This window comes from Apodemus sylvaticus, chromosome 11, assembly GCF_947179515.1.
Source record: "Apodemus sylvaticus chromosome 11, mApoSyl1.1, whole genome shotgun sequence".
Taxonomy (NCBI): Eukaryota; Metazoa; Chordata; class Mammalia; order Rodentia; family Muridae; genus Apodemus; species Apodemus sylvaticus.
The window spans coordinates 2,925,694-3,069,872 of NC_067482.1; the positions used below are offsets into that span (position 1 = coordinate 2,925,694).

The 144,179-nt window shown below is 40.8% G+C and overlaps 1 protein-coding gene across 1 annotated transcript; it reads left to right on the forward strand.

Annotated features, from left to right (window-relative positions):
• The first annotated feature begins 24,101 nt into the window (after positions 1-24,101).
• Positions 24,102-108,637, forward strand: Hfm1 (helicase for meiosis 1). The gene is made up of 39 exons (XM_052199249.1): positions 24,102-24,453; positions 27,119-27,216; positions 29,379-29,491; positions 30,375-30,678; positions 36,771-36,958; positions 37,241-37,288; positions 48,703-48,773; positions 49,159-49,291; positions 50,089-50,240; positions 51,038-51,115; positions 51,326-51,481; positions 53,798-53,998; positions 54,080-54,168; positions 57,262-57,305; positions 57,507-57,608; positions 58,195-58,340; positions 60,179-60,273; positions 60,936-61,069; positions 63,993-64,040; positions 66,351-66,431; positions 69,261-69,352; positions 71,220-71,326; positions 71,410-71,457; positions 74,188-74,285; positions 74,366-74,497; positions 78,246-78,331; positions 78,886-78,969; positions 79,097-79,254; positions 80,763-80,866; positions 81,266-81,412; positions 90,700-90,780; positions 91,346-91,461; positions 94,070-94,149; positions 95,539-95,642; positions 101,159-101,398; positions 103,529-103,619; positions 107,347-107,458; positions 107,543-107,694; positions 108,550-108,637. Exons 2-39 carry the CDS (start codon positions 27,146-27,148, stop codon positions 108,617-108,619), a joined length of 4,356 nt encoding a protein of 1,451 aa, XP_052055209.1. The 5' UTR covers positions 24,102-24,453; positions 27,119-27,145; the 3' UTR covers positions 108,620-108,637.
• Positions 108,638-144,179: the final 35,542 nt, after the last annotated feature.

Here is a 144,179-nt window from a genome sequence, read left to right on the forward strand (position 1 = left end):
CCAATAGTACAGTCTAGTACAGAAAACACATCAGTCATTAGTTATAGGATGACATGTATGGTGGAACCTGTGAAAGGGGAGGCTCAGAGTGGGGTGGACAAAAAAAAGTCAGTGTATATATGGTATGTGTGTGAGCGTGTGTGTGTGTGTGTGTGTGTGTGTGTGTGTGTGTGTGTGTATGATATGTGTGTGTGTGATGGCTCAGAGTCGGGTGGACAAAAAAAAGTCAGTGTGTATATGGTGTGTGTGTGTGTGTGTGTGTGTGTGTGTGGTATGTGTGTGTATGATGGCTCAGAGTGGGGTGGACAAAAAAAGTCAGTGTATAAAAGGGTGTGTGTGTATGTGTATGTGTGTGAGCATGTGTGTGTTCAGTGTGTGTGTGTGTATGGTATGTGTGTGATGTGTGTACAGTGTGTGTGTGGTATGTGTGTGTGTATGTGGTATGATGTGTGGTGTGTGTGTATGTGTGTATATGTGTATGTTGTATGTGTGTATGTGTGTGTGTATGTATGTATTGTGTATGTGTGTGGGTGTGTAGGTGTATGTGTGTGGTGTATGTGTATGTATGTGTGTGGTCTGTGTGTTTTAAACATGCACGTACGTATGTGTGTATGTTTAAAAATAAACTTAGAGAACCTTAGAGAAGGTTTTTGAACTGAATTCTTCAAAAAAGGTTGAGAGGAGATAAAGGAAGGGCTGTAGTGAAAGAAGCAGAATAGTATGCACAGAATAACACACTCACTGTAGTGGAGTGACACTCACTGGGAACTAGCAACACTCACTCACTGCGGCTGAGTGACACCGTGGCTGTTATCATGGCTGAATTGTAAATGTGACAGTAAGTGTGGGGTATGTTAGAAGAAGTCCCAGGAGCTTGCACAGGGGATTTACAGGCCTCAAAACATTTATAGAGTTTATCCAGATAAGGCTAGTAGCCAAATAGTGTGAATTAATCACAAAAGAGCGCAGACTGTGACAAACCAGAGAAAAAACCTGCAGTCCAAACAGGCAACTGCCCATCTTTCCAGCCCATTCTGCCGCTGGGAAGACAGGCTCCCAATCTGCCAGATTCTTTTATGTTGCTTTCCAAGAAAAGTCTAAAACTGCAGATTTTCATTGGAGAGCTTCCCCAATTATTAAAGAATCATGGGACCAGACAGAAAACATCTGCTTGCAACATCTGAGTCAAGTCATGAGGACCCTATATGGGGATAGAGACACCAGGCCTTCTAAACACACCCAGTAGGCCATCACTGGACATTTGAATGTGGTATTGAAATCTTAGACTTTTGTTCTGCAAAGATTACAGCATGCAGGTAGAGGATAGGTGGGAGAGAAATCAGAAAACGGTTACTTAGCCGGGCGGTGGTGGTGCACGCCTTTAATCCCAGCACTTGGGAGGCAGAGGCAGGCGGATTTCTGAGTTCAAGGCCAGCCTGGTTTACAGAGTGAGTTCCAGGACAGCCAGGGCTACACCGAGAAACCCTATCTTGGAAAACAAACAAACAAACAAACAAAAAAATTAAATAAAAAAAGAAAGAAAGAATATAAGGACAGAGAAAAAGGAGGGAGGTGATTGGAGAAGGGATGGAGAGAAGAAGGTTTATGGGACATATGGGGAGGGAGGATCCGGGAAAGGGGAAATCATTTGGAAAGTAAACAAAGAATATAGAAAATAAAAATATTAAAAAAAAGAAAATGTCAGTTTGGAAAAAAAAAAAAGAAAGAAAGGAAAAAAAAAAAAACAGTTACTTGCTACAAGCTTGTGGTAGGAAACCAAACGTAGCAGTGAGGGAAGAGATTGTGGCAAGGTGGGGTGGTGGTGGTAAGGAGACTGCAGAAACAAGGTCAGCAAAACTGTAGTGTGTGTGTGGGGAGGGTTTCACAGGAATATCCCACTATGCTGGTACCAATTTCTTTATTAGTCAGGGTTCTCTAGAGTCACAGAACTTATATATTAAGGGAATTTGTTGCTGACTTACAGTCTGTAGTCGAACTCCCCAACAATGATCAGCAGCAGCTGTAAATGAAAGTCCAAGGATCTAGCAGTTTCTCAGTCCCATAAGGCAAGCAGACGAAGGAGAGCGAACCTTCTTTCTTCCAATGTCCTTATGCAGGTCTCCAGCAGAAGGTGTGGCCCAGCATGCCTGGATCTCATAAACATTAAACTCTTTTTTTTTTCCTGGTTTTCAAGGCCCTCCAAAATCTAACACTGACTGTTTCTATGAATTGGGTTTCTTCAAACTTTCCTGACTATGGACTGATCTCCCACACTCTTCATAGGCTAGTCTCATGAAAGCCTGGTTTTGTCTTTATGACCTAATTTTTGGTCTATTCCCTGTGATGGTTTGTGTGTACTTGGTTAGGGAGTGGTACTATTGGAAGCTGTAGCCCTGGAGTGGGTGTGCCACTGTGGGTATGAGATTTAAGACCCTCATCCTCACTGCTTGGTAGTCAGTATTCTGCTAGCAGCCTTCAGATAAAGATGTAGATCTCTCAGCTCCTCCTGCACCATGCCTGCCTGGATGCTGCCATAACCCTACTTTGATAATAATGGACTGAACCTCTGAACCTGTAAGCCAGCTCCAATTAAATGTCCTTGTAAGAGTTGCCTTGGTCATGGTGTCTGTTCATGGCAGTAAAACCCTAACTGAGATACTCCCCTTGTATTCAAAGTCTGCCTCTTCCTCCTGGAAATTCTCTATTCATTTTTCCCTCACTGCTCCTGCTATTTCATAAGGCAGTCTGAATGAGCTGCAAGAAAGGTCTGTGTCATGTCAAAAATGCCTGCCCTGTGTGGGGGCTGGCCAAGCTCCTTCTTCCTGGGCACCCTGTATCTATTTAGTAGATGGAATTCCATGAGCCCAACTTAATGTCATCGCCATAGCTGGATGGACCAGATGTGTTTGGGCTAAGTCACCTAAGAGGTGGTTTGTCATGATCCTGACCCCATTGTGGCCTGTCCTTGTTTAGGAAAGAATAAAACACTGGGAAAATGGTTTATTATGACAAACACAACATTCTTGATTCTCTGTGCAGAATCAAGAATGACTATACAAGGATCCCTGAATCCAGGTGTTCTGCATGGCCTGAGAAACAGCTCCCTTTGCCACTCCTGATTCCTACTTTTTGGTGGTTTTTTTTTTTTTTTTCAAGTCATGGTTTCTCTGTATAGCTCTGGGTGTCCTGGAACTCACTCTATAGACCAGGCTGGCCTTGAACTCAGAAATCCCCCTGCCTCTGCCTCCCAAGTTCTGGGATTAAAGGCATGAGCCACCACTGCCTATATATATATATAATATTGTTTTTTGGATTTAGTTTTTTCGAGACAGGGTTTCTCTATGTAGCTCTGGATGTCCTGGAACTCACTGTGTAGACCAGGCTGGCCTCGAACTCAGAAATCCGCCTGCCTCTGCCTCCCAGAGTGCTGGGACTAAAGGCGTGCGCCACCACTGCTCGGCTCCAGCTACATATTTTTTGTTATTAATCTCTATCATTGCAGTAAGTTGGTGCATGTTTTTTATTTAAGTCAAGAAGGCTTTCCCCCCTCAGAAATATTTCAAATGGAAAGCACATGCAAGATCAGTCGGCTACCTTTCAAGAGACTCCACAAGATGGATTATCTTGGTGGATTTATCGTAGCCTATGCTCCGGTTCTCAGCCTATAGATTTAGAAACTGGGTTTTATCAACATAATACAGATTTATTTCTCATTGCTGTTACACATTAATCAACTCACAACGACTTAGAAAAAGCCAGTATATCTATATATTAGTAGCTGTCCTAAAGAGTAAAATACTTTATAGAACATCATATGCCACAAAGATTAGAGTGAGAAAGAGGGTCTGTGTATCATAACATCTATGGAGGGGGGTGGGTAGAATTAATTCCAGGAACTGCACATAGGCTTCAGCTGATATTATTGCTTGGGAAGAATGATGATCTTTCTTCGGTTCAGTATTTGGCAATGGATCTTCTCTGATGGAGAGTTATCCATTCCAGGGAAAAGACTCTTTCATCTGTGTCCAAGGCTTTCTCTCTTCTGGATGATGACAATAATAAATTGTACCTAAGAAGCTCACTCAATAGTTGGGTCTGGAGGATTGGGGTAGAAGAAGGAATTAAAGATGCCCCTCCCAGTTACCTGATTTGAATAGATGGGTGCATAACAGCCATTTTATTTATGTAGAGATAAGCTTGTGGGTTCAGTTTTGGAAGTAGAGTGATGTGGGAATGACTTCCAGGTTGAGCTACACTGTAGGGAGTCATGGACGCAGACCTGTTACTCAGGTGTGGGAACTGTGCCAGACACATAAATTTGGGATTCGTCAGCATATATATGACTGAAATCATGGGAGATGATATAGGAGTCCATGATCTTACCCTCAGGGAAAGACCCAAAGAACAAAGAGTAGACAGCCTTGGCAGGATTCTGATCTCACCAAAGTTTAGCTGTTGGTACAAAATGAAAAGCAGACACAGAGACTAAGAGAGAGTACACAACAAATCTGCTTACATGGAAACCAAGGCCCAAGACAGTTTACACAAAGCAGTGTTTATAAGTTCTGATACCAAATGACACTGGCATTTCCAAGAGTGAAATGTCTTGGATGTTGCAGACCAGACCCTGCTGCCCCTGAACTCACTACCCTCCTGGGAAGAACTTCAAGGAGACTTGGCAAAGTCCCCTGAACCATGATGTGTCTGCCCTCTATGATAGAGGTCTCTTCATTTATTCGCTACATTAGTGAGATGAGAAACTTAGCAGGACTAGCAACAAAATAACAATAGAAAGAGATGTTGCTCATCTGTGCCCTGGTAAGAAGTAGCATCAGGGGTGATAGGGGCTGGTAGGGGGGTGGGGGTGAAATGAGGAATGATAGGGGCTGGTAGGGGGTGGGGGTGAAATGAGGGGTGATAGGGGCTGGTAGGGGGGTGGGGGGTGAAATGAAGGATGATAGGGGCTGGTAGGGGGGGTGGGGGTGAAATGAGGGATGATAGGGGCTGGTAGGGGGGGTGGGGGTGAAATGAGGGGTGATAGGGGCTGGTAGGGGGGTGGGGGTGAAATGAGGGATGATAGGGGCTGGAAGGGGGGTGGGGGTTAAATGAGGGGTGATAGGGGCTGGTAGGGGGGTGGAGGTGAAATGAGGGATGATAGGGGCTGGTAGGGGGGTGGGGGGTGAAATGAGGGGTGATAGGGGCTGGTAGGAGTGGTGGGGGTGAAATGAGAGTGAGCTGAGGAGCCCAAGAAAGAGAAGCACGTGTGTGTGTGTGTGTGTGTGTGCGTGTGCGTGTGCGTGTGTGTGTGTGTGTGTGTGTGTGTGTGTGTGTGTGTGAGAGAGAGAGGGGGGGAGACAGACAGACAGACAGCCGGAGGCAGGCAGACAGACAGACAGACACACTGACAGGAACTCAAGAGTCATATAATGTTACTAAAACCTAGTGGAGGAACCAAATCATGGTATTGCAGAACAGTTTTTTTGAGGGGTGGACATTAGTATGGGAGGGTCTTGGCATGTAGCCTAGGCTGGCCTGGAGCTTACTATATAGATCAGGCTACCCTGGAACTTATAAACCCTTCCTGTGATTGCCTCCTTAGTCCTAGGTTTACAGGTATGCACCACCATGACTGACTCAAAAACTCTTTAGATATTATTGTCAAATAATATTATTTATGTTTATTTTATGTGTATCTGTGTAGCATGTGTGTTTTGTATTGTGTGTGTTGTGTGTTTATTCAGGTGTCATTTGAGTGAACATATGAGAGTGTGCTTATAGAAGCTGGCGGTGTCTTCCTGAATCATTCTGCACCCTGAACTTTGAGATAAGGTCTCTCACTGAACCCAGAACTCAGCAGCTGGCTAGACTGGCCTGCTAACAGACCCCAGAGACCCTCCTGTTCCTGACCTATTCCGATGCCTGGCTTTTGACACAGGTCTGAGAGATCGAACTTAGGTTGTAAAGTGTGGGTTACAGGCACTTTTGCAAATGAAACCCCCTCCATCCCATCAAAATATTCTGTACAAAGTTACCTTTTTAATTTAGCCACAGGAACTCTGCTTTAGTGTGTAAAATAGAATTTGGTCTTTAAAACAATGGATCATTAATCACTCTAAAAGTTAAGTGTATCAACGCTAGACTGTTTCCTGAACTATTTGATGTCCTAGGAGAATGACTTAAAACAGTGACAGCAGAGAGACGTGGAGACTCGAGTAACCGCATCTTGACTGTCGTGGTTAAGCTAAGGTCAAAGGTTAAAACTGGGCAATACTCAGCATGCACTGAAGATGACATTTGACAGCTTCTGTCTATAGCATGGAACAACAATTAAGGACCTCTTGCCCCCCTCAGCACACGCTCCTCTCCCACTTCCGTCCAGATCCAGCTTTCCGGGCTTAAGCTAGAAAGCAAGAAAATTAAAGCCTGCTACTCCACAGCATCTGCTCTAGGAATAAATTAACTTGGAAATTTCCCAGAGATGGGAAATTCAGTGAGGACCAGGTGAGGAGAAAAAGCCACGTGGTAACAGCAGTGTAGTCAGCCTTTGTCCTCTGGGAGTAGAGGGGACTGTGAGGGGACAACTTCTCCTTAGGTAGTGCTCACAGTACCCACACATTCAGCACAGCCTTTGTCCTCTGGGAGTAGAGGGGACTGTAGAGAGGACAAATTCTCCTTAGGTAGTACTCACAATACCCACACATTCAGCACAGCCTTTGTCCTCTGGGAGTAGAGGGGACTTTGAGAGGACAAAGTCTTCTTAGGTAGTACTCACAATATCCACACATTCAGCACAGCCTAAAATAGCTCTGTAGATGTTACATAGCCTCAGTTTCTCTGTCTCTCTCCTGTAGGAGAGGTTCTCACTGCATAGCTCTGGCTGGTCTGTTTTCTGCCCCCAAGGGCTGGAATTAAAGACACACGCCTGGCGTCATGTAGTCTTTCATTGTCCTAATTATGAAATTTACCATGATTACGCAGAGCTGACATTTTTATTTCTTGTGTTTGGGCAGCATGTTTTGAGTAGCATGTGGAGACCAGAGGACGACTTGTGGGCGTTGCTCTTCTCCTTCTGCCACATGAGTCTGGGAATAGAAACAAGGTTGTCATGAAGCTGAAGAAATAGTCTATCAATTAAGCTTTTGATGCTCTTCCAGAGGATCTAAGTCCAGCTCCCAGCACCCATATCAAGCATCTCAAAACTGCCTGCAACTACAACTCCAGAGGACCAATAGCCTCTCGGTAGTCACTGCAGTCATAAACACACACACACACACACACACACACACACACACACACACAGAGAGAGAGAGAGAGAGAGAGAGAGAGAGAGATGTAAATAAAAGTAAAATTGAATTTTTGAAGATTTATTTATGTATATGAGTACATTGTAGCTGTACAGATAAATGTGAGCTATCATGTGGTTTCTGGGGATTGAATTTGGGATCTTTGCTCGTTCTGGTCAACCCTGCTCACTCCGGTTAACCTTGCTCACTCAGTCTCTGCTTGCTCTGGCCCAAAGATTTATTTATTATTGTTATATGTAAGTACACTGTAGCTGTCTTTAAACACACCAGAAGGTGTCAGATCTTATTATGGATGGTTGTGAGCTACCATGTGGTTGCTGGGATTTGAACTCAGGACCTTCAGGAGAGCAGTCAGTGCTCTTACCCACTGAGCCATCTCACTGGCCCAGTAAAATGGAATTTTAAAACCTGAGTCATCAGTCTTGGTGGCAAGCCCCCATACCTGCTGAGCCAGCTCACCAGCCCATCACGCAAAGTTTTCAATATGCTTGGTCTGTGGCCATACTACCCAGAGGGCCCAGTCTTGCTTAACACGCTTTCCTTTTTTGTTTTGTTTTGTTTCATTTGTTGTTGTAATGGAATCGTAGATTGCACCGATGAGCTTCATACACAAACCTTGAGGGATCTTTAGAGAGTTTGATTCTGGTTTCTGAAAAGGCAAGAACTGAGGTTTAGAAGGTTTAGAAGACAGCCCCCACCACTTCTAAACCTGAATAAGTATAATCTGGAAACTGACACAGTATTAATATTAGAAATCTGGTTGGTACTGCATGCTGTCCAGCTCTACTTTGTTTGCATGATGATTATGAAAACAAATAAAATAATTTAATGATCAATATTCTATGATTAGACATTTTAAAATTTAGGAGTAAATAAGCCTTAAAATTATACAGTCATGTAAATGCTGACAATTATTAAAATCAAAATTTTTACAATAAAGTTTGGCTTTTAGTAAAGATAAAAGCAGTAAGAGAGTGAACAATAGAAGACATTTAATTAACTCTGTCAAATATTTTATTTTTATTAATTACTTATAAAATTAATTCATCAGACTCCAACTGCACTAATCTAGTTGATAATGACAAGAAATGTGTAATTATCTTACCCTCTACTTTAAATTCACTAATTAAATGGATATTAATTAATAACACTAAGGTTTGATTAACACTTCTTGGGGCTAGAGAAATGGCTCAGTGGTTAGGAGTGTGCATTGTTCTTCAAGGTGATCCATGCTGGGGTCTCGTAAGCTACCCATACGTAAATCCAGCTCCTGGAGATCTGATGCCCTCTTCTGGTCTTTGTGGGCATCAGTGCTCAGATGCACACACCTACACACAGATACACCCACATAAACACACCTAAAAAATAACTCTTTTAAAAATAATTGTAGTTAAAGCTATCTGTAACCTTGTATTTTTTCCACCTGTCCATCAGTTCCCAGAAATAACAACTCTAAGACTTATTATATATGAATAAATGCTTAGACCAATAGCTTTATCTCTGTTCCCTGGCTAGCTCACATCTTCATTATTTGTTTATTTTATTCTAAGTCATGTCACATGGCTGGTTATCTGGTCCTCAGTTTCACACGACCATCTTCATCACTGTCTGGGGAAAATCTCCTGCACCTGACTATCTCTCCCAAATCCTTCTCTTTACCAGATGTCCCACCTTCTAATTTTGCCTCAGCTCATTGGACAATCAGCCCTTTAGAATGAATGATAGGTGATGCTTCCATTCACTAACACAAGATTATCTCCTCAAATAATAACATTTCTTGGGGTCAGGAAGATGGCTCATTCAGTGACTTGCTTGTTATATTGCATGAGGACCCAAGTCTGATTTCCAGATGAGGCTAACCAGGACCAGGAAAGTATAGACAGGAAGGTCCTAAAGGCTCTTTGGCCAGCCTGTCTAACAGAACCAGGAACTCTAGGTTCAGCGAGAGACCCTGTCTCAAAATATAGACAAGAGCAACTGAAGAAGACACACTGTGTTGGCTCTTGTGTTCACAGAACAATACATATACAAAATAATATTTCTTTGACAATAGTGTACTTTATACAGTGACAAAAATATTTATGCTTAGATAACTTTTTTAATGTTTATAGTTTATTATGACCTTCTAAAAGGCAGATATTGAAGAACAAAAATCTAAAGTACTTTGTATCTATGACAGAAAAGAATATGAACTCCCACAGCACATAAAACATAGTTTTGTTTTGTTTTTTTATCTTGTCTTATTTGGTAACGCACTATCCAGAGGACAAAAGATCCTAGAGGCAAACCATTACAGATGGCTTCACAATTCAGTCCAAGGTGCTGGTACCTAGGAAAGGCTGTGCTTTGGAATACAATAAACTTCTGGGGATTTTGAGATTCAATCAACCCATCCAAAATAATTAGAATGTTTTTCTTTCCTAGTCAGGACTGTATTTTTATGAAAGAAAACAAGTAAAAATTATACCATTTCTGGTATTTTGATTTAAAAACTAAAGCCAGGCCAGGCAGTGGTGACACATGCCTTTAATCCCAGCACTTGGGAGGCAGACAGGCAGATTTCTGAGTTTGAGGCCAGCCTGGTCTACAGAGTGAGTTCCAGGACAACTAGGGCTATACAGAGAAACACTGTCTCAAAAAAACTAATAAACAAACAACCAAACAAACAAATAAAACTAAAGCCAGGCCATGAACTGGTCAGACTGGTTCACTGTGATTTCTCACATGTTTCATAAAACCACATAAATCAAGCTAACTAAACCAAACACCACACATGCAGCATTACCGATATCAGCTACCATATCCCAATCGCATTGTAAGCTGGCCCACAATGCAGTTCTGTAAAAAGCCCTGGGTGAATGCATTAGAGCCTTTATGGTTCTGATCATGGAGAAGCATGGAGGGAAATGTCCAGAGTGCCCTGGAGTCTGACTCGCTGTAGGGCCTTGATTGTCACCTAAAGAATTGAAGTTTTGAGACGGGATGATACGATCAAAGAAGTGTTTGCCTGTGCCACACAGAAGGCACTAGGCTGCACACAGCTTCTGTGGGACCACATTGCTAAACCTTCCAAAGAAGAGAAGGACCCTTCATATGAAATGCTCAAAAGAATTTGCAAGGCCTAGAGCGTAAGTCTCAAATCATACAGAAGAGCTTTAGTTCCTCGTGTCAGGTAAGTGGTCAAGGGGAGTAGACTTGGAAGAGACCGGGTCACAAATAGACGCACAGATGTAGCTCCCAGGAGCTGACAGTAAAGAAGTCTGAGGTGGCATTGGAAAAAAAAAAAAATAGAAAGGGACATCCACCCAGCTTGCCAGCCAGGAAAGGAAGGCGAAGAATGAATAGGGTATGGTGTAGGAATGTAAGAATGTCCCCTGGGTCACTGTATTTGCATTTCCTGTGTCTGCCCCTTGTCTGTAGCTGATCAAGTAGAAATCTCTTACCTAAACTGAGTCTGTGGGTCTCACTTCTCCAGAGTAGCTAGAAGTTGGGCTTGTTTGCTATCGACCCACCAGGGCAGAGCCAGAAGGGTTCAGTGGGCTGTGACTATGACAGGACTTCCAGAGACAGCTTCAGTGAGACAGGTTCCAGGGGTGTGGTATATGAGGGCTCCAAGGGGCACGGGTGGAAAGGGCTGATTGGCCATAACACAGTATCTAATTATCATGTGGTCCGAAGCCAGAGCAGGACTTGGGTGCTGAGTCACGCAGCAATTGCAGAGAACTCTGCACAGGGGCGTTCTTCATATAAGGTCAGGCACCTGTGCTCAGAGACACTCTCCAAGTAAGGTTAGGCAGAGATAGGGAAACCCTTCCTGGAAAGAAAGCCTTCCATTTTGTGCCGAGCTCAAAGAGCTATCTAGACATGGTGGACTCAGAACCTTAATTTCAGGGTTCTCTGTGGCAGGATTTTTCTTATCCAAATTACATTAGTGCAGAGAAGGTCTGTGATTGGACAGGGAAACGGGGGCGGAGCTAAAGGTTGTAGAGAGAGGGAGTGTCCCAGAGGGGAACCAAAGAACCATGGCCAAGGATGTGAACCCGCAAGGCAATTACCAGCCACAAGTAGCTAAGTTTTCACAAGGTTAGAAACGTTGGGAATAAAGCTTTTATAACTATCGATTGGCTCTAAAATTATTGTATTGACATCTTGTAAATTGTGATATTATTTATACTAAATCTGATTGGTTAATTAAGCCTTAAGAGTCTTGATTCTACCGGGTAATTAGGTGTTGGAGTGGCAAATCGTGGAGTGAGTGGGGTAGTGTGTGGAAATGAGAGGTACCTCCCCCCCCGCCCCCTCCTTCTTCTTTTCCCCCTCCCCCCCACCTGAGAGATGGCTCAGTAGGGGCAAGAGAGTTTGCGGATTGATTTTTTAGTATTTCCTGCAACACTTCTTCAACATGAGCCAGTCACGTGTCTAGAAATTTTGGAATTTGAATGAGACATCTAGGAGCTTGGACTCTTCCCATGAACGTAGGTGCTGCTAATGTAGAGACTATGTAACACCAGCTGCAGGGGATAAATGCTTTTTTTCTGGCCTTGTTGGATATCTTCACTCATATACATATCCCCATTCAGAGAGATACACATACACATCTAATTAAAAATAATATACATTTTAATGTACAGATAATAGAAAGTAGACAGAAAGTGAGTTCTGTACTATCCTAAGTATAGCTCATGAAGACCCTGCCACCAATAAACAAACAGAACCAACAGGGTGAGTGTTAAGACCATTGCTCAATAGTAGAGTCTTGGTGGTATGTACAAGGCCCTGGTTTACATCTCTTGCAACACACACACACACACACACACACACACACACACACACACGAACATGAACTCTACATAGTAGACTACATATTAGAGTTTCTTTGATCAAACTAAATGTTAAAGCATGTAAATTGCTTTATAAGTTTTAACATAACAGATTTTAAATTTTGATTCACACATACCGACTGTAAAATATACTTTCAAGTAACCAAGATTTATTAATTGACTGTTGGTCAAATAACTGCTAAACACTGGTTACTCTGAGCTGGGGACAGAAATATAAGCACTTAATGAAGAGTCTAAACCCACTGGGGAATAGACGTGAGGTGGTTTTACTTTCCTTTCTCCCTTGCTTTCTCAGAAGCATCTACAACAGGGGCATAGGTTTCTAGTATCAAACAGTCAGCCTAGCCATCTTAACCCAGTCTCATCCTTTTCAGTTTTAAAGCCTCAGTTTGCTCACGAACAATGTTGGAAGCCCAGCGGCCTTGTCACCACCACTGTCTGCTTTTTACTTCCATTCTCCTTGAGCTTTCTGGGCTTGAGGACGGGGTAAGGGGAGAAATTATTCTTTCCCACTGGTGAAAATTCTGCGCATGACTGTTCCTCTCAGAAATGGTTCTTGGGCACCTGTGCCTGCCCTGTTGCAGGTTTCTAATGACTGGTGTCTGTGGGAACCCTGTGGGGTCCTTTAAAGGAATGTCTTCCTCTAGACCCTCATGGGAGTAATAATATACTTCCTCTTACTGCTGGCATGTCTTCAACCAGCAGAATACTCATCTAGCAGGTATGCAGGGGTGCAGGGGTACAGGTATGCAGGGGTGCAGGGATCCCCATGGCATCTCTCTTGTTCCTCTGTGCTCTCAGATTTCATCCATGGGAAACATGTATTCTTGCAATGCCTGTGTGAACAGCCTTCTCTCTGCCCCACCCATTGACTAAGAGAGACAGACTGGGCCAATGAGATCACTGCCTAGGAAAGCATCCACCTGAAGAATGAGGTTCTTGTGTTATGAGCACCTTAAACTCTCTAAGCTCTTTCTTGGTACTCGATGTATTCACCATGAGAATTTCTGGATCCCAGCACAGGGAGGCAGGCTAAGGTGGAGTCTGGAAGATTGTCTGAGTTGAGAACTCAGAGTATAAGCTAAACTTAACTTAAAAGAGTTTCAGAGAGAAATGACATGGTTGGGGGCAAGAAAGAGAGTGGGAGAAAGAGAGAGGGGAGGGATCCAGAGGTGTGTAAAGAGCCCTTTCAAGCGTCCAGCTAAATACTGGTAAACGGTTATGGAAGGAAAGATGCACATTTGTCAGGGCTGACTGAGAGACCTGGCTCAGTGACTACCGTGGAAGAGAGATAGAGGATGACTCCCAACTTCGGCCTCAGGCCTCCATGTGCATAGGCACACACATGCTCCCACACATATGCTCACATGAATAACACACTCATGGAAATGGAAAAAGAACATAACAGCTTTCTTATGTTCACATCACACTTAGAAACAATTTCTTTAGAGACAAACCTTTACATAGTGAAGCCTGTTTTCATTTTTAACACATAACACTTCCAATATTTGATAATCATGCAATTAATAATACATCCCTCACAAGGTATGTTACTGTGCTAGGCTCTAGCTGCCTAACCCCGATTCTCCATTAGATTGTTTGAGGTGGGTACTGCTGCTTCTGTTTCATGGGTGTGGAAACTGAAGTACTGAATGTCTTTTAGGAGCAATGAGCTCTAACACAGGCGCCAACACAGGCCTAGGGAATGCCAACACCCACACCCTTAGTCACACCCTATGCTTCTCCCCAACACTCTTCTTCTAATCACAAACGCAGTGATATTTAAAACAAATCATTGTTCGTTAAGCATAATGACTCCAAATCTATAGGCGTTTTGAAGGGTAACTTTGTCACAGTGGTGCTTTTTGTGAACAGTAAGAACTTTAATCTCAGAGGGAGTTTATTAACACGAGCATTAACATTAAGCATCTACCATGTGAAAATTTTGGAAAACATCATTTAAGACTGTAAGCTCTCCAAAATAGCATCTGGTCAACTTAAATTTCTTTTGTGATTAACCAAAGTCTATGAACTTTTTCGTGTTAAAGATTATAGATTTCAAAAGATCCATTGTACCCCTTAGGTCAAAAGTAAAGTATAATAAGAGATATACTTGCTTCTCATCCACTGCCAAGTAACAAAAAATGGTCTGAAGACTTATAAAAATTATTTTAAACCATGGATGAATCAGAGAAACACACTGAGAGATCCCTAAGTCCATGAGCTTGACAGAAGGGTGCATACACCCAGCAGCAAGTATGAAATGTTCCTGTGAACCCCGCAGCCGCTGAGCTGAGACCCCGGGACCTAAAGCAGTGCATGAAAGTCGGAATCATCCAGAGAGCGCAGAGTAACCGCCCGCCTCCTCAGGTGCGAGCTTAAAACATTAAAGACGAGGCAGTGCTTTAGCAAGGACTCTGCGGCTATGACGAGAGTAGACTTTGCTCCAGGACTCTGGTTTAGCACACAGAGGCAGCTAGCTCCCTGAAGCGGTTTCAGTGTATCCCACCCCTCTGTTCTGGGAACACTATGATTAAAGGGCTGCAGAATCACAGAGAACTCAGGCTTTGCTGATTCCCCCTCCAATATCTCTCAGAGTTGTGCGAGATGCATTTTAGAATAAAAAAAGACTTGTTGAGGTCACAAATTTTAAAAGGTAATGAGCTTGAAAAAAAGATTAGATATGAACAACTATCACTTCATCACTTCATGACTTTTGACTAAGATCAAGTGTAGAAGCTATAACTACATTGTTTGACATTAGCTATATTTCAGATGTACAATTGTCTGTTTTTATTATGATTCTCTTACACAAAAGTTATATTTTTTTCTGTTCATATAAATTGTAGAAGAAATGGCCAACTGAGCATTCATTCTTCTCTGGGCTTGAGACTATACTGTGCACAGCTTTGAGGACTCTGTTCTACCGATCAGATTTAGGAGGCTTTCGCTCCCCTGTGCATGACATGGTGCAGAGCCTGTGCATGGTTCTGTTCAAGCCTGGGCCACCCATATTGTTACATGGTTACTGTTTGCTTGCTTATCTTTTCTGAGAAGACATTGTTGCACACAGGGTCACTTAGCATCTAGCTGGTGGAAAACAGTCACATCTGCATGTCTGAGTCAGACATAGTTCCTCTGCTGTCATTAGATTTTACTGGCAAGAGCTCAGACACAATGGCGCTCCTTGGCTCCTTCACTCAATTGCATGTGGAGTTAGACATCCTATCCTAGCATGGTGATAAGTCATAACTTCATTTGTATTGAAGATAAGAAAATGGATTTTAGTGAATATTTGGCAATATTTACCTAGAGAGAAATAGGGGATAAACAGAACTGTTAAGATTATTTTACAGCCAGGCAGTGGTGGCACATGCCTGTAATCCCAGCACTCTGGGAGGCAGAGGCAGGTGGATTTCTGAGTTCGAGGCCCTCCTGGTCTACAGAGTGAGTTCCAGGACAGCCAGGGCTATACAGAGAAACCCTGTCTAGGAAAAAAAATCCCCAAAAGATTATTTTACATATATTATTAAAACAATATATGGCCACTGGGGGTATAGTATAGTTCCATAGTAGCAAACTTGCTCAAAGTCCTGGGTTCACACAGCAAGCTGGATCCCCAGGATGGTCACACACACACACACACACACACACACACACACACACACACACGACAAGACACACTGAGGTGAAGTTTATACTGGAGGTGCATACATCATTTGCCATAAAATAGTCTCAAAATTTGAAAATTACAATCTGAAACTAGTAATGTATTTTACAAATTTAGGAGACTTTTATTATGAATTCCTATTTATCTTTAAATAGCCAGGATTTATAAATATATATCCTTAATTTCCTGTCTTATCCTTTTCTAGATCATATCACTAAGATAAGTAGGTAAACATTTTGAATTTTGCAAGAGCTGTAGATAATATAAAGAAAATAAAGTTCAGTGTGGTGACACACACCTGGAATTCCAGAGTCTGGGAAGCTAAGGCCAGAGGACTGCCACGAATCTGAGCCAGGCTGGGCCACACAGTGAGTTCCAATTCAGCCTTGGCCTCATAGTGGGCTTGAGGCAGCCTGGGACACCCAGGAAGGTCCTGTATCAAAAAATTAAAAGAAAGAGAAACTATAGAGGTATTCACTGACTACTAAGGAAGTACTAGGTCGCAAAGCAGACCCCAAGGGCAGGGCTGCCTGCAATGTCGTAAGATGATGGCCCAGGCCCACCAGAGTGGATATTTACCATTGTTACCTGGCTAAAGGATTTTTAAAAATATTTATTTTATTTTATGAGAGTTTTGCTTACATATACATCTGTGTACCATCTGCATGAAATGCCTGCAGAGCCCAGAAGAGGGCACTGGATTCCCTGGGACTGCTGTTATAGCCAGGTGTGAACTGGTGGGAAAGCAAGCACCCTATATGACAGTCGTGGGTGGGACTTTGAGCTGATGCAGGCTGTTCGGGTTAATTGGGAGATAGGCAGACGTACTCTGCGTGAGGTACTTGACCTTGGGGCTGGCAAGGGAAGCAGTGACTTTCCTGACAAACAGAAATCCACATCACTAGCTTTGGGGAATGCTGCTTAGGTCTGTTTGGGGGCTGGATAGATGGCTCAGTTTAAGTGCCTTAGCTGCTATTATATTAACCCTGCAGAGGATGCAGGCTTGACTCCCAGCACCCATATGGCAGTTCACAACCTGCTATAACCTCATCCAGCTGTTACCTGAGAGGAAACTGATACATTTAGAATATGGCGACAATGGTTCAGACACCAAAGACTTCTTGTGAGAACAGTCTTAGTTAGGATTACTAGGGCTGAGTTAAACACCATGGTAAAAAGCAACCTGGGGAGGGGGGATGGTCTTTCAGCTTACACTTCCACATTGTCGTTCATCACTGAAGGGGGTCAGAGTGGGAACTCAGACAGGGCAGAACCTGGAGGTAGGAACTGAGGCAGAGTCCATGGAGGGTGCTGCCTACTGGCTTGTTCCCCAGGGTTTGCTCAGCCTGCTTACTTACTTACTTTTTTTTTTAAATTTTATTATTATATATCTATTTTTAATTTTATTTATTTATTTATTTATTTATTTATTTTTGGTTTTTGGATTTGGGTCTTTTGCGACAGGGTTTCTCTGTGTAGCCCTGGCTGTCCTGGAACTCACGCTGTAGACCAGGCTGGCCTCGAACTTAGAAATCCACCTACCTCTGCTTCCCAGAGTGCTGGGATTACAGGTGTGCCACCACCTCCCTGCTGTATATTTTTATTACATATTTGCTTTATTTACATTTCAAATGGTATCCCCTTTCCTCATTACCCCTCTGAAAACCCCCTATCCCTTCTTCCCCCCACTTACCACCTCGTCCTCCCTCCCCCCTCCCCCCCCCCTCCCCCCCCCCCCCGACTTTCCTGACCTGGCATTCCCCATTCCCCTACATTGAGGCATCGAGCCTTCATAGGAACAATGATCTCTTCTTTCATTGATGTCTGAAATGACCATCCTCTGCTACATATGCAGCTGGATTCATGGGTCTCTCCATGTGTACTCTTTGGTTGGTGGTTTAGCCCCTGGGAGCTCTGGGGGTACTGGTTGGTACATATTATTGTTCCACCTATGGAGCTACAAACCTCTTCAGCTGCTTGGGTCCTTTCTCTAGCTGCTCCACTGGGGATCCTATGCTCAATCTATTGGTTGGCTGTGAGCCATGTGTGTTGTGATCCACCTTCCAAGAAGGATCAAAGAATCCACACTTTGGTCTTCCTTCTTGAGCTTCATATGGCTTGTGAGTTGTATCTTGGGTATTCTGAGCTTTTGGGCTAACATCCACTTATCAGTGAGTACATACCGTGTGTGTTCTTTTGTGATTGGGTTACCTCACTCAGGATGATATTTTCTAGCTCCATCCATTTGCCTAAGAATTTCATAAATTCATTATTTTTAATAGCTGAATACTATTACCATTGTGTAAATATACCATATTTTCTGTATCCATTCCTCTGTTGAGGGACATCTGGGTTCTTTCCAGCTTCTGGCTATTATAAATAATCAGCCTGCTTTCATACAGAACCAAGGAGCACAGCTCAGAGATGGCTCCTCCCACAATGGACTTGGCCCTCCCACATCAATCAGTAATTAAGAAAACGCCTTACAGGCTTGCCTACAGTCCAGTCTTACGAAGGCATCCTCTTAATTGAGGCTCCCTCTGTAGCTTGTGTTAAGTTGACATAAAACTAATCAGCAAAAACATCTCCAAAAAAGAACAAAACCTAACTGAGAACTCAATATCCAGGGAAAAATACTTTGGAGGCTGAGACAGGATTACAGTGAATTTAAGGAGAGCTACAGAGAGACTCTCTCAAAAAACAAAAGCAAAACCATGTAGTAATAATAGTTCAAAAAGAAGGTAAAATAAGGTGAAGGGTCTTTCAGATGAAAGGAAAATTCTCCCCATCCTACCCACGGTACACAAATTGCAAAGGAAACTTCAAGTTGAAGAATATCCGCTCAAAACTTTACTGTGGGGAAGAGATGAGGAACGGGAGAAATGCTAACTATATGGAAAAATTTAGAAAACTAAGTTATCTGTTAGTTCCTCTAAAACATACACAATTTTTGACAAGCAAAAGTGAGAATATTATATAAAGAGTTTTTAAAAATATATATTTAAAAAGGGGATGGTGGTGTGTGCCTTTAGTCAAAGCACTTGAGAGGCAAAGGGGGGTGGATCCCTATGAGTTAGAGCCCAGCCTGGTCTACATAGCTAGCTCCAGGACAGGCCAGCCAAGGCTACATAGTGAGACCTTGCCTAGGGCTGTGGAGATGACTTAGTAATCAAAGTGCTTGCTCTACCAACGTGAGACTATAATCTTCAGATCCCACGTAGTAAACGCTGGTGCCTCGCCTATTATTCAAGCCTTGGAAGTCAGAGACAGGAAATCCCCAAGTCAGGTGGTTAGTGAGCTAGTCATTTCTGTGGAAGGATGATCAAGGACGAATTCAGAGTCAACCTTGGACCTTCACATGCACTGCCCTCAAGTGCACATGCACCCATACACACATGCATACTACACACACTTGACAATGAAAACATAGGTGGAGAATACAACGGCTATGAAGAATGGTGGAGATGGAGGTAAAGGGACCTAAATGACTCAAGTTACTACATCAACACTCAACAAACTGTATAAATTTTAAGAATGCATATCAAAATATCTAAAGCAACTAATAAAATAATCATTAAAAAGCTAATATATAAATTAAAACCCAAAATTCAAGACTTTTTAATCTGAAAGAAACCTAGAAACAAACATTTTAGATGGCATATAGAAATTAACAAAGCAGTAGACATAAGTATAACCATACTGATTATTACATTAAGTATAAATTGACTAAATACTCCAACAAAGGAATGAAGATGCTCATAAGAGGTTAAGAATCTAAACTAACCATCTGCTGACTATAAGAAGTATACTTTAATTGCAAAGATGTACTTTGGATTGGGTATAAGATAAATATATAGACACATTAATAGAGTTAGGTCCCCAGACTGAACCACAAATAGCCTATTTATTTCCAACAAAGTTTCTCCAGAAATTCTACAGGGAAAGGAAATAAACATTTCTAGAAAGGTGGGCTATCTGTATGAAAACAACAATGAAGACAATCTACTTCACACAGTGCATAAAATTAACTCGCACTTGTGAAAGACCTAAAGATAAACTTGAACATATAAACCATCCAGATAATAATGGAGGAAATGTCTTTGCCAACTTGTGCCTGGCAAAAACCACAAATCACAAAGGTAAACGACCATGAACTGAACTTTCCCCAAATAGAATATTTTCTGTTTTAAAAAGGAAAAGAAGAAGCCACAGTGTAGGTGAAAATATTCTGTCATAGTCCTGTATCAAAGGACCGACTTACTGAGAAAACCCAACAAGGTCACAGCTCAGCAGATGCTCAGAGGGTATGTTGGATAAATGATCTTTAATTTCATTAATTATCTGAGACAGGAAAAGATGCCATTACAACCATTAGAAGGGCTGAGAGGAGAAATTCTGACACTAAGAAATGTTATTAGTTTGTCTCAGTTACTGTTCCATTGCTGTAAAGAGACAGACACCATGACCAAGGCAACTCTTACAAAAAACAAAACAAAACCAACCAAACAAACAAAAAAGCAAAAAAAAAAAAAAAAAAAAAAAAAAAAAAAAAAAAAAAAAACCCAACATGTATTTGGGGGTATGCTCATTGCTTCAGAGGGTTAGTCCATTATCATTCCATCAGGAAGCATGGCAGCATGTGGGCAGAAAGGCATGATGTTGGAGCATTAGCTGAGAGCTTTACACCTTGATCCACAGGTGGGTGGGGGTGGGGGAGACCCTGTGTAACCACAGGCTTTTCCACCCCTGCCCCAGTTCCTGAAATAATGACTCTGAGACTTAATTATATGTGAATAAATGCCTAGACCATAAACTTGGGCTTGTTCCCTGACTAATTCCTAACTTAACCAGTTTATTCTATTCTGGGGGGGGGGGCATGTGGCTGGTTATCTCTTCTCAGTTTCATGCCTCTGTCTCCTCAGACTTCCGGCAAGTCTCTCTTCACAAGACTGACTCTGCCTCAGAATATTTCTCACTCTCTCTACTGGAACTCCCACCTCCCACTTCCTGAGTCATCTCATTGGCCAATCAGTTTTTCATTGACAGGTGATACTTCCATACACAAGAGATTCTCTCTGCGACCCTGGACCCAGAGTGAGCTTTTGAAACCTCAAGGCTCACCCCCTTACTCGCCCTCTCCACCACCACCTCATCCAAGGAGGACATGGTTCCCAATCCTTCCCAGTTTGTCAACTAGGGACCAAGAATGTAAATACATGAACCCATGAGGGCCATTCTCATTCACACCACCCCACAGTTGAAAATTAACTGGAACATTTACACTTTCAACAGGCGTATGAAATTATAAGGCCATTTTGGAAAACAATGTAGAAGTTCCTTTAAAAGTGAAGCAAACACTACTGTAAACGATTTATTCTCTGTCCAATCATTCATTCTATTCCAATAGACACACGAGGTAAATGAAAAGATACGGATCATATAAATACTTTTATGTCGGGGCTTGGGGATGGCTCAGTGGGCGAAGACTCCTGCCATCAAGTCTCAGACTCTCCTGGGGGAAGGAGAGAAGAGTCTCCCAGAAGACTTTTCTGACTTTCACACAAGTGCAGTGGTACACGTGTCCTTCTCTCCCCACCTGATGTTGCACAAAATAGACATATAGAAGCGTTACAAATAAAGAACATCTATAGCTTTATAAATAAGTCTCTTACAACAGTTCATAATATTTCATAATATTGTATTTCATAATAAACCCAAATTGGAAACTTAAACACACTTCAAACAGTGAATGGACAAACACAATGCCATGTATCCATCCAAGGTCTGTTGTAGTCAACAGCAGTAATGGATGGCATAGAATAGCTCTTGTCCAAAGGAATAAGATGCTAGTGTACAAGACAATAGGGACGAAGCTGAAAACCATGAGACTGAGTGAAAGAAACCAGACCCAAAATATAGATTCCATCGATCGAGAGTGCAAAGTGCTCCTTCCAGATAAAGAGCAGATCGGCCTTTGCCTGGGGCTGAGGGCAGACAGGGCAATTGACTAAAGTAAGGAGGATGGGGGAGGGGTGAAGGTAGCTGGGAAGGGGGTCAGGTGGGGAGAGTGGGAATGGGGGGGCCTGGAAATGTTCTGTGCTGTTTTCTATTATGGTGATAACTTCTTTAAAACACACACACTCACACACACACACACACACACACACACACACACATACACAAAACTGTTAAAACTGATTGAGTTGTATATTTTAGCTGGATACAGTTCAGGGTACATAAATTATTTATCCATAAATTTTGTGATTTAAAAAAAATTAGAAAGGCCTTGCTCATTACTTTTCCTGGCTGCAGTCTCTTCTTATTCAGCAGAGGTTTTGACCCTGACTCTGCATCTGCCTTCTGAAACCATGTGTACAAAAGCACAGCCAAATATAATTTACACTGCTCAAGAGTCCCTTAAAGATTTGAAAGGAGCCAGCTATTTCCGGAGCCTTTTCTTCTCTGTATGATATACTGCTGGATTTCCTTCCCCCAGCCCGTGTTTTTAAACATTCTTTAAGCCTTAAGCTCCCTAGCTTTCCTATTTTTCCTGTGGTAGTTTGTCACCAGTCCTTATAGCCTGACTCACCCAAAATGGAAGGTATTACCTGCTGAGTTTTGCTCTAGGGAAGCAGCAGCAGGCGTAGGAGCTGACGATAGTGTGGATCCGTTGGCTGTACCCAGGGCCATTCTCTCATTTCATTATTTTATGTGCATGGGCTTTCTGCTTACATCTGTGTGTCGCGTGCAGACACCAGGAAGGGCACGGGGTTCTCTTGAAGTGGAGTCTTACAGCTGCGAGCCATCCCATGGGTGTTGGGAATCAAACCTGATCTCTCCGGGTCCTAATTTTTAAATCTTACGAAAATTAACTATTGTAGAATTTGCAGTAATAATAACGAGTTTAAATTATTTAGTTGACTTAAGATGTTACTCTATTGCAGAACCCAGAAACTAGGAAGTAAAATTCACCAGAGATGAGCTCTTTATAAGTGAGGCCTAAACTTTAGTTTTGTGGCTTGCAGTGGTTATATATCTCCCGCTCCACTGTGTACGGAATGAGATTTGCCTGCAGCACCTAGAGCATAGCTCTGTCAGAGGCCAGGAAGCCAGGACCTGTGGTGGGCCAGGCAATCCCTGTGAAAGGGAAAATTCAGAGTCTATGGTGGCTTGGGTGCTCAGTTGTGGGAAATGAAACATTAACAAGTCTCAGAGCTGCTCAGAGGCTGCTGTTGTTTTATGTGATCTGTGCATATGACTTGTATGGCGGGCAAAGTTGCCACTTGAGAGAAAAGTCAATAGAAAAAATAGCGCATCTTTTTATATATACGCTAAATAACAATAGAGATTTCAAATACAGCAGAGATCTGTTTAAAGTTTTTGAACATACTTTTTTTCTAATTGTACCGTTAAACAACAAAACACAATGCCGATGTCTGCATAAGGGAAATAGAGTGTAGAAAGAAGAGCTGGGGGCCAGGCATAGGCACGCATCAGGAAATATTGGTATCAAATATTTATATCAGATGGATTTCCTGGCCTCTCTGGATAAAATGTTTAAACTCAGTCTTGTAGCTTACCAGTGACCTAATGGGCGCCATTTTAAATAAGACACTTAAAAATACTCCTTAGGTAATAAGAAAATGGAGGTTCCAGGGCTACGGCCTAGCTAATGCCTGGCGGCAGAGGATCCCCAAGGCAAGATATTTATTATGATTAGCGATACGCTGATCAAAACCAATAACACATCTCTGAAGGAAGCGGTTGGGCCAGGAAGGGGACTAGGGGCTGCCGATCCATCGATCCATCCTTAGGCGTTTGACTAAGCCGGGCTTGGGGAGGGGGGCGTTCGAAGGGCCGGTAAATCGGCGCTCGACTCAGCGCCCCCCCCCCGCCCCCCACCCCGGTCAGGTGGCTGTAGCCTGGACGTCGCGCCTCCCATGGGCGCTTGCGGGGGCTCAGTGAGTGGTAGCGGGTCCGGGAGGAGGAGCGGGGCGTGGGGGACCGGGGCGCGTGGGGAGGGGGCACCTGCGGGGGCGGGGCATTAGAGGGGCGGAGCTCGTGAGGGTGCACCTGAGGGGCGGGGCCAGTGAGAGGCGAGGCTCGTGAGGGGAGGGGGCGCGAGAGGGGAGGGAAATGTGAGGTGCGTGGGGAAGGAGGCACGTGGCAGAGGGGGCGCGTGAGGGAGCGGGAAGTGTGAGGTAGGACACCCAGTGGGGCCGCTGGGCCTCGGGCGCCCTCTGCGGTCGAGCGGGCGGCTCCCACGCATTCCTGTCAGGGAGCGCGGCCTGAGGCGCACGGCGCGGGGTCCGGGGCGCAGCGGCGAGGGTGCGCGTGCGCGCCGTCTCTAGGCCGGAGCGCGGCCCGGTCTGACCCTCCCTCAGGCGGGCGGCGCGGCCTGCGGACCCACCGTCGTCCCCCGCGCTCTTTTGTGGTGCGTGGCCCCGCCGGGCCTGGGCCTCTGCACGGGCGAACGATTTCTGACGGGTCGGCAGTTGCGCGTGGACGTCTGCGCTTCCGAAATTAGGATTCCTTGCTTGTTTGAAACAGGTTCCCGCGCTGTAGCCCAGGCTATCCCCGCCTGGCGTCCACCTCTCAAGTGCTGGGATTCCCGCTGTGAGCCTCTCGCGCCCGACAAGTACGTGTCAAATGTGAATATTGTAAGGGACCCGCTATGCAAAACGTGTATAAAACAGAGGATCATAGAGAATAAAGTACTAAGGCTGTCAGAAATACAGAAAGGTGTGTATTACTTTTGCAAGCAACAGGCCATACAAGACAGGTTTCAGTGTGGACTTAACTTAGAAATACTTAGGCGATGTTACTGAATTTTGCGCTGTATTTCTGTATTACACGGTGAAACCTGTAATCTGGGTTGTAGCCCAGGCTGACCTCAGTTGACACTGGCCTTAAATTGATCCTCCTGCCTCCTCCACCTTCCCAGTGCTGGACTAAAAGCTTGTACCACTATGTGAGGCTCTGAAATAAAGAACTTTGTGACAAATTTAGAATATCTAAACCTAAAACCTTTTAATTAAAAAGTTATCACCTTATATCAAAATGTAACAAGGTTATTTTAGGAGCTATTTTTTAAGTGATTCATTTATATCATGAAAGCTCCAAATTCTCCATCTTTTAGAGTCTTAAGCTAGAAAAAAAATAAAAAATTTAAACTTAACTGGGGGAAAACAGTTGACTGAAATTGCTTTATTTAGAATTATTTTATAAATTGATTGCTAGTGCATTCATTCCAAAATGAATTTTTATTAGTCATCTTCTCTATGCTAGGAACGGTTCCAGGTTATTGAAACACATTAAGAAGAAAAAAAAATACCTTTTTTGCTTTCCAGAAGGAAAGATAAACTAAACACACAGTAACAATTACAGATGAGTGTTGTAAAGAAAGCTAAGAATACAAGACTATTTTAGATAAACGGTTTATCCTCCACCCATTGAAATACATCAGAATTAAAATATCTATGTGATGTTTTTATTCTGAACTAAAGTTATACCAACTTTTGTACTGGAACCAGAAAAAAGTTTTTGTTACTGTATGTATGGAGAGTCTCTTTGTACAGTGTAACATTTAAAATTAATTTTAATTTCTTATTTCACCTTCTTTTAGAATAAAGAATTAGATCATACATGTTAGTATTAAGATCTATTTACATTCTGAAGTAGCAGAGCTATAGAAACATGGTTTGATGATTTACTTTATTAACCTTTTGTTGATTAAAATGTAGTTCTGAATTTAGACAGGACATATTGTGACTTCTTGGACAATAAATACAATGTTGATTAGCATAGTTTTTTCAGATGACTTTTTTTAAAGAATTATTTATGTATATAAGCACACCATTGCTCCCTGCAGACACACCGGAAGAGGGCATCAGATCACATTACAGATGGTTGTGATTACCATGTGGTTGCTGGGAATTGAACTCAGGACCTCTGGAAGATCAGTCAGTGCTCTTAACCTCAGAGCCATCTCTCCACCCCACCTCCCAATAACTGTTTTCAAATTCTGAACTTGTTTGCATAAATAGATGTAAAGATCTGCTAGTGTATTTCTGATTGATTCCCTTTTACCTTCTGCCCTATTTTCCTTGGCTTCTGTTTATCATGTAGTCAAGTTGTTTTAGGCATTTATAGAATATATTTACTTGTTTTATTTTCTTTTTGTTGGTGACTGGACGGTTAAGAAAGTGAGAACAACGGTACCAACTAACCAGATGCCCTCAGAGCCCCAGGGACTAAGCCACCAACTTAAGAGCATGCATGGGCTGCTCTGTAGCCCTGCTATATATGTATCAGAGACTGCCTTGTCAGGCATCAGTGGGAGGGGAGGCGGGTAGTCCTGTGGAGGCTTAATTCCCTAGAGAAGGAGGGGGATCCTAGAGGGGTGATGTGGGAATGGGTGGTGGGTGGGGGAGCACACTCATAGAGGCAAAGGGGAGGGGGGATGGAGTGGGGACCGGGAAATTAAAAAAAAAAGAAAGAAAGAAATTGGGAAAAGAAAAATAAATAAGGGGTGGTAGACCAAATAACCAAAACAGTGAAAAACCCACAATATTCTGGTTTATAAGAAGTATCCTAAAGTGGACACAGGAGTTCACCGCTCTCTTGAGCATTTATCAAGAGGTGCTCTCGATGTTGCCTTCCTACCCAGGTCATTCCTGCATGTAATTTTGTCTTATTAGAGAAGTCTCTAATACTGGTGACATATTATAATTGGGTGATGGGCTTGTTGCCATGAGATGGTGCTCTTGTAGTTGTCAAATTTTTAATTTCTGTCCTGAGGACAAGTTTTCAGTGTTACTGTCTATCATATAAAAAATTGAAATGTAATTTTCGTTTTATGATTTGTCCGCCTAATTTCATTCTTTGACCTATAGAACACTTCATTATGCTTCAGAATTTAGAAAAATAAGATATAGTTTGATGTGCAACTATCACACATATTTGGATAATTGATATGAAAAAAGGAGTGAGGTATGCTTTTAACCACAGTGACACACAAACTGAAAGATCTAGTAGAATTTGCTAGGTGAGGAAGGCAAGTATGTTCTAAGCTTTGGTACAATTTTAAGAGAAGGACATGTGGGAAAACACAAGAGTGAACAGAGAACAGTGTGTTCCGTTGTTAAGGCATTTAGGAATTTACATAATACAGAGTTCAAAGAATTGTCTGTGACTATATTTAAGAGAACATTCTGGGAAATTAATGATTTTGATACACTTGTCCAGAAATTATATTTTAGATTCCTGTAAACAAATATAAACCACCTTTTTTTGTATTATAGATTTCAGACAAAGTCTGTTTTTCAACAATGCCGAAGTCAAATGATTGCTTTTTTTCCACGGATAATTTGTTTTTCAGTAGCCCAGATGAAACTGAAAAGTAAGTATGCCGTACTTATCTAATGTACTATTTTCAGTTTTATAATTTTAAGGACTTTTAATTGTTCCCTCTGATAAATAAAAAGTGAGCAGATTGATATTTTATGTTTAGAAAACACAGGATTCAGACATAATGGAGTAACTAAAGTTTATTACTTAAAATGTTACAGTTTGAAAATAAATTTTGTTTTATTGGCTTCCATATCTGATTTGTCAGATTAAGGCCAAGATAAGTACTAGAAGTAATGATCGAATAGCTCAGGCTGAGGAGGGAGACAGAGTGGGCAATGCTGTGCTGGAGGCCAGGTGTGATGACACCTTAGTGAGCAAACTTACCCTGTGGAACTCTTACTGATAAAAGTTTCACATTCTCCTAACCAAAGCAAGCCTTTAACATATGGCCCTCTGTGGACATTGGACTGATTAGTTTTGTCAAGTTGGCACAGTTTTGTATAACTGGAGAAAGGAAACCTAATGAGGAATTGTCTAGATTAGATTGGTCTATGAGGATGCCATCAAGGGATTTTCATAAGGCTTAGTTGAGGCAGGAAGACCCACCCTGGATGAGAGCAGCAACCTATCTTGGGCAGGGACCTAGACTGACTGGAAAGAAGCTTTGGTTAGAACAGTAACAGTGGGAATGGAAAGAAATGATTAAGACTTTTTATAAGGAAGATTTGGGAAGACCTGATGTGTATGTAGTAAGTAGAAAATATTGTACTATTGTTTAGGCCTTGCTGGTTAGGAGCTGGTACCTCTAGGGAAAAAAATCATAAGGGTAATTTAATTTTGTGAGGAGACTGAGTGGTAGAGCTAGATGTCTGCTTGTAATCATTATCTTCTTAGATTTTTTCCTGAGATAGTTCCTGTGCCAAAAGAGGCACTCTCCTTACAAAGGTCTGCCTGCAGGGCTCACCCTGACTAGCGTTTAAGAGCTTAGCCTTCAGGAAGTTCCCCACCATTAACTATAACAGTGGCTCACTGTGCAGAAAGTGTTTATACCAGTAATATGACTCTGGCTCTAAACCTGCTTCTCTTCTGGAATCTGGAATTCATGTGTCAGTTAGGGGTACTTATGTGATTAGTCTTCAATTAAAACCCTGTGCACTGAGACCCTAGTGGACTTTATTCCTAGGTAAGACTTCATGTATCTTGTCTCAGGTCATGACTTAGGGAATTCAATATGCCTGAGGGACTCTAGTAGGAGAGGACCTTTGGAAACTTGTGTATGGGTTCCTCAGAAGTTGATCCTATATCTGCAAGTGGGACTATGCACAGAATCTTATGACTCACTCTGGCATGTATTCCTGAGAGCCTTTGATATCATCCTTACTTTCAAATGTTCTGCCTATTGGCAGTTTGACAAACATAGATAATGTGCCATAGACTTTTATTGGAAAATATGAGCATGATAGGTAGGCAGTAAGAGTATCACTTCAGAAAGCTTAGCCTCCTAAATCTAAAGAAGAGGAAGAGGAGAAAGGAGGAGACAGGCAGCAGTGGCAGCAACCACCAGCCCTGGGACCAGGCAGTAATGATATATGATGCTCTTTCTTCTCACTTACATTTTCTTACTACATCTTTTTATGTAGTAAGAAAAGAAAAGAAACTTTGACTGGAAAAGAAAACTTTTCCATTTAACAAAGTCACAGCTAAAGGACAGGAGGGTAAAGGTGCCGACTTGGAGCAACCAGATACTGTAGCCTATAAGAAATCGCCAGCTTCTGTGATTGCCTTGGATTGTCTGTGATTGACGTGTAGTTCTAGACCAAAAGTATTTCTGTTAGAGCATTAATTTTAATAGGAATAATCTAGAAATAGTAATACTGACATTTACATGCTGATTGTTGATAACCCATGATTATAGGTGAGGTATGTCACAAGTAATCTGTTCTATACAGTATTTTAAATTCTACAGTTTGAAGATGAAGAGGAGTTTTAGCCATCATTTAGATAGTGTTCTTCCACAGCAGTGTCATTAGTCCTATGGCACATGGAAAAGATACTGAGAGCATTGACACACAGGAATAAAGCAAAACCATGACAGAGAGTTTGTCTATGGGATATTTGTCTAAGAGTTTGTATCTAAGTAGTGTTTAATAAATAAATGTTTTTGATAGCCCTTCTGTATTAACATATACTCACATTTTGTATTTTATATAGCTTTCCAGTTAAGGAAAAGCCGCTGGATTGGTTTCTCCCTCCAGCTCCACTGATTTCAGAAATTCCAGATATTCAAGAGTTAGAGGAAGAAATTGAAAGTTATAAGCTATTAGGTAAATTGTCATGTTTCTTGTGAAGCCAAATTCATGCAGTTTATGTCAGCATAAACAATACAACATATTAAACTATTAATTTCTTTTTTAATAGCATAAAAGTCAAAGATTTGCATATGCCCATCAAATCTCAAGATCTAAACTTTCACCTTCTTTACAAACACCTACATTTACCTAGTGCATACCCACTACCACACACTTGTTTGTGCCCATTTACGTAGTACATTCTCACTGCCACACACTTGTTTGTTCACATTTACCTAGTGCATATTCACTACCACATACTTGTTTGTACACGTTTATGTAGTGCATTTTCACTACCACACATGTGCCTTATTCTTTACAATGGTAAAGTTCAGAAAGCCAAATCTCTGAAGTGTATTAAGTGAAAATAACAAGATTCAGAAGATTATATATAGTTTGGGATTATGTTAAGCATGGTCAGGCTAGTGATGTAGCAGAGCATGTGAGTAGCATACGGGAGGGTCTGCCATCCCCATGGTAGAAAACATTCTCCCAACTCAAGATGCTCAGTATATAGTTCGTGTAATATTTGAAACTTTAATGTTTTATTATGTCTCATACTTTGTGTTTGCATATTTCAGTTCTGTTACGGTTACTTAGTATGTCTGCATGTGGGGTGGGTAGGGCCACTGTGTTTCTGCATCAGAGAACAACTTGTAGCAATCAGTTCTCTTCTTTACCAAGTGGGTCCTGGGAATAGAACTGAGGTTTGCAGACTTGGTAACAAATATTTTTACCAGCTAAACCATGTCACTGGCCCTCTTTAGAAGCTTGTAATTGAAACTTTTTGTCATTTAGAAAATTCGTTTCCACCAAGAACATATAATAATTAATAATTAGTATATTTCTTTTCTCCTAGGAGAAGGAAAGATGCCAAGAATGTTAACATCAAACTTGAAGATCATTAATGAAGACACAAATTGTATTTCACCAACACAAAAATTCCATTTTCCTTATAACATACATGAACAGGATTACCTAAATTTAGGAGGATCAAGTAACAATGGCAGGTCACATATAGCTGGGAAGCTGATGTATGGTTCTTCTCAGAAGTATACAAATCATGTGAGCAATGAGAGTCCACCTGCAAAGAGTAGTCCTGGTGATGCAAAATTACATAATGCTGCAGAAGACAGAGAGGGTGCATCAGCAGTCCAAAAAAGGTAACTAATAAGTTAAATAATACTCAGTAATCTAGCTGGGCAATGGTGGTGCACGCTTGTAATCCCAGCACTCTGGGAGGCAGAGGCAGGTGGATTTCTAAGTTCGAGGCCAGCCTGGTGTACAGAGTGAGCTCCAGGACAGCCAGGGCTATACCGAGGAAACCCTGTCTCGAAAAAACCAAATCCAAAAAACAAATAAACAAAACCCCTCAGTAATCTAATCTAAATATTAGGTATACATTGAAAAGAAATATAATAGGAGGTAGATGAGAGGAACAGTAATACCGGTTTATATGGAATCAGATCTGGGATTCCACTCACAGGAACCATAGTTTCTTGCTCCTCAGGAGCTTAATTTTTTAATGTAAATGTAAATGTTAATTTTATTTCCTCAGATGAGGTGAGAGCCTTACCTAAGCCATGTGAATGTATGGCTTAGGCTGAGCCCAGAGCATTTCTGTCTTTCTTTTTTTTTTTTAAGATTTATTTATTTTATGTATATGAGTACACTGTTGCTGTGTTCAGACACACCAGAAAAGGGTGTCAGATCTCATCACAGATGGTTGTGAGCCACAATGTGGTTTCTGGGATATGAACTCAGGACCTTCGGAAAAACAGTCAGTGCTCTTAACTGCTGAACCATCTCTCGAGCCCCAGGAGCTTAAAACTTACTGTGAAGGCATGGATAGTGAATAACTAAAACTAACTCATTAAATGTTTTATAATGTGACAGTTATTTTAACAATTATTGGTAGAGTGAAAGTTCTCAAGCTTTTTTTATGAGTAACCTTAAATACTTAAAATTTACTGAGGAATCTCAGTTTTTGTTTAGGTGGATTATGACTATTAATACTTAGCCATATTGAAAGTTAAAGCTGAAAATTAAAATAAAACAATGCTAAACCCACTTCTAGTTAGCCTTAAGTATGTGTACACATGCATGCATACATACATTCAATCATATATACATACATACATACATGCATCCATATACGAGTGGTTTTATTTTGAGACAGGATCTCATGCAGGTCTAGGTAAAATGGAACTTACTGTGTAGACCAGCTTGAGTTCAAAAGTACAGAAATCTTGCCTTCACCTTCTCATTACTGGCCTTAAAGGCATATTCTGCCATGCTTGGTTCTAAATGATATATTTTTGGCTACACTCCAAAATGACCCTTTTCATAAATCAGAAGATGAATAGATAAATAGTAAAATGACAGGCCGGGGGCAGAAACTATGTATGTATATTCTTACATATTATTGTATGTTCTCACATGTGTTAGCTTCTTACTGCTGTTAACATACCTGAGAAAAACAACTTGAAAACAAACAAACAATCCTACCTTAGCAGGCCACACTCTTGGTTTTGGGAATTTCTATGCCTTAGTCTCCTGAGAGCTGGGATTATGTTAGGTTACATTTCTGATTGTTTTTAAAAAATTTTTCTTGTATTTTTTGAGATTATAATAATGTCATTTCCCCTTCCTTTCCTCCCTCTAAACCTTCCCATATAACCCTCCTGTGTGATGGTTTGTATATACTTCAGCCAGAAGTGGCACTCTTAGGATGTGAGGCCTTGCTGGAGTAGGTGTGTCACTGTGGGCGTGGGCCTTAATACCCTAGTCCTAGGTGCCCGGAAGTGAGTATTCTGCTAACAACCTTCAGATGAAGATGTAGAACTCTCAGCTCCTCTTGCACCATGCCTATCTAGATGCTGTGCTCTGGCCTTGATGATAATGGGCTGAACCTCTGAATATTGGATAACCAGTTGGTATGCTCTTGCCTGGGAAAACTATCCTCAGCATTCCTTGGTTGCCTGTAGTTCTTTGTATAGGAATGAGGCCTCTTGGGCTTCTTTACCCCCATATCCCTGTGAGCATGTGTTGTCATCCTTGTTCAGCTCATGCTTCAGCAGTCATATTGGTCTGACCTTCCTAGGAAACACAATCTTACAAGCTCCCTGATCCTCTGGCTCTCACAGTCTTTTCTCACCCCTGTTCCACAGCATTCTCTGAGACTTAGGTTTGGGAGTGTTTTATAGATTCAGACATGGGAACTAGACTCCACAACTCATGATTAGTTGCACCCTGCTGTAATGTCTCAGTCTGTTGCAAAGAGAAAGTTTCTTGATAAGGAGTGAGGACTGTACTGATCTGTGGGCATAAGGGTTGACAAATGTTCTGAATGATGTCAGGGCTTATGCTGGCTTAGGAAAGTGGCAGTTGTAGGTTCTCCTCTACGATCCATGACTTCACTAGCTCTGGGAAGTTGGTTAGGTTTCCTGTAACAGCATCATTTCTCTTCTGGTGAGTGGGTCTTACAACCAGCTAGAGAACCCAACAAGTCTGAGGCCACTACTGTACCCCTAGGTTCCCATGCCATGCTGGTCATTGCTGTGGTTCATAGGTGTCACAGCTGGGTAAGGCTGTTGGCCACCTCCCTCCTGTGGGAGTTTGCATGGCACCTTGTGGTAACTTGAAAGCTAGTTCTTAGGGAGGGAAACTTCAGGTCAGATCCGGTTTGTTACCTGTCTTTATTTACTTTACCTCCTCTAGTTCTTTGTCTAATTACTTGTTTTTCTCTGCCATTCAGTACTGCAGTAGCTTTTATCTTAATACATGCAGGATTGTCAGTATTTTTCTGTTTCCTTAAAGGATTGGAGTTGAGGAGATTGCTATTTAAGTTATTATTACTGTATTTTCATATCAAGGTTGTGCTTTGACTCCCTGTGCTATGTTATATGTAAATCATTAACTATAAAAAACAAAGAAATAAAAAATAAGCCTATCAGAGTAATAGCACATTTCTCAATAAAATTTTAAGTGAGAGGACATGAAATGACTCATTTCACTCTCTTAAAGTTACTAACTGCCTGTACAGACTACTATATCCAGAAAAACTGTCTGTCATAATTGATAGAGACTTCCTACAATGAAGACAAACTAAAAAGATCCATGCCACTAAGACAGCACTTTATAAGATACTTAATGGAATTCTCTAGATATAGAGAAACAAACACATCTATAAGGTTATAGGAAGAAAAACCACACAGGAACCATCATTAAGTAAATGAAGGATTGGAAATCACCAAACATCACAAATCAGCAAAATAAAAGGAATTACTGCATATCTTTCAATAATTAAATATTAATGTTATTAATTTCCTAATCAAAAGACAAATAGACTAGATAAAAAAGAAACAAAGGATCCAGAGGTGGGTGTAGTGGCGTGTGCCTTTAAGCCCAGCACCTGGGAGGTTGAGGCAGGTGGATCTCTGTAAGTTCAAGGCTAGTCTGGTCTGCATTGTGAGTTTCAGGACAGGTGGAGCTACATGGGATGACCCTATCTTGAAAAGCAAACATCATCATCATAACAGTAATAGTTGTGGTAGTAGTAGTCATAATATGGAAAGGAAAGAAAAGAGAAACTGCATTCATTTGGTGCCTTTAAGAAATGCACTATACTATCAAAGACAGGTACAATCTTGGGGTAAAAGGACAGAGAAAGGTATTCTAAACAAATGGAACTAAAAAGCAAAAAGGCACTGCCATTCTAAAACTAGACACAACAGATTTCAAGGCAAAATCAGGAGAGATAAAAAGACACTTCTTACCAATTGAGGAAGCAATATATCAAGAAGATATGATTCTAAGCATAAATTTTAAACATTGAACATCAGTGCTTCTAATTTCATAAAACATTACTGGATACAAAGAAACAGATTATCCCTAACAAAATAATAAGTGTGTGACTCTACTCTCACCAATAAATTTGTCCTTCTAACAAAATATGAACAAAGAATCATCTGAGTTAAATGCCATCAAAGATCAGAGACCTTACAAACCTCTTCAGAAAGTTCATGCAAACACTGCAGAATATACATTGTCAGCAGCCAGTGGAACAAATATATAAAAATTTAAATAAATTCTTATATTCTGTGTGATCACAATAGAATAATTACAAATCCACAGCAAGAGAAACTAAAGAACACACACAAATGTATGGAGACCTAACAACTCACAAAACAGCCCTGAGCCAAATGAAACACCCCTAAAGGCATGTGAAATGAAAGCACAGCACACTCAGGCCTGTGTGACACAGTGACAGTGGTCATGAGAGGGTGACAGCACAGCACACACAGACTGAGGGACAGAATGACAGTGGCCATGAAAGGGTGATAGCACAGCACACCCAGGCCTGTGTGACACAGTGACTGTGGCCGTGAGGGGGGATTTAGAGCTTCAGATGCAAACAAAACCAGAGATAGCCTGTAACCTCAGTACTCACAGGCAAAAGCAAAAGGATCACTAGGCATTCAAGGCCAGGTTAGGTTACACGGCATGTTCTAGGCTAACCAGGCTACATGGTGAGAATACTACATCTCAAAATTAACATGAAAACCAGATTTCAAGTAAACGATGAACCTTAGAGCCAAGGAAGAATCGGTTGACTGGGAACTATACATATGAATGCAGACATGTCAGCATCTTCTAGCACAAAAGGCATACTTGATAATACTATGCTTTCTCAATGATTATTTTTACTAGTTAGTAATACCCTTTACAAAAGGCACCTTTCTTATCCAGTCATGGCCAGGGATCTCTCCAGGGAAAAGACAGACAGACAGGCACACACACACACACACACACACACACACACACACACACAACTGTTAAAGACAAAATTCTGTTTTCATAACATAAATACCAAACTAAAGCTGAAAATGAAAAGAAATATTACACAGCTGAAGGCAAGACATGAAAATAGTAGGAAAAACTGTCCCTTAAAGTATCAGTTCTCAGCCTGTGGGTTAAAACCCCTTTATGGGGGGGTTTGAATGACCCTTTCACAGGGGTCACCTAAGACCATAGGAAAACATATTTACATCACAATTCACAACAGTAGCAAAATTACAGTTATGAAGTAATAACAAGAATAATTTTATAGTTGGGGTTCACCACAGCATGAGGATCTGTATTTCAGGATTACAGAATTAGGTAGGTTGAGGACCTTCTCTCCATGCAGTTTGTTTATAGACTTGCCAGTGAACTTGACTGCTTTCTAACTTGAAACTCAGAAAATGTTACTTTCTTTCCCTCCTCTTTCTAGTTCCTTTCTCACAACTGTGGAGATTACATGCATGGCTGTCTTTTCTCTCCCTAACTACAGTGAATCATCCTGAGATTGCCTTCTGTGCTCCTTTTGAATTCAGCTACAAGGCCAGGACCCTACAACAGGGACTCTGCATCCTATATCAACTTGATTAGAGAAACTGTTATGATTTATTTAGTGAGTCCCCTACCTCAGCACTTAGCTGACTTTCATCAGTTTGATTAGATATCTGTTGCTGTGAATAAATTACTTCAAAGCTTACTGGCTTAAAACAACGCTAAACTTTGTTAGTTTTAATGTTTTTTTTTTTTATTTTATGTTTAGGAACAAGTAAATTAGTAGCTTGAGACTGGGGTCTCCCATGAAAAAGCATAATTGGCCACAAACAGCCACAATCAAAGTCACATTGTATATAGTTACCTGATGTTTCCCAAAGATCTTGGTTCACTTTTGTCAACTACTCATTTTGTCTGTCAAGTTGGTGTTGACTGTTGACAGGAGCCTTCAGAGCCTCTCCACATGGGCCAGGGTTTTAAAATGTATTTCCATGGTGTGCTGACTAGCTCTCTATAGCATAATCTATCCAAGAATCCTTGTGGAAGGGAAAGAGTCTTCATGAACTAAGCCTCCACGAGTTACATACTAGAATGTATGTAGTGACACAGGTCAGTTCTGACTAGTGACTCCATTTGTAGATTATAAACATAGTCCTGTGACTAAGAGCAGACAAGGACCATTGGATACGTGGAGACAGGCTGCCACAAAAACTTAGATGAGTTTTAGGAAAATGATAAACAATAGTTATGAGTATTTCTAAGAGAATAATTTTATGCTACTTTTAAGGCAAATGTTAGAAGCAGAAAACATGATGGTTTATTTGTTTCAGATTATTTAGATTGTTTTAGATTATTTATTATGTGACAATGTACATGAATGTGACTATGGTAATAGAAGTTTAAACTTGAATTCTCGTATTAGCTCAATGAAACTTACCCAAACAAAAATAAGCAAAGAGAAATCATGGAAGTGTAGCAATAATAAGCAGAAACTTCAGTATTCTACAAACAAATTCAAAACCAATGATGCCTTTTCTGCTTCTGGAATTGGAAAAGACGTGTTCAAAGCACCGCTGTTTTCTGCTGCATCTCAGCCTCATGATATTCAAGGTGATTTCTTATTTATTTGCCTATTTGGATGCTTTTTATGAAAATACAAACTAATTTTCATTTCTTAGCATAAAAAATAATACAAAACAAAGTAAATATGTTCTCTTACCATGTGTAATTTATGGATTTCCTTATATGTTTTATTATTTTTTAGCTCTATCTTAACATTTTTAACTTACCTTTCAGTAAATGTTATGCAAATTTTATTGGAGCTGTTTTATGGAAATTGTTTAAAAATTCATATAATTATGTAGGTTTTTTGTTTTGTTTTGTTTTGTTTAGGCATAACCCCAAATGACTTAAGTTCTTTGAAGGCTGTCACAGAAATCCGTATCCTTTATTTTACAATAGCCACTTTACATTTATGAAATCATATATTTAAAGTATTTTTGTTTCATTGTACTCTTTTGTATTTACTTTGGGTAGCATTGAAAAAGATAAAAAAAAATAAGTCTTGGGTCATGTAAGATATACACTATGAACGTCAGAGCTATTCCAAGTGTGGTCTACAGGCTTTCCAGTTTATTTCAGGCTGTGATATTATAAACACAGAAATCAGATTTGTAGCCTTGGAAGAAGTTTGATATATTGACTTACATATAAATACAGATATAAATCAAATCAAGGAACTCTAAGCAAATGCAGCTTTTTGTGGATTTGAGGATATTTTACTACCTAATATTTTAGAAGGAACCTCATTTGAAGTTTATGAAAATCAAGTTTGTATACCTAGGCATTTCTAATGTGACTACTTGAATGTATTCAGAATATTCTTGTAGTAATACTCCTTTTATATTTGCAAAGAAGAAAATGAACTTCAGATTACTGAGTAGTGTCTTGGATATTTTTCTATTGTTGTGATAAAACACCATGACCCATGAAATTTACAAAAGAAAGCATTTACTTTGGCTTATGGTTTCAGAGTGTGAAGAGTCTGTCATGCAAGGGCAGAGTGGCAGCAAGCAGCAGCCATGTTGGCTGGAGCAGCTAGCTGAGAGCTCTCATTCTGATCTGCAAGTAGAAGGCAGAGAGCCTGAGATAGCAGCAGTCTTTTGAAACCTCAAAGCCTACCCCCACTGACATACCTTTTCCTCACTTCCTAATCCTTCCCAAATGGTTCCATAAACTGGGAAGCAATGTTAGAATCCAGTAAAAGCTGTGCTGGTGTGGTAGCCTGTAATGGAGCTAGAGAGTGAAGACAGAGTCACCATAGCAAGGTGACTAGCCAGAATAGCCTAAAACAGCAAGCTCCAGTTAAAACTGGATGAGAGCCTGCTTCCATATATGAAATAGAGAGCTAAGGGAAGACACCTGAGGTCAGCATCTGGGGTGCCACGTACAGACGCACACATTTGAATTTGCACTAGTAGAAGAGGAACATAAGAAATACTTGAGTAATAGGCAATTAACTATTGTCTAATAGACCTAAATGCCCCATCTCTAAAGACTAGCTTCTATATTACCAGAAAGTGCTACTCAAGCTTCCGAAGGAAGGAGGCTGCCAACCATTAGCCATGATGCCTGTGAACTGCATCAACAGCCAGTATGGTATGATAATCATAAGAGTGCAGTAAGTGGCATGTATACCTCGGAGCCACAACAACTCCCTAATTGGACTTACGATCCACTCATAAGAGAGAAACCATGCTGGTACTAGAAACATAACTAACAGCCCAGTACTAGTGAAATCATGGATCTTAGAGAAGGACCTACAACTACCACTTCACTAAGCCAGCAGAATCCCTGACAACATTCTAAACATGTGTCCTTTCACCTACAGATAAGTGTAGTTTTCACTCTTAACAAGGAAACATCTGTGTAATAGAGTCCATTACAGAAAACCACAACAAATCAAAATACAGATTGGTGGAGTTCAATCCCAATGGATACACTATAAATATTCCCACACCTAAGGCTCAAAAAACATTGTAAAAGAGGAGGCACAGACGTTAAGAACCAGAGGATCAGAGTGTTTACCATGAGAGTGTATCTCCTCCTAACATTGGAAACTATACGCATAAAGTTTGGGCAACATAACCATGAAACATGAATGATATCAATGAGCATGTCAGCATGCATGAGAAAAGTCCAGGAGGCCTCAGCCCTACAGAAAGAACTCTAGGTAACTAAAGAGAGCTGGGAGTAGGAGAGTTAGTCTTCTCCAGGGAAGAGCACTCCAAATGATTGTCCTGTGCCAAACAATCAGCCCTGAAAATACACATACAAGTATTATATGGACTGAGTAGGTTATATTTTAGAATATAATATGTATATTATATATAATTGTATATTATATGATGTAATGTGTATATTATATATCATACATTATATAATTACATGATATATACAATAATATATAACATATATAATATGAATATTATATTCCTAAATATATGCAGGTAAGAACAATAGAGAAAAAGAGGTCATGAATTTGGAAGGAGAGGAAGGAAGGGATAAATATAATTATATCTCAAAAATATAATTAAAAACATTGTCAACATTGTCTGTTTATCTGTATGATGGGGTGTTCTTTTTGTTGGAAGCATTTTGATAATTTAAAGCTATCCCTTGAAGATTTTTAAGGATCTTTCTTTCTTTCTTTCTTCCTTTCTTTCTTTCTTTCTTTCTTTCTTTCTTTCTTTCTTTCTTTCTTTCTTTCTTTCTTTTTTTTAATTTTCAGTTTCATTCTTTTTTTAATATAAATATTTTTTTATTCGATATAATTTATTTACATTTCAAATGATTTCCCCTTTTCTAGCCCCCCCACTCCCCGATAGTCCCTTCTCTTCCCCTGTCCTCCCTCCCACCCCTTCCCACTTCCCCGTTCTGGTTTTGCCGAATACTGTTTCACTGAGTCTTTCCAGAACCAGGGGCCACTCCTCCTTTCTTCTTGTATCTCATTTGATGTGTGGATTATGTTTTGGGTATTCCAGTTTTCTAGGTTAATAACCACTTATTAGTGAGTGCATACCATGATTCACCTTTTGAGTCTGGGTTACCTCACTTAGTATGATGTTCTCTAGCTCCATCCATTTGCCTAAGAATTTCATGAATTCATTGTTTCTAATGGCTGAATAGTACTCCATTGTGTAGATATACCACATTTTTTGCATCCACTCTTCTGTTGAGGGATACCTGGGTTCTTTCCAGCATCTGGCAATTATATATAGGGCTGCTATGAACATAGTAGAGCATGTATCCTTATTACATGGTGGGGAATCCTCTGGATATATGCCCAGGAGTGGTATAGCAGGATCTTCTGGAAGTGAGGTGCCCAGTTTTTGGAGGAACCGCCAGACTGATTTCCAGAGTGGTTGTACCAATTTGCAACCCCACCAGCAGTGGAGGAGTGTTCCTCTTTCTCCATACCCTCTCCAACACCTGCTGTCTCCTGAATTTTTAATCTTAGCCATTCTGACTGGTGTAAGATGAAATCTTAGGGTTGTTTTGATTTGCATTTCCCTAATGACTAATGAAGTTGAGCATTTTTTAAGATGCTTCTCCGCCATCCGATGTTCTTCAGGTGAGAATTCTTTGTTTAACTCTGTACCCCATTTTTTAATAGGGTTGTTCGGTTTTCTGGAGTCTAACTTCTTGAGTTCTTTATCTATATTGGATATTAGCCCTCTATCTGATGTAGGGTTGGTGAAGATCTTTTCCCAATTTGTTGGTTGCCGATCTGTCCTCTTGATGGTGTCCTTTGCCTTACAGAAACTCTGTAACCTTATGAGGTCCCATTTGTCAATTCTTGCTCTTAGAGCTTACGCTATTGGTGTTCTGTTCAGAAACTTTCTCCCTGTACCGATGTCCTCAAGGGTCTTCCCCAGTTTCTTTTCTATTAGCTTCAGAGTGTCTGGCTTTATGTGGAGGTCCTTGATCCATTTGGATTTGAGCTTAGTACAAGGAGACAAGGATGGATCAATTCGCATTCTTCTGCATGCTGACCTCCAGTTGAACCAGCACCATTTGTTGAAAAGGCTATCTTTTTTCCATTGGATGTTTTCAGCCTCTTTGTCGAGGATCAAGTGGCCATAGGTGTGTGGGTTCATTTCTGGATCTTCAATCCTGTTCCATTGATCCTCCTGCCTGTCACTGTACCAATACCATGCAGTTTTTAACACTATTGCTCTGTAGTATTGCTTGAGGTCAGGGATACTGATTCCCCCAGATTTTCTTTTGTTGCTGAGAATAGTTTTAGCTATCCTGGGTTTTTTGTTGTTCCAGATGAATTTGATAATTGCTCTTTCTAACTCTGTGAAGAACTGAGTTGGGATTTTGATGGGTATTGCATTGAATCTGTATAGTGCTTTAGGCAAAATGGCCATTTTAACTATATTGATTCTACCGATCCATGAGCATGGGCGGTTTTCCCATTTTTTGAGGTCTTCTTCCATTTCCTTCTTCAGAGTCTTGAAGTTCTTGTCATACAGATCTTTCACATGTTTGGTAAGAGTCACCCCAAGATACTTTATACTGTTTGTGGCTATTGTGAAGGGGGTCATTTCCCTAATTTCTTTCTCAGCCTGCTTATCCTTTGAGTATAGGAAGGCCACTGATTTGCTGGAGTTGATTTTATAACCTGCCACTTTGCTGAAGTTGTTTATCAGCTGTAGGAGCTCTCTAGTGGAGTTCTTTGGGTCACTTAGGTAGACGATCATGTCGTCTGCAAATAATGATAGTTTGACTTCTTCCTTTCCAATTTGTATCCCTTTGACCTCCTTATGTTGTCGAATTGCCCGAGCTAGTACCTCAAGTACAATATTGAAAAGATAAGGAGAAAGGGGGCAGCCTTGTCTGGTCCCTGATTTCAGTGGGATTGCTTCAAGTTTCTCTCCATTTAGTTTGATGCTGGCTACCGGTTTGCTGTATATTGCTTTTACTATGTTTAGGTATGGGCCTTGAATTCCTGTTCTCTCCAAGACTTTAAGCATGAAGGGATGCTGAATTTTGTCAAATGATTTTTCAGCATCCAATGAAATGACCATGTGGTTTTGTTCTTTGAGTTTGTTTATGTAGTGGATTGTATTGATGGATTTCCGTATATTGAACCAACCCTGCATTCCCGGGATAAAGCCTACTTGATCATGGTGGATGATCGTTTTGATGTGTTCTTGGATATGGTTGGCAAGAATTTTATTGAGTATTTTTGCATCTATGTTCATAAGGGAAATTGGTCTGAAGTTCTCTTTCTTTGTTGGATCTTTTTGTGGCTTTGGTATCAGCGTAATTGTGGCTTTGTAGAAGGAATTGGGTAGTGTTCCTTCTGTTTCTATTTTGTGGAATAGTTTGAAGAGTATTGGTGTTAACTCTTCTTTGAAGGTCTGGTAGAATTCTGCACTGAAGCCATCTGGTCCTGTGCTTTTTTTGGTTGGAAGACTTTCTATGACTCCTTCTATTTCTTTAGGCATTATGGGACTGTTTAGATGGTCTAGTTGGTCCTGATTTAATTTTGGTATTTGGTATCTGTTAAGGAAATTGTCCATTTCCTCCAGATTCTCCAGTTGTGTTGAGTACAGGCTCTTGTAGTAGGATCTGATGATTTTTTGGATTTCCTCAGTTTCCGTTGTTATATCTCCCTTTTCATTTCTAAGTTTGTTAATTTGGATACTTTCTCTGTGCCCTTTGGTCAGTCTGGCTAAGGGTTTATCTATCTTGTTGATTTTCTCAAAGAACCAGCTCCTGGTTTTGTTGATTTTTTGTATGGTTCTCTTTGTTTCTACTTGATTGATTTCGGCCCTGAGTTTGATGATTTCCTGCCTTCTACTCCTCCTGGGCGAAATAGCTTCTTTTTGTTCTAGGGCTTTCAGGTGTGTCATTAAGCTGGTAATGTATGCTCTCTCCATTTTCTTTTTGGAGGCACTCAGGGCTATGAGTTTTCCTCTTAGCACTGCTTTCATTGTGTCCCATAGATTTGGGTATGTTGTGTTTTCATTTTCATTATGTTCTAAAAAGTCTTTAATTTCTTTCTTTATTTCTTCCTTGACCAAGGTATCATTGAGTAGAGTATTGTTCAGTTTCCACGTGTATGTGGGTTTTCTGTTGTTTCTGTTGCTATTGAAGACCACTTCTACTCCATAGTGATCAGATAGGAGGCATGGGATTAGTTCTATCTTCTTATATTTGTTGAGGTCTGTCTTGTGACCAATTATATGGTCGATTTTGGAGAAGGTACCATGAGGTGCTGAGAAAAAGGTATATTCTTTTGTTTTAGGTAAAGTTTCTTTTACGAAAGAGGGTGCCCTTGCATTTGGGGCATAGATGTTCAGGATTGACAGTTCTTCTTGTTGTATTTTTCCTTTGACCAGCAAGAAGTGTCCCTCAGGGTCCCTTTTGATGACTTTGGGTTGAAAGTCAATTTTATCTGATATTAAAATGGCTACTCCAGCTTGTTTCCTGAGACCATTTGCTTGTAAAATTGTCTTCCAGCCTTTTACTCTAAGGTAGTGTTTGTCTTTGACCCTGAGGTGTGTTTCCTGTAAGCAGCAAAATGTAGGGTCCTGTTTATGTATCCAGTCAGTTAGTCTGTGCCTTTTTATTGGGGCATTAAGTCCATTGATGTTAAGAGATATTAAGGAATAGTGATTGTTACTTCCTATCATTTTTGACATTATTTTTTAAATTTGAATGCTTATCTTCTTTTGGGTTTGATGAAAGGTTACTATCTTGCTTTTTCCAGGGTGAAGTTTCCCTCCTTGTATTGGTGTTGTCCTCCTATTATCCTTTTTAGGGCCGGGTTTGTGGCTAGATATTGGGTAAACTTGGTTTTGTCATGAAATATCTTAGTTTCTCCATCTATGGTGATTGAGAGTTTTGCTGGATATAGTAGTTTTGGTTGGCATTTGTGTTCTCTTAGAGTCTGCATGAGATCTGCCCAGGACCTTCTAGCCTTCATAGTCTCAGGTGAAAAGTCTGCTGTGATTCTGATAGGTCTTCCTTTATATGTTACTTGGCCTTTTTCTCTTACTGCCTTTAGTATTCTTTCTTTGTTTAGAACATTTGGTGTTTTGATTATTATGTGACGGGAGGTATTTCTGTTCTGGTCCAGTCTGTTTGGAGTTCTGTAGGCTTCTTGTATATTCATGGGCATCTCTCTCTTTAGGTTAGGGAAGTTTTCTTCCATAATTTTATTGAAGATATTTGCTGGCCCTTTAAGTTGTAAATCTTCACTCTCATCTATGCCTATAATCCTTAGGTTTGGTCTTCTCATTGTGTCCTGGATTTCCTGGATATTTTGGGTTACAAGCTTTTTGCATTTTGCATTTTCTTTAACTGTTGAGTCCATGGTTTCTATGGAATCTTCAGCATCTGAGATTCTTTCTTCTATCTCTTGTATTCTGTTGTTGATATTTGCATCTCTGTCCCCTGATTTCTTCCCAAGGCTTTCTATCTCCAAAGTTGTCTCCCTTTGAGTTTTCTTAGTTGTTTCTACTTCTGATTTTAGATCCTGGATGGTTTTGCTTAGCTCCTTCACTTGCATGTTTGTGTTTTCCTGGAATTCTTTAAGAGATTTTTGTGTTTCCTTTTTCATGACCTCAGCCTGTTGACCAAAGTTCTCCTGTAGAAATCTGCCTGCCTCTGCCTCCCAAGTGCTGGGATTAAAGGCATGTGCCACCACCACCCGGCTCGGTTTATTTTTTTAACGATTTAATATATTGTCAAATTCACTGATCTTCTGTAGTTGATTATTTAAAAGTATGTGTTCAGAGTAAAAGAAGAGTTTGTGGATTGCTTGGACACATGTATGTAACCAAGGACTTTTCTACTGGTGCTCCAGTTCCACAATAATGGCTTTGAGACTTAATTATATGTGAATAAATGCCTAGGTTATAAGCTTGGGCTTGTTCCTAACTAGTTTGTAACTATATAATCCATTTATTCTATTTTATGTGTGCCACATGGTTGGCTACCTCTCCTCAGTTTCATAGATCTGTCTCCTCTGGGCAAATCTCTAGCATATTACTATTTCCAGAGTTCTCCCCCCTCCTCTCTCTCTCTCTGCTGGACCTTCTATTTCCTGTCTTTTGCTAATAGGCCATCAGTTTTTTATTGACAGGTGATGCTTCCACACAATATACAATATATAAAAGATACTCTCTACATCTTCACTGTTTAGTTCAATAAAAGGCTCTTTCTCTAACATCAATAAACTATATACAATAAAAACAATTATGGAAGCTATCAGGTAAGAATTACATTCACAATGTCTAGTACATATACACTTGGCAGCTTTGAAGAAAGTACTCCGTGTGGCATGTGGCCATAGAATAGACTAAACAGGTTATATAAGTTACAAGCTAGTCAGGGAACAAGCCCAAGCTTATGGCCTAGGCGTTTATTCATAAATAGTTAAGTCTCAGAGTAGATATTTTTGAGGAACTTAGGCAGAGGTAGAAAAGAGTGTGCTTACAAATGGGGCCCATGCTATTAGGCATGTAATCTAAATTTAGCTGAAAAATCCAGACTTAAAACAAAAAACAATGAGGTATTAGAAAAGCCCTGGGTGAAAGGCATAAACCAATATCTCCTAGACCAGGCAGGAGGCTAAATCCCTTTAAGAGAGAGCTAGTAGAAACTTGGAATACCCAAGAAATAATCCACATATTAAATGATGTCCAAAAAGAACAGAGGAGTGGCCCCTGGTTCTGGAAAGACTCAATGCAACAGTATAGAGGAATACCAGAACAGGGAAGTGTGAAGGAGTTGATGGAGGAACAGGGGGAGGGAAAAGGGTTTATGGGACTTGTGGGGAGTGGGGACCCAGAAAATGGGAAATCATTTGAAATGTAATAAAGAATACATCTAATAAAAGAGAGAGAGAGAGAGAGAGAGAGAGAGAGAGAGAGAGAGAGAGAGAGAGAGAGAGAGAGAAAGCGCTAGTAAGAACCAGAGCCTCAACACAGGCCAGCAGACAGAAAGACTTCCCAGACCTGGGCCTGATAGATTCATCTCCCAGCAGGCGCCCACGGGCGTAAGCTCAGTTTTCACAGAAGGACAAACAGTAGCTCCAGTCCAAAAACTGGCAAGGGCAGCCTGCTAGCCTGAGCTGAGGGGGCCAGAGCTAGCCACCATACACACGTGCTGGCCCAAGGAGCCGGCTGATGCACAGCAGCCTGGAAGAACACCTGCCTCCTCAGAGTCTGGGCAAATCTCTCACATATCACTATTTCCCAGAGTTCCTCTCTGCCAGAATTCCTACCTTCTATTTCCTGCCTTTTGTTAATAGGCCATCAGTTTTTTATTGACAGGTGATGCTTCCAAACAGTACACAAGAGATTCTCTTGACACATGTTTGCAAATTCTTTCTTAGTATTTGACTCTAATTAGATCTTCAGGACAACACCAACTCTTGTCAGACCTTTCTGGCTGCAGAGCTGCAGTCTGCAGAATGTGCCAACATCCTCCTGGATAACAGATAAGTGCAGCACACTGCTCAAAGTGTGTGGAACAAAAGAAAAAATTGGTTTTGAGTATTCACAGTGATAATAGACGATGCATCTACTGGCTGAGGTTTATTGTGCACTGGGAGACTGAATCCATGTCTACTCTGTATCAAAGATTCATTTTTGTGAATATAAATTGATGTAGAACTATCCGATGAGAGAAAAGCCAGCATGAAAGGCCTCTCCTATGCTTGTTATAAATAAATATTTTATATGGAAAACATTCTTTAAGGGAAACTGTTATTCTTTCAAAAGCTGATTGACTGACAAACTCTACATTTTATTTTTATTTTGTCACACATATATTTTCATATACGTGTTTCAAATATATCTTTAAAGTTTTTATTTTCATTTGCATGTATATGTGTGCCTACTTGTCTTTATATATTATGATAATATTATGACATGCTGAACGTAAAATGAAGTAATAATTTAGAAACTAACTATATGGTTTAATAAGTGCAAACCTATTAGGCACTGTTGTGAGCTTGTGGAAAATCCCATTAAGAAACGGGTGAATCCTTGTCCTTGAGTTACAGTTCTTGCAATGAAAGGTAGGGGTGAGTTAGATCTGAATGACTGAATAAGAAAATGTAAAGGAGAATGAAATCGGGACTGGAATTGAAGGCTCAAGATATTGAATTTAATAAAATAAGCAGAGAAGGCCTTAATATGGTGAGACATAAGCAATTAGGTGAAAGAGAAGGAAATGCAAGAGAAGAATGAAGCATAAAGGCTGAGGAAGATGTCATGGCAGGTACATGGCGATGTTTCTGAACAGTAGAGCCCATTATAACCAGAGGAGAGGAGTATGGGGTTAAAGGTCAGAGGGGGATCTGAAATCAGCAGCAAAGGCTCACAGCAGATTAAAGGGAAAGAGTTGGGAAATAGAATGTAGGGCCTTGTAGCCATTTTCTTGGAGGGAAAGGGGGAAATTTAGACAGAGAAGTCATATAGATCTGATGTAAAAGTTTTAAAACCATTACAACAACTCTTGAGTACTTAAATACCTTATAAAATAGTTGTTAGACCACTGTGCTTTCAAATATATTTTTTAATTTTGAATGTACTTTTATTTGTATGTGTGTGCCTGTATATGTACTACCAGCATGCAGGAATTCAAGGTCACTGGAACTAGATCACAAGTGTTTGTGAGCTGCCTGCTGTTGGTGTTAGGATAGAATTTGGATTCTCTGTAAGAAAACAACTGCTCTTAACTACTAAACCATCTTTGCACCCTCTAATAAGCGCTAAAGGCCTCAGTGATAGAAACTCATTTTTTTGTATATTTCTATATCTAGTAATACATTTTGCATATAGTGGTAATAAATGTAGGTGATCAACTGCAATTTCATAAGAAGACCTGCCATTAAAAATCCCTGAGGCTGGCAGCAGAGTCTCACCTTAGAGCAGTGGCTTGCAGCCTTCTTAATGCTGGGCCCTTTAATACAGTTCCTTCTGTTGTAGAGACTCCCAACCATAAAACTGTTTTGTTGCCACTTCATATCTGCAATTTTGCTTCTGTTATGAATCATAATTTAAGTATCTGTGTTTTCTGAGAACCACTGCTGTACAGAATGGGATAATTAGTTACTCCTTATAGCTTATTACTAACTTTGAACTTTCTAACAGAGAAGGGTGATCCAAGTTCATCTTATTAAGCAAATATGCATAATGAAGGGATTCAAGATTAACTAACCAGAAATATGCCTCCACTAATGAAATGCAGCCAAAATCAGCAACTAATAAGTGAAAATTTGAGCATTAAAATATAAGAATTGAGTCTTAGTCAAGACAAGAAAAGAACAAACTAAAAATAGTTTTGATCTGCCTGTCTTCATATATTCAGATCTTCATTCTATTTAACTCTCAAGTTACTTCTTTATGTAATCTTTTGTTTTCCCACAGGGATTTTACAAGTTATTTTTAGAATAACAAATGTGGAAGCAGAGTAGAATATTTTCCATTTTTTATTTTAAAAAAGTCTTATTTGTATGAGTGCTTTGCCTGCATGTTGTACCTGATGTATACCTTGTGCTTGAAGAGGTCAGGACAGGGTATTGGATCCTGTGTAACTTGAACCACCATGTCCGTACTGGGAATCAAACCCAGGTTCTCTGCAAGAACAAATGCACTTAACTGCCTAGCCATCTCTCCAGTTCCCATCCAGTAATTCTTAAGATGATTAATTAATAAGATGCCATATTTTTAAATACTGTGAGCATCAATAGCACCAAAACTGAATTTTTTAATTAAAAGTATTTTAAAATTATGAAATATTTAACTCCTTAATGTTATTCTAAGCGGCAAAATTTAGAAGTATATTCAAAGAATTCCCTTACTTCAACTATATACAATCCAAAGCCTTTGATGATGTAAGTATCTTACACTTGTTTAATTATCTTTCTCTTCTCACTAGCTGTGGTGTTATATGCCTTAAGAGATTAGAAAATACTTGTTAAGTGAGTGCGTATGAATCATATAGGGGCGTTGGATTGTATTTATTGAATTTATAAGAATTAAATTGAAGGGTAAAGGATGACTTTGTCTTAGGTGCAGCATATCTTTTTGACAAAATAGTACGGTATGAGAAAATGTGCTGTTCTTGAGGTTGAGACATCTTGAGCAGGACTACACTTAGGAATCATAGAGGTTAACATGCTTGAAGCAATTCCCAATCTCCTTAAAGCACATTTTCTAGAAAATTGAGAATGTATAAAAAAATCCTATATATTAATAATTGGTTCAATTTTATCTCAGCTTCTTTACACAGACAGAAATTTTGTGATTTGTGCTCCTACTGGTTCTGGGAAAACTGCAGTGTTTGAGCTAGCAATAACAAGATTGTTAATGGAAGTACCATTGCCATGGCTGAACATGAAAATTGTTTACAGTAAGTATATATTGTAAAAATTACAATTAGTTATAATCAAAGACTGAAGTAGAAGCAAAGTTAATTCAGGGCATAGACATTATTATTTGGTAGCTCATACATTAAAAACATCAATTTATTTAGTTGTGGTGCTGTGACTAACCCTGTAGACAGTACTTTACCACTGAGCACGACTAGCAGACAAGCTCTCCCCACACCTTTGTTATTTTCATTGTGTATGTGGTGCTAGACGTTGAACTCCGTAAGAGCTTTACCACTGAGCTGTAATTCTAGCCCTCAGTACACTTTAGTAAACACATGCCACAATTGGTTTCATCTCTTACATTAAATTTGAAACATTTTTCTAGAATTGTACATAAAATAATATTTGAATTGAGGATTTGAACTTTATATTTATTAAAAGAGGATAGTCAAAATAAACAAATAACCATATATTTTATAATTTTAGAAATTTAGATAGAAATATCTATTCTCCTTTTTCAGGTGTATATTTTGTAAATGTCCCCAAAATAGTATATGCATACATACAATTTGAAGAAATAACTAATCACAAAAGGCTTTTCATGAAAAGCAATAATCACTTGCTCCATCTCACCGTTTTAGATTGCCTGAGCAATCACTTGTTTCAACTTTTAGTTGTTCTTGGTAATTACTTTGATAGATTACTAGGTTTGTATTGTTAGTTTTTACTTCATCAATATTACACAGCAATGTAATATTTGCTTACTTTTATTAACTAGACTTTACAAAAACATTTTAAAATTACACTGGTGATCAAAATAAATATATTATTTTAGTGGCACCAATAAAAGCCCTTTGTAGTCAGCGGTTTGATGACTGGAAAGAAAAATTTGGACCAATAGGCTTGACTTGTAAAGAACTTACTGGTGATACAGTTATGGATGACCTGTTTGAGATTCAGCATGCAAATATAATTATGACAACTCCAGTAAGTATTATTTATGTTTCATTATTTACTTTAAAATATGTATCTTTATTCAGAAAAATTATTAAAAGGAAATACAAAGCCCAAGCATGTATTTTCAATGTAAACAAAACCATAGAAGTACTAGTATTCAGGAAATGGAGAGAATATCCATAAATAAAAAGATGGATGAGAAATGGTGATATATGTGAACAACAAGTTAAGACAGATGACAAATTTGTAATTGTAGGTAATTTATAGTCATATTTATCCCTTATATTCATTTGTCCAAGTATGTATTATAGGAGTATTGATAGGTATTATAGGAATATTGATAGGGCTTAACAAGGCATAATCAGCAGCCTAGAGAGATAGCTCAGTGTATAAGAGTAATGCTGCTCTTCCAGAGGACTTGAGTTTGATTCCCAGCACTGACATGGTGGCTCACACCATCTGTAACTCCTGTCTCAGGATGTTTGATGTTCTTTTCTGGTCTTCACAGTCATGCATGCATGCATATGTGGCATAGACGTGTTCAAGCAGAGTATTCACACAGGTAAAATATGAAAAGATTGTGACTTGTGGTTAAATAAATACATATATGATTAAATAATTTTCAAAGACTGAAGACCTGGTGCTTTAAGACTCTTAAAATCATCCAAGTAACTTGTAATCCTCATCTCTTTGGGGAGATCTTAAAGACTCAACCAAAACATTGCCCTTTGTTTGTAATGTCTGATAAAATTTATCAGTGTCTTAATAAATACTTTAAATACTTGTGGTTTCTTGTTAGATTAAACTATTTGTATTCTTTTCTGTAGGAGAAGTGGGACAGTATGACTAGGAAGTGGAGAGACAACTCTTTCATCCAACTGGTTCGACTGTTTCTCATTGATGAGGTAGTAAACATGTTCACTTTCTGAGATAAACATAGATGATATTTGAATAGGATAGAAAGAAAAGACATTTAAGTAAAATAATGTATTTAGTCCCTCAAAATGTAAAATGCTTATTTTTCAAGGAAAAGTATTAATATTATTGTATCTTTTATTTGATTAAATAAATTTTTAGTTTTATACTTAACAAGTCTATCTTGATTTCTTGCTTAGGTGCATGTTATTAAAGATGAAAACCGTGGTCCAACTCTTGAAGTTGTAGTTAGCAGAATGAAAACTGTACAGTCTTTATCTAGGGCCTTAGAAAATGCTAGCCCAGTTCCAGTGAGGTTTGTGGCTGTATCTGCAACAATTCCCAACGTTGAAGATGTAAGTCAGAATCTTCACCTGCTTCGCTTTTTATTATTTGTGGGATATTTAGTCAATTTGATCTCAGAGAAGATGATATTTTCTGTTGGTCACTTAATAAGTTTAGTAGGAAAATGTATGTAGAAAATTAATGCCAGATTTCATTGATATAATAAAGTTACAGCCATAAAATTTGATAAAATTTAATAAAATATTTCTAGTACAAATATGTTACTTGCTTTTATCTAAAATTCATGATTTTACCTACATCAGGCACCTGATATCTTGGCTAGTAATGTGTCATGTATGATTTGACAGAATAGGATATGCCCAACTTTTGTGAGAACAGACAGGAAAGAGAGGCTATAGAAGCGCACACAGAGAGAGAAAGGCAGTTTTTACTGGGAGTATTTTACAGAGACAGGTTGCAGAGACTAGACACAGGAAAAGACAGATCGAGTCAGAGAATGAAAAGGAACCAGAAGATTAGAACAGATTGCCAGAGTTATTTTGAGGCCAAGCAGAGTAAATCAGACATGCTGAGAGAAACAGACTGAATCAGTCAGGTTGGAAAGGAGCTTGAGCCAGAACAGCTGAGTTGACCACCCAGCCAGAGTTCAGAAAGAACTAGAAAGGGTGAGCTGATTCAGCAGCAAGTCTCAGAGGCTGAAAACATTCTAGGCCTAGATTAGATTGTATGGAGGGTAGAAGCTTCCAGGACTAGACCCCGGTTAGCAGACAGAGCTAGTAAGTCACGGAGAGGACAATTACAACAGGAGAATAAAAGATAATAATTGTTTGCACTATTATACTTTCTTTTTTTTTCAGAGCTGAGGACTGAAACTTGCTAGGCAAGTGCTCTACCACTGAGCTAAATCCCCAACCCCACTATTAAACTTTTTTTAAATAATATATGACTTTTTATTTAATTCCTAAGCAAACTTTTCATTTTAGTATATGTATATTATATGTTTTGCATGCATGTATGTTTGTACATGCTTGGTACTCTTGGAGGTCAGTAGATAGATGCTTGTGAGTTGCCATGTGGGTGCTAGGCATTGAACCTAGGTTCTCTAGAAGAGCAGCTGGTGCTCTTAACCTGTGAGCCATCTCTCCAGGCTCTTAAGCAAACTTCTTATAAGCTAGTGTATAGTCTTATGTTTTCTCACTCCTATTTACTTCCCAGCCTATTATGGTTTTGGTAATACTTAGAAATTACTTTTGTAAATAGATGCTATATTGTCTCTTCCAATGGCAATTTTGTTTTTATTTTTAAATTTCTTATTCTTAAAACTGCAACTGTTTTTTTTCATGTTCAAAAACAATATAGAATTTTTTTTAAATGGGTAGATAGGGTATAGAGGGCACACAGACAAGCACTGGAGAAACCAGAAAAAGTCAAGCACATGGATTACCTTTTCAAAGGAATGAGGTGCTTAGGTGTTTTTCTTGAAATGCTGGGGAAGAATGTACTTTGAAGCCTGGGAATTCTTAACTATCAGTAGAGTCAGGCTCCACTCATATCCCCCAGAATTTATGTTTTGCTTTCCTAGACCCTTTCCACCTAAATCTTGAGAATTGGTTCTAGGCCATGAAAACCCATCCTTCTGAGTGATGTCACATGTGCTTTACAAAAGCCTCAGTGACTTCTGTGTTATCATAGGCCAGGCCAATCCTGACACCCACAGCCATTATGTTTACCTAGGTTATTCTCCCTAGACCCTAAATCTTGGGCACTGTTTTCTGAGTCAACAGTACCCATCTTTGTGAAAGAAACCTTTGTGAAGAATTTCAGTGTAAACATGTCTTAAATTTGCTGTTTGCTGGGACCCTTCAGGAGTCTGTGCTGGCAGTGATCCCCTGCTGTAACTCCAGGTCCAAGGGATCTGATGAACTCTTCTGGCCCCCACACATATTTGTTCTTTGATTAGAAGACCAACATAAGACAGTCATTGCTTTGCTACGGTGTTGCTAATGTTTAGGAACATTTAAAGGTTTCGGTCATTTTCAGGAGTATATCTGAACAGTAACCAGGACTTAAGATACTACAGAAACTTTGATTTTTATGAACAAAATGATTTTAATTCTAGTTTGGTCTCTTATGAGGGAATGTAAAACAAAATACTAATGGCTAGTCAGAAAAGGACTTACAGTCCTGAAACACTGATATTGGTAGCGTTTATTAATATAATGTTAGTGAAATATGTAATGTTGAAAAAAGATGATTTGATTAAATACTTTCAGACCTTGACTTTAAAGTGACCTAAAATTGTGTTATTTTAGCAATAGAACTATGCTAGAACAAAAATGTAATGTACATGCTTCTGTTTTTCTCAGATCGCAGAATGGCTTTCAGATGGTGAGAGACCTGCTGTATGTCTGAAAATGGATGAGAGCCATAGACCTGTGAAACTTGAAAAAGTGGTCCTGGGTTTTCCCTGTAGTAGTAACCAGACTGAATTTAAGTTTGATTTAGCTCTCAACTACAAAGTGTACAGTGTTATTCGAACATACTCTGATCAGAAGCCCACACTTGTGGTATGGATTCTTAGCTGCTGGTTTGGGGAGTGATGTTCAGTTTTTACCTGATTGATATATAATTCTCTGATGTATTTTCAGTTTTGTGCAACAAGGAAAGGTGTGCAGCAGGCTGCTTCTGTTCTTGTGAAGGATGCTAAACTTATCATCACCGTGGAGCAGAAACTACGGTGTGTGTGTAAGGGGGGGACTTTGGGCATGGCTTAGGTGAAATGAGAGTGTGGCACATCCCTTAACCTTATCTTCAAGCCTGGCTTGCTTGCTTGCTTGCTTGCTTGCTTGCTTGCTTCCTTCCTTCCTTCCTTCCTTCCTTCCTTCCTTCCTTCCTTCCTTCCTTCCTTCCTTCCTTTCTTTCTTTTTTTGGATTTGTTTTTTTCGAGACAGGGTTTCTCTGTATAGCCCTGCCTGTCCTGGAACTCATTCTGTAGACCAGGCTGGCCTCGAACTCAGAAATTCGCCTTCGTCTGCCTCACAGAGTGCTGGGATTACAGGCGTGCGCCACCACTGCCCTGCTCAAGCCTAGGTTTCTTATGTGTACAATAAAAATAATAGTGACTTTACAGAGTGAGAAAATGCAAAGGTGGAATTAAAAATAAAAGTGTAGGTATAGGGGAAAGAGAACTCAGATAGTTGTAAATAACTCAGAGCTTCTGCTTGCTGGGAGTGAACACAGTGGTCAAATTGTGCTGTTACTTTAGTCAGAAAAAGAAGTGACACCAAGTATGTCTCCTTGCTCACAGACTACTGATGAAGGCAGTTTGGAAGATGTGTGGAATTCTTTGTGCTATAGGAGGTTTATTTGCATAGGCTCTGTCTTCTCAGGCAAATACTTACTACTGTGTTTTAAGCTGAACTTATCCCTGAGAGATTGATATATACAGTCTGTGGGCTCCCTTAGAGCCAGGACACATACCAGCGCACCCCCAACCCTCTACCACCCCTTGCTGCACATAGTGCAGTTGTTTGTTTCATACGATCATTTTCTTGAACAGAAGCATGTGCAATGCAGTGCTTTATTTCCTCTTCCCATTTCCTCCTCTTACCTCATTACTCTAGGAAAGTTTCTTCTTCATTCTTCCTGTCCCGCCCCCATGGATATATTTATTGATAACATGCACAAGAGGCTACAGTACTTCTTGTCTCCAGTAACATCCCTCAGATGAACCAATTACATATGCAAATATTAATGTTTATATATAAAACAAAGAAAAAGCCCTGAAATTATATATATACATAAACAATATAAATGAACTCAGCAAGTTGTATTTATATTATTGCCCAATTATGATTGTTTATATGTAAAACAAAGAAAAAGTGGGTAGACATGGGAAGAGTTCAAAAGAGAAAACATGAGAAGGTCTGGAGGGAGAAAAAGGAAAGAAGAAATTATACAATTATATTTTAATTAAAATATATTTAAAGAAACTAAGTTTATTTGCAAAGAATATAAATAAATAAATTTACATTTAGCATCATCTACATTCATACATCTTAGGATAAATACTTTTTTTAAATCCTTATCTGTCTCAGGGTTTCTATTCTTGCACAAACACATAACCAGGAAGGAAGCTGGGGAGGAAAGGGTTTATTCAGCTTACACTTCCACATAGCTGTTCATCACCAAAGGAAGTCAGGACTGGAACTCAAGCAGGTCAGGAAGCAGGAGCTGATGCAGAGGCTGTGGAGGGATGTTCCTTACTGGCTTGCTTCCCCTGGCTTGCTCAGCCTGCTCTCTTATAGAACCCAAAAATACCAGCTCAGGAATGGTACCACCCATGAGGGGCCCTTCCCCTTGATCACTTATTGAGAAAATGCCTCACAGTTGGATCTCATGGAGGCATTTCCTCACCTGAAGCTCCTTTCTCTGTGATAACTCCAGCCTGTGTCAAGTTGACACACAAAACCAGTCAGTACATTATCTCTTTATAATTTCAATTATTTTTCAGCAATGAAATGCCAGCATTTGAAGGACTGTAACATTAAAGACAGATTTAAATTATAGCACTCCACATTTACCACCTCTGTGCCATCAGGCATGTTGTTTCTCTCAGCTTCAACTTCTGTTACTTTCTTTTTTCTTTCTTTTTTGCATTAATTTCTTTTCAGCACTATAGATGAGACCCAGGGCCTTATTACATAGGCATTCAGACTGTCAGGAGTTACATGTTTAGCCTTCCAGCTTCATTTGTTTGTTTTACTTTTTTTTGAAACAGGACCTTGTTGTATAGCTGCCGCTGACCTCAAATTTGCCATCTTGCCTCAGCCTCCTGAAGGCTGGGATTACAGGAGACCATCCACATACTTCATCAACCACCTTCAGCATCTTAACCAGTCTCAATAGACGAGAATAAACTCACCTGGCCACAATAATGTGATAGTTACATAAGGCAACATTTCTAAAGTCCATGTGTGCAGCACAGCTTACATCATTAGTGATAGGACATGTCGATTTGCCTTGAAGAAAATTGTGACTGTGAGGAAATTATACCTCATAGTTATACAGCTGCAATAGAGGCATAGAAAACAGTGTGGGTTTCTTAGATATACTTAAGACCACCCAGAATACCTTTTTAAAATTATCAAAACTCTTTAATAAATTCCTCCTCTCCTTAAGCTCCCCAGCACCAACACAGATGTACCTCAGTCCTTCTGCCTCCCTTTCTGCAGTCAACAAGGCAGGCTTGAAACTTCTTATTCTTAGAAACATTATTAGTCAAATTCTGGGCTTGGTTTCTTGTTCTGACCCCATGCACATAATAAGTATTTGCATTGGGTTTTTTTTCTAAATTTTTGGTTTAGAAGTGAGTTGTAATGTTAGAGCTAATACATTCTGAATAGGAAAGCTGAGTATTCCATGCTGCCCCTGTAGACATGTATTCCTAAAGACTTTTCATACCATGTCCTTTGCTTTGCTTCTGTTTCTCCTCCCACAGTCCTTCCCTGCTTTACTCCACTTCCCCTTGAGATAGTTCCTGCCAGGTAAAGAGAGCTTTCAGTGCCTCTTCCTGCTGCAGAAGCACCCTGGCTGCCACTGCCCAGGGGATTCCCATGCTATTGGAAGATGCCAGGACAGACTTGTAAAAAGTAAATGAAGAAGGGCTTCCTTTAATAAAACTTGTCAGAGCTTGTGGATTTTTGTTTGTTTTGTTTTTTAGAAGATAGCTTTCAGATGATGGTGTTGTGAAAATCTCTTTTTAAAATAATAAACTATTTCAGGATTCCCTGATGTTATGGAGAATAACATTAATTTTATATTTTAATAGGTTGCAGAAGTCTGCATATTCTATAAGGGATTCAAAGCTTAAAGGTAGGTTTAAAGACAAGTTTCCTCCTTTTGTTCTGGAAACTGAACCAGGAGCCTCAGGAGTTCCTAGTCAAGCCCTCTACCATGGAGCCACACCTCCAGCCTAGAGATTACTTTTGAATAGCATGTTCAAATACAGACAGAAGGGGGTCGGTGCTGGTGACATGGTAGTGGTGGCTGATAGGCAGTATGTCTCTACTATAGATACCTTGGTATATGGTGTTGGTTACCATCATGCTGGAATGGAGCTGTCAGATAGAAAATTGGTTGAAGGATTGTTTACCTCTGGAGATCTACCAGTTCTTTGTGAGTAAAACATATTTCTTATAGATAGTAAAAATATTTTGAAAGTCTATTTTAAGAGAAAAAAGCTAGCCAGGCAGTAGTGGTGCAAGCCTTTAATCCCAGCACTTGGGAGGCAGAGGCAGGCGAATTTCTGAGTTTGAGGCCAGCCTGGTCTACAGAGTGATTTCCAGGACAGCCAGGGCTACACAGAGAACCCTGCCTCAAAAAAAAAAAAAAAAGAAAAAAAAAAAGAAACAAAGAAACAAAAAACAATAACAACAAAAAACAAAAAAAAGAGAGAGAGAGAGAGAAATGCTTAAATATTCTAAATTTTTCCAAGAACTTAAAAAGAACTATGCATTCATATTACAGTTATTTTTTTGGCAAGGTTTAATTCTTTATCATTTTATTGAATATAGGGTGATTTGAAAAGAACTTATTAGCTATTTTGTTTTTAAGGTACATTATTATTTTATATTACAAAGTCCTCTATGCCTCTTCCTAAATTTCTTAGAGTTTTCAGTCTATTTTATTAGTATATGTTTTATAAGCAAATATCTTCCCAGGACAATAAAGTTATAAGGCTGGTTATCATTCAATCTGATAGTTACTACCAGTACTCTAGCTATGGGAGTGAACTTGCCGGCTCACCTGGTCATTATAAAGTCTACCATGCACTACACTGGAGGTATGTTTGAAGAGTACAGCGAAACAGACATTCTGCAGATGATTGGGAGAGCTGGAAGACCCCAGGTAAGGGACAGTAGCTTTTCTCTTCCTTTGTTTTTAACATTCTAAATATAGCAAAGAAGTGGGGCTGTGTGGTATTAATTTTCATTTCCAGTTAGATAGAAAAATAATGTAATTTAAGAATCAACTTTAATGATGGAATAAACATAAAAAGACTCACTAGCTGGGATATAGACACTTCACATTCCAGCTTTGTCTAAGCTTCTCTCTATGGATGAGGGTAGTGTTAGTCTTTTTATTTGAATAAAGATGTTTTGTCATTTTTCTGTTTATTTTAGAAACTGGATCTCTCTATGTAGCTGAGGCTGAATTCGAACTTGCCATCTTTCTGGTTTTGCTTCTTAAATACTAAGATTGCAGGCATCAGCCACAGTCAGGTAGTCTGGGCATTTTGGACAGGCAGGTTTTCATTTTGAAGGGCTGTTGTGCATTACAGAACATGTAACATCCCAGGGTTGTAGCATTAACTTTTATAATTAAAAGTCCAAATATATCTCAAAATATGTCTGACAAGTGTTTGAATGAGGAAGTCATTCATACAGATACAAAGAGAACATCCTGGAAGAAAATCATTTTCAAAGTATAAAAATGTTATGTCGCACAAGTTTTTAATTTTAGGGGATAAACTAAGTATATCAAATTATGTGGTATTGTAATTAAGGTTATTATTACTGTGATGAGACACCATTTTGATCAAAAGCAAGTTGGGGAGGAAAGGGGTTATTTGGCTTACACTTCCACATCAGTCTGTCATTAATGGAAGTCAAGACATGAACTCAAAACAGGCACCACAAAGAGGCAGGAACATGGAGGCAGGAGCTGATGCAGATACCATGGAAGATGATGTTTACTGGCTTACACCCCATGGCTTGCTCAACCTGCTTTCTTATAGATCCCAGGACCACAGCCCAGGAATGGTACCCCATCAATGGACTGGGCCTTACCTCATCAGTTACTACTTAAGAAAATGCCCTACAGGCTTGCTGACAGTCCTGCCTTTTTTTTTCACTTCTTTTTTTTTTTCTTGTTTACTTCAGTCACTGGGGGATGAAAGAGAACTTATCTACTTGTAAACCTTTAGTTGTGATGTTATGTATTTTTTTAAAATAAAGGACAACATTTAATTGGGACTGGCTTACAGGTTCAGAGATTCAGTCCATTATCATCAAGACAGGAGCGTGGCAGCATCCAGGCAGGCATAGTGCAGGAGATGAGAGTTCTACATCTTCATTTGAAGGCCTCTAATGTATTCTTTTTTTTAAAAAAAAAATTATCTTTAATCTTTTTTTTACAGTCCAGTAGTTAACCAGTCTATCTGACAGCTCCTCATCCCATTTCTTTAATTTTTTTTTTTTTTTGTTGTTGTTGTTGGGGTGGTTTCTCTGTATAGCCCTGGCTGTCGTGGAACTCACAGACCAGGCTGGCCTCTAACTTAGAAATCTGCCTGCCTCTGCCTCCCAAGTGCTGGGATCAAAGGTGTGCGCCACCACTGCCCAGCCCTCATCCCATTTCTTAATTAAGATTCTCTCCTCTCAGATGACTTTAGCTTGTTGGCATATATGAAAACTGTATTAAATCTTAAATGTTTAATTCAGTTTACAAAGATTTATTTTGATTTAACATTGTCAAAATTAACTTACATTGAAACAAAAGTTAATTATACAGTTAAAACTGTCAAAAGTTACAGTTATACTGAGGAGATATTTTAATTGAACTTTTTCTTAATATTAAAATTCAGAAATGGCTTTCAGTCCTTTCCATTCAGCGTGAAATGAAAGTTCTGATGAACAGGCTCTGCCTATGTGTGCTCTAACCTTTCCAATCTCTGTGCTCTGTTGCAGTTTGACAGCACAGCTACTGCAGTTATCATGACTCGGTTAAGTACAAGAGAGAAGTACGTTCAGATGCTAGCTTGTAACGACGCTGTAGAAAGCAGGTAACAGAGAGCAGTTCCAAAAGAAAATTAAAGTAGTATGACTTATTTTTCCTTTAATGTATAGAAAGGAAATTTGGTTTGGGGATTTCCTAAGGCCATTTTCTTGAAATAGTGTAACAATTTAACTATAAAACTTATGTAATTTTAAGAATTCAATAGATTTATTCAAAGACAAAAGTTATCTAGTGGTGATTCTTAGCACACAATACTACATGTCTTTGTTATAAAATTATAATAAGGAATAAGGTCTTGTTAATTATTACTATATTACTACATCACTTTTAATTAACTTATGGGAATTAAATTTGTAATTACTAACTTTTAGTAAGAGAAATATTTTCACACCTTAAGATTTCGTTTATAATGAGAGAGAATAATATCTAGGCGGTTTTCAGTGTGCCGTAAGTACTCCTCTTTGGGAATGTAGGACATAACCCACACCAATGTTACCACACTGACCTTTACAAAAGCCTGTCTTCTAGAACTATGAAGCAAGGAGAAACCTCAATTCTTTAAGATCTTGAGCTGCCCTTTAAAGAATTTCTCTTATATTTTAAATTTTTACATTGATTATTAAAGTAGCAACTGATATATATATTATTAAAGCTGTAAGATTTATGTTCTTGAAGTTCACATTAATCATGCAGTTTTCCCCCCATTAGTTTGCACAGACATCTTATTGAGCATTTAAATGCAGAGATAGTACTGCACACCATCACAGATGTGAACGTTGCTCTGGACTGGATCCGATCAACACTGCTGTATATCAGAGCTCTGAAAAACCCGTCGCACTATGGTTTGTGACTTTGACCTGGAAATACAGTGATTTTTTTTCAGGGTTTCTGTTTATATTGTTTAGAATAAATTACAGAAACTAATAAGCCAGGAAAAAATAGTAGCAGTCACCAATATATTCAGAGGTAAGAGAAGGCAAAGTGAGAAAGCACTCTCTGCTCTACTCATAGTCCTTTAATAAGCTTTAAAACCAACACTCTTAAAAACAGACTCAATAGAAGAAAAAAGGAAGTATATCAATTAATTTAATATAAGTTAAAGCTTTAAAGTTTTGAATTTTTCTCATATTTATCATTCAGCTTCCCTTATTCTAAATTTGTAGCTGTTCATTTTCTAATTTATAAGAACACAAAGCAAATCATAAAATAAAAGTAATATAAGTAATTTTCCATTTTTATGCAAATATTGTCCCATTGTATTAGTTTTCTAACAAATAACTTCAAACACAACATCTTGGAACAGCTGACATTTATGAATTCTCTCACGCAGTTATGAAGCCAAGAGTCTCAGCTAGCAGGTCTGGGTCAGAGTCTCTCTTGAGGTGCTGGCAGCATGTCAGCCACGCTGCAGTCACCTGAAGGCGGGCAGTGCTGGACTGACCCAGAAGGCTGTCACAGCACTGCCAGCCTTAAGAACTGAGGCTCACTGTTTTCAACATTGACTTTTCCTGCATCTCTCTTCCTGCAGGAAGAGTAATAAAACACAGGCTGGCTAAATAAAAACTGCATTTCCTTATTTGTAACTTAGTCACACATAGTCGCTTGTTTTAAGACAAGTTACTTAGTCCTGGCCACCTGCAGGGGAGAGGAACTGAGTTCAATTTTGGTAGGGAAGAGTATCAAAATTGTTATGAACATTTTTTTAAAGATAAGGATTTGCTGTGTGGCCTTGACAAACCATGAAATCTCCTGCCCTAGTCTCTCAGCATTCAGAGCTCTATGCCAAGACTGCAACTGTATTTTAAACTGCTACTGTTTTACTGTTCTGCACCTTTCTTTGTAGTTCCCCCCAATATATTTTGGAGACTGTGTTTAGTTAATTCTTAGGGTGTTGTATAAAGTGACAGGCTTCACTGTGACATTTTCATCATGTCTGTTGTTATACTTTCTTATGTTAATTTCCTCCCACTGCTTCCGGCCCTCCACAGCCCCTCTGAGTAGCCCTTCAGATCCCCACAAACATGCTCCATTATGCCACCCAATCCATTACCCTCTCCGTCATCCATAAGTCTGCTTTCACATCACATACACACACACACACACACACACACACACACACTGCATTACATACATGAGTCTGGCAGTCTGGCTTATTTCTATTAACATAATGCTCTTCATTACCATTACTTTTCTTGCATATCTCATGATTTCATTTTTCTTCATGGCTAGAAATAATCCATTGAATCCATATGTCCATTTCTTTATCCATTCATCTGTTGACAAACATTTAGACTGGTTCAGTTTCTTTCTGTTGTGAGGAATGCAACAAAGTATATGGATGGCATGCATTCTTGTGGAATAAGCACCCTGTGGTTGTTTACCTAGGAGTGGTAAAACTGAGCCATAACATAACTCTTGTTTTTAAAATAAATACTTATGGATTTGTTTTACTTATTCCTTAATACTTAAGGATTTGTTTTACTTCTTTATTTGTGTATATATGTCTGTGTGAGTGTACACGTATACCTAGGTAGCGGTGAGTGGAGTCTAGAAGAAAGCACCACATGTCCTCCTCTGCTACTCAGTATACTCCTGAGGGAGGGTTCCTAACTGAACCCGAAGCTCCTGCTTTCTCACCTGGTCATCCTCCTGTCTCCACCTCCCTTAGAGCTAGAGTTACAGGCAGGTGCGAGCTGCTGACCTGGGTGCTGGGAACCAAACCCAGAACCTCTGCAAGAGAAGGTGACTCTAAACCAGCCCCACCTGCCATTTCTAAGCAGTTCTAGTTGATGAGTATGCTCATCTTAAAATTTACCTGCGGTTATCAACAGTGTATCTTCACATGTGCAGATTTGTCTTCATGCCAAATTCTTAGAAATGAAGTTTCGAGATCAGAGGGTACATAATTTTAAATATAGTGCCTGTTGCTAAATTATCGTCCTTAGTGCCTTTCCTAGTTGTTAGCAGTTCTTGAGAGTGCTGTATTCACATAGACCCTGTGGGTATACTTGCATCTTTTTATCAGTGTTGTTCAAAGTCATCTATGTCTCACTTTGTACTTCTTTCTCCTTGTGAGTAATTTATTTTTTAGTGATTTTTTTATATTGTATTATTATAGTAAATGACAGAAATCTTAGATATAAAAGTTAAATTACATAGGTATAAAAGTAAAATTAAATATCTACACATAGACGCAGACACCCACATACCATACTCCAGTATGTAGAAGATTTTTCAACAAGTATGTTCATGTTATATTTTTTAATTTGATGTAAGTGGGAATATTTCCTTTTTTCTTCAGTTTCTTTTAATTCATAGTGTTCATGGGATTGCTTCAAATTCCTTTTGTTATTACAGTATAGACCCATTTGTATCAATATAACACATTATTTTGTGGATGGGCATATAGATCATTTCCACAGTTTGACTATGTACACCTGGCTCAAATGCACTTAGCCCCACATAGACACTCAGACACAACTAAATATAATAAAATAGATCTTTAAACTGATTCTACAGGGTTCTTGCTCAATAGTTTCAGATTATTTAATACAGTTTAAGAAAACAAAATATAGCCACTTGAAATTGAAAAGATTTCAAAATAGTAGTTGTGTTCTATGAATAGTTAAGCTTTTTTTGAGCTCATTAAACTGCTATTAATCTATATGAAATATAGATGTGATTTTTATGTAAGATTTAAATTGAACCTGTAAAGACTAATTAAATATACTATGATGTTTTTTAAATAAAAGTTTTATCACACAGGTTTTGTGTCTGGGTTGAACAAAGATGGAATTGAAGCAAAATTACAAGGTTAGATGTATTTCCTTCTAATATATATTATATTTATATAGATATAAAATAAATTTTGATGAAAAATATCAGTTACTAAAGAAATAAGAATGTGCTTTTGTAAATTATTTTAACAGGTAGACTTGTCTGAAAAAATATTTGTAATGCACAAAATTTGGCATGTACAGTTTTTCTTTATTTATTGATTAATTCTGTCAGAATATCTGTTTTTGTATAAAATATTAACTTGGCTTATTTTGGTCCTGTTTTTTAAATGTCCTTGATCTCTGGAAACATTGCCATTAGATTAAGCACTTTATTTTCCATTTTAGATTAATTTTAATTGAAATATAATCCTGGATTTATTGTGGGTTCTCATTCAAGTCTGTGTAGTATTTCCCTTTTGAACTTCAACTTTAATATTTCATTATGTATCTTTTAAACTATAAAAATTCAAAAAGTACTTATTAGAGTTAAACATTGCTGTGCCTTCATTATGTTGAGACTTTCAGTAAAAATAAATAATTTTGGATCCAGTAACATTAATTTTAATTTGTTCTCTGAATAGTTATATGTGGCAAATAAAAATACAGAAATAAGGATAAAGTAATAAATTACCTCATCTAGAGCATAAATATATTAGGAACTAGTATGGGCAGAGCCTGAAGGCCAGGGTGACCATTCTGAGGCTCTTAGCTCCTTCAGGTTCAAGTGTGCTGGGCCCACTGTGCTCTGGGCCCTGACATCTCCCTTGGAGGAGCACAGGGTTTGCTGCTCCAAACCTGACTGTGCTTCTTGAGCAATAGTCTCTAAGAGCTGTGCAGTAACCCCGAGAATAAAATGCAGAGTTTCACAGTGCTTACGAGACACAGCACAATAGCTCCTGCCTCTGTCTCTGACTCCATATCTTGTCTCTGTCTCCATTTTATTTCTTACCTCCAAATTGGTCCTTGTATGTTAGTTACAACCTACTCATTGTCACTCAGGGTCTTGTCATTGTCTGCTCCTTGCTCTTGGAACATTCTCAAGTATTTTACATGACTTATATCTTTATTTTTTTAATTATTATTTTACTTTAAGTCTCTATTCAAACACCTATCAGAGAGCTCTTCCTTGCTCTTTTATTTAAATCTATCTTCAGTTAAAGATGAAATGACTTTCATGTTGTAGTTATTACTATTTTTCTTGTTCTTGGAAAAAATCCTTTATTGTAAAAATTAGGGTTATCTATATTTTATACAAAAATTATATGACTAAATTAGAAATGCACACAAACATTAGTTAAGTGCCTTAAAAACTATTTTTAAAAACCTTTCTCAGCTTTAGTTTTTTATAGTAGTTTCTAGCACCCAAAATGTATTATTTGTATATTGATTTTTCCATTAAAATGCAAGTTCTACATATATGAAGAAACTATGCAGCTGGTGGAGAGGGGCCTGGGCCCCACTGTGCACACAGGGGAGAGGGGCCTGGGCCCCACTGTGCACACAGGGGAGAGGGGCCTGGGCCCCACTGTGCGCACGGTAGAGAGGGCCCTGGACCCCACTGTGCACTGGGTGGAGAGGGGCCTGGGCCCCACTGTGCACACGGGGGAGAGGGCCCTGGGCCCCACTGTGCACAAGAGGGAGAGGGCCCTGGGCCCCACTGTGCACACAGTAGAGAGGGCCCTGGGCCCCACTGTGCACACAGTAGAGAGGGCCCTGGGCCCCACTGTGCACTGGGTGGAGAGGGCCCAGCCCCCTGTAAAGCCAGGTGGTAGAACTATTATACTTTTTTCCTGTTGCATCCTTTTTTCTCCTTGGGAGTAGTGTATCTTTCCTGAATAAGTTCTGTCACTTTTCTGGATCCTATCCACATGTCTGTGCATTTCCTTGATCTGGACCCATCAGCAGGAGACCTTTGAATTCTGGTGTCAGCCAGTGCCATTTTGTGCTATAAAATGTTTGATAGAAGTTTAAAAGAAAAACAATGCCATAATGGAGGACAGATAACAGGACAGTTCCTTAGACCTGGGACATGCAATTCAGCCTCAATTGCTTACTTCCCAGTGTGTATATGTAAGTAATATTTTTGCATGTTTTATTATTTTTTTGAGAAGTAAAGTAATACATAAAAATCATTTCAAATGTCCCAAATGCTGAATGGTATTTAACATATTAATTGGATGTTATGTTTCCAGAGGCTTTATTCTTGCTATTTAAAAGACTCCAGTTCTTCCAAAACAATTATGCTATAGCAGACATCTTCAATATATTTATAATAGAAAATTTTTATTTTCATTAATTCCTTATTTTACTAAGCTTAAAAAAATTGTTTTCTGTAACTGAACAGAATTATGTTTGAAGAATCTGAAAGATTTATCATCACTAGACCTGATAAAGATGGATGAAGATGTTAATTTCAAACCAACAGGTATTTTTCCTTATGGTGTCAATGAGTTTAAAACTTGCTTACTAAAACTAAAATTTTGTTTTACTAATATTTAAGCAATGGTGAAAAAACTGTGATTTTGTTTTCAATAGCATATCATCATTTATAGCATTATTTATAGCATCAATTATAGCATCAATTATAGGCATCATTTCCTTTTCTATTAGACATATCTAGTAAATGATCAGGTAACATGCTTTTTTTCTCAATATCAGTGGCTGCTGCCTGATTCTGTCTTCTGGACACTGCTGGTTCTGCTGGTAAATGGGAACCTCTATGACCTTTCTCACTATGGGCTTCACACTTAGGGTTTCTGTTTCCAGTTTCACTTCTTATGAACTAGAGTTTAGCTTCACCAACGCAGCTATAAACATTATGTAAATGTATCAAGAATTGCAGTCTTGTGTGCTGGCAGTAGCAAAGCTGTAAAGGAAACAAGGCCATGTGCTGCCAGGCGTAGCAGCTCCTGTTTCTCTCAGAAACCTCTGTGCAGATGAAGCAATGTTGTTGACTTTTACTATAGAAGAGAGAGTCAGGATGAGTCAGGATGGAAGGACGGTAATTAGGAAACAGTCTGTATAAGCTTAGGCATGGACATTAAGGAAAGACAAGTACTTAGGAAAGGATGATGTGCATATTGGGCATGTGTTTCTTGAGAGAATCACACTTGAGTGTTCCTTTAGTAGTCACAGGTATGATTTTCATGGCTTCTGAAGTTACTTTGTTCAAAAGATTTCTAAGGAACGGTTTCCTTCCTTTTTTTTTTTTTTTTCCTTTTGGTAAGCTAGAGGATAGAATAGTTTCATAGGGTCACAAGATTCAAAGGAATCCTTTGAATTTCAGCTCTATCAAGGTAAAATATCTTGTTAGTTCTTTGGGGGTCGGTCAGTCTGTTGGTCTGTCTGTTTTTCTTTTTTCTTTTTTCTTTTTTTTTTTTTTTTTTTTTTTTTGGTTTTTTTTGGATTTGAGTTTTTTTTTTTTTCCGAGACAGGGTTTCTCTGTATAGCCCTGGCTGTCCTGGAACTCACTCTGTAGACCAGGCTGGCCTCGAACTCAGAAATCCGCCTGCCTCTACCTCCCAGAGTGCTGGGATTACAGGCGTGCACCACCACCGCCCGGCTATGTAGTTCTTTTCAAGACAGGATTTCTCTGTGTAGTGAACTCTGTTGATTTCATGGTGATGGATTGATTTGGAGTAAGTGCAAATGGAGCCATCGGCCATGATGTTTCTTATAGTAGGTGTCTGAGAGATGCCTTCTCACAGCTTCCATGACTCTGCCCTGCAGACTCTGCTTTTATGGACTTCCAGTTGAAATACTCTGGACTTATCAACTGATAACTATTTATTGGCAGCAAGTCACTTTGCATTCCTGTTCACTTTTAAGTCCTTCCTCCCCATTTTGGTTCCATACTTTGACTTTGGATCATTTTCCTTATGTTTTTTTTCTCTAGATTATTTTTTTTTTTACCTAAGAAACTTTATTTCTGTCAATAAGCCAACAAATACTAAGTGCCTTCTTAAATTTTTTAATATTTTGCAGGGTAGGGAAATGCTCTATATTAATTTTTAAATAGATGGTGAAAGGTCCATTTTTAAATATATTCCTCAAATAACAATGTTCTTGTGTTTTACGTTGCACATTGTTCTTTCAGAAGCTCCTCCTGACATGCTGCAGTGCCGCATTCTCATTGAACACACTCCATAGGCTTCTGCTTGGGATAGTGGCTCAAGCTGACCTAACTCTTGGCCTTCCAGGCTCTCTTAGTTAACTCTGTCCGTTTTAGAACATTCTTAATGCTGCTCTCTCTGTTGGCATGCCAGACATAGTCTCTTCTTCAGGAAAAACTATGGTTCACACATAAATACCAATGGCTCCCTTGAGACCCAGTATGCCACTTTGCTCTTCCTGGCTGTTTTCTGTGTGTGTTTGTTAGAACTGAAATATTTTGGATACTTTTGGACAAGTACTAATTAGACCCAGCAGCCTCTGAAGTGAATTCATTCCATCCGTTTTAACCTGCTTCACTCTTCCCTTCTTCCCAGCCACCCTGCTGTTCTATTTTCAAGGCCATTTTATTTTGAAACTCCAATTTAACTAAAAGTTGCTCAAGAATTATGGGATCCTATTAATCTTACAAATCAGATCCAAGTTCTAAGCTCTGTAAGGAGCTGTGCCTTGTCATTAATCATTTCTTAAGTTTAAAAAATAAGCAACATGTATGAAGTATTGGGCACCACAGTCAAATTTTAGATATGCACTTTTATTACCCCTGTACATTGAGAACTGTACACACGGTCTTCTAAATAGAAAGTGGGGTTCATACCAGGTAGGCTGAGGGGAGTTCATGATCATCAAACTATATCCCTTTCTAAACTGTTTTAAAGACTGTCTTCTTTATTTTCCCGTTCTCATAAATAAATCTTAATTCTCCCCAAGGTCATAATGGATTTGTTTCCTGTCTGCCAAGTCACATTAGCCACATTTAAAATCTTACTTAAAACTCATTTTTCCTATTAGATCATCCAATACAGACCATTCTCTTAGGTAAATTTCTTCTTAACTTCAGCTTGTATGTAAATATTGTCATTCAGTGTATTCTGTTCTCTGTCTTCCTATGGGTATCTCCAGCCAATGTAAGTTCCGTACATTGTGCTTTCTACATTCTGGGGGATGTTTTTGTGGGGGTCATGACAAGCACACAGTACACATTAAGTTGATGTTAAGAAAATGCTTGTTAAACTTATTTCTTAAAAACCAAGTTGTATCAGCTAATGTGGAGAATGTTTTCTCTTTTCATCTTTTCTAACAGAGGCAGGAAGACTAATGGCATGGTATTATATTACGTTTGAGACAGTCAAGAAATTTTGTGCAATCAGTGGAAAAGAAACTTTATCAGATTTAGTAAGTTTCATTGGAAATTAATAATTATAGAATAAGAATAATATTGGAGAGATAACTCATCCATATATCTCCTATAACTTAAAATTGAATGAGCAGAAAGGGCAAATCATTTGAATGGTTATGCCTTCCTCTGATCATGAGATAGAGAATTTAACTTCTGAGAATATATTATATGTTCATTTGTGTTTCTCACCAAAGCTAAGAAAACTTATATACAAATAGGAGTGGCAACTATTGTACAACTTACTCAGTAATGAGGACTACTTCAAGTATAGCATCATATGTTAGCAGAGTCATATGAATGAGTGGCACGACATTCATTCATTCACATGTACAACATGACAGCATGTTGCTGTGGTGCCCTGTGCCTGCATCCCTTCCCCAGATGATTTTCCTAAGCATAGCTACAACAGTGGAAATAGAATAGTGTCGTGCCAGCCTGGATGGGGAAAGCTGATTCTGGAGAAATGGGACCAATAAATAGGTTGTACTGAGAGGTCAACAGCTGGAAGAGTTTTGTGTCTGTTGTGCTGAACAGATCGCAGGCTTCTGCTGGAAAGTGAGTATTAAAGATACTACTGGTGGACCCTGCTATACCACTCCTGGGCACATACCCAGAGGACCCTGGCCTGTAATAAGGATACATGCTCCACTATGTTCATAGCAACCTTATTTATAATAGCCAGAAGCTGGAAAGAACCCAGATGTCCCTCAATGGAGGAATGGATACGGAAAATGTGGTATATTTACACAATGGAATACTACTCAGCAATTAAAAACAATGAATTCATGAAATTTGTAGGCAAATGGTTGGAACTGGAAAATATCATCCTAAGTGAGGTAACCCAATCACAAAAGAATATATATGGAATGCAATCACTGATAAGTGGATATTAACTAGCCCAGAAGCTCTGAATACCCAAGACACAAGTAACATATCAAATGACTCCCATGAAGAAGTAAGGAGAGGGCCCTGATCCTGGAAAGGCCTGATCCAGCATTGTAGGGGAGTACCAGGACAGAGAAAAAGGAGGGAGGTGATTGGAGTATGGGTATAGAGAAGGCTTATGGGACGTATGGGGAGGGGGGAACTGGGAAAGGGGAAAGTATTTTGGAATGTAAACAAAGACTTTAGAAAATTAAATAAATAAATAGATAGATAAATAGATAAATAAAAACGTTACCAAATGTCATTAAAAAAATCACTTTGAACCAGTAAAAAAAAAAAAAAAAGACTGCACAGTAAAATTCTGGTTATTGTTAGGGAGTCATGTGAGCAACTTTGATAAAGTAAAAGATTTATATTTCCATGTAAATAATATTCTTCTCTAAGAAGAAATTGAGATTAACAAATATACAGTGTCAGCACCATTTCACTGAGTTTATTGTGTGAGAGATTTATAACACCACGTTCCACCTTCCAGAACTAGTCTACAAATCCAGTTTTCTTAGTTTTAAAGGCATCTTTCCATTGCTAAATCATTGGGATGGTGATCTGCAAACTACAGAAGGATGAACAGCAGCAGCGATGGCCTTAACAGGCAGAGAGAAGGGCAGCCTGCAGTGCCTCTCGCTGCCCTGAATAGATACTTTTGATCTTGGCTATTTTCCAGTCTGAGCGACATCATTTTGATGGCTGATCACATCGTCTCAATGTCTGGCACATAGAAGCCGTTTCTAACTATTTGTTAGTGAATGAATCCTTACAGAAGTAGTAAAATGTATAAAAGCAGCTTTAAGTTCTGCTTTGCTAACAAGTGAAGCCAAGGTGTCTCTGGGCAGCATGAAAAATATGTAAATTCAGAGAAAGAGGGTAAAACAATTTTAAATGTGACTTGTTAAATTGAGAAATGCTTAAATTTTATAGATTTCAATGATATCCAGCTGCAATGAGTTTCTAGATGTGCAGCTGAGGATAAGCGAAAAGAGAACACTGAATACCTTAAACAAAGACCCAAACCAGATAACTATCAGGTACAGAGGTTGCATGTACTTTACAGAACTTGAGAGGTTTTATTGATTAAATAATAAAAGCTTTCTCTGTGTTTTATTTACAGATTTCCAATGGAAGGGAAAATTAAAACAAGAGAAATGAAAGTAAACTGGTAATAAAAATGTATTTTCTGGTGAACTAAAATACTGCATACTGGTTTGTGATTCGTATGTTTGAGGGCTTTTCTTTCTTTTTTCTTTTTTCTTTTTCTTTCTTTCTTTTTTATTTATTTATTTATTTTTTTTTTTAGGCAATGATCCGTGTATAGCTCCTGCTGTTGTCAAAATTCACCCTTTTTCTGCCATAGCCTCCTGTGTGCAGAGATTGATTGCTGGTGTGAACTGCCATGCCCAGCTTCCTCTTCAGTTTTAAAATATATTTCCTTTAATTGAATTTAATTTTTTAAATGTGTTTACAGAAAAATAAGGAATCGGAATTATATGTTAAATCAATTTCCAAGATCTTTCAGCCTTTATTTGATGTAACTCAGTGGTAGATTGCCTGCTTCTTGTATACAAGGCCCTGCCTTCAGCCCCACTGCTATGGGAGGGAAGGAAAAGAGAAAGGAGGGAGGGAAGGAGGAGGAAGGTCAGACAAGCAAAGACAGAAACAAAAGAAAAATTTTAACTAAAAAAGTCACTTGTTGACAGTATATTCTGTTGAGGCAAAGTAGATTTCATTTAGAAAGAAACTGTTTATGCTAATTGGGATCTCCAGTTAGTAAGGATGAAGAGCTCCATTATGAAGATAATGGTGCCATTAAAACACAGCTACTACCGTTAATTCAGCAGTAATGGATTCTAGGAAAGACAAGCAGTAAGAGAGAATCCCCAAGAGCATGAGTCAGATGTGACTGGATGCTTAGTGTGTCAAAAGTGGGGAGTTCACGGGGAAGAACTGGATTTATAAACTAAGGCACAAGGTGCCTGTGACTTTTGCCCAGTTTGTAATTGAAAATGCAATGATATATTTTTCTGCTATGAAGTGTTGATTTTCTGGGTATTTGGCCTTGGTACTTAGGATTATTTTATTTAAATGATGTGAGTCAACATAACAAGTGTTTTGTTTTTTGTTAGTTTTGTTTTCATTTTGTTTTGAGACTGGGTCTCTCTCTGGAGCTTTGACTGTCCTAGAACTTGTTCTATAGATCTGTCTAGCCTCATACCTACAGAGATCTTTCTGCCTCAGCCTCAAGTGCTAGAATTAAAGGGGCAGACCACATGCCTGGCCAGTAAAATGATTTTTGAATGTAGCCCAGTAAAGCTAGTTAACTCAGGAGCTTTTTTCTTTAAGATATCTTTCAACCTCTTAGTTACTTTTATGTCCCAGATATTCATAAAAGTCTTCTCACTGCAATTCTTCATACAGATCTGTAGCTTGGAACAGAAATTAATGCTCTTTCTTAGTAATGGTTCTAAAGCAATTTAAACAGCTTCAGAAGCTGTAGATCATTTGGTCCAGTCTTATTGTGCAGATGAAATGACATTCAGATGTGCAGTGGCTTGGCCAAGGGTGTTGCTGTAAGAACTAAGCTAGAAATAGAGCTCTTGACTGGGTGGTTTTCCCTGTTGCATCAATTGCTATGTCAAATCAGGCCAAGATAATTTTTCACAGACATTTTAAGAGTACTTTATTTGTATCTGAAGCAGTCTACCAAGCCTGCCCTTAAATTAAGCAACTTATTCTTTTTAAGGCAATGATCCTGAAAGTTGGTGACTTTGCAGTTAGTTTCACACATACCATTATATATATATAATATACATGTGTATATGTTCTACTTTTGTGCATCTTACTTGAATGTAGCCAAGAAAAGATGGCGTGCATGTGTGCAGATGTCCTCTCCTAATTCTAAGCTTATATACCGGTGATGAGTGAGTGCTGGTATCTAACTGTTCAACTTCCACAGCTCTCTTTCTCACATCCCTTGCATTGCTGAACTCAACATCTGATCAACAAGTAGATGTTAACCCTGTTCTTTGAAATGACTGTAAGTTGTAAGCTTTTAATCCCACTGAATTTCACAGCTTTAGTTACTAAGTCTTCCCTCTTCAACACTTGCTGCTCCACTGCAAGGACACGGTATGGAACCACACAATGCTTACAAATTCTATAACCATTTGTATTAAAACCAGTGTGGTTTGGCATGTTGAAACCAGTCCTCCCTGAATCTGTACTTTATCCCAGTCATTGCATACACACTCCCCTCAGCCAGTCCTTACCTACCTGCCATGCACTTCTCCTGAACGTGTGACATTTCTTTTTCTACTGAAGATGACACCAGAAAGTAAACTCACAGTGCATTATGGTTTAAATTTTTCTTTTGAGTCATGGTCTCTTTGCATAGCTCTGGATATCTTGGAACTTGCTGTATAGACCAGGCTGGCCTCAAACTCATCAGGATCTGCCTTTCTCTGCCTTTCTCCTATCCTGCTTTATTGCTGCTGCTTATAATATGGTTTCCGTTAGGAAACATGACTTTAAAAAGCTTTCTTCTTACTAATAAAGCATTGTTATTAATGTGAATGTTACTCTAAAAGTAGTTTGCTCCAGTAATTTAACAAATATCCCAATAACCTTCATACAGCATCCAAATGCTAAAGATTTTGAGATTTCTGAGCAGAGAGAAACTGCCTTAATAAAAAAGTATAAGAAGATAATGAAAACTCAATGTTTGTGGTTGGGAAAGGGAAATCACAAGTGACCTGCAACAATAGTGAAACCAACAGAATCTCATAGGACTGTACAAATCGAGGCAGAGAGAAATTCTAGGGAATACTCAGTCAATGTCAAGCCCTGTGTGACTGCAATCTTTAACAGGAAATAATGAGCCATGTTTTCCCAGTCTTATTCAGGCTCAGCTAGGATGCATTCCTATACAAGACTTTGCTTTGACACAAGATACCTCGAAGATTTTCAGAAATGGCTCACGAATTGTAAGATGTATGTTAAATCATTAATGGGTTTTCAATATTTTTCCAGTAAATTAATATACTATATTTAATATTTATACTTTATTTTAGGGCTGTCAGATTTTGTGGCTATTCAGGAAAAGAAGTTTGCTGTGCTTTTAAACAGTGTAATTTTAGCGAAATGTTTTAAGTGTAAACTCTGGGAAAACTCTCAACATATATCTAAACAGCTGGATAAAATTGGTAGGTATCAAGACAGACAAGCTGTTTGTCATTGTCTGCAATTTCTTTTACATTTTACTATTAATAGTATTTTGTGATGATTGTACATTTTAAGGAAAATATGCCTTTTAAAAGTACTGTGCTTGTATTAGAGAACTGGAGTTTTATTTGCTTATTTTCATGATCACCAGTGAGGGAGGGCTGATGAGGTGGCTCTGTAGGTAAAGGTACTTGCTGCCATGTCTGGTGACCTGAGCTCAGTCCTTCACAGCCACATGGTGGGAAGAGAGAACCTGCTCCTCTGACCTCCCATGTATATTCCACACACATACACACATATACAAACAAATGCAAAATAATCAGTTATAATACAGCAACTGAATGATTAAACCAAATACAAAAATACATGAGAAATCTTGTAGTGTGTAATATCCAAAAACAATCCACACCAGCGAGGCACCAGCCTTTGGTCTTGGTCTGTTCCCAGCTGGATACTGAGACCATGTTTCCCTTTTGCTAAAGTCTGTTCCACCAAAGCTGGCTCCGCCTCTTCAGAGCTCCGAAATTGCTCTTCCACAGCTAGCTAGGGTACACTCTGGCAAACCCACTCTGCCAGGGATTACCTTTCCCTAGAGCTCAGTTGAATCACCACGGAAGGAAAACACCAGACAATCTTAGTTTAGAATCAACAGATAAAACAATCGTTGTGCGCAGACCCTAGGATCCTAAATTCCCTAACTATTCTAAGTAGGAAATCTTCTGGTGGCAGAGCCTGGTGGATTCTACCACTAAACTAACAGCCCCCAGTCTACATTGTGTCCACCTTGCTCCACCTTGCTCCCACTGACCAAAAAGAAGTTCCCTCTTCCTTCATTTCCTCTTCTTCTCTTATACCTGGAAGTCCTGCCTCCTTCTCTCCCAGTGATTGGCTTCTTGTATTTATTATTTTAATCAATTAGGGGAAAATTCTGTTGCAAAATTTAATTTTAAAAATTGCAGATTGAAACTTGTTTTTATATTGACAATGAATTTTATATTAGTAATTAGATGACTATGGATTATCTTTTATTTCTATAATTAATAATTTCCTATGTCCTTAATGACAAGATATAAAACTATTAAGATCAGACCTAAGAAGACTTTATTGTGGCTCATGGTTTGAGCGATAAACACCTTTGTAGTGGGCGAGGCATGGCAGCAGAGTATTGGTGTGGCTGCTCACATGGCATCTGCAACCAGGAAAAGAGGAAGAGGAGGGCTGGTGTCTGTCGTGCTTGCTTTTTTTCCCCCTCCTTTTTATTCAGTGTGGGACCCTGGCTTATGTGACAGGCTTGTATTCAGAGTGGGTCTTCCTTCTTCAGTTAAACCTCTCTGGAATTACCTTCATGGGCACCCACAGATGTGTTTCCTAGGTGTTTGGGTTTGGGTTTTTACATTATTTTGTGTATTTGGGGTGCTTTGTGTGTATCTGTGTACCACATGCTTGCACTGTCCCCTGGAGGTAGAGGAGTGTGTTGGCTCCCCTGGGACTGGAGTTACAAATGGTTGTGAGCAGCCAAGCAGGTGCTGCGGATTGAAACCTAGTCCTGTGGAAAAGCAGCCAGTGCTCTCTCACCCAGCAGGGGTTTGCTCAGCTCTTCTTAGGTGATTCTTGCTCTAGTCAACTCAACACCAAAGATTAGCTGTCACACTGAAGGCCTAGCAAACTAAATGTCCCATCATCTATAATGGCAAGCGCTCTAGACTTGAAAAGGAGGTTCCATGCCAATTAGAAAACAGCATCTTACAGAAAGATTTGAAGTTAGGTAAATGGCATCTGATAAATTTTATTCTGCTCAGGTTCTCTTTTTGGCTTTCTAGAATAGTGTTAGCCTAGGTGTCTGTTGTATTCTGTCTTTCCCAGATTTATGAAACATCAATCAGCTTTCATGTAGTATTCAGCACCACTGAACATAAAAAAGGAAGTAAGTCCAAAAACCAAATCTGAGAGAATCTAAACACAAGATAAAATCTAAGCTCATACCAAGAATCATGAAAAACACAAGATAAACTTGACTTCAATAGTGATTTAAACAAAATAAAATAAAAATCAGGAATAGGTTTGAAGAAAACAAAGGAATATTAAACAATTATTTATACTAGAAGGTATGATTCAAGAATGAATAAGACTCCCAGGAGGTAAAGAACCAGATGTCTGTCACACCTTCATCAGAAATGCATATCTTAGAAAAGTATGTCATGTTTTGGAATCACACAATTCTTAAAGTATTCTTTAACCAGGATTTGCATAAATTTATCATAAGAGGGTATGAATTTGAAATTATGGTTTCTGAAAGCATACACAAAAAAGTAATCCAAAGGGAAAATGAACAAAATAAAATAAATAAAACAAACAAAAGAACAGCAAACGTGACTGAGGAACACTCAGTAACAGGCAAGGGAAAGGACACTAAATGGAACCAGTTAATGTGGGTCAGGTCCTGCAGTTAAGAGAATTCTAAGCTCTAAAAACAAAGTTGCCATTTCATTGTGAATGCATGGAAAGTGCTAGGCAGAGTTATAAAAGACGACTGTCTAGGTTAGGTGCAGAAACAGTGTGCTTTATTTCAGATAAGTTCAGAAAGCCATAGCTTCATGAATAAACCTATCTTGAATCATGCCATCTTTTTTTTTAAATCCAGGTATGAATAAATTTGTTTATTGGTGATTACAGTGTATAGAAATGAACATTAAGGAGTTGTAAACACTAGATGCAGTATTTAAAAATATTACATTTATTAAGTGTGTATGTGAGTGTGTCTACAATATGTCATACTGAGTATTTGGAGGTCAGAGGGCAACTTAACCCTAACCCTAGCCCTAACCCTAACCCTTTTCTCCTACCATGTGGGTCCCAGGGATCAAACAGGTTGTCAGGCTTGGTGGCCTTTCACCACTGACATGACTGTGTCTTAAGAATGAGTATGAGAATTTTCCAAGAATAGTTGAAAATTTGAGTAAGGAAATAGGAGTGTCATACTTTACATGTAGTAAAACTGAGGGTTGAATCATTATGTAGACCAGGGAAATTTTGTTTCTTGTATAAAACACATAAATTCTATTGAAAGTCTGAATTCTAAATATAAATTAATTTGTTAGTCAATTTTATGTTACTATAACAAGACATTGGAAGCTGGGAACTTTTAAAGGAATGAAGTAATTCATCTTGCCTTTTGTACTTTCAAGGGCATGATACTGTCATCAGGTTATCACTAGTGAAGGTCTTCTTGGAGATCACATGGAGAGACAGGAAGCAAAAGGCTGGGGGAGATGCCTGCATTGCCCCTACGCAATAGCTCACTTGCTTTGGGCAGCCCAAGGCAGTTCAGTACATTAGCATGAATCCACTTAGGAAGGTAGAACCCAGGGTCCTAGTAACTTCCCACAGGACCTGCCTTCCAAGTCCTTCACCTGCTCAGCACTGCCACAGGGAGGCACAGTGACTTCAGACACCATCTTTGGAGGACACACTCAACAATGTATAAGTGTGTCTGTTAGATGTGTGACCACAGCCCTTAGATGTTTGACTGAATCTTTTTAAAGTGGTTTGATTTGCAACTTAGTTTTGCAGTCCTGGGGATTGACACTAGGCCCTTGTATGTGCTAGGTAAGTTCTACCACCAATCTACATCTCCAGCTAAAAGAAATATTTACTAATGTAGTTACTAAATGCTTGTTTAGATTTCATTTAAAACAGTTTAAAAACTGCCCTTTGATTAATTTCCCACAGGCATATCATTGTCAAATACCATGGTAAATGCAGGCTTGACTTCATTTAAAAAAATAGAAGAAGCAAATGCAAGAGAACTTGAACTGGTATGTAGTATTCTGTGTTCCCAGCATTACTGAATTCTATTTAAATTCCAAACCCATATGTAATGTCTATTAAAAACTGTTTGTATGTGAGAGTTGGCTCAGTCAGTAAAGTCCATGCTACACAAGCCTGAGGATATGAGTTCCGATGTTCCGAGTTCCGATCAGCACCCATGTCAGAAACTAAACCCAGAGACACATAGTCATAACTCCACCTCTTGGGAGGGGAAAGCAGGAAGATCTGGGTGTGGTGGTCCTGTGGTCCAGTGCAGTCAGTGGGCACTGAGTGCAGCCTGTCTCCTAAGAACAAAGCTGGTGAGCAACTGAGGAAGACACCCAGTGTTGATCTCTGGTCTCCTCACCACACAGACTCCTACATATGTACATATGTGACCATGTACCACACACGCAAAAGTATTTTCTTCTTCATAGTCATAAGTATTTCAGTTACAGAGGCTTGGGGTGGGAAACCTTGTTAAACCTGTGAAGTCTAAGAAGTATTTCAGTAAGAGTTTTAAGTGTTTGTGATAAGAGTGTAACGATGTAAATATGTTTAGATTTTAAATAGACACCCGCCCTTCGGGACCCAGATAAAAGAAGCTGTGATGTATCTGCCCAAGTATGAGCTTGAGGTGGAGCAGGTGACTATTCTCTTCCTTAAGCATGTGACTGTCTTTTTAAAGTAAAGCTTTCCATTGCTACAATTGATGCAGACTCTGAATAGTGAGATCACTTTAAAGCATTTAATACTTACTCTGTTTTTTGAAGATTGAAAGATACAGTGATACCAAGGCAGAAATATTGGTGACCGTTATATTAAGAAACTTTGAGCAGCTGCAAACTAAAAGAACAGCGCCAGACTTTCACTATGCCTCCTTAATCATAGGTGATGCAGATAACCAAGTCATTTTTAAGCACAAAGTTATGTGAGTAATTATGAAATAGCTACTTAACTTTATTTTTAAATAAATATATATTGTACATGAAATTATTACTAGGAAATACAGTAATTAGATCACCACATAATCAATTAAATTACAGTCTCCTGATGAAACAGAGGGGCAAGTTTTCCCCCAAGAGAAGGAAGAGCAATACTAACTTTGGGTGTGTTGCTTTAGGTCATTCTATTTAAAATTAAATGAAGAAATTATAAAGTCTGTCATCATGGAGGGATTTGTAACAAGAGAACAGATAATCTCTGGGGTCTTTCTGATTCTGCTGCTTCTCTTCCTTTATGGCCTTACTATTCCTTGAATATAGACTTCTACTCACCTCAGAATATAATCCCTCTCACCAAATCAACATGTAAACAGCTACTGTAACTCAGTTTCAATATTACAGTATTACTCCAGTACAGAATACAGGCAATCCAAGCAACCATAGAGGAAACCATATGCCTAGTCCGCTAGTGTGCTGTCTTATAAGTTTCTCTTCAGCTGTTTTTAGATAGTTTTATTCCCTCAGAATGCCATAAACTCTAAAGATAATAGTTTCTTTGCTTGCTAATCCTTTTTTAGTATTAATAGGCTCTAAATACTGAATTGCTTAGCATTTGTATGACATAGGTGCACCATAATTCACATGTTTTAGAGGAGAACATTGAGACAAACACTTAAGTCACATATGCCAGCATCTAGTAGCTAGTTGATAACAAATCTAGATTGATCCTAAGTGTTCTCTTGATAGAGTCTGCACTCACTACACTACTACAGTACTAAGTTCAGGAATGGCAGAGACTCTAAATCCAGGCTCTTCTAGTTGTCAGGATACAGGAGGATGCATGCAAGATTTCTAAATGAGCTGAACAACAGGACATTGTTCTCACAGTAACTGCTCTTCTTCATCTAACTCTGCCACACTTAGAACATACCACTGTATAAATCCTTATTTCTTGGAACTATGAGAATGAATTCAGTTCAATATAAATTTCTTCTTGTTTGTCTGTGCCAACATCAGATACAAACTATTTCAAATTCAATTTAAAAGATTGTTAAAGTGATTGTACACAATCACACGTAAATGGTATTGATTTAGAAACAACTCACGTCTTACTGAGAACAACTCTATATTTCTATTTGTCCTCAAATGAATCAGTGCAACTTGGGATCAACTACTGGTAAAATAATTTTGCTCAAATTAGTTCCACTGTCATTTGTGGTCAAACATGCCTAGAATCCCAGCCCTTGGGAGGCAGAAGCAGGAGGGTCAGGAGTTCAAGGTCATTCTTAGTTACATAACAATTTTGAGGAGACAAACAAACAAAAAAAAATCTCCACTGACACATTATTTTTCCTCTCAGAATTTGGTGAAAGTAATTTTCAGAAATTGTCTACTACTGTTCATGACCTATCTTAAGAAAAACTAGTCCTTGAAATCAATATATTGGTTCATCTAGTGATTGGATCATATTAAATTGTACATTACTGTTTTTTAGGGATTCTGTCTTGTTAAAAAGTGGAAATTGGGTTAAAAAAATTGATGTGAAGAGAGCTCTTATATCAGAAGATCTCAGCATAAATCTAATTAGTTCCGATTATGGTAAGTTAGTTGAAATAATGGTGATATCAATATAAAAATGTGACAACATTTAAGAATTATTTCCTTTATGCTTGCTGGTACATAATAATGATATATTTACTATGAATAAGCATTGAGGATAACTTCATATATGTAGAGAGCATAATTCAGTTCTGTTTGTTTACTTATAAACCATTGTTTTCTAAGACAGTTAAATTTCAGTTATAGAATTTTAACTTTTATTAAGGTAGATGTGTACCTTTTCATTTATCATATTTTAATCTTTCCAAAACATTTTAATTTTTCTGTACTTCTTGGCTCTAGTGCTACAGCCATATAAGATATAAAAAGAAATAGCTTTGTGTAAGGAATTAATATGATTTTTAATTAGCATTTGCATATATCTTTTTATCTTTCCAGTTGGTCTTGATATTCACCAGAAATTTACAGTCTTTTATTTAGGACCTAGGAAGTTGGTAAATCAAACAGTTATAAAAAGAAGCTCAGAAACAGGTGTTTCTCATTCTGAATACTCAGATAGAGCTGCTGCAGCAGGATCCAGTAAAGGTAAATAGCACTACTAGTTTCTGCTTTCTATTAAAACAACAATACAACTAGGGAGGAGTGTTACTTCAGGATAACTTCAAATTGTTGCTCTCTAAAATTACATATTTAGGGTTCATATAATAATAACAACATATTACACTAATAATACATACTATGAATTCTATATTATTCATATTTTTAAAAATAATGTGATAGTTGGGCAACAAATTATTAGTTGTTATATGCATTTTTACTCTTCATGTGTGCTGCACTTCTAGGACCATTGTCTAGAGAAGAATATTGATGTGTGGGAATCCACAGACTTGATAAAGCAGAGCAGAGTGAAAATGAACTTTTTATTTAATTTTGTATTAGGAGTGATTTTAAGCATATACTGATGTAGACAGAAGTGTTCAATGAACCTAGTGGTACTCACTAGCTACCTTAAACAAGAATCAACTTGTAGGTTTTACTATGTACCCAATACCTTGTTTCAGTTTTCTCCTTTTATATTCTGAAACAAAATTGTAATTAAGTCTGTAAGCAATAAATATTTTTAAAAGCTATATGTTACACACAAAAACTAATGTCATACATTACTGAGTCGATGTTGGAATTACTGTCTCATATACTATATAAGGTATTATATAAGATAATAAGATAATGTATTCTATACATCTTGGTATAGAATACAATACTGAGGTGTGCCAGGTTGGCTCTTTAATACTTTTGGCTTGCCTTTAGTCATTTCAGCAACTCTCTTATAGTGCCACAGTAGGGAGAAGCTATGTGAATCATAGCTATATCCTGATGGACAGAACTAAGCTAACACTAGTACTGCTAAAAAAAAATCACAACTGCTACTTTAGTCAAGTGTTCCCTTGAACATAAATCCAAGTAAAGACAAGCCAACCAAGAATAGTCACCTTAAAACAAATGAGAAGAAGGGGGACCACAAACGAGAGGACACATAAACTCCAGAAGATACACAAAGTGCAACAAAGAAACTTTAGAAATGAGAGATAGCATTCCACTATAACACCCTACTCCAATGGCTGCTCAGTACCAGAACGGAAAGGTAAGGATCAGTGGCTGAGAACTCAAGTAAACAGATAACACCTAGACAACTAAGTTACCAAAGTAGATGAAAGAGTCAATAACATGGAGGAAGAATCAGCAAGGAAACTGAGATGCTGAAAAAACATTCTAAAAATGTAAACAAACAAAACCCCAGCAGGATCCACCAGCCACGCAAAACCAATCTGAAGAACAAACCTCAGTGATGGAGAACAAGGCTGAAACAACAACACATGGACATGTATAAAGTGAGAAAATTTAATGAACAAGACCAACACCTCCACGAAACACTCAGGAGACCAAACCTAAGAATCTACAGAATGAATCATGCCAAATAGTTTAGACAATCATTAATGAAATTATAGCTGAGAATTTAAATCTACAAAACGAAATAGACAGTTAAAACAAAGGAAGCATTTGGAACCCCAAATAGATTTGATCAAAAAAGAACCTTATGATTTATCATAATCAAAATGTCAAAAATAAAAACAATACAAACAACTCTAAGGGGGAAAACAGAGGCAAAAACATCAGAATAACATCCAGATCTGTCATCTGCAACCTTAAATATTGAGCCAGGAAGGCAAAAAAAAAAAAAAAAAAAAAAAAAAAAAAAAAAAAATTCAAATACTGAAAGTAAGTAACTATCAAGAGTATAATACTCAACAAAATATTCTGTTAAAATTGAGGAGAAATAGGAATATTTCAGACAAGCACAAGCTAAGGCAACTTATTCTGACTAAGCCAGAAATACAGAAAAATCTGAAAAGAATAATATATACAGAGGAAGAAGACAGACTGACTCACCCACTAGAACACAGGAAAGAACACCCTTTCATATGAAGGCAGATGATCCACAGGGACTGAGAGGGACATCATCAAGCTCAGTACAGCAAACCAGCAAGCATCCAATACTACCAGGGGAGGAAGAAAAGAGTTACCAATAAGCCAGCCAACCAGAACAACAACTAATAAAATCATTAGTAATAGCAAACCCTTCACTAATTGAAATGCTTTCAAAAAGGTTTGTAAAAACAAAAGACTCCAAACCAAAATGAAACACAGCAAAAGCCATCATCAGCACCGAATAAATATTCCCTTCTCTTAGATACAGCCTGTTCTAGTCTGTTCTCTGTTGCTGTAATAAAACACTAACCAAGAGCAACCTGGGCAAGGGGAGTGTTATTGGTTTACAAGTTACAGTCCATCATCTGGGGGAGGGCAGGGCAGAAGACTGAGGCAGGAACCTGAAGACACGAACTAAAACAAAGGCTATAGAGGAACTCTGATTACTGGCTCACTTCCAAGATTTCCACTCAGCTACCTTTTATATATACCTAGCCCCACCTGCCTAAGTACGGTGCAGCCCACAGTGGGCTGGGCCCTATGATATCAAATGACAACCAAGAAAATGTCCTTGCTGACATACCCACAGCCTACTCAAATAGAGACAGTTTCTTTGTTGAGATTCTCTCTTCTCTGGTAGGTCAAGTTGATAACAGAGATTAGCCATCACGAGGACAAACTAGATTTAAAAACCAGATCTCTTGTCTCCCAAGAAACTCATATAACTAGAAAAGAAAACCAAAAATTTAGAGTCTATTGCTCACCAAGCAAATAGAAGCCACAAGCAGGCTGGTATAATCATTCCCACATTGATGAGTAGACTTCAAATAAAAACTACTCTGAAAAACATTAACCACATATTAATAAAGGAAACCACTCATCCAGAGTTTATAAGCATTATAAATATTTATGTACTTTTAGGGAGACTTTCTTGGATCCACCAGTATATGATGACACCGAGGTTTATTAATATTTTAAAACTTAGGTCTTTTGCTGGGTAGTCTCTTGACTACTCTAACCCAATCCTGGTACTACATCCCACCATGTGGCCAGGTCTACCTCTTGTGCTCTGCTTTGGTTCCTCTGTTTGCTGGTTGAATCTCCCACTGTCTAAGGGTTTCACTGCTGTGAACAGAAATCATGAAGTGATCATGAAGAGCAGCTGAGGCTTGGCCCTGTGAGAGGCCATGGAAGGCCATTGGTGAAGGTGCAGCCTCAGTTACACTTGAAAGCCTAGGACTGAAGAGGTCATGCAAAGGATTTGAGGCTTGGCACTATGAAAAGAGCCTATGAGAGGCTATTGGTGAAGTCTAGTTGCAGTGAAGACACCAGTGTATTGGAGATGCCAGTACCATGGGATGACCTCCAAGAACAGCAGCGGCAGTGGAGTGGATCAACTGGAGCTTTGAGCGTTTGAGATTAACCAAGCACCTCTTACAAGGACAACACTTAATTGGGGTTGGCTTACAGGTTCAGAGAGTCAGTCCATTATCATGGTGGGAACTTGGCCCATCCAGGCAGGCATGGTGCAGGAGGAGCTGAGAGTTCTACATCTTCATCTGAAGGCAGCTAGGATGAGGGTCTTAAATCCCACACCCACAGTGACACACCTACTCCAACAGGGCCAAACCTTCTAATAGTGCTGCTCCCTGGCTGGAACATATACAAACCATTCACGTTCTACTCCCTCTCCCCCATAGGCTTTTTCAAACATATGAGTCTGCCATACTTAAATATAGAATAAAGCAAAATACATTTATTCCAACTTCCAAAGTACCTAGGCTATAGCAATCTCAACAATGTTAAAAATCCAAAGTCTCTTCCGACATTCATCCAATCACTTAACTGTAATCCCCAAAGCTAGACAGGAAACAAGCTGGGCAAACACCAAACTCTGCATTTCCATATCTAATATCAAAGCAGTCTTCAGATCTCCAACTCCTTTTTCATTTTTGTTGACTGCAACAAACTTCTTTCTCCTATGCTGGTTCCATTCCCTGTTAGCAGCTTTCCTCAACAGACAGCCCACAGCTCTGGCATCTTGAATATCTTGGGGTTTCCAAGGCAACTTCAATGTTACAGCTTCCTGTTTTAATGTCTAAGATCTATACATGATCTTCTGGGCTCCTCTGATATGCCCTCTGTAATGTTCAAAGCTCCGGTTGATCCACTCCACTGCCGCTGCTGTTCTTGGAGGTCATCCCATGGTACTGGCATCTCCAATACACTGGTGTCTTCGCTGCAACTAGACTTCACCAATAGCCTCTCATAGGCTCTTTTCATAGTGCCAAGCCTCAAATCCTTTGCATGACCTCTTCAGTCCTAGGCTTTCAAGGGCAACTGAGGCTGCACCTTCACCAGTGGCCTTCCATGGCCACTCACGGGACCAAGCCTCAGCTGCTCTTCATGACCACTTCATGCCTTCAAAACCAGTACTAGCTGGGTGACTCTTACACAAATACAGCTGAAGCACAAGGTACAACCTTGGCTATGTCTGGAACACAGCTTCTTTCTGTTCTTGGAAGATTTCACCTCAGTGATGCTGGCCTCTTGTTAATTGTCACTAATTTCTTAGCTCCAGCTAACCAGCATCAGTTATAGCAGTAGTATCTTCTATTCTGGACTCTAAAGCCAGAGCCACATGACCAAAGCTGCTGAATTCTGCTACGTTTTAGGGCTGGAACATGGCCTCTTTGATCTATTACATTATTGCTAGCTTTCTGTTTTCCAACTCCTTCACTGCCTAAGCTTGGCTGTCCTGGAATTTGCTTTGTAGACTTACTGAACTCTGCATGCCTGTCTTCTAAACACTGGAATTAAAGGTGTGGTTCACCAAACCTGTATTTTTCTTCACCTAGAACTTGCTCTGTTCTAGGTTGGCCTTGAGCTCAGAGGTCTGCTTGTCTTTGTCTTCTGGGACTAAAGGCTTGTACTACCATGCCCGGATCTAAATTTAGCTGGGAGTTTGCCCCAAGGTCACTACTCCCTTAATTCAATTTAATATCCTTGAACACAAGATTCAGCTTCATTTCACTTCCTGGTGTCCTCTAATACTCAAACCATATATATAGCTTTTCCTTTCTAAGCTTGCTACGTTTGTTCAAACTGATCTTCACGAGACTTAACCAGAGAACAAAGTCTATGATGGGTGTTTCTGAGACTTCCTTTGACAATGAAATTAATCTGAATCTCTTCACCTTAGCCTCTGGCAGACTTTTTTAGACAAGGGCAAAAAGTAGCCACATTTTTTGCCAAAATGTCACAAAAACAGTCTCTTGGCCACATATTGAAATTCTCCACTGAAACTCTTGGGCCGGGTTCATACAATTCAAATCACTCTCAGTAACAAAGTCTTCCATATTCTTAGCTCATTATGCCCCATTTAAAGCATTTCACTGCTTTCCAAACCCAAAGTCCCAAAATCCACATTCTTCCAAACAAAAGCATGGTCAGACTTATCACAGCAATACCTCAGTCCCTGGTACCAACTTCTGTCTTAGGGCTTTAGTGCTGTGAACAGACACCATGACCAAGCACCTCTTATAAGGACGACATTTAATTGGGGCTGGTTTACAGATTCAGAGTGTCAGTCCATTATCATCAAGGCAAGAGCATGGCAGCATCCAGGCAGGCATGGTGCAAGGGGCGCTGAGAATTCTTTTTCTGAAGGCTGCTAGCAGAATACTGGCTTCCAGGCAGCTAGGATGAGAGTCTTAAAGCCATACTCACAGTGACACACCTTTTCCAACAGGTCCAAACCTTCTATTAGTGCCACTCCTTGGGCCACACATACAAACCATCTCTGATTTCTCTGCCTGGAAGATCCATCCTCTACTTCCTGCTCAGCTATTGGCCATCAGCTTTTTATTACAGCCAATTAGATATAATTCTAGACTGCCTTAGGCAGGTGAGGAAGAACCAGTATTTACAGAATGAGACAGGTGATAGGACATAGAAATAACAATACCAAGATATAGCCAGCATTTAGCTCTCTGCTGGAACAGAATTACAATTGAGTATATAGAAACACACCTTCATACAGTGTACCTCAACACGTATTGAATCTTGGGGCCCACAATTTTCTGAAATAACAGTAATAACATCAAAGGTCACATGGGTCCTGACACAGTAATAGTAGTAGGAGACTCACTAACTACCTCACTGTCAAAGGTCACATGGGACCTGACACAGTAATAGTAGGAGACTCACTAACCACTTTACTCTCATGTCTAGAGGCTATTCAAACTAAAACACAGCCAAGGAGCTTCAGAACGAATTACACTGCCATCAACAGCACTTAAGAGATAGCTAAACAATATTTCACCAATAGATAGAGCATATGCTCCTCACTCCTGAAAAGACCTTGGAATCCTACCATGAAATACTGAGGAGTCACCAGAGAATTCCTGTCAAGTTTCTAGACCCCAGTTAATTTCTGCTAAGGGGAGCACAGTTGCATACATTGTCCTGGTGCACCATCTTGTGGCCATTTTTCAAAACACAGCTCTCAAAAGGTGAAGAGGCTTTATGAGAAAAGAACAATATACAAGGCATTTCCTTCTAGTCATCTCATCTCCTAAATAGTAGGTTTTTCCCTAAGTGAGTTAAATTAACCCTTTAGGGCAGAATCAGCACAGTTACCATAACTCTAGAGGCAGAATGCTTGAGAGAAAAAGACTGTGGAAGTTGACTACAGAGAATCTCCCAATTTTCTCTATATTAAGCCCATAGTTTGAGCATGTACTCTACATCTGCTGTTAGTTAGGTTTCTCACATACACAGTAGACGGCAACTAAGGATGACCAGATAGTTGAGGAAAATGTGGAACATAGAAAAACCTCAAAGTAAACAAAAGTGGATAAAAGACCAATGGGATAATCCCAGAATGTAATAAACAAGAGCAGCCTCCTAGAATTAAGCATCAATTTGCTACTATAAATGTAACTGGCCATCGATGAAAAGAACAAGAATAGTCACAGAGAAAGCAAGCCTGTGATTAGATGCACGCACTGGAGACAGTGTAATCTAAATGATTCCTAGGATCCATGTGGTAGGAGAGAACCAGCTCCAGCAAGTTGTTCTTTGGCCACACACACACCATACCTGGCCTTATCACTTTTTATTTTGGAAATAGATCTTTTTTTTTTTTGCAGTATAGTAGACATCTGTATTAGCCAGAAGATGGGGATGTTCCATTATTTTTGTAGTTCTTGAGATTTTCTTATCTCTAGTTTCAGAAATAATTACACAAATTTTTCTGTCTTTTACTATGGTCACACAATGGCTTTATCTGAGCATTGTTTGTATTTTCCAAGTCATGTGCCATTAAAAACACTGTAGTACAACAATTTACTTTCAGATGCCAGGGATTTATTATTAGTATTGATACTTTATTGGCACTTGTATGTGATGGTTAATCTTCACTGAATTTGACTGGATTTACAATCACATAGGAAACACACTTCTGGTTTCAGGAAGCATATGCGCTCTGTGTGTGGGTATGTGCATGTGAGTGCAGGTGCCCACAGAAGACAGAGGCATTGAATCTCCTTGGAGTGAGAATAGCAGGCAATTCTGAGTCACTCTTGTTTCTCTGAGCTTGGGTCCTCTGAAAGGCAGTGCATGCTCTTAACCACTGAACTGTCTGTCTCCAGTTGTCAGATGTTTTGTCACATTTGTCACAAGACAAATGACTAACACCCTGCTATACAGATTTTGTTTCTGTGACACCTGAAACAATTTAACTGAGGAAGGATTTATTTCAGCTCAGCAGTTTTAACTTGCTCATGCTAGCTGGCTGCAGTAGTACTGGGCCTGTGGTGAGGTAGCAATCCCTGGGGTCAGGGTGTGGTAGGGCAGAACTGCTTATCAATGGCATCTAGGAACAGAAAGAAATGTCGCAGCCAGGGACAATATAAATCCTTCAAAGCAATTCCTCTGCAAGTTTATGGAGCTAGATCCCATGTTCTAGCACTGCTCTTGATGGCACTGGGTTATAAATAAATGGTACCAGGTTATGATATAACCTGGATGGATTAGTCCACAGACTAATGCAAGAGCCTGCATAGATCAGTCACCTCACAGTGATTGCACTCACTAGTCAGAGACCAACACCTGAGCCTTGGGGGTACATTTTATATCCAACCCATAGAGTGCCTAACATACCAACCACCTCAGTCTTCAAAGAGGTCAGGCACCACTTGCCTTTGTAGTGAGAAGCCTCATATGTTTCTCCAGACTGCTACAGATAGACTTTAAGTGTCTAGCTATGCCATGACTTGAAAGGACTGAACAAGGACACTGAAAACAAAAAGGCCAAGGAAGGTTGTAAAGGTCTTCAATGCTATGCAGTATTCCAGGTCACTTAACATTTGTGTTCCGGCAAAGACTGTGTCCCACAGTCTTTGACTACAGTCACGCTATATGGAATATCTTCTCCTTGTCTCCTTCCTATGTCCAGAACCTTTTATCCACTATGGACAATTAACATATCCTCCCTTCCTCAATGTTACTAGTCAGAACTAAGACCAAGAAAAATATATTTAAAACATAGTAAATGTGGCAGGCCTGGTAGCAATTCAGGTTGGGGAACTGAGGCAGGAGGCTCAGGTGTTCATGGCCAGCATAGGCAACTTAGATGCTTTTTCAAAACAAAAGGTAGGAAAAGCAAGCTGGGGTACAGCTCAGTGGTAGAATGCACAGAATCTATGCTCAATCCCTAGTACTATAATAATAATAATAATAATAATAATAATAGAAAAGCCCACATATAGTCAGATATTAATTTTATATACATATATAGAGAGATTAATTTATATCAATATACTATATATGATTAAGAAATTATAAATGTGGACACATTTGTTATCGCTTAGAGACACCAAACTAGAAATATTCTTTCCTTTCTTTCAATTCTTAAAGCAAATTTTATGTTCCTAAAGCATTTATTTATAACTCATTAAGTTTATATGACATCCTACTTACTAACCAGTCAGGATTCCCTCAAAATGCTGTGGGAGTGGCTTGTTTCCAAATGCTCAGCCTTAAGTACAGAACAAAGTTTAAAATCCCTGTCTTCATTCTTACTTCCATAAGAATAAAATCTGTTGTTGATACTCTGCTGTATTTGATTGTACTTACATTAGATAAGTTGAAAGCAGCTTATAGGTAGCCAGATGTTCCATATGAAAAGCTGGAATGGGTTTGATAGTGGAACAGAGACTATTACTAGAATATTGTTTTTTAAAACTGTATAGGTTAATATTTTAAAAAGTGTGAGAGTCGTATTCTTGCTACTACCCTGTACCAAAGAATGTACTGAAAGTGTATTAAATTTGTAATAGTATTTATAATAACAAATGGATTTCTTTCTTACATTAATTTAGGAATGACTATCTGCAAAAAACCTGGGAACCGAGAATGCCATCATCATTGTAAAAATAAACATGCATGTGGACATGACTGCTGTGAGTGTTGTTAGGATTATTTCAAAACCCTTGCAGAAGATCTGAGTCCAGTTCCAATCACCCACAGTAGTGGTCTACAACTTCAGTTCCAGGGGCTATGACTTTCTCTTCTGGCCTCCAAGGTGTCTACACTCATGTGCACACACACACACACACACACACACACACACACACACACACACATAAGGATAAAAATGAATTTAAAAATTAAGTATATTTAGTAATAATCATATGCTAATTTTCTATATATTATATTTATATCATTCAACTTAAAACTTTTCAAATAGTTTTCCTTTGTGGTATGGGGAAACAACATGAAAAAAACTAAATGTTAGATTTGACATTTCAAAGATAATTTACTTTAGTTTTGTTTTTTAATACTACCAAAAAATGCAATACAAAAAATTTAAAATTTCACTGGCCATCTGGTCAAACCTATTATCCAGTACTTTGGAGGCTGAGGCAGGAAGATTGTGAGTTGAAGGCCAGATTGAGCTGCATAACAAGATCCTGCCTTAAAAAAAACAAAAGCAACCAGAAAAGAATCTACAATTTCTTTGAATAGGTAAAATTGGAGTTGCACAAAAGCCAGAAGTTAGAGAGTCAGCAGTGTCTTCGTATCTGTCTGACTTAAAAAGCAGAGATGCTGTTTCTTCTCTTCCTCCAGCAAAGCGACTCAAGGTCAGTTTTAGTAGAATTTATCCTTTGTTCTGCAGTTAACTGAATGCAAATGTCACTTGTCCTATGTGTCACTTAGGAAAGTAGATATCTACAGTGTTCTTTATGGGCTCAACTAGGAATGATCATAATTTATAATCACTTGATAAATCTATTTTTGGAGCGTAACTGTGCAGCCCTTTGTCCCCAAGTCTAATGACTGTTCAAGCTAGAGAACAAGAAAAGGGGTCTGAGCTTGACTTGGTTCAGCTGCCGTTGGAACTAGGCCATGTTGCCCTGTCTTGGCTTTGAGCTGGACTGGGTTGGAGATTCTGAAATAAATTTTGATTTTTGCCCTTAAGGCTGTGGATGAACAGGAGCCTTCCTTCCAAGGAATGAAGCAATGAGTGTCTACTACTTGGTAGGCTAGTCACACATGGCTTCTTCTTAAGCCCTGGTCTACAGAGCTAGTTCAGGACATGACATAGCAGGGCTATACAGAGAGATCCTGTATCAAAAATAAATAAACAAACAAATAAATGACTAGGAAAGGGAGGGAAAGGAAAGGAAGACTTTTGATGACTTATGTTCCCTCCTCTCTTTCCTCTTTCCATTCCTTCATTCCTATTTATTCTACAATTCTTATTTCTTTCCATCTTTTTTAAGAATAGAGGATATGCCAGAATGCCAAAGTATATGGATAAGTAAGACATATTTAGTCTCAATCTTCATCAGATTTATGGTTGAATAAAGAATACAAATAAGTGAGTGATTCTGTGACAGAAGTGTAAGGTACTTGATTTTAGATCAAAAGTGTACTCAATGCATATTTGATGAACCAGGAAATGATCCTAAAAGAAGAGAATGAGGCAGAAAGAATAATTCAGGTACAGAGAATGCTAACCAAAATAGTGATGGAGATTGATACACTAAATTTTAAAGGTCTGGAGTATTTGGTGGTAGCAGAGAGATCTTCCAAGTAGCTGAAGTAACATAGTATATCTGGAAATGTTGTGAGCAGTGAGGCTGAAGAGGAGAATAGTGACATCATGCAAACCATTTTGTTATTTTAGAGATTTATATTTCACACTCAAACTATTTATAAATATTAAGGTGCTTTAATCAATGACATGGTCAGAGTTGGATCATTCTGGCTGCAATGAAAAGAAAGAGTTAAAGATTTTTTAAAATAGGAATATAGTGTGCTGGTTTGTATATGCTTGGCCCAGGAAATAACACTATAAGGAGGTGTGGCCTCGTGGGCCACTGTGGGTGTGGGCTTTAAGACCCTCATCCTAGCTCCCTGGAAGTCAGTATTCTGCTAGCAGGCTTCAGATGAAGATGTTGAGCTCTCAGCTCCTGCACCATGCCTGCCTGGATGCTGCCATGTTCTTGGCTTGATGATAATAGACTGACCCTCTGAACCTGTAAGTCAGCCCCAATTACATGTTGTCCTTATAAGAGTTTCCTTGGTCATGGTGTCTATACAGCAGTAAAACCCTAACTAAAATACATGGAAACTCATTAGTTTGTTTTGCAGGAACTGAAGCAAATGGTGGTAATCTAGGGTAGTGAGTAGGCAGTGGAGAAGTGACTGACTGGGCTTAAAACATTTTTTCACAGGTACTTCAGTGGTAGGGGGACAAGGTGAAAGAAGCAGTCAAAGGCAATGCCCATCTTTCTGGCTTGATCAACTGGGAGAAGAGCTGGGCCTCTCTGGATCAGGGAGAGTGAAGGGGAATCAAGTTGGGGAAGACAGAAGAGACTCAGTTTAGGAAATACTGGATTTGGGGCTAGAAGCAGTAAAGTGCTCAGTGGTTTGGTGCTTGCCTAAAGTATGTGTACTAGTTACTTTTCTACTGATGTCATAAAAACACCATGACCAACACCACACCAACTTACAGAAAAGCGTATTTGTTTATGGTTCCAGAGGGTTAGTTTAACATGAGGGGAGGTGTGGCAGCAGGTGGTAGTCATGGAAGCTGAAGCAGAAGCTAAGGGCCCACATCTTGAACTGCACATGAAGCAGAGAGCACAACATGAAATGGCAGGATTCTTTAAACTCTCAGAGCCTGCCTCCAGTGACACACTTCCTCTAGCAAGGCCACACCTTCCCAAACAATGCCACCAGCTGGAGACGAAGTGTTGAAATACATGGGCCTTGGGGGTATTCTCATTTGAATTCTGGGTTCAATTTTCAAATACCATAACACACACACACACACACACACACACACACACACAAAGCCAAAATAATCCACGTAAATGTGTCCTAGAAGAAGTTAGCTGTTCCTGGAAATCAGAAGAGAAAGGGAACAGAAATAGAAATTTGAGAGTCATCTGTAGAAATGTGGTAATTTAAGGCATAGAAGTCAAAAGACCTTTCTGACAGTATATCATATATCATATAGAGAGAGTGAGAAGAGAAGGATGAATTAAAACAAAAAATATGAAAACTGCCTATTATTAAGAAGGGTCTGAGAAGAATATTTGAGTTGAGAACTAGCTAAAGACTCTCCTAATCCATTGATTTCTGGGCTTCTAGGGGCTTTATTTACCTGCAATAACTTCACTATTTGGTTTATTTTTGAAAGTGATAGTTGAACTTGGAATGGCATTTTTTTATCCACAGATGCAGATGAACAAATCTCAAAATGTGGACCTTAAAGAGTTTGGTTTTATTCCAAGGCCTTCCCTTTCCACTATATCAAGGTACAAACACAATGTTAATATCTAAGGTAAAGTAATCATTTAAGTGCTGCTTCTCCAGATAGCCACCTATTGAAGGGGAGTTAGTCACTCCCTAATCGATGAAAATCACTGTAATCATTTAGTTTCATAATACAGCAACTATCATAGGGTTTTAGTATTTCATGTGACCATTTCTTGAATCTCCTCTTTCCTAGGAAACCATTCATCCCTTATGTCATCCCCTGGTTCTCAGTTTTCTTAGAGACAGGAGGTGCTTCACAAGGAAGCCCATGTTGGTATACCCAGTCTAATCTTCCCTGCAAGTGCTCATTCCATACCAATAATACCTAGGACTTGAAAAATACTTTATAATTTGAAATTTTTCTTGAGCAATATATCTTAACCTTCATAACAACCTGGCTCTTAAAATAATGTTATCACATGCTATTTTATATTGTTTATTTACTGGTTGATGCTGTGAAACAGTATCTTGGTATGTAGCCCAGACTGGCCTCGAGTTAATTATATAGTCTAGACTTGTCTGACACTCATCATCCTACTGCCTTAACTTCTCAGGTACTTAGATTATAACTGTATACCTCAATGCATGATATTTATTTAATTTTATTAATGAAAACCTAGACCTTATATTTCCAGTTAATAATCAGTAGACCTCAGATGATAGATAATTAATTCATTGTTCTTTTCTTATATCATGATGCAAGGAAGAGACTATTGTGTATATGATTTTCCTATTCAGCTTAGGATATTCTTCCCTGCATTTTAAACTTTATCGTTTAGTCTTAACAATTTAATCCTTGTGTAGAATGAATTTCAGTACCTTCACTTCCTATCCCCTCTCACCCATGCCCCTTCTCCCTCTGAAACACTCTTTCCCACGTGCCCTCCCCTACTTTCACATCTCTCTGTGTGATCTATTGCTTTAACTAGGATCCTTTGTGGGAGCATGGGCAGGAGCTATTTACTGGAGCACAGGCAACTTACCTGGGTCAGATGGGAGAACCATAATTGCTAGGATGACTTTCTATTTATTTACCAACCATTATAGAGCAAGAGCTGACCAATCAGAAGTCTAGATCCCAGCACTGCTCCAGAGATCTTGACTTCTGCTGTCAAACTGACAGTAGCCATATCAGATTTCTGAAGACTATATGATGAGGGCAGGTATCCACTGGGGCACATAAAGATGACCCAGCCCTGGGTGGGGCACATAAAGATGACTTAGTATCAGCCTCTTCCATCAAACGCTTGTTTTTACCCAAGCTAATTACAGTTCATCACAGAATTGTGAAATGAATAAACCATGCTTTTTTGTTCGTATGAATAAATAGTTTCCAAGGCCAAATTCATTATACTTCCTTTTGTATTATTTTGTCTATGTTCATAAAGGTCAGAATATTTAAACATCCCTGACTTGCCAATATTAGAACAGAGGAATCAGCATGAAATCTATGGAAAAGTTCAGCAGGGACCATCTGAATATCCTGACAAAGGTAAGTTGCTGTTGCTATTGAGTTGTGAGGGAGTTTGATATTGCTAAGGTTAACAAGTTGTTTAATTGAAAACCCAACATGTAAAAGGACTATGAATATTAACAACAGTTTTCTCTTGGGTTATTGAACCAATTTCACATTTTTTAGGTTATTTCAAATTGTCTTGCTGTATACCAAAGATTTTTTTTAAGTATCTTCCTTATAAAGTGTTGACTATTTAAAGATAGTATGAGAAAGAACTGGGAAAATTAGAAATTCTTGTGTTAATGAAGTATTAAAATGATGAATAGCCAGGCAAGCTACTGTGGTGCCGCAAGCCTGTAATCCCAGCACTCTGGGAGGCAGAGGCAGGAGGATCTCTGAGTTGGAGGCCAGCCTGGTGTACAGAGTGAGTCCCAGGACAGCCAAGGCTACACAGAGAAACCCTGTCTCAGAAAAAAAATCTAAAATGATGAATATTTTCAGAAATTTAAATAATTTTATGGATTTGAAATTATTACAGTTTGATAAAATACTTGTGTGATCTTGGGGAAATTGTTTAACCTCCTTGGGTCTTAGCCTGATCTTTAAAATGAAAGTACTGGGGGCCAGTAAAATGGCTTAGTGGGTAAGAGTGCTTGTTGCCAAGCCTGTTGACCTATCTCCAGAGTCGACATGATGGAAAGACAGACTTCACTCCTGCATGTTGTCCTTCGACTCCCACATACACACATGCAAGGATGTGTGCACATACATGCATTCACAATAGTAATTGGAGAGGCAACGAAATTTTGTAGTATAGATTTGCTTTTTATCTGTGCCTGTCATTAAAAATGCAGTAATATATACGAGTCTTTAGCACTATCATTTTGGGTTCTCTTGTTACTAGCGTTATTTCCCTGGTTCATGAGTTAAACGCATGAAGTATTGAAGTGACGAGAAGTAACCCTGACCCATGAGTCAGGTGGCTGTATGGAATGTAGATGGAACTGTGAGCGTTGGAGCTTCCTGAGAACACCTTCACACCCAGCATTGGCTTTGTTGTTTTTGAGGCTTTACGTTTCCTTTATCCAGTTTAAGATCATAGGTAGTTGTATGTGTAGCCCACTGGTACAGTGCTTGCCTAGCGACACACTAGATTCAATCCTAACATGTCAAAATAAATAGATACCTAGATAGATAATATGGACAAGAGTATCTGCTGCCACTCATGACCTCCATTGTTCCTAATGTGGGATCAAGTGTCATAATCTTACTGGTATGATCAGAGAATGTATCCAAGTAATTATTACTAAACAGGAAGCTTTTTATTTTTATCATTTTTTTAACCCACAGCCCTCCAACTTGTGTGCTCCATATACTGCCTCACTACTCTCTGCTCTTCCTTACACAACTGGTATCTCCCTCTGGGTGCTTTCCTGCATGTCTGTAGTCTCTCACTGTACTTCCCCCTCATCCTAAACTCTGATTATAGTACGGCGCAAAGGCCTCATCCAGACCCCTGACTCAGGAACATCTGCGCTCTTGCTCCACAGTGCGTGCTTGCTCTCTCTCTCTCTCTCTCTCTCTCTCTCTCTCTCTCTCTCTCTCCTTCCACTTTAAGGAAGGAGCAGTGTGTAAGATAGTGAAGCTGACAGGATCTACAAACAGTCTTCCTGGGCCTGGCTTCTAAATCTGCCATTCAGTATAATCCCTCATAGTATACTTACCTGCTTCATCTCAATTCTACTATCTGATCATTTTAGACATTTAGGATTAAATGAGATAATGCTTATAAAATTCATAAGGTAATACCTAGTGTTATTAATGGTAGCAATTAATATATTTACTATAATTTTCACACATTAGACTTTATTGTCAAAACATATGTTAAGTTTTGAGAATGTTTTAAGAAAAACATGGTAATTTTATTATCTGTATTCCAGTTTCACAAAGAGAAAAAGAGAAAAAGTATTAGAAATTATATGAGAAACCATTTTGAATCATAAAATTTAATTTGGAAGGGACCTTTGTGCAGTTTTTCATTTTACAGTAAAGAAAGCCAAGATTCCAAGAGATTAAATGACTTGCCCAAAATCACATACCTAATTAATGGCAGGGCCAGAAATAGATTCCATATCTCCTGATTCCCAGTCCAAGCCATTTCTAGAAAATGAAATTGACTTTTAGTTATCAGTAGAAAATTGAGTGTTGAACTTACAGTGTATGAACTCTGTCAGATCTCCACCATCTCATCCCACCTCACCCGACTCATGTATTTTCCTGATTTTGCATCTATCATTAACCCTTTCTTAGTCTCAAAAAGAATTATTTTTTTCTCCCATTAAGGCCTCACCTGAATTCTGTGTAATCGTGCCTTCCCTGGGGATTTAAAAGACCAGTTATTCCTCTTCTCTATCTAATATTTTCCTTGTCTACTTTTTTGGTTTTGGTTGTTTTTTGAGAAAATGTCTCTCCACATAGCCTGCCTCACTTGGAGATGTCGTCCACATGACCTTTCTTCCCCTTGGCTCCTGGCGTGCCTGCCGCCCATTCGCACTGTTTGCCCTCTGCTGTCTGTCTCCTCTCAGAGTGCCAGTGTGCTTAGGCCTTGCCTTCTTCAGCCACAGCGAGCTCCCTCTCGCTACCCATGGCCTGTGTGTTTAGTGGTCCGACACTCTACCCAAAGGGGCTTACACACCAAAGGTAAGCGGTTATCTGCACACACTGAAGTCCAAGGAGGCATCTGGCCTTAATCTTGACTAAATCCAGGCACTCAGATGATCTCATCAGACCGCTGGGTTTCTCTGGATCTTTTACTGTTTCTTGTTAATTGCTTCACTTGTTAAACAGGCTTACTTATATGGCAAGCCCTCCCGATTCTTAATCTTATCAGTTTACCAACCTCAGTAGAAAAAGATAGTTTTCTCTTGTAGTTGTACAGACCTGAATTCATTCTAATTAGTCTACATTGAGTAATGTACTCACTTGGATATATCTTTATAGCTGGGGACTGGTCATTCTGTCCCTGTAGCTCCAGGGAAAGCAGGGTACCACAAACATTGACCCCTTGCGGATCACCTAGGATGACAAAGGTATGTTTTCCTCAAAGGAAAGGAAAGATGCTTTTACTATACAAAGTTCAGATGCCAGAAGGATGATGATGATGATGATGGTGGTGGTGGTGATGGTGATTGTGATGGTGATGGTGATCGTGATAACAGTAAATCAGACTCCTGTGGTCTCTGCATCTGTATCTTGCTTTATTGTCAAACTGAAAAGTATTGAGAGAAGCATTTGCATTTGCTTATTTCCATCTTGGTCACTATTCCCTCACTAAAGTTGAGGCTCTTCATCATTCCTTTGAGCATTATTTGCTGCTCTTCTGGCCCTGGAGTGACATAAGCTCCGTCCATTGGGAGCTCTCTGACGACTTGACACCTCTGCTCTGGCCTGTGGAAAGCCTTACTGGTTAGTTGGTCACTCGCATCTCAGACTCTTGTTGGGCTTGTCTTTTTGCTGGTGTCTCACATGGATCCATCCCTTTCTGTCTGTCTCCTGCTCCCCTGTTCTCCTCTGCTTCCTGTTCCTATCTGTCTCTCTCCCCCTCTCTCTTCTTCCTGCAGACTTCTACACAATACCTCCCAAGTTACATCTTAAATCACCAACTAATTCCTGATAATGTGTAAGTCTGTCTTTTTCTAAGTACGAATCCATTCCTATACCCACCCTCCTGCCTCAGAGTTAGCAGTGCCCGCATCTCCACTCTGGTCATTAGTGCTGCATTCTGTTGCTTCTCTCCTTCCTTAGATCACTGTGTGACTCTCACTCTACACGTGCCCAGCACCGTTCCTGTGTCAAACTGCACGCGCATTCTTGCTCCCTCGTCTGCTGTCCTTACTGACACGCAGGCTTTACCACTCATCTCCAGGCATTGTTTCAGTGACCGCCTCACATGCTGCCTGCTTCAGTCTCTTATTCTCCAATCCATAATACTCCAAGTAATCAAACAGCATCTGATCCTGCAGTCTTCATGCGAGAGCATCTTCAGCGGTTGTCTTGGCTAGTAAGAACAGAAAGATCTTAAGGCCACAATTACTTTGGAGAGGTCTGACCCATGCCTGCCTGTGCAGCTCCAGTGTGTCCATCTTTCTCTTGTTCTGTGCTCCAGAAATCCTGAGGACTCGGAGCTGCTGCCTGCTCTGGCCTCTCGGGCTGCTGTTCTTCACAGAATGTCTCTCCTGCTCCACAGCCGCAGCTGTCAAGCTGAGAGCTATTGGCTGTTCTTTACATGGGGTGAATCTTCTTTTTTAAAAAGATTTATTTTATGTATATATGTACACCAGAAGAGGGCATCGGATCCCATCACAGATGTTTGTCCACCATGTGGACCTTTGGAAGAGCAGTCAATGCTCTTAACCACTGAGCCATTTCTCCAGCCCCCATGGTTTGAATCTTAAAGAGGCCTTTTCCACTCTAACTGTTCTTCTCACCATGTTTCCATGGACTCTCATACTCCTTCTATTTTTGGTGTATTTCCCACTGTGTGTGGCAGCACGCAGAAGTATGAATGGGAACTGCAGCTGTAGGCTCAGAGACAGATGAGGAGGGAGGCACATTCGAGTGAGGCGGCCTCGGAAACACTGCTTCAGGCCCACACTGTCGAATGAGAAATTCTTGTTAAATTTTCAGAAATCTTTCAAAGACTGTTAAGCTGCTAGTAGATTTTATACTAAGCATTTTATGATAATTTAAAATAAATTCCAGTCCAATAAATTATGTTAAAAAACAAAGATGATAGTGCTGAAAAACTAAACTTCCTGATGTACGATATGTTGCTATTATCTGTGTTCTGTGGAATGGGCTTCTACAAAGTTATTTACAGTAGGAATTAAAATCCATTAAGAATATGGGGGTGGTAAGATGACTCAGTGGGTAGATGAGCTTGTGGTACAAATCTAGAGGCCTGAGTTCAATCCTCGGGATATACATAAAGTAGAAGGAGAAAATTGAATCCACAAAGGTGTGCTCTGCCCTCCACCAATGCACTGGGGCAGTTGCACCCCCTGTAAGCATCACACACAGAGACTCAGTGAAGTGATGATAACATTAATCTACCTAAAATTAAACTTCATGAACCTCTCAGTGCCTAAAATCCTGTAATCCAGTAAATAGTATATCCAGTCTGAGCAGTATACCCAGTAAATAGTATATATATATATATATATATATATATATATATATATATATATATATCCGGTCTGAGCAGTATACCCAGTAAATAGTATATATATATATATATATATATATATATATATATTCCAGTAAATAGTATATCCAGTCTGAGCAGTATACTCAGTAAATAGTGTATTATATATATAATATAATCCAGTAAATAGTATATCCAGTCTGAGCAGTATACTCAGTACTTGACAGTGCTCTTGATAATTGCTGCTCAACTCTGCTCAGCAGCTGAGGATGTGTCTCATACATCAGTGTAAAATGATATGTACTTTTGTGCTTCAACAAGTGCCTACGCTCTTGTACACACATAACAGACTTTCCTGGGTGGGACTGTTGTACAACTTCCAATGAGGAGACCGCTCAAACTGTGATGTTCAGCAGACATGCTGGTACCCCTGGAAACCACAGAGCCGCAGATGCAGATAAAAGCAAGCCTCCAGACGCTTCGCACATGGACTTAGAGCTGGGGAGTGAAGTTTGGGAGGACTTTGATGATGAAAGCTTAATAGAAGTTCTGAGCTTCTCAGCTGATGCTGAGAAGATGGCTATATCAGGTAAACTGTGTTTTCATAAAGCAATTTCATTAGGAAGACTTTGAACAGTTTTATTTTGGTCCCTGAGAATCTTTTTCTTTCTTTCTTTCTTTCTTTCTTTCTTTCTTTCTTTCTTTCTTTCTTTCTTTCTTTCTTTCTTTCTTTCTTTTGCCTTTTTGTATATGTTTGTTGAACTAAGATTCTAATTTTTCACAAACCTAAAAAAAGAAATGTTACTTCCATAAAAAGCTTTTTCTCTCTGAGGGCAAAGGCCAAGGTTGCTTACTATTGGTGTCATGAGAAACAGGGTGAGTTTTTCTTTCTTATCCTTCTTCCCCTCTCTTTTTAATTTTTAAAAATGATTTCATCTTATATAGGTAATATGTATAATATCTTATACATATTACCTGTATGCTGTGCAGCACATGCATGCAGTACACACAGAGGCCAGAAGAGGGAGTCTGATCCCCTGGTGCCATAGATGGCTGGAGCTGCCATGTGGGTGCTGGGAATCAAACCAGGGTCCCCTGGAGGAGCAGACAGTGCTGGTGCTCTTAACCATTGAGCCATCCTTCCTGTCTCTTGTTAGCAGTCCTATTAAATCCAGGCTGTTTATTACATTGTTCCTCATAAAACAGACTATCCTAGTTTCCATTCTGAGTTCACCTAGGGTCTCTGTGAAGGACAAAGGTGTTATGTTTTTGTTTATCTGCTTTCAAGGAGAGAGAATAGCCTGACTTCTAGTGGAAGTGCTCACTTTGGGGTATAAAAAATAAGTAAGTGAGAAGGCTAGTGCTGTGTTGAAAGGTGTATTTAAATCAGACATAAAACCAAAGCCGTGACACAGATAATGAGTTACACACAGATTTGCTCTGATTACTAAAACAGGTAATTGAAACTCTTACTAGTCGTTTGACTAGAGGAAAAAACCGGCGATATGCTTGCTGTATGGACAGACAAAGAAACCAGTTCCTCAGCCTGCAGAACATCTGAAACACATCAGGACAGAAGGCAACAACCACAGGAACCAGTTAGAAGTTAAAATGCTATTGTCGTGGGATCTTAAAAACCTCATACTCTCTCAGGAAGATCAGAACGTGATCGGTTACACAGAACAGACCTAGAAATCTGTGATGTGGGTCACTAGGCACATTTCCTTTATCACTGAACAACTACTAACCCCTAACTGAACACTGTTGATGTATCCTGCAAGCTAGAAGTTGGTGTATGCTGACCCTCTGAGCTGACCCAACCTGTGCAGCATAGTTTTGTGACTGGGCAAACCTTTTCCCCATGTGCAGAGTATTTTGAACAATTACTTTCAGACCATTAAAAAGGATGAATAAATTTCAATTTAGTCATATATCTGAATTTAAAAACTGATAAGTTGAAGACCTTTAAACATAGTGGTTACTGTACTATGTGTTTTATAGTTTTATTTTCTTAGTTTTTTTGTCTTATGTTTTCTGTGTATATCAGTTTTGATTATGGAGAATTACCCATTGTGCTGTCTAGTTCTTTGTCAACTTTACACAGGCTAGAGTCATCCAGGAAGAGGAAGCCTCAACTGGGAAATGGCCTCCTTCAGATTGGTCCTTAGGGCATTTTCTTAATAACTGATTTGGGAAGACCTAGTCCCCTGTGGCAGTGGCATCCATGGGAAGGTAGCTGGAGGTGGGATATAAAACAGCAAACTCAGTAAGTCATGGGGAGCTGCCCAGGAGCACTGCTGCTTCCCGGTCTGTCCTTCAGGTCCCACTCCAGGCTGCTACCCTGACTTCCATTCATGATGACAAGCTGTGAAGTGAACAAACCCTTTCCTTCTCAGATTTCTTTTGGTCATGGTATCACATGATTATCATAGCAATCAAAAGCAAATTAGGACATATATTCCTTTCTTTAATTTTTTTCTAATTTCTGATTTTTGTTATGGTTTTACCAGCTAAGAAACTCATGCCCAAATTTTATGTGAGCCCTGGGGAAGCAGAACACAGTCCTCATCCCTACACAGAAAACACTTTCCCACCAGCACATCTCCTCAGCCCCTGCACTTCTCTCTCAACAGTCCTGCTGAGAGAGACACCCTGGGAAACTTGGACAGCACATCCTGCCAACTGGAATTTCACTTCAAAATGTTCTTTCCTCCCATAGGATTTGGAGACACTCATGATTCAAGTCTCGGCAGAAGTAAGCTACCCTTCCAAAAGTCAAGTAGCAGATTCCAAAGAGACAACTCAAACAGGCAAGCTTTAGAACTTGAGTATGTAACTCCTAGAACTTTATATTCTCTTGAAACATAATTGGAGATGGGGTTCAGGCCATTAGACGTCAGAGAATCTGAGTGTGCTAAGCAACCCAAATTTGCTAGTGGTGGAGGTTTCTTTCTTGAAGTGCTGTTATCAAATCATTTGCATCAGAACCATCTAGCAGTGCTCATTAGATGTCTGAGTTCTTGTCCCACATCTGACCTACTGAATCATGGTCCTGGGGTGGAACCCAGGAACTTCATAGTTTCCAAACAAGTGGGAAAGAGGTGAATAGGTATTCCAGGTTTAAATTTCTTATTTTAAGGAAAGGACATAGTAGGGCTGGAGAGATGGCTCCGCGGTTAAGAATACTGACTGTTCAAATCCCAGCAACCACATGGTGACTCACAACCATCCATAATGAGATCTAATACCCTCTTCTGGGTGTCTGAAGACAGCTACAGTGTACTTAACATATAATAAATAAATAGATAAATAAATAAATAAATAAATACATCTTTGAAAAGAAAAGAAAAGGACATAGGTGTTGCAAGATATTTCCTATTCATTCACATTGAGGCAGTGAGAGGCCAATGATTGAAGGGAAGAGAGGAGGAGGAGCTAAGAGAAGGAAGGGCAGAGAGGGATAGAGAGAGAGGGAGAGAGGGAGGGAGGGAGGGAGGGAGAGAGAGAGAGAGAGAGAGAGAGAGAGAGAGAGAGAGAGAGAGAGAGAGAGAGAGAGAGAATCAAATATCCAGATGGCTTCAGACATATTTCTGGAGTTTTGGAGAGGTTAGAAATATTGGGATAAAACTTTATCATTGTAAATTAGCATTATGTAATTGGGAGTTTTATATACATAAATATATTTGGTTAACTATTCAAGTTTAAAAGTCATGCTTTACTGGATACTTGGAAGGAGTGGGTGCTGGGCAGAAGTGTGGGGTTCCCACTGTTTACAGAGTCTGTGGTGAAGAGGAAACACAGCTGGATGCTGTGAAGCTAGAAGAGATTGATTGGCTCGGCTGCTCACCTCCCTGGTGACTCTTTTCTCAGTTCTTTCAAAGAACATTCGGGTCAAAGGTAGGGGTTTTTTGTTTGTTTGTTTTTAACCTCAAAACCAACAACAACTTCAATAGAACGTTCCAGTTTTTCTTCCTACTGCTGCATCCTCATTGACAGTGAGAGCTGACCTGAGCAGGACACGCCAGGACTTGGTACAGAGGCTTGGCGGGGCGGTCCTCTTTATTAGTTATTTATCCCTACACATAGGCTTAATCAGACAGCCCACACACAAGGATTGTTGATGTATGTTTTGTGTGGCCATGGGAGTAAGGATGAAATCACAGAGTGTAAGGGCCTTAATTGCTGCAGTAAGTACTACATTTCATTCTCAAACTTAAGAGCCTTCAGAAGACTATCTCAATAAAGGGAAAAGCATTACTCAGCTGTAGCTAGTTATTGTTGTCTACAAAATACAGTGTTTAGTGTTGGCAGATATTGTGATTATTCAAGGAAAGTTAGGAATGTGACACTTTATGGGATGTTTCGTGGTCTTTAAATTTTGACATCTAGTTCAAAGAAGTCAACATACTTGGCATTGCCGCCATCAAAGCACAGCCACAGTTATCTATGTAGACCAGGAGTAGCTTAGGGGTCTCTAGTGGTTCACCTCCATGACAGATGATGCAGACATTCAGTTAATCATTAAAGACTCATCCCAGCACTGATGGGGAGACAAGTGAGGAGGCTGACTGGGTGAAGGCACGTGCCACTCAGCCGGGTGACCTGAGCTTGACCTTCAGAATCCACATACTGGAAGGAAAGAGACAACTTCCACAATTTGTCCTTTGATCTACAGACAGACAGACAGACACACACACAGAATTTTTTATATCAGAGATAAGCTATTCAATTTGATTATTAATGAAATAAGATAATGGAGAAGGGGAAAGAATACATAGCAGCTAGATATAAGGAGATATTTCTGAGAATATAGGAATATGAGATTTGGGAAAGAAAAAAAAGTCATCTTGGAAATGTTCAGTTTGAAGCAGTTTTGCCAACGTGCATTTGGAAATAATAGACTTAATTAGAAATCAAGATGGGAGAGGAATTTTGGCCAAAAGACAAAAATGCTGACAGTCCATTTGGGGCTACATAAATGATCACTTAGCAGTGCTGAGCATTAGGCCCACAGGAGTCCTCCTCAGCCTCCAGAGAACTGCAGAGCGGGCGCCTTCCCACACGTTGCTGGTTTCCTGCCACTGGGCCTTAGAGCACTGTTCTCACCACTAGCAAAGCGCTCACAGGCCAGCCAAGGCATCTCCACTGACCAGCTCGTTTGATCTCCTCAACCACTAGCCAGAGGACAATCTTGGGCTCATTCCTCAGGCACAGTCCATATTACTATGATTATTTTCTTGTGTCTGAGTATCTGTGTGACCTTACATGCACATTGGGAAGGAATGTGTTAAGCACACACAGGTCAGAAGAGACCTTCACTGTCCTCTCACTGTCCCTGAGCCTGGGCCTTGGGATTTCTTGGCTACACTGGAAGCCTGAAAGCACCTGATCCTCTTACCGAAGCCCTACTCAGAGCAGGAGCTAGAGGTGTGGGGGACATCTGGCTTGTTATGTGAGTCCTGGAATCCTAAGTCCAGTCCTCAGAATTGTACAACAGTCACTCCAATGCTGAACTGTCTCTCTAGTCTGTGTTGTTGTTGTTGGTGGTGGTAGTTGGTTGGTTGGGGGTTTTGGGTTTTTTGTTTGTCTGTCTGTCTGTCTGTTTGTTTGTTTGTTTGTTTTTGAGACAGGATCTATCACTGGTCAGGATCCCAAGTAGACCAGGCTGGCCCACTGGCTGCCAGGACAGCCTGCCTCCATTTCCCCACACAGGGTTCCATGCATGAATCATGTTTCCACCTGGGGTCTAGAGCTCAACAGGGCCAAGTGCTTATAATACAAGCACTTCACCAACAAAGCTATCTTCCCAGCCATGATATCTCTTCATACATGGTTTGTTCTGTGTTAGATAATACCTCACTGATGGCTTGTTTGCCACTTTGTATCTAGCTCCTAGCATGATGTATAGTAGTGAAAAATGAATGTGTTTTCATGTATGAATTTAATAAAAGGTTATGAATTCTTGTATGTAGTTATATGGAGGACCATGGTTCCTATGTGAATCCAGAATACAAAAAGGAGGATAAAGGTTAAGCAGTGGGAGTTTAGAAAAGATTTACAGGTTTCCAGGTTATAGAAAATCAAGCATAACCCTGAATCTTAAAGAAAATTGTTAAATTTCTTAAATAAGACTCTAACCTGGAATGTGTTAATTGGGTTTGTTCTTAAGGATGTGGTCCCAGCACTGGGGCAGGCAGATCTATATGAGTTGAGGCCAGCTTGGGCTACACAGTGATTCCAAGACAGCCAGAGCTACATAGTGACACTCTGTTTCAAAAGAAGAGGAGAGGGGGGAGGAGGAGGAAGAAGAGGAGGAGGAAGAGAAAGAGGAAGAGGAGGAAGAGGGGGAAGAAGAAGAAATACCAAGTTCTCAATGAGTATAGAAAACAGTATCAACTTTTTTGTAATATTCTTTATGTTGTTCACAGAGTCACTATTAATAAACTTTATACTAAACGTTGTATTCTTTGCAGAGTAACTTAACAGTTTGTTTTTCACATTTGTCCTATTTCATAAATAATTAATTTTAACTTTTAGTTTTGTGTCATCACCTGAGAAGCCAGATGTTTATTTACCAGATTGTTCCATGTCCAACTTTGGTCCATCCTCAGTGGCAGAGTTCCCTCAGCAAGCTGGAAATGCAAGTCTTGTAAGCCACGTGCTTTTGTTTTTATTTCAAATTTTGCTTGAATACATAGCTTTCAGTGATAGCTGCTTTTTAATTAAAACATAGGTCAATTTACAAGAGAAAAGACAGCCAACTCTCTCACCTGTGATTGAGAGGATGTGCTTTGCCCACTCTAAGAAAATACCACAGTCTTCAAAGTTTAAGGAAGTGGATATTTTTATTGGAAACAGTGGCTCTAAAAAGGAAATTGATCTTAGGTAAGCTCTTTAATGGCTCATTTAATGGCTTTACTAGCAAAATTTGTACAAAGAAATTCAATATTCTTTTTTGGTTCATTTCAAAGATTTAGAGTGTGTGTGTGTATATGTGTGTGTGTGTGTGTGTGTGTGTGTGTGTGTGTGTGTGTTTGCCTATGAGTGCAGGAGTCTAGTCCTTCTGGAGCTGGGGTTACAGGCAGTTGTGAGCCGCCTGACATGAGTGCAGGCATTGGACTCTGGAAGAGTGCTACAATGCTCATAACCACTGAGCCATTTCTCCAGATCCTCCTTTGTTTACTTTAAAGATCAAACAAAACCTTTATTTAAAGCATGGACATTCTAGATCTCCTGAGAACTGAGGATCCTTAAAGCCAGCAATATTAGGTATACTAATTTTTAGAAATATGTTTAATGCTATTAATTATAAAACATTGAGTTGGTAAAGGAGCTTTTACTGATTTGAATGCAGACTGTTTTGTTGACATAATAAATGGTAGTGTCATTGGACAAATACAAATGAAATCAGGTAACTTATAGAAGCTCAGGCTGTGTTTTACCCTGTTAGCTCTTCTCAGCTCAACAGGTTCAATGTCACAGTAGTAATAAATGTCACCAGCACCCCACTGTTGGCCATTCCTGAGAGGGAACCTCTGTACCCAGTTCTCTCTCCTTAGAGACCTGCTCATGCTTTTACTGAGTAGTTATGTTCTAGTATGCTTAAAGAGCTCTGTCCTTACCCTTTACAGCCTGCAGTCTGTTTTTACCTACTGACAAGGTTACTGTACTGTCTACTATGTACTTTTAAAATAAACTGGTTTACAAAAATATCTCTTTTATATTTGCTTTTCCCTCCAGTAAGTATTATCCTGATGATGCAGCTGAAGAAATGAAGGCCCTAGTGGGAATATTTAATGGAATTTTCTAAAGAAAAAAATATAGTTAATAAGGCAAAGTATAAACATGTGTAATGAATAAAAATGCTTTTTATTTTTAGAGATAATTGATAATTGTTCAGAGTTTTTCTCTTAAATTTGATTCATTCCTTGACTTTCTTATAACAAAATATATGAGCTGATATATTTTCTTTTTATTGTAACTTCTGGAAGAATGGTTTTGTTTTAGTAAACAGATAATTTATCATCATAAATAATTTGTTATTAAACCAATTTTAATAGAAACTTATATTTCATTTTTTATATTTCATTAAGCAAGGTATCTGAGAAAGCAAAATAATGCTGTCAGTGAACATGTGTAGTCACAGTGAGCATGTGCAGTCACGGTGACCATGTGTAGTCACCGTGTATTTGGTGGCATGGCTCTTGTGTGTCCTGTTATGTGGCTTGGTCTTCTGGATTTTTAAGAATCCAGGAGCCTTTGAATCTGTTCTTTAATTTTGAGCAGTTAATAAATGAAATGATAATCAGTGTGGATTGTTGTTTTATTTACATTGTTTTTCTTTTTAAGGTATTTTCTTTATATATATGTATGTGTGTGATCCTACATGAGTTCATTTTATTCCATGTGAGTGCAGGAGCTCACAGAAGCCAGAGGAATGCATTGCATCCCCTAGAACTGGAGATACAGCTTGTTGTAAGCTGTCTTGTGGGTATTGGGAACTGAACTGGGATCCTCTATAACAGCAGGAAGGAGTCTTAACCATTAAGCCATCTCTCCAGCCACATTCACAACACTTTTCAGTGATCTGAAACTGTTAGGTTACCTTTATAACAAAAAGGTATTTTCTATATTTTAGCATAAGTCTTATCTCAAGTTTATTTATTGAGAAATAAGAGTTTAGGCTCATTTCTAATACTGTATAAATAATAGCTGAAGCTGAAACCACTTGAAAAATTTTAGAATGATGTTTTTATCCCTAAACGTAAAAATGTAGAGGCCAGAGAAGAGGAACTCATGGGTGAAATGATTATTGTCATTATGAATGAACATTATTAGGCATATGTACTACACTCCCATCAAAAACTTAGAACAAAACTAAGAACTCTGTCTCCAGTTAAGGACGGCCCTGCTTGTCTTTATGATTGATGTCTGTGTCTGAATCTATCACACAACCTTTCAAGGTTTTTCAGAGCCAGAAAGATGAAAAACTGATGCACTAAAATTTGTTTATCCTTAACTTTGGCACTAGAGAAGTAAGAGTTTAATTCAGTGTGATCTGTTAAGTGAAAAGCACTGCTTGGTCCTGCGGACTACTGTTTCTGTTCTTACAGAGTTTACATGCTGGTAGATACAGTAAGAAATGCAATATAGTACAGGCGTGCCTCAGACCTCAAGCATAAAGTCACTATCACTGTGAAGCAAGCTGTATTAATTTTTTGATTTACTAGTGAGTATAAAAGTTAGGTTTATATTATGCCATAGCCTCTTACTGTGCAATAGTGTTAATATATTTAAAACACAATGTGTACATTTTTAAAATAGTCTATTACTAAAAAATGCTAAGAGTCATCTGAACTGTTGGGAAATGGCACCAGTAAACTACTCCTTTTGGGGTGCATAACCTTCAGTTTCTACACAGTGCAGCATCTTCAAAGGACAGTAAATGGAAAGAAACGTGGTGAAACATGCCCGTAGCAGTGGTGTGCAGTGCACACTTCATCTGTAGAGGTGGTGCAGGGGGCACACTGCAGTGGTGCACTGAGTCACTTGAGGTGGCTCTGGACCATACTCAGAGCTTCTCACTTAGGGCTGGAGTGTTCCTCGGTGGTTTATTTTTCCAACAAACTACCCAAAGACCCTGTGCTGCAGGTTCAGGTTCCACATTGTAAGCACGGTTTTAAGAACTATGGGATATGGTCTTAGCTACACAGTTAAGATGGCCTCGAGAGAGAAGTTAAAACTTGACCCTTAGAAAAACATGGGTAACACTTTGTTGAGGAAAACTGTAAGAAATGAACATTCTAGACAGAGATAACAGCCTGAGCAGAGATCAGAGGAGGAAGGCATCTGTTTGGGAAATAATGAACAGATGTGTTTTAACGTGGGTTAATGCTATAGAGGTTTAGAATGTAACTGTGTGAAGATCTTAAAGTGAAACTGAAACTTTAATTAGTAGACTAACATTTCTCAACTTTGCATTATTATGACAATATGGGTAGTATAATAAATATATGAATTCTTGGACCTTAGAAACCACGCTTTGAGAGCCCTTATCCTGAGGTCACAGGGGTCATATTCACCTGTACAATTGTAGATTCTAACTGGTGTCTGCATTTAAGAACATTTACTTTTGTGGGAATTTAAAAGAAATTAGGACAAATAAGAGTGAAGCTTAGCATCAAACAAGGTAATCAAGCTAGGAATCTCACGTAGGCCTTGGTCAGTTAGTCGGACAAAACAACCACCCTTCAAGGTCTTGCTTCTCATGCAGACAGGGAGACTGGGAGGGGGAGGCCAGACCAGTCAGAGTAGGAATCTGTGTGCTAACAAGTCTCCTGGTGATTTTATGCCTATTAAAGTATGAGAAACTCCTATATATGAAAGAAAGGAAAGGAAGCACTTATCAGAATTCTAAGAGAATCCATTCCAGAAGACATATGTAAAAGTGATGATTATTCCTATTTTCTGCATGTTGTGTACTTTGTTGTCCTTGTTTTTGGAGGCAGGATCTTACTGTGTAGTTCGCTTACCTAGACCTCACTCTGTAGACCAGGCTGGCCTTGCACTCAGATATCCAGCTGCCTCTACCTCCCGACTGCTGGGATTAAAGGCTTGCGCCACTATGTCCTGCTTATGCTTCTTCCTACTTATAATGATATAGCTTTGTAAAATTGTCTTTCAGAGAAGATATTCTTCACCAGAAGTGTAATTATATGTATAATTCTCATGCATCAGCTGAGTATGTAGCTTGAGGGGTACTCTCGGAGTTCTAGAGGACTCTAGAGTTCTGTTTTAATTAACATAATAAAAGTAAATAATTCAGGAGAGTTATCTTTGTTCCAGTTTGAAAACCTTCCCCTAGCTTAATATATCCCTTAACGAGCCTTACATACTTCAGCAAAATCCCACAGAAACAAGCAAAAACCTCATACTGTTCATTCTAAATGATTTAGAAAACGTACATAGCTTGTATTTGCACATATATATTACAGCTAAAAAATGTATTTAATAAAAGAAATTAGGGGGTAGAAAGATGGCTCAACCATTAAATGTACTGACTTCTCTTCCGGGGGGACCTAGATTTTATTCCCAGCACCCATATGGTGGCTCACAGCCACCTTTAAATCCAATTTCAGGGGATCTAATGGCCTCTCTGGCCTCTTTAGGCACACATGAGGTAGTCAGACACATGTTCAGCAAAACACTCAAACACATAAAGTAATGATTTTTAATAATAAAAAGGAATTGCAGTAAATTGATGTTATCTCTTTATGATAGTAAATGGCTTCAGTTCTTTAGAAACTGCACATGCAATAAAGTCATTGGGTTTTGATTTTTTTGTTTATTTTATGAGCTTCTCTAATGATCAGTTTGGAAACTGAACACCTTTTACAGGTTAGAACTTTACCTTAACATATACCCTGGGGTTTAATCCAGGGCTTAGACACCCCCCCCCAAAACGAGTTCTGTACCACTGAGCTATGTCACCAGCACACAGGCCATACTATTAAGCCCAAATGATTTTACTACAGTTGTTTAATTAAAAAAAATCAAAAAATGTAAACAGCCAATTTCCAATTAGTTTTACTTATAAAAATATTTGTATTCTTTCTGTCATTAGCTGATACAATTTTAAACAAGAAAAATAATTGAATGGTGCAATAAATGGCACCTAGAAACCCTAGTTCAAAGCTTCAGTTTAGGTTGAATAAATAAAGTAAACCCTTAAGAGACTAAATTATTTGTCCCCTAATTGTTAGCAAATAATGGCTAGGCCCAAAACTGGAACCCAGGTTGGTTCTGAATGAAAAAAAAAATAAATAAAAGGAAAGATATGACTGATTTAGGTATGGTGGAGGAGAAAGTTAATTGTAGCTGGAAGGGAGAGCATAGGCAGAGGCAGACACATTTGAGAGAGTCCAGAGTGACTGTGAAAACCTGGAGAGAGGAGGAGGGGGAGCAGGGGGAGGGGAAAGGGAAAGAGGTGCAGCAGCCAGGAGGCCAAAAACACACAGAAGAGGTAGGCAACCAAAATGATTGTCTATATAGGGAAAAGCAGCCCAGCCCCCTGGCTGGAGGGCTTAAGGTAGGGGGCAGAGTATGGAAGCCAGGAGGACCCTGGAGCAGGTGAGGACTGAAGGGTGCTGGAACAACCTGGAAGCAGCGGCACTCTGATACATTAAACTCCAGCCAACTGTAGCTCCTAACATCAAAGCTCAGAGCTCAGACTTACAAACTTGGCCTGAAATGTGAACTGAACCCAGCTGCCCTTGTTGCCCTTAAAGGTGTGAAGGAATGATGCTCTAGCTGTGAACTGTACTATGTCAATTCTACACACAACTTTCTGTAACCCAAGCTGTGCTTACTGCTTTGAGATTCAGATATCTATAGTATATAAGTATTTGCATATTCAAATTGTCTTGTGGTGCTTTATTGTTTAAAAAGAGACATATCTTATTCTTCATTCAGTAAAAAAATTACTAAACAGTTGCTATTTACTAGGTTAGACAAAGCTGAGACTCACACCTGGGCTTTCTCAAAAGCCATTAATGTGTCAACCATCAGTTACGGGAAAGTCCAGACTGGGCTGACTATCTTTTTTTATATATATATAGAATAGAATTTATTCAGGGCAGAAGATGGGAGTTAGGCAGAGAGAGAGAGAGAGAGAGAGAGAGAGAGAAGAGAGTAGAGAAGTGGAGGCCAGCCATGACCGCGTGGAAGGGGGAGGGGAGGAGAGCCCAAGAGGGGCAGAGAGGTGAGAGAGCTGAGAGAGCTGGGCTGACTATCTTAATGACTTAGTTTGTGTATCAGGGTTTAGAGTGAGTTACTGGGTCACCTGACCAGTCAAATGGCATTTATAACCAAGATGGCTATACTTATGTCAAGCTGAATCCCTGCAAAGTCCTGGAAAGATGACTATGACCTGGTCGTATTTGAAGGTGCTGATAGATAACATCTTAGTCAGGGGTTCTATTCCTGCACAAAACAATGTGACCAAGAAGCAACTTGGGGAGGAAAGGGTTTATTCAGCTTACACTTCCACATTGCTGTTCATCACTAATGGAAGTCAGGACTGGAACTCAAGCAGGTCAGGAAGCCTAAAGGAGTTGATGTGGAGACCATGGAGGGATGTTTCTTACTGGCTTGCTTCCCCTGGCTTGCTCAGCTTGCTTTCTTATAGAACCAAGACTCCCAGCCCAGGATGGCACCACCCACAAAGGGCCCTCCCCCCTTGATCACTAATTGAGAAAATGCCCCACAGCTGGATTTCATGGAGGCATTTCCCCCATTGAAGCTCCTTTCTCCATTAACTCCAGCCATAAACACACACACACACACACACACACACACACACATCAGATTATAGCACATATATAGAAAGCTTAAAATTTAACATCACATATAAGAAAAATACATATATTTGTCTCTTTAGAATCTAGGTTACCACAGGATAATGTCATCTAGCTCCACCTATTTACTTGAGATTTTGATTTTTCATAACATTGCCTGTTCATTCTCTCTTCATTGGTTGATGAACATCTAGGTTGTTTCCAGTTTCTGGCAATTATAAATAGAGCAGTGTCTTAGTTAGGGTTACTACTGCTGTGGTGAGCTATGATGACCAAAAGCAAGTTGTAGAGGAAAGGGTTTCTTTGTTTTGCAATTTCCACATTATGGTCTATTACTGAAGGGGACAGGACAGGAATTCAAGCAGGGCAGGGACCTGGGAAAGGAGCTGCTGCAGTGCTGCTTACAGAAGTGGAGGGCACTGCTTACTGGCTTTCTCCTCATGGCTTGCTCAGCCTGCTTTCTTACAGAACCTAGGACCACAGCCCAGGGATGGCTCCACCCACAATTGGCTGGGCCTCCTCCCAATAACTAAGAAAATGCTCTGCAGGCTTGTCCACAGCCCACTATTATAGAGCATTTTCTCAACTGAGGTTCCCTCTCAGATGAATAGCCACCACAACTGATCCCTTGTCAACCTGACACACAAACACATCACTGTTAAGCCACAATCTTTCATGACTTGTTTATCCCCAAGGTCACACAATAATATCAACATTATATTATAAACATTCCAGATTTTAATAGTCTCTTAATCTTTAAAAATTCACTTAAAAGTTAAGTCTCTCAACCATGGCCTCCTATAAAATAAAAAATAAGTCGAATACTTTCTTAATTCAAGAGGGATAAGCAGGGTTTCAGTTGCCAACAAACCAAAGCAAAACTAAAGTCCAACAGTATAAACAGCTCAATGCCTCATCTCTGAGATTCACACACCATCTTCTGGGTTCCTCTAACAGGCTTGGATCACTCATTTCTCCAGCTCTGCTCTCTGCACCACACACAGCTTGTCTTCTAAGCTCACCAGGCTCTGCTCCACACCCGCTGCTGTCCTCAGTGGTCGTCCATGGTCCTGGCATTTCCAAAATGCTGAGGTCTTTTCCTGCAACGAGGCTGCACTCTCACCAGCAGCCCCTCCTGGGTTGTCTTTGTGATGCCAAGACTCAACTTCTCTGCATGTCCCCTTTAATTCTGGACCTTCAATGCTCCTTCACCAATGGTCTTTCTGACCACAGCTGCTCCTCCCCACCCCCATCACCCCCATTATGTCTCACCTGGTGACTCCTATACTACCAGCTTCAACTGCCAGCACAAGATACAATCTTGGCCATCTCTGAAACACAGCTTTTGTGTGGTGGAAAAAAAAAAAACTATTTTCCAGAAGACTTCACGCCATTGATGCTGGACTCTTGTTGATCACATCTGCTCCTTTAGCCCCAGCTGACCAGCATCCACTGTCCCAGCAAAACAAAGGTTTTACTTTAATGGTTCTGGTCTCCCATTAATCACAGCTGGTTCTTCAGTTCCAACTGACCAGACACCACAGAATCTTCACAGATTACACAGAAGACTCTTTGCTTCCCTCTGAAACTTCACAAGTCAGGCCACCATCGTCCAAACTGCTCTCAACACTCTTGCCTTCCAAGCTCTTACACAGCAGCCCACTGAGCTCTCCACACAAGATGGCTTTTACAGCCCGAAGTCCTGCCATGATCCTCCCCAAGACAACAATATGTCTAGGTCTGTCACTTTGATACCCCATGCCTGGTACCAATTTCTGTTGTAGGGTTACACCAGGACCAAAAGCAAGTTGTGAAGGAAAAAATGTTCATTTTTCTTTCAGTTCCACATCTTAGTCTATCATTGAAGGCTATATCATTTAGTCTATCATCAGGACAGGAACTGAAGGCAAGAACCTGGAGGTGGGAGCTGAGAGACCATGGAGGAATGTTGCTTACCGGCTTGTACTCCATGGTCTGCTCAGTCTGCTTTCTTTTACTGATTGGCTGATTGACTGATTGATTGATTGATTGACTGATGTGCATTGGTGAGATGGTGTCAGATCCCTGGAACTAGAGTTACAGACAGTTATGAGCTGCCATGTGGTTGCTGGGAATTGAACCCAGGTCCTCTAGAAGAGCAGCCAGTGCTCTTAACCACTGAGCCACCTCTCTAGCCCCTCAGTCTGCTTTCTTATAGAACCCAGGGCAATCAGTCCAGGAACGACACCACCCACAATGGGCTAGACACTCTCCTATCGATCACTAATTAATAAAAATATGCTACAGCCTTGTCTAGAGTCCTACGTTACATAGATATTTTCTCCATTGAGAAATATTTTTCTCCCTCCTCTCAGATAACTCTAGTTTATATCAACTTGACAAAACTAGCCTGCACAAGCAGCAATAAACATGGATGAGCAAGTGTGTCTGTTGAGGGATGTGGAACCTTTGGGTATACGCCGGAGAGTGGGATAGCTGGGTCTCAAGGTCGATCTGTTCCCGCTTCCTGAGGAACTGCCACAGTGATCTGCATGGTGGCTATGAACGTTTGCCCTCCCAACACCCATGCACGAGTGCTCCCCTCTTCTGCACGTCCTTGCCGGCACGAGCTGTCATTTGTTTTATTGATCTTGGCAATTCTGAAATCTCAGAGTGGTTTGGATTTGCATTTCCCCAATGACTAAAGATGTTGAACATTTCTTTAAGTGCTGCTTAGCCATTTGTGATTCCTCTTTTGAGGACTCTGCTTAGTTCTGTGCTCTATCTTTAAATTGTTTTTTTTTTGTCTTGATGTTCTTTTTTTAGTTATTTATGTAGTTCAGATATTAATCCTCTATCAGATGCATAGTCTTTCCCCACTCTGTAGGCTGCTGCTTTGCACAATGATGGTGCCTGTCCTTTGCCATCCAGAAGCTCCTCCATTCCATGGGGTTCAATTAATCAATTGCTGGTCTTGGATCTCATGCTATCTGTGTCCTATTGAGAAATTCTTTTCCTGAGCCAGTGAGTTCAGGTCTATTCCCCATTTTCCCTCTGTCAGATTCAGGGTGTCTGGCCTCAGGTTGAGGTCCTTGACCCACCTGTAGCTGAGTTTTACGCAGGGTCATAGATATGGATCTACTTACACTTTGCTACGTGAAGCCACCCAGCCTGACTAGCACTGTCTGTTGAAGGTTTTGTCATTTCTCTGGTATGTATTTTTGGCTTCTTTGCTTAAAAAAAAAGTCAGGTGTCTGTAGGTGTGTGAGGTTGTGTCTGGATCATTAGTCCTTTGCCATTAATCAATGTGTCTGGTCTTTTTATTAGTATAGCTCTGTGATATAACTTGATATCATAATGGTAATACCTCTGGTTCTTTCATTTTTCAGGATGATTTCAACTATCACATAAAATCGAAGTCCTTGTCTTATAGGTCAGCTGAATTGCTTCCTCAGCCTATTTCTATAGCACTGCTGGCTTCTGGGGGAGGCATTGTTTTGGCCATTTGTATTTGTGCTTTTATGGTTGTATTTAGGGATCTAGATTTAAGGTGTTTAAAGCATTTCTTGAGACACCTATCTGGTCTTGTCTTTGTTGGGTGGGTGGTCCGTTCTTTTGTTGGATGTTGTCCATTCTGAATTCTTGAAGAGCATGGTGGCAGTGGTGTCCCTGTTAGAGAGTCCTTCTGCAGGGCAGTGGGAGACACAAAGGAATGGGATGGGCTAAGAGGAAAGGCTGAGAGGGGCAAGAAAGAAGTAGGGGACCTGGAGCCTGCTCCTGCAGGTGGAGTCCCAAAGGTGCAGAGGTGGGGTGAGAGGCAGGGCCCAGGCAGGCTGCAGCAGAGCTGAGAGTATCTGGGAGACCAGAGGGGGAAGAACTCAGGAGACCCTGGGTCGTCCTTCCATCCTTTATATTTTCAGTAAAGGAAAACAGTTGGAAGACTATTATGGAAAGTTAAACTATTTTACTTATAGTAACCAAAACTGTACATTTGGTTGTGAAGCAAAAACCAGACGTCCTGCTTTTATCCACTTCCCTAGATTACCCAAGTTGGTTCTGTTTTTCCGCTCTACTGCTATAGACTATGCAGTAAGCATACGCGAAGTAAGAATGCTTGAACCCTTGATTTTAAACGATTTCAAAAACCAAGATTCAGCCTTGGACAGAAGAGTTTGGAAGCATCCAATGAGTGGAAGCCATGGAATCCTCTCCAGAGATGACAGTTCTGTAGGTCTGGGAAGAGAGAGGTCAGGGTGCTGTGTGTGTGTGTGTGCTGGGTGTGTGCTGTGTGTGTGTGTGTGGCTATGCTCTGTGTGTGTGTGTGTGTGTGTGTGTGTGCTGTATGTATGTGTGCTGTGTGTGTGTGCTTTGTATGTATTGGGGGGCTCTGTGTGTGTGCTCTGTGTGTGTATGTGCTGTGTGTGTGTGCTCTGTATGTGTTGGGAGGGCTCTGTGTCTGAGTCTGTGTGTGTGTGTGCGTGCGCGCGCGCTGTGTGCTGAGAAGTGACTTGCACACAGCTGTCTTCTGGACTCATTTTCAAGCAGGGTGATTGATATAAAGCATTACAAATCACTTCCATCTGCACCAATCTGCAGATCCTAGAGCGGCAGGAATAGGTTTTCCCCTTTAATGTGGGACGGAGGCAACCCCCAGAGTTCCCCCTGTGCTAATGGCTCAGGAGCAATGCAGTACAGAGCGCAGTCTTTTAGAGTCCCAGGGGCAGGGCTAGAGTGCATCACTCTGTCCTGTTGGAGCATAGGTGTCATTTACTGGGAGACAGATGCTAGTGGAGGGCTGGGGTAAGTCTTCCAATGTCCCACTCATTTTATCACAACATGTCCTCACAACAGACAGTTTCCAACACCAGGGCACACCTACAAACTTTTGGCAATGTCTGTCAAGACCTGTGTCTTAGTAGCACAGGCAGATGATGACAGTTGCTTATTCTGGAGTCTACATGACATCTTGGTGTGATGGGGCAGTTTAGGCCATAACTGAAGAGACACAATCTTGAATGCCACAATCCAAGATAATGAAATCCAAAGATCAAAATCTCAAGTGTCTACAATCCAGAAATATCAAAATCCTCAAAGCATAGTTCTTGAGAAAAATAATTTGAAGTTATTTAAATGACATATTTAAGGACTGACATTTGAAGAGGAGTTACTGACAAACAGAAATGTGAGAAGATGCAACTTCACCCAGTAAAATAATAGTAACTACTTTCCAAGTGTGTCACTCAGATGTGTTTATGATAACTGCACAGATGTAACTGCTAGAAGCACGTTTACTCTACACATAAAGGAATTGGACAAAAAATGAGATACATATGTATATCAGTATGATTGGTAATTGTACACCCAGCTTTTGTAAGAGCTTTTATGTGGCCCTCTGAAATAGCTGAAGGGCCCTGATAAAATGCATCAAGCCCATGGGCTGTCTCTGCACAGGACTCCATGGAGCCAAAGTCTGGGGAAAGTTTCTGTTTCTCTCCCAAGTGCAAAGAAAGGACATCTCAATGTATTAAGTTTTAACATGTCTTGTATATGTTCACAGTGTCTGCACGCACAGAGCCATCATTGGGTGACAACATGCTTCTGTGGAATCAAATGTGCAAAGAAAGTGACTTAAAACTCTGAAAGTCTTTCACAGTATTCTTCCAGTATTAGAAGTATATAAAAGTGAAATACAGACCAGAGCAAAGTATAAAAGTGAATGCTGACAAACAGTGGAAACAGATTGAAAAGAAAAAGGATAAAGAAAATTTGACATGAAAAAGTAAGAGACCCTGTCTCAAAACAAACAAAAACTGTGTTGCAAGGACAGGCTATGGGCAGTTGTAAGGGAATTGTTAGGAGCTGGTTCAGCCATCTTTGGAGCCCTGCATTTCTGCCTTCCTTCATTCTGCAGAGCACACTCATTCTCTTCCTATGTGCCTCTCTCCTTTGAAATCCTGTAATAGGGCGTGGTGGCGCACGCCTGTAATCCCAGCACTTGGGAGGCAGAGGCAGGCAGATTTCTGAGTTCGAGGCCAGCCTGGTCTACAGAATGAGTTCCAGGACAGCCAGGGCTACACAGAGAAACCCTGTCTCAAAAAAAACAAAACAAAAAAAAACCCAAACAAACAAACAAAACAAGCCGGGCATGGTGGCTCACGCCTGTAATCCCAGCAGGCGGATTTCTGAGTTCGAGGCCAGCCTGGTCTACATAGTGAGTTCCAGGACAGCCAGGACTACTCAAAAAAAATAAAAAAAATAAAAATAAATAAAAAAACAAATCCTGTAATAATTCCCATATGCACCAAATGAAGCTTCCATGTTGAGTTTCCCATCTGTGCCAGGCATCTGCATACGGCCGTGTTTGGCTGTGAAGATGCCACTCAGCATGTGCAGAACACAGACCACAGAACTGGCAGGAACTGAACTTGTGGCTGAACACTAACATAACACCCTTTGCTGGCTTCTTCAGGCAAATACTATGGTAATTAACCTAAAAGTCCTGGAATTTCATCAACTGATAAGAATAGCTGTGCAGACACATGAAGTTTCTGTTATGTTACAGAGATGTCCAATCCCATTCCTAGATTCAGCTTTCCACCCTCATATAGCCACTCTTTTCTTCAGAGAAATTACAGTCTTCAGGATTCCTGGTGATGGTTTTTCAATGTTTTAAGATTTCTGGATGATGTCTTGGAGGGCATAATTGGCAGAGGCTGGGGAGCCTCAAATTGCCTGAGGTTGTTTGCCAACACGTGGGAATGGGGGTGGAGACTTGGATCAGCATGTAAGTTACAATGTTTCTTCTGCAAGAGTAGCATTGACGGCACTGTGTGGGGGAAACATGACACCTGTGCAGATCAGAGGACAATGTGCAGAAGTCAGGTCTCTCCTTTCACTGCAGGGGTCCCAGGGGCAACAGAGGACGACGGGCACCTGCGACAAGTGCATTTACACATGAAGATATCTTGCCACATTGGAAGCCTGGCCAGCAAAAGAGTCTTTGAGAGGACAAGCAGGGTGGGGTGTCATCTACCAAGGCCCATGCCATTGCTTCCTGCCCTCTACTTCAGCAGCAAGCGCTTTGACATAAAGCTCCTGGACCACCCTCTCCTCACGATAGACGGCAGCTGCGGCCTTAGGACCTCACATCCAGTGTAGGATATTGTCTTGAAGGAAAGTTTGAAAGTTAAACACAAATCTTTACTATCTGACAGCTATGTTATAAAAAGAATGACTGAATAAGTCACTCCTGAACTTCCACTTTATCCTTAAATTAAACTTTAAAAAGAAAGGGATTAGCAGTTATTATTAGATTCTTACATTTAAAATTATGAACTTTAATATATAAACTTCAAGGTTTTTCCCAATTGGTTTTATTACTTCCTCTGTCTGTTCATTTTCCTGCACTGTCTATCAACTGTCTCCGATTCTTTGGGAATTTTCCTTAATTTTTGCTTGCATTATAATGTCACATTTCTTTATTTTAAATTATATTCACTTCAATTTCCATATACAGCAAGAACACACTATAATAAGTTCACTTCGATACTTTTCACTTTCAGAATAACTTTGTCTTTTGAAATGTTTGCCTCCTAGGATCCATCAAAGACTTCAGAGTCTACATAGGGGAAATGTTTGCCTTTTGCTTTGCGCTTTCCACACCTACTGTGATAGGTTTGGTTTGGTTTTGGTTTTGTGAAGGTTTTTGTTTTCGTTTTTTGTTTTGCTTTGTTTTTGTCACTATGAAAACAGCTTTAGAGAGGAGGAATTTTGTCTCCGTTTAAGAAGTGCCGTCCACGGTCCTTTGCTTCTGGACACACTGCCGTGCTGTGAAGCAGTTTGCCTCGTGGCTGTCTGGTGGCAGAGGGACCAAGAGGAAGACACAGGGACAACACATACAGACCAACCATGGTGTCCTCATTAGACATTAAGCAGTGCCACACATGTGGATGTCTGGGGAGGGTGCGATGCGGTTTAGTACGCTAGATAGGGAGTGGGTAGAAAACAATGAAAGAATTTCAGGTAATGCAGAAATGTACAAAGGAGCTAAAAATCAGTATTGATCTCAGGACTTGATCAGTATTGATCAGAGGACTCTGTCTCCATTTCTCTCTGTGTCTCTCTCCCCTCCCCCCTCTGTCTCTCTGTCTCTGTCTCTGTCTCTCTTTCCCTCTCTGCTCTCCCTCATTCTCCCTCTCTTTCCCTCTGGTCTGCTCCTGCCTCTTCCATCAAGATGCGCACACAAAATGTACACACAACAAGATACACACACACAATGAGATGTGAAGATGAGACACATTATGAAAATATAAGCATTTAGTCTTTATTTAGCAATACAGTATAAATGTATTTATATACACAATCATTTCCACAAAGTACTTTTGTGGGTGTAAATAATTTACCTAATGACCATCCTACTGACTTGTTTAATTATCTTGAGATTTTTATATACCCAGTGGTGCTATAGACACTGTTATAAATATAACTTAAATTTTTTCTTGGTGGAAATACACATTGGTTTTTTTGTTTTTTGGTTTTTGTAGGTGTGGAGGTCTGAATAAGAATGGCCCCAAGAGGTTCATATTTTTGAATATTTTTTCACCGAGAAGTAGAACTGTTTGAAAGGATTAGAAGAATTAGGAGTTGTAGCCTTGTGTGAGGAAGTGTTTCACTCAGGGTGGGCTTTGAGGTTTCAAGAGCCCATGCCAGGCCCAGGGTCTCTGTCTGTCTCTCTCTCTGTGTCTCTGTCTGTCTCTGCCTATCTCTGTTTGTCTTTGTCTGTCTCTCTCTGTGTCTCTGAATGTCTCTGTTTCCATCTCTCTGTCTCTCTGTCTCTCTCTGTTTCCTTCTCTCTCTGTCTCTGTCACTCTGTCTCTGTCTCTCTCTCACTCTGTGTCTCTCTGTCTGTCTCTGTGTCCTCTGTCACTCTGTCTCTCTTTGTCTCTGTCTCTCACTCTGTCTCTCTCTGTTTCTGTCTCTCACTCTCTCTGTCTCTGTATCTGTCTCTGTCTCTCACTCACTCTGTCTCTGTCTCTCTGCTCACAGATCAGGATGTAGCCCTTAGCTATTTTCTAGCACCATGCCTGCTACAATGCTCAGTGCTTCCATGCTTTCTACCAGATTAGTAATGAACAACTCTCCATCTGTGATGCCTATTAGCATACCAACATGCATGCTGCCCAGGCCCCCGCACTGTCACTGTCAAGCATACCTAGCTCTCCTCCCCTCCTCTCCTCACGGACTCCCTGCGCAGCCTCCTTACAACCTACTGCTTCAGCTGTGTGCCTTTTTTATTCTGGCTTTCTTATCTTCCTCTATCTGTCTCCCTCCTCCCTCCCTCCCTCCCTCCCTCCCTCTCTCCCTCTCTCTCTCTCTCTCTCTCTCTCTTTCTGTCTCTCTCTCTCTGCCTCTCTTGTCTGTGTCTCTCTGTCTCTCTCTGCCTCTCTTGTCTCTCTGCCTCTCTGTCTCTCTGTCTCTGTCTCTGTCTCTCTGTCTCTCTCTGCTCTCCTTCACTCTCCCTCTAGTCTGCTCCTGCCTCTCTCATGAGCAGGTCCAGTCAGCCTGCTTCTTTCTCCTCTGCTCTGGACTCCTTCAGACACTTCTGCTCATTCTCTCTCGCATCCCCAGTAAAAGCCCCTTTACTAAACTATATCACGGAGAGGCCACGTTATCAGTTTATACTCTAGCTCAAGCCTATAATCTCAGTACTCAGAAGACTGAGACAGGAGACTCACCACAGCTCAAAGACAAACTGAGTCATATGGTGAGTTTCAGAAGTTGCTCATTTCTTTTCAAGGTGCATCTGTATGGAAAGGATAGTATATACAGATCAGAATGGCAATTGCTCTGTGTGGACTAATTGACCTAATTAATCTAATGTGGGTCAGTGGCTCCAAACAGTACATAAATAACCCAAAAAGAAAGGAAGGAACTCCAAAAGGGATTTCTTTAAGTGAACATCCTTGTGTTTCATGAATCTGGTTGTTTCTCACACGTAGATACAATGTTGCTGGATGCTTCACTGCTGGGGGACTCAAGCCGGATAAAAAGGGATACAGAAACTAATTCCCTGAGGATGCCAAGGAACATTCTGTTCAGAACCCAGGGGAAGTAACCACATAAATTGTCTCATAACAATACAGCTCTTTCTGATAGCAGTGCAGAGAGAGTTCGGCACAACGAGAAGCAAAACCCATGAGCACACTGCTCTGACTCTCTTGGCGACATGATAAAGTTCCTGCCGGTGCCTGCTTTTCATTTGATCAGCTTTGGCTTCTCTGAGTGCCACCTTCTCCCACTACAAGTTTGAACTGAAGAAGATAAACTGGGATTGATACTATTTGGTCCAATCGGCTGGCTGGAGTCCTTTTGTTCTGTGGAGGAAAAATCGGGAGGCAAGGAATTCCTCCCCTGCGGCTTTCTGGCAGCTTCTATAGTCCTCAGCACTGGACAGTGAGCAGGCAGGAGGACCAGCAGCGCAGGCCACGCTAGCATTAAGGCTCTCATGCAGGCCCTCATCAGGACCCTTAGCTCCCTGCACTCGTGTGGGCCGAGGAAGTGGGAGCCCTTAGCCCTTGGTGGCCGCTGTTGTTTCAGCTCCAGGCAATATAGATTTTGAAGGAAGCTGGGATCGCTGCTCCTGAGCCTGAGGTTTTTGAGACAACTCTGATGGAGGGGGCAATTATGACTCCTAAAGAGAGGCCAAAGGTCCATGTTACATGGAGCTGGGCAGGGACAGGGCTGAACAGCAGGGCTTTGTGGCTGAGGCTGGGTAGGTGGACTCAACCATGAGTGTTTGGTGAGCTGCTGCAGGGTGTGGATGGAGCAGGGAATAACTACAGCACCAGTGAAGACCATAGGGAAGGTGTAACCATGGCTGCCAGATCTCTGCTGCCATCCACTTGGAACACGGTTGGGAGAAACTTCTTTCACTAAATATCTCAGATAAGGACTTAACTCCCATTTGTGTGTGGACAGTAGAAAGGAACCCTGTGGCTGACGGGGAGTAACTTGACTCCATCAGCACTGAGGAGCCTATTGCAGGCTTCAGGGTTCTCATTTATTGCCGTGGCATCTCCATAGAACGGAAGATTCTGAGCCAGTAAGTTCAGGGTAGATCCCAAGATCCTGAACTTCTAAACCCGAAGGCAGGGGGATGGTAACCAAGCACAGAACCAACACTTCAGTGGATCGGGTCAGCAGGAGCTTGCGTGTTGGAGACACTAATACCCACAGGATCCAATGTCTCCAGCTTCCATGAGCACCTGCATTCATGTGCCCAACCCACGTACAGGCACACATATACAAATGATATATACTTTTAATCCCAGCACTCAGGAGCCTGAGGCAGGAAGATCAAAAGTTCAAGGCCAGCCTGTGTCACATAATGGGAACCTAGTGGGAGAGAAAGAAGGAACAGAGGAGAGGTCAGGAGGAGAGAAAGAAGATTCAGACAGACAGAGAGACAGACAGACAGGCAGGCAGGCACGTGGAGAGACTTGGTTTGAATTAAAACCTTTGGGAGCTGAAGCTCACATGCCACACAATATGACACTTCCCAGTGAGTTTTATACCTACATTAGGACTAGTTGATATACCAAGGATGTTTTCACAAGAGTATGCACTGAGTATATGAAACTAAATCATTGATGAATGAAAAAAGAGGACTTGGTCACCCTGGTATGTTTGAGGGGAGATTTTGTTTTAGATATGAGGACAAGCACATACACACACAGACACACACAGACACATGCAACACACATGTACACACAAATAAAAGATGCATGGATACAGAGAAATTGGGAGGGTTTTTTTGTTTTTTTGTTTTTGAGACAAATCTCATTCTGTGACCCTGACTGACCTTGGACTCAAGTCAATCCTACTGTCTCAGCCTCCCGAGAACTGGGATTATAGGCACAAGCTGCCATGTGTGTCTTGGAGAAACTGGAAATATTATGATCTGTGAATGGGGATTTAAAACAGCTGTGCTATAGACATATATACTAATTACTCAAAAAAAATCTAAACATAGAATTATTATCACAAACCCCAGAAGTTCCACTTCTGGATATGTATGGGGGATACCATCTTTAAATGAAAGGAACCATTTAACACATTACAGTATTGAGGAACACATTACAATATAACTGCCCCTGACCAATGCTCGCTCTCTCTCTCTCTCTCTCTCTCTCTCTCTCTCTCTCTCTCTTTCTCTCTCTCTCTCTCTCTCTCTCACACACACACACACACCTGAACATGGATAAGCACAAACACAGGCACACATGGGTTAAAATAGGAGGATGAGGACTGGAGAGATGGCTGTTCTTCCAGAGGACCTGGGTTCAATTCCCAAGACCAACATGGTGGCTCACAACCATGTCTGTAACTCGAGTCCCTGGGTATCTAGCTATACCTCCATGGTCCCTATATGTATAATTAAAAATAGAAAGATGAGATCTATTATTATTAGAGAATTGGTATTTTAGATCTGTTAAAAATCTTATAGCTGTCTCAGCTAGTTTTGTATCAAATTGACACAAGCTAAAATCATCTGAAAGAAAGAAACCTCAATTGAGAAAATGCCTCCATAAGATCCAGTTGTGAGGCATTTTCTTAATTAGTGATTGGTAGGGGAGGGCCCAGCCTGGTGCTAGGCTCTATGAGAAAGCAGGCTGAGCAAGCCATGGGGCGTAACCCAGGAAGCAGCATCCTCCATGGACTCTGCATCAGCTCCTGCCTCAGGGTTCCTGTCCTGTTTGAGCTCCTGCTGACTTCCTTCAGTGATGAGCTACTATGTGGAATTGTAAGCCAAACAAACTCCCTCATCCCCAGCTTGCTTCTTACTGCAGCAGTAGACACTCTAAGACAATACTTGTATTGTGAAAAGGCAGGACAGGTGCAATCTGTTTTCCTATTAAAGAAACCAACCAAGATTGGGAGACATATGACAAGAAGGAATGCCCTGGATCCCTTCCTGTCTATGAGGCTGGGCAGACTTCTAAGTTCCCTTAAGAAGAGAGAGGGGGGAGGAGGGAGACTTTATTTGCAGATTAATATGTTGCCTAGATGCTTTTATGCTTTTTGCAATTATAAATACCCCTGTTCAGTCGACATGGCAGGCCGTTTGTCTCCCTGCCAGGCTGGTGACAATGTAATGATAGTATTGTTAACCAGTGTCTTAGGTGATCATCCACATCTGTCAGACTGTATAACTGTCTCTGCTGAGCCAGTTGCTTATTCACCAGAAGCGAAGCTCAGACACAGCCTGCTGCCTGGACAGGGATAATAGTCACTATTACCAGATCAGCCGTTGGTGCTTTAAAACAAACAGGAACGACCCTGCGACCAATCACTGTTGTTCATGGGCATCTCAGGGCTGCTGTGCATCTAACAGTGGGAAGACAATGGCCCATAACCTTTCTCCATCTTTAAGAAACGTGTCTTAAACGGGAAATTTGATGTCTCTGGCGATTCAGAAGTACAAGCACAGCTGGTTGTGAGGAGGTTTGGTAGAAAAAGTAGAATTTGAGGCCTGTGGACCCCAAGTCCGCATAATCATTTCTTCTTTCTTTAGTTGTGTTTGGGGTGGGGGTAGGGAGCTGGTGTGAGCTCAGTCGAGGGTGTTTGTTTACCTTCGTAGCCCCTGGGTTCAGTCTCCGGAGCCACAAATGAGGACGGGAAAGCGGGAACCTACAAACTGAGCTGCACACTGGCTGGTTGGACAGTCAAGGAAACAAATGTTCCACATACAGGGCTGCAGGTTCCAGAGGAGGAACGCTCTGCTCCTGAGCGCAGGTTCTGCGACTGACCAGAGCCCCCGCCCTTTGGCTCTGCAGCTGGGGCTTCCAACCACTCCCTGGCGGCTCGGACAGTGGCTCCTCGTGGAGTGTGGACTGAGTTAAGGCTTCTCTCCACAAGACAAGCATTTGCCATCCGTGGAGATTGGAAGGGGAGGTTGCATGACGATCTTGTTTCTTGGCAACTGAGAACCATCCTGTTAGAGGTGGCCCGTATGCTTTCAAAACAAAAAGGAGCTTGTAACTGTAAAGGGCTCCCAGGCTCCTGCTCCCCCACCCACTTAGAAGCAAAAGCTGTTTATGAGGCTTTATTAAGTGCAAATAAGTCCCTCCGCTTCAGCTGGGACTCGGCAGCTGCGGAGGATGCGTCCATTTGCATATAAATGACATGATTTCGGCTCAGAGAAGAATATCAAAAAAATATACATGTCGACAATGGAATCTTGATAGATTCGCACATATTAAGGTCAGATGTTGTAATTTTTAAGTCTGCTGCATGCTGATGGCTGAATCCTATCACACATTCAATTCTGTTTGGGTTATATTAGGTTTATCTTCTATGAAATGGAGGATTTTTATTGTGAATTAATAAAGTTACTTTTTCCTCCCTAAAGATGAGAACATTTAGGTCAATAAGCTAAATGTTCTACAAATGCATAGGCTATGTGATAGCCAAAGTTACTGACTCCAAACTTGGTTTTCTTCCTAGCTAACAGAGGGCTGTGTGTCCAGGTGCTCACAGAAGGGAGCACGGAGACTTCCTTCACATCAGCCTGTCTGCTGCAAGAATGGCCGTCCTTTGAATCATCAGAGAAATTTTGTTTTCTTATTCTTTATACATGTATGCACACACTCCCATGTGTATGCACACACAGGCATGTATACATACATGGGACCAAAAGACATCAAATGACATTCCCTATGGGCTGTTTCCCATTTCCACTGTTTCCTCGTTTAAAGTATTTTATTTATTTTTGTGTTCATTGTTGGTTCTCCTGCATGTGTGTCTGTGTGAAGGAGTCAGATCCCCTGGAACTGGAGCTGCAGACAACCATGAACTGCCATGTGGGTGCTGAGAATTGAACCCTGGTCTTCTGGCAGAGCACCCAGTGCTCTTAATTGCTAAGCTATCTTTCTGGTCCTCTTTGTTTAAATCTGAAAGGCTTCTAACTAGCCTGGAACTTACCAAGTCAGCTAAGTTGGAAGGCCACCAGACCCCAGGGGTCCTCCTTTTACCATCTCCTCTCTGTTACCATCTCCTCTTCTGTGCTAGGAGCCTTTGGCCCTGGGGTTTTTGCTGTTGTTTTTGTTGTTGTTTGTAATTAAAATATAATTAGATCATTTCCCTCCATTCCCTTTTCTTCTTCTATCCCCGTGCCTACCTTTATCTCCCTCTCCCATGCCTGCCTTTATATCACCCCCCAAATTCCTGGACTCCTCTTCCCTAATAGTTATATGCAAATACATATGCATGAATATATACATACAACCAGCTGAGTCCTTACAGTGTCACATGTACATAATTCCAGAGCTGACCACTTGGTACTGAATAAACAATTTAGAGGCTCCACTGTGGGGAAAAACTACTAGATTTCCAAAACAATGAAGGTCATTGCTATCATGCTTGGTTGCCTCCCAGAGGTTGAAGGTAAGTCCTCATTGCTGAAGACACCACACATTTCAGACCTAGGACTAAAAGGATAGGAGCAGGGTCTGACGTGAAAGCCTTCTGTGAGGGAACAGAAGCTTCTAGAATCGCCACAATCTACACACCATGCAATGATCAGACGACAATGTATCCCTCATGGTGCAACTGTAGCACTCACATATTCCTGGTAACCAGCAGTGGTCCAACCAGACTGGAGGTCTGCTCAACAGGACGGAAGTTATGACTGGCACTTTAAACTAAGCCTATTACTCAGGGCCAGGATCTTAGAGGAGATGCTCCTAGCAACACTTTACTAAATTAGCATAATTCCTAACTGAACTCACACACGTACTTATCCCTACTCACACATTTATCCCTATTCAGACACTTATCCACAGGTAAGTGTAACTCCCGAGCCTTACTCTTTGTAATGGACTGCTACATAAAACCACAATTGGCCAAAATGTGAAGAACGCCTGCTCATGGGTTCCCAGTCACAGTGGATATATCAGCAGCACAACTCCTACACACAAGGTTCAGAGAACATCTTGGAAGAAGTCAAGAAAGACTCAGAGACAGAGGCCCAGAAAATCTACTGTAAAATTGTGTCTCCCAGCAATGTCAGGGAAGCATCACCTGTGAGACCTCAACAGCATGGCTGCGTTAAAAACAACGTGAACAAGGACAGCAACCTGAACAAGCAACCGACGGGCCAACATGTAGGGGGAATCTCACGGGCCTCTCCCTGCAGACAAAGAACCACAGACAATAGGGATGCAGAGGTTCTCCTGGCTCTTTACATTTTTTTTTTAAATCTTATTTATTTTATGTATATGAGTACACTGTTGCTGTTTTCAGGCACACCAGAAGAGAGCGTCAGGTCCCATTACAGATGGTTGTGAGCCACCATGTGGTTGCTGGGATTTGAATTCAGGACCTCTAGAAGAGCAGTTGGTGCTCTTAACCGCTGAGCCATCTCTCCAGCGCAGGCTTTTTAAGTTTTAAGTTGTGTCTGCAGTAGATGGACTGACATAAACTCAGGTCTTCTGGCTTACAAGGCAAGTACTTTGCTATCTGAGCTATGTCCCCAATCCTTAGTTTCATATTACAAAACGTTTCCAACAGCTTGACTCAAGGACCAAGAGGGAAATAGTGTAGCTTGAAGACCCCGTTGTTTCCTTACCCTGTGCATGGTAGCTTGAGCTGTACATCTGCTGAGGCAACTTCTGTGATCCCCACACTGTGCCCAAGCCCAGCTGGTACGCTGCTTAGAGAAGGCAGCTATTCCACCCTGAAAGATGCCCGAATCTCACCCTACATCAGACAAGCCGTGCCGTGGCTCGCGAACCATCTGCTAACTAGAGATAACTCACCGACTTCTGTATGTGCACCATCAGGAAGATGTAATCATGCCCACGCCACGTCTGTCCTGCCAGGCAGACCACAGGTCACTGGTGGAGAAAGGGGTTCTGTTAAGGATGGCTTCTTTGTAAAACCCCAAAACAACATAGACTATTGTCTATGCTTTCGATTGGCCACCAGAGCTTGAAGACACCACACACATGGATCCCAGGACATGGGAACATCAAGCCGGCATTGATCAGGGGCTCCCCCTGCTGGCTAGCTTTCATAGCACTGGAAGGTGCTGTTCAGGCTGCCTGGGGAGAACGTCACTAGCCAGCTTTGAATTCTTTGAGTTACAATAGTGGCCAGCATTAAGCTATGCCCATGGATGTAGTTACAGTGGCGTGAATAGGGACCGACCACTTTCTGGAACAACAGGACTGAAGGCCCATTCCACGGGAGGAAATACATTTCCAGTATGGAAAATCTAGGCAAGAACCTGTGACCGGGGAGCTCACAGGCCCAGAGGTGAACCAATTCTATTATTCTGCTAACCGGACACAGTATCACATTATGTTCTCTAAACTCAGATCTCTGCCTATAGGCCAGTGCAGCTGCGGTAGAGACGTTCCTTTGTGCAGTGGATCGCGGTTAAAGGAGAAACTCACAAAGGGTCGGAGCTCGGAGAAGTGAGTGGAGCCCCCAGCCACGAACAGGTCATCAGTGTCACACCTGCTCCCAAGGCTCAGGCAGAGGGAAGGGAAGGTCAGCAGTCAGAGGGCGCTGACCTCAGCAGCTTAGGTGTCTTACAAGATCAAACCGGTAGATACTCTTATCAGAGTGGGATGGAGTTCATGACCCGACCCTTAACGAAGAGCTCTGGACAGCGAAGGCTTCCAGGGAAACTGAGTCAGTTGTCTTTGAGGCTGTGGCTCCTGGCCAGTCAACGTGCTCGGGTGGATGGCCCCATCTGTGAGAACACAGGCAGGGCTCCAAGGGGTTAAGGCAAGGAGTTGAGGTGTGTGTACAATTAAAGTACATTGTATGGAATTCTTGCAGAATTAATAAAAAATATTTTAAATCTAGGCTAAAATAAAAGTGATGGCTACTTGTGATAACTTCAGATCTTCTCCTAGGGAATTGGTTCCTTTAGTCCTCGAAGTGAGAAAGTCTGTGATGTTGACGGAACATTTGATTATTCAATTATTCATTTAAAAACTCAGGTAATTAATCCCCAATGTCTTTAAACTGTGGGCTCACTTTCACTGGGTCAATCAAATCCCAGGAAGGCACACACGTTTTAAAAGAATTAAATGGCTGATGGTTAGGAAGAGGGACAATTTAGAAACTCAAACGTTTCAGAGGGAGGTTTTGAGAACTACCATGGCAGACTGGAAAGAAGGGCCAGACTACCACTGACCAGGACACCCCAGACGGACAGTCTGTTAGGGCCTGGACAGTCTGTTAGGGCCTGGACAGTCTGTTAGGGCCTGGACAGTCTGTTAGGGCCTGGACAGTCTGTTAGGGCCTGGACAGTCTGTTAGGGCCTGGACAGTCTGTTAGGGCCTGGACAGTCTGTTAGGGCCTGGACAGTCTGTTAGGGCCTGGACAGTCTGTTAGGGCCTGGACAGTCTGTTAGGGCCTGGACAGTCTGTTAGGGCCTGAACAGTCTGTTAGGGCCTGGACAGTCTGTTAGGGCCTGGACAGTCTTTTGGGCCTGGACAGTCTGTTAGGGCCTGGACAGTCTGTTAGGGCCTGGACAGTCTGTTAGGGCCCTGGACAGTCTGTTAGGGCCCTGAACAGTCTGTTAGGGGCCCTGAACAGTCTGTTAGGGCCTGGACAGTCTGTTAGGGCCTGGACAGTCTGTTAGGGGCCTGAACAGTCTGTTAGGGCCTGAACAGTCTGTTAGGGCCTGGACAGTCTGTTAGGGCCTGGACAGTCTGTTAGGGGCCTGGACAGTCTGTTAGGGGCCTGGACAGTCTGTTAGGGCCTGGACAGTCTGTTAGGGCCTGGACAGTCTGTTAGGGGCCCCGGACAGTCTGTTAGAGCCTGGACAGTCTGTTAGGGCCTGGACAGTCTGTTAGGGCCTGGACAGTCTGTTAGGGCCTGGACAGTCTGTTAGGGCCTGGACAGTCTGTTAGGGCCTGGACAGTCTGTTAGAGCCTGGACAGTCTGTTAGGGTCTGAACAGTCTGTTAGGGCCTGGACGGTGTGTTAGGGCCTGGACAGTCTGTTAGGGCCTGGACAGTCTGTTAGGGCCTGGATAGTCTGTTAGGGGCCTGAACAGTCTGTTAGGGCCCTGAACAGTCTGTTAGGGCCTGGACAGTCTGTTAGGGCCTGGACAGTCTGTTAGGGCCTGGACAGTCTGTTAGGGCCTGGACAGTCTGTTAGGGCCTGGACAGTGTGTTAGGGCCTGAACAGTCTGTTAGGGCCTGGACAGTCTGTTAGGGCCTGGACAGTCTTTTGGGCCTGGACAGTCTGTTAGGGCCTGGACAGTCTGTTAGGGCCTGGACAGTCTGTTAGGGCCCTGGACAGTCTGTTAGGGCCCTGAACAGTCTGTTAGGGGCCCTGAACAGTCTGTTAGGGCCTGGACAGTCTGTTAGGGCCTGGACAGTCTGTTAGGGGCCTGAACAGTCTGTTAGGGCCTGAACAGTCTGTTAGGGCCTGGACAGTCTGTTAGGGCCTGGACAGTCTGTTAGGGGCCTGGACAGTCTGTTAGGGGCCTGGACAGTCTGTTAGGGCCTGGACAGTCTGTTAGGGCCTGGACAGTCTGTTAGGGGCCCCGGACAGTCTGTTAGAGCCTGGACAGTCTGTTAGGGCCTGGACAGTCTGTTAGGGCCTGGACAGTCTGTTAGGGCCTGGACAGTCTGTTAGGGCCTGGACAGTCTGTTAGGGCCTGGACAGTCTGTTAGAGCCTGGACAGTCTGTTAGGGTCTGAACAGTCTGTTAGGGCCTGGACGGTGTGTTAGGGCCTGGACAGTCTGTTAGGGGCCTGAACAGTCTGTTAGAGCCTGGACAGTCTGTTAAGGCCTGGACAGTCTGTTAGGGCCTGAACAGTCTGTTAGGGCCTGGACAGTCTGTTAGGGGCCTGGACAGTCTGTTAGGGCCTGGACAGTCTGTTAGGGGCCTGGACAGTCTGTTAGGGCCTGGACAGTCTGTTAGGGGCCTGGACAGTCTGTTAGGGCCCTGGATAGTCTGTTAGGGCCCTGGACAGTCTGTTAGGGGCCCTGGACAGTCTGTTAGGGCCTGGACAGTCTGTTAGGGCCTGGACAGTCTGTTAGGGCCCTGGACAGTCTGTTAGGGGCCCTGAACAGTCTGTTAGGGCCTGGACAGTCTTTTGGGCCTGGACAGTCTGTTAGGGGCCTGAACAGTCTGTTAGGGCCTGAACAGTCTGTTAGGGCCTGGACAGTCTGTTAGGGGCCCCGGACAGTCTGTTAGGGCCTGGACAGTCTGTTAGGGGCCCTGGACAGTCTGTTAGGGGCCCTGGACAGTCTGTTAGGGGCCCTGGACAGTCTGTTAGGGGCCCTGGACAGGGGCCTGGCAATGAGCGCATGCTGACTTAAGTTTAGGAAAGGCTGAAAACTATAAGCAGGGTGGTGGCGCATGCCTTCAATCCCAGCACTCGGAAGGCAGACGTAGGCAGATCTCTGAGTTCAAGGACAGCCTGGTCTACTGAGTGAGTTCCAAGACAGCCAGGGCAGTTATACAGAGAAAGGAGGGAGGAAGGGAGGAAGGGAGGAAAGGATGGAGGGAGGGAAGAGGGAGGAGGGAGGAGGGAAGGAGGAGGGATGGAAACTACAAATTGTGAAAAGCGTGATCAATCAACTTGTATAGATAATGATTTCATTACCCAAAGTTGGAATTCCCATATTAAGGAAAGGTGACACATGCCACCCAAGGGCGGACCTAGTCATTGTTAGCCTAAAGTACATATAATTTGTTTATAATATGTATCTATATCCAAATGTGTACAGACTACGTCTGTTATCAGTAATTTAGAAACATTTCCTTGCCTTCACAACTGGCAATGGCTAATTTGATGTCTTGTCACCTGTTTTCTGTACAGTGACTGATCCTAAATAGTTCCACAGTCTGCAGGTGCCTAGGGACACAGGACACATTGCTCTCCACCACAGTGTGCGTCTGGGCTCTGTATTTTGTGTCTTAGACGCTGTCTTTCTGGGGCTGGAAAGATGGTTAAGAGCACTGACTGCTCTTCCAGAGGACCTGAGTTCAAATCCCAGCAACCACACTATGGCTTACACTGTCTGTAATGGGATCTGATGCCCTCTTCTGGCCTGCAGGCCTACATGCAGGCAGAACACTGCATACATAATAAGTAAATAAATAAATAAATAAATCTTACGAAAACAAGAATGTATTTCTGTACGCTGTCCCTGGGATAGCCAGCAATGCTTCTGTGAGCTGGTATGTCATTTATATGTGTTCCCAAAAGAATGTATTTTCAACTCATCTTTGCAGCAGAGGAAGAGGAAAGATCTTTAAGAGTGAGCAGATTGCCTCTGGGTGGTCAAGTGGTTCTTCCCTGCAGGTGCCTGGTCATTGCTGATTCTCAAGGTGTGGGATTTGCAGGAGGCAAGGAAGGGATGGGGAAAGTAGGTATTCGAGCAGAGTCCCCAGGCGACATGGTTAAAATTAAGTTAACAGGATTGGGGCTTGGAGAGTAGGCTGCTCCTGTGCAAGCCCGGGGCCTGCATGTGAGCTCCAGAGCTCCAGCACCCATGTGAAAGGCTGGGCCAGGCAGCAAGGGGCTCATCCCAGTGCTTAGAGTCAGGGTCAGAGACAGGGAGGTCCACGGCACACGCGGGCCGCCTAGCCTAGCCCAGGGCCCGATGCCCAGGTCCTGATGAGAGACCCTGCCTGAAAAACAACCAAGTGGGTAGGTCCTACGGAGCAGCACGGAGGATGGCTGCTGCCCCACCCTGTGCTGGGGCACACACACACACACACAGTAAATAATCAAGTTAAAAGTCGATTAAAACAAAATGGCTCTCCTCCCGCATTCCATGGACACAAAGCTGTGACCTCTCCCCTCAAGCGGCACCTCGGTCCCACCAGTCGCAGAATGGAACCGGGCACCGGATGACAATGGAAAGGTGAGCAGACCAAGCAGAAACCCGTCTCTCTGGGGTGTGACTGATCACAGCCAGTTTCCTAGCTGGTCGATAGCCACTGTCCCCTAGAAGAGCTTCGCTAAGTGCCGTGTGTCCCAGAGCCGTCTGAGCTGGAAGGAGCCTCCATTGTGATCTGGAGGGAAGATGGAGCAGGCAGTTTGGATCACCGAGAAACACTTTGAGATAAGCTTGACGTTCCATAGAAATTAATCCAGGCCTCAAGACAGCACGCAGGCCTATTGGAAAGCTTCTTCAATTCAAGCAGTTAATAATATATCAAGTCTTGTAGCTTAAGGGATACAATTTTGAAAATTATTGTACTGGGGGAATCATAAATCCCACTAAGGGAGGGTTGGAGTCCAGATATTTTATTTTCGATTTCCATCCAGGGTGTATTATGACACTCCGCATGAAAGTCAAATCGTCCATGTAAAATGGTTTTCAGGTGATAAGTTTACCCCTTGGGGTCCTGTACAGTAATGCATTCAGAGTTATATCTGACTTTCACAATCTATAAAGACTAGTTATCAATTTTTTGAAAGATTTGATAAGCAGGAACAAAAAATAGCTTCTGGATGCTGACATTTGTCTCATTAATGGGGGCGGCATGCGAGGCGCGGGCTCCGGCTGGATTTGGCTGTAAATACAGCGCTGACATACATTTTGGAAGGTTGCTGTTTTGTGCTGGTGGGAATGTATTTGTCTAACCTTGCACTGACTGTAACAGACGGGAGAATCGGTGAGATGGCTGTCAGCCATGCTCCGCTTTTTAAGACAGGGGCACCCAATCTGCCACAATCTGTCAGATTCCAGGCCGCTGCATATTAAAAATTATGTCCCATCAACCCAGTCTGGCCTGGTATGACTTTTATTAGTAAAGAATTCCACTGTATTGGTAAGGGGGCACTTCTCACAATAGAATTCAGAGGAAGATTGAAGGGAAAAGGCTATGAAGGGAAAGGCTATGACCTCTCTAGCCAATCAGATGCTCTTCTACAACCCCGGCTTGCAGTGGGAACCAACTATTAGAAATAGACAGGGGACTCAGACTGGGACATCAGCAGTCTGAGCGATACCCACGCACCCTACTTTCTGCAATACGCTCTTGTCTATGCTGACCATGTGTTGGCAGGGAGAGGGGCTGGAATCTCAGACTGGTAACAACACACACTGGCTGAAGCTCCTATCAAGGCAACAGCTGCGCTAGCAGACTGCACTTGACTGGTGTGGTCAAACTGTCAAGTGCAAAGGGGCGTCTGCTCGGAAACTGCTAGTTCATGTGCAAGAAAGGATTGGAGCTGCCTCGAAACCTCGGTTCATCAGATGAAGTACAGGAATTGCTCCACTGTTCCCCTTCAGAACTTTACAGTAAACACTGTTAAAAGCTCACTATGCTCTTAAACAAAGGCAGGTTGTAGTGGTACCTTGCTTATCTAACAGGTCAGTAGAGTGTTCATTCCCCTGAAAAGTGAATCTTATAGCTATGTTGTATGTTATAGCTACATCGTGTCTTTTGTTAAACCGTGGGTTGTGGCCCAGTTGCATGCAAGCCTTTTCTTTTCTTCTTTTCTTTTCTTTTCTTTTCTTTTCTTTTCTCTTTTCTCTTTTCTTTTCTTTTCTCTTTTCTCTTCTTTTCTTTTCTTTTCTCTCTTCTCTTCTTTTCTTTTTTATGTTTTTATTGGATATTTTCTTTATTTACATTTCAAATGTTATCCTCTTTCCCGGTTTCCCCCCTCCCAGAAAACCCCTATCCCATCCTCCCTCCCCCTGCTTCTATGAGGGTGCTCCTCCACCCACCCGACTCCCACCTCCCCACCCTCAATTCTCCTACTCTGGGGCATCTATCCAGCCTTCAAAGGACCAAGGACCTCTCCTCCCATTGATGCCTGACAAGGGCAATCCTTTGTTACAAATGCAGCTAGAGCCATGTGTATTCCTTGGTTGATGGCTTAGTCCCTGGGAGGTCTGGGGGAGTCTGGTTGGTTGATATTGTTGTTCTTTCTATGAGGTTGCAAATCCCTTCAGCTTCTTCTGTCCTTTCTCTAACTCCTCCACTGAGGACACTGCATTCAGTCCAACGGTTGGCTGTGAGAATCCACCTCTATATTCATGCAAGCCTTTCTAAAAACACTGCGCTCCCTACAGTGTGCAGCAGAAGAAGCCTGATTTTCCTGTGAAAAGGTCTTATGCTACAAGACCCTCCTCAGGCCTGGCTTGCAGAGCTATCCGGAGGCAGCTCCTCCCTTCATTAGCATATCCCTTCCCTGCTGGCTGTCCTGTGTTGACCTACAAATCTCACTTCTAACAACCTGAGGACAGCAGATGCTGACTGGTGAGACCTGGCTGGGCTGAGGAGTCCTGTGATCCAAGCTGTTCTCCAAGAGCCACCCGAATGACCTTAAACTATTAGCACCTTTATAAGTGCAGAAGTGCCCACCCACATGGCTTCCTGATGTGACTCGGTGCTTCCAGCAGAGAGACACCTAAGGGCAGAGGCACCCACCATTGCAGTCAGCTGTCCCTGTCTATATACTACACCCAAGTGACTAATTTCTGAGAGGACTCTGGGGCTGTCTGACAACTCATCTGACTGGTCTCCATGGTCCTGTTTCCTCGTGTGTATGCCTTTTGCTGAAGTCCTGACCGACGATCATTACAAGAGTGGCTGGCTGGCCACAGCAGCAGCCAGGATCTCTTTTTAGGAACAGAGATACGATTTCATTTTTTAACTTTATTCTATAGTGCTTTTGCCTGCATGTGTGTAGTTCCTATAGAGGCCAGACGAAGATGACAGATGCCCTGGAATTGGAGCTACAGATGCTGGGAATCAAACCCAGGTTCTCTGGAACCTGGTTTTCAATTTAAAGTTTTTGCTGTGTGGTACAGTAGAGTAACAACACCAGCTTCAACCTTCTGAAGACTATACCAGCAGAGTGGGGCCCGGATGTGGTCTCTGCTACAGGACAAACAGCCTGAGTCTGCTCTAATCCACATCTGATGAAGGGTACTAGGCCTGAGAGGCTAGTGAGAGGAAAGTCAGTCAGGGGACACACACCTGGGGATGTACTGAGCTGCTGGACTTGAAGTAGCATCGGCCACAGGACTTGGGGTAGTTCCATTCAAACAGTAAAGTAAAAGGCAGTTCTCTCAGTTCCAGCGAGAGTGTGAGCTTGGCACATGTGAGTCCTCAGGTTCCATTCCCATTATTCCTGGCACAAGCACACACATGCAAACACACACACACACACACACACACACACACACACATACACACACACACAAAGGCACAAAGAGGTGTCAAGGTAACTTCTGAATCCTCCTCAAGTTATAAGAGGATTATGAAATCAATCTTTCCTATTAGTTTTCCTTTATCCTTATCCAGGTTTCTTCAATCTGAACAAAGTGTTCATGTAATCATAAATATTTCTGAGTGATACCTGGGGCCCAGATATGGCCAGGCGTTAGGACAACCATGCCATCATTAGGCTGGGCGCCAACACGGGTTGCTCCGTAGGATCTCCATGTCTAACCTAGATGGTGCTCTTCCCTCAACCGGTGTCTCTGCCTCTGCTCAGTGGGAAAGATGGGCTGAACTGTATTCTGAAAGGGGATCTTGTGTGTGCTTCTGCACTCACAAACACACACATACACAAACCACACAAGTACAACACACATACATGCACACACACATACATGCACACACACATACATACACACTCACACACACTCTCACATACACATACTCTCACACAAATGCATAAAACACACAAGTATAACACATACAACACACAAGTACATTATATATATGTGCACATACTTACACGCATGCACAAACACAAGTATATTCACACACACGCACATACCCACATACACACATGTATACACATATACATACATACTCACACACACACACACATACACACACACACATACACACACATACACATGGCATACACACATACACAGAAACATCCGTTTCCTGCAGTGCTTCCTGACATTCTGCCTCTAGATTACGTTCCTCTTGTTTGTTTTATTTTGCTTTAATTTTATTTCATATTTATCTTTGAGAATTTTATACAATGTATTTTGCTCATACCCCCCTTTTTTGTTTTTGTTTTTACAGCACTAGGGACTGGGCCTAGGGCCCAGACCATGCTAGGCAAGAGCTCTGTCACTCAGCAATCACAAGCCCTCTTTTTATTTTTTATTTTGAGACATTGTTTCACTAAATTTTCAAGGATAGCCTTGAACTCACTCTGCAGCCCACTAAGCTACTGAACTTGTAATCCTCCTGTCTCAGCCTCCTGAGTAGCTGAAATTCCAGGCCTGCACCACCAAATCTGACTGTACTCTTTGTTCCTGCTGGTACCAGAGAATTGGGGAAGCACCGCCTAGCTGATTCCTAGCTAGTGTGTGTGCATGTGTGCGTATGTGTGCATGTGCGTGTATGCATGTGTTTGTGTGTACATGTATGTGTGTGTATATGTATGTATTGTGTGGCCATTCCAAGTCTTGTCATTGCTGGAACTGGGAAATAAGTCAGGACCCTGGATGCGGCCTGTTCCTGGTTATTTTTCCTCAGAGGAGCGCCAGATCAATTAAAACTCAAACAAAAGAGAGGCCCCGTATGTATACTCAGCTCACCTCAGGAGAAGGGACCCCCGGGGGAAGTAAAGTTGGGGAGGTTTATTGAACCCACTGAAGAGCTGACCCAGAATTTAAATTGATTCTATAATTTATTGCATTTTAATTAGCAATCACAAGAGACCCAGTATTGTTTACTCTCTTGTTAAGCGTGCTGGTTGGAAGCAAATATCAGGAGTCTTAATAAGCGTGAGTTATATTTACTGTGTTCCATTGTACAGTCTTGCTATAGTCATCACTCGAAGAGACTCATTTAGTGCTCACCTGTTCTTGGCATGACATTTGTTGACCACTAGGGTGACATAAAATCAGAACATATCCCATAAGCCAAGGGAAAATCCCTCCTCCCTCCGTCGCCACACTCAGGCTGGCCCCTGCACCCCTTTCAGCAGTGTAATTTAATGTGAACATACTTGGTTAAGGTGCGGTCAGTTGCTGTGTGCCATTGTCACCCAGAATGCACCTGGGTGCTGTTGGTTATTTGTTTATTTAGGCAAATTGATGCCACAGACAAAGAACACTCCAGACTGGACTCATGGGTCCAGTATTTCTCTGCTAAATAATCTCATTCTACAGCTAGTTTGGAGGGGTCATTGGATGATCCTTCTTTTAAGGAAATTCTCACAGAGGCAGGACACATGAAGGTTCCCAACAGCTCTTGCTGTATTACCCCAGCAGGAAAAGTTCCAGCTCTGCGGGGCAGTCTCTCTGGCCGTGTCTCCTTGGCACGCACTTGTCCTGTTCACAGCTGAGAACACTATAAAGCTACTACATGTTATCCCAGGGTTTCCTGGGCTCATCCTAATCCTCAGTCTTGGGTTGTATCCATCAGGAAACAGAACTTGCCATTGCAAAGTACAGTCCATTAAAAAAAAAAAGCACAGGGAGATGGTTCGAAGGTCCCATGAGGACGCATGAAAGTGGATTTGCTTCACCTGAACACACTTCCCCACAGCAGCACTGGCACGCTCCCTCGCTCGCTGCTCTTTCTGTCTTTTAACCCAGTTGTCCCACCGACCACAGGGGCACTGATCTCACCATCTCAAGCTCCGGTCTTAATTAAAATGTGCTCGCTGTTAAAAAGCTCCTATTGTCCTATCCATTTAAATGGGATTTTCTTAGATCTTTAACAAGACCACGGAGGGGTGATAAATCTGAGTAAGTGTCCTTATTAAGTGAAGATTATTCTCACAAGACCCTCACGGTCACCAAAGTAACTAAATCCATTTGCAGAGAGCGCTCAGCACTCAGCATACCCCTCTTGCCTGAAGTGTAGTGTCTCCCCAGTCACCTTCTCCCTCCTCAAATTCAGTAAGGTGGCATCCTGTTTACTTTTCAAAGAGTCCCCTAACAAAAAGAGGTTCAGCGAATGGTATTAATCAGGTCCACAGAAAAGAGACCTCCCTCCTTCCCTCTCCGTCCTCCCTACCCTTCCTTCTTGTTATATCCCTTCATTCTTTCCTCTTCCCTCTATCCTCGGGTTCTCCCTTCCCTCCCTCCCTCCATCCTCCTCCTTCCCATTCCTCCTTCACCCCCCTCAGTACCTTCTATCCTTTCTTCCTTCCTTCCTCCTTCCTTTGCTCCCTCCCCCTTCTCTCTCTTCTGTTCCTCTCTTCCTCCTTCCCCTCCTCCCTTCTTTCTCTCCTCCCACTACAGAAGTTCCAGTTGCCAACACACCAAACATTCTGCAGGCATCGGTTGTTCAAATATAAAAGCCACGGTCTTTGCAGCTGGTGCAGAGTCTTCAGGGTGGAGCGGGGAAAGTCTGCCTTCTTGGAACTTAGATCTACCAGGAATTTAGGCATTGACCTGACAGTTCTCTGATTGACTAATTACAACCATGGGAGAGGGTGGTGGCAGAGGGCAGGGCACACTCTGGAGAGTTAGAATTCTTCTTGCTTCATTGTGCCAGTGCTGACCAGACCTTTGCTTTTCTGTAGTAAAACTTCCTCTCATTTCTAAAGTCCTTGGATAGTCAGTCGCTCCCAGAATTCTCAGCTATTACTTTAAATCCACAGCCTAAACCATTATTCCTTGGTTAGGAGGAGCTGACTTACTGTTTCTAGAATAGAGCTGATTAGGAAATAACCGATGCAGTCACAAGCACTTACTAGTCAAGCCTTTATTTCAGGAGTGCACACACATGTGCATGGGGTAGCCTTTATTTCAGGAGTGCACACACGTGTGCATGGGGTAGCCTTTATTTCAGGAGTGCACACACGTGTGCGTGGGGTAGCCTTTATTTCAGGAGTGCACACACGTGTGCATGTGGTAGCCTTTATTTCAGGAGTGCACACACGTGTGCATGGGGTAGCCTTTATTTCAGGAGTGCACATACGTGTGCATGTGGTAGCCTTTATTTCAGGAGTGCACACACGTGTGCATAGGGTAGCTGGTCCTTAAAGAGGCTCTGGAAGAGCGCCGCTGCCGCCAGTCTAACTTGCTTTCATATTTACCTCCCAGCCCATCTTCCAAGGGCTCATCATGTGCACACACTTCATGATGATCGCTGTGCGTAGGAACTGCAGTAAGAACTGACATTTGTCTTGTCTCCAGAATTGCTGGTAATATGAAAAACCGTGGGTGGCAATTACAAGAGAAACGCTTGGGCATAGCTGTGGAGCAACAGGGCTAGAAGAGGAGAGATTAGAAAGCTTGTCATCAGACCGAGGGAGGACTCTCTGGGATAGGAAGGAAAAACTCTCCTCGCTTCCTTGGAAAATGAAAGGAGATGCCCATCTCATCTGCGGACTTACTTCATGGCATACTCATGGGCTAGCCTCAGCTAGCCTGGACCCAGTACAGGTCCAAGACCTGCGCAGCCCACTGGGAGATTGGTTATTTCTGAGTAGAGACTGTAATAGAAGCCCAGATGTTCAAAAGTACCATGTCTCGTACATTCTATTCCCAAAGCAGGGTCCAAGCCATGACCAGAAGCTTTCTAGGGGCTAGAATGACAAGAGTTGGGTTGGACAGATGGCTCAGTGGTTAAGTGCACTGACTGCCAGAGTTCAAATCCCAGCAACCACATGGTGACTCTCACCCATCTGTAATGAGATCCGATGCCCTCTTCTGGAGTGTCTAAAGACAGCTACAGTGTACTTACATATAATAATAAGCAAATCTTTAAAAACAAAATGACAAGAATCAGAGTCAAATACTCGGTGAACTGAAACTGTGTGAGCAGTGCTTTCACCTGGTGTCTAGCTGGAGTGTGCCATGCTTCTGCCTAGTGTCTAGCTGGAGTGTGTCATGCTTCTGCCTGGTGTCTAGTCTAGATCTAGCTGGTCTATGAGACAAGAGCACCATTCTTCTTTGCACTGAGGATTATCTGTCACTGAGGCCAGCAGACTCTGGTGCTAAGTGACTATTTTTCTCCTGGATGAACCCTTCCCCAGCAAGCAGTTGAGGGAACTGCCCCATGAAAACCTTCCAGAGTCTTAAAACAGTGCTGCTTCCCCTTTCCCAGG

Excerpts from the sequence above, each read along its gene's own strand:
- Hfm1 (XM_052199249.1), top strand. The coding sequence starts at position 27,146 with ATGCCGAAGTCAAATGATTGCTTTTTTTCCACGGATAATTTGTTTTTC. Across the intron at positions 58,341-60,178 it reads GGAGAGCTGGAAGACCCCAG|TTTGACAGCACAGCTACTGC; the intron begins GTAAGGGACAGT and ends GCTCTGTTGCAG. Across the intron at positions 90,781-91,345 it reads TGCATGTGGACATGACTGCT|GTAAAATTGGAGTTGCACAA; the intron begins GTGAGTGTTGTT and ends TTCTTTGAATAG.